This window comes from Filicampus tigris, chromosome 2, assembly GCF_054856515.1.
Source record: "Filicampus tigris isolate MCC_2025a chromosome 2, RoL_Ftig_1.0, whole genome shotgun sequence".
Lineage (NCBI taxonomy): Eukaryota > Metazoa > Chordata > Actinopteri > Syngnathiformes > Syngnathidae > Filicampus > Filicampus tigris.
In genome coordinates, this window is record NC_141218.1 from 17,651,975 (window position 1) to 17,796,153 (window position 144,179).

The 144,179-nt window shown below is 40.0% G+C and overlaps 2 protein-coding genes across 3 annotated transcripts; one reads left to right on the plus strand and one right to left on the minus strand.

The window, feature by feature from the left end:
* The first annotated feature begins 37,259 nt into the window (after positions 1-37,259).
* Positions 37,260-105,224, plus strand: ctnna1 (catenin (cadherin-associated protein), alpha 1). Of its 2 annotated transcripts, none has more exons than XM_086013278.1 (18): positions 37,260-37,439; positions 39,223-39,337; positions 42,091-42,286; positions 48,907-49,073; positions 51,715-51,834; positions 52,428-52,697; positions 54,580-54,783; positions 74,214-74,294; positions 74,434-74,586; positions 78,813-78,905; positions 79,366-79,522; positions 79,619-79,819; positions 81,155-81,306; positions 84,193-84,303; positions 85,685-85,866; positions 91,128-91,233; positions 101,211-101,345; positions 103,630-105,224. In XM_086013278.1, exons 2-18 carry the CDS (start codon positions 39,233-39,235, stop codon positions 103,918-103,920), a joined length of 2,724 nt encoding a protein of 907 aa, XP_085869404.1. In that variant the 5' UTR covers positions 37,260-37,439; positions 39,223-39,232; the 3' UTR covers positions 103,921-105,224. The 2 variants fall into 2 exon arrangements, with proteins under 2 accessions (XP_085869404.1, XP_085869413.1); XM_086013287.1 differs by lacking the exon at positions 37,260-37,439 and adding an exon at positions 37,694-37,851.
* lrrtm2 (leucine rich repeat transmembrane neuronal 2) lies at positions 64,620-69,260 on the minus strand. The gene is made up of 2 exons (XM_086013299.1): positions 69,242-69,260; positions 64,620-68,454 (listed from the first exon to the last, which is right to left on the minus strand). The coding sequence occupies exons 1-2, from the start codon at positions 69,243-69,245 to the stop codon at positions 66,821-66,823; spliced, it is 1,638 nt and encodes a 545-aa protein (XP_085869425.1). The 5' UTR covers positions 69,246-69,260; the 3' UTR covers positions 64,620-66,820.
* Positions 105,225-144,179: the final 38,955 nt, after the last annotated feature.

A 144,179-nucleotide genomic window follows, 5' to 3' on the forward strand; every position in this document is an offset into this window, starting at 1 on the left:
TGCAAATGTACTTTGTCTTGTGTACATCGGAGATTACTTTTGGTTTATTATGCCGCAAAATTGTGCTTGTCTTTCACATTACAAAAAAAACCCAAAAGGCAATTACCGGAGGGTTTGTTTCCTCTAAATTAGAATTAGCCGGGAATTGAATTCATCCTGACTGTTGCCAGCAATTAGGCAAAAGTTTTAACGATGAATTTACCCTTAAGGATGCGGTATAACCTCATCATGAAGATGTGCTTTCATTTTCCACTTGCTCCTGACAAAACTTTGACTCAGTCCTACTGGGCAGAGACTGACGTGCAATTGGATGCAACCATGCAGAACCAGGACTCCACTGTGCTCTGATCATAAGTGAGAGGTAATATCAGCGAGCATTCCTCAAGCTGCCCTGCGGTAACATTTGTACATTCCCTGTGATCATTTCTTTCAGTCCCAAACTCCCGAAACTTAAAAAAACAAGCGTGATCATACAAACAGCTAATCAAGCACCTTCAGTGTCAAAGCAAGATTGCATAACTTGCAAATAGGGTCCTTGTTGTTTAGCTGCTGGTGAAAGTTTAGTCAGAATTGATGGAAGCCCGTTTAAAATTAGAGGCGGACCGGCCTATAGACGGGTACTATTTTTCCCCACCGGAAAAAAAGGCAAATGACGGACAAACGAAGGGTACCACACTGCTGACGGATGCTTAATGACAAATTCAAAGACGATTTGTAGTGCAGATCTGCTTCGGGCACAAGACTTTTTGATGCCCAGCTCTGCTTATCAGTTTGCCAAATCATCCGATCAAACGCACAATGCATTGTAGGTTTACTGGCTGCGGAGCAACAATGAGACAGCACTTACTGTCAATTGGCCACAGGGCCTGCTTCTCCAAACTCAGAACCTGCTCCAGATAACTAAAGAAAACAAAGACGGGGGATAATATCATGAAAAGATAAATGTCAAGGTAAGGGCACGATATTTTGAGAAAATAAAAGAACTGAAAAAACTCGACCTCTACCGCTGGAATTCATCTGCCATCTGAAGATCAAAATTTCTTTTATTTTCTCACATCGATGGCTCTCTGAATTCAACGTAAGTCATCTGCTGCCTGCTAATAATATTGCTCGCTCCTAAGAAATGTCAAAAGTTTTCATCATTGAAAAATAGTTCTGTTTTAAAAAGCAAAATGTGATTTGGCTCTGTGCATTATTGACATGGTGCATAGAGCTAAAAACAAAAAATGAATTTGAAATGGAACAGAAGCTAGCAGCATGTTTTAAACTGGGATATACAGTATTTAGAACACCGACATAAAACCTTACATGGCAGAGAGTAGATAGACTGGCATGACGAGGTTGAATTTCTTTTTATTTTTTTCTACTTTGGGGGGGGTTATGCGGGGTCAGGGTGTTAATCATGTGTCTGGAAAAGAGTTTGTCAAGTTCTTACACCTTAAGTTGTGCAGGAATAGGGATCAGGCCGGCCCACAAAAAACGAAATACGAGAAAATTAACACTTGTTGAAATGCATTGCAGAAAAAAAAAAAAAACGAGCAAAAACATTTAAAATGTAAAATTCTTCATGAAACCCTGACTATTCAACAGACGTTTCCCATGAAAAATGGGGGGTGAATAATGGAGACCCCCTCCCACGAAAAAACAAAAAATATTTGAAAATATTTTTTAAAAATTGAAGAGAAATTAAAAAAGGAGAAGAAAAAAAAAATCTACGAGTATACGGCGGTCAACTCTGTACTCTTTTTAACGTGTTCACTAAGCATTCATCAAGTAATATGAATAGACACACATGCACAGAGCAATTTTAATCAACCATGAGTCAAGTCATTCGGTCCCTTTAAAAGCACTGTAATCTTATATAATACTTAATCAAAGGTATTATTCCTATTCTTGTTGTTGCTGTTATGGTTTTTTATTAAAGTAATCGTTATTTCCTCAGATTGTTCTCTGAACACCCGATGTTGAGGCTGCTCGTTCTTGGAAAGAAAAAGCACGCAGAGTCTTCTGAGGCTCGTCGACCTCATGAGGGAAGCTTTGATTGCGAGCAATACGCATTACGGCGGTTCAAACTCTGAAGTGGAATGGAAATGCGCAAGCTCAGTGGCTTTTGAGGTTGCATCCTACAGTACTGAAGATGGTCAAGCAGGTCAGGTGAATGAGCTGGATAGATGTTTGGTTCTGAGACCACACACAAACACACACTCATACTTCTCCAGCCACACTCAAACGGTGACAGCCCGTGCTTTGTCTCCACAGCTGAGCATGCAAAACCACCATTTGCCCCCTGATATGGGCTGACAACACACAAAAGCATTTGACCTTCAGCTCACCCTTTCTTGCAGGGGAGCCTTTGACTAAAAGGCAACATAAATATTTTCACATAGACCCGCTTCACATGATCAAACAGTGAACAAACAGCAGCTAGCCTTGTGGAAGATAAAAAGTTGCATGAAGACAACACACTATTTCACCCCCTGGATGTAACGAATCTGTATACAGCACCGGCCTCTTGCTAGGAAGTCTGGGGGTTTGTTCACATAGGAGCACTAAAACTGATTTCTACAACAATAGACGCGTCTCCATAATATGGTAAAATAATGCAAATGAAGGCTGGGTATTATCACTGATGACTCATATGATCATGGAAAGTAATACATAAGCAGAGTGAGACCAAGCGGAAGAAATGAACATAATGGTTGGATTGCTTCTTCAGGGGCTTTGCCAATTATAGAAAAACAAGCAGTTATTATTCTTCAGCATAACTCACTTCCGTTATACTGACCTTGTCTGCAGTTTTTTTTTTCTTTTTCATTTGTATGCATTCAATGCTATGTTTTTTTTTTTCAACATCTTGTTGAAAACATCTTGCAGTTAAGTCCTGAATTCTTTAGAGAGTTACCATCAATTACAGCCTTTCAGTCCTCAAACCTATATTTATCCATCTCATGCTACTGACATTTTAAAAAGTATTAAACAGGTGTGGTTATACAGCAGGGCGGCAAGGTGGTCGACTGGTTCGCATGTCCACTTCATAGTGCAGAGGTTTCAAATTCGTATCCGGCACTGGCTTTTCTGTGTGGAGTTTGCATGTTCTCCCCAACCCTGTGAGGGGTTTTCTCTTGGTAGTCCGGTTTCCTCCCACATTCCAAAAACTAGAGCTGGGCAGTCCGTCTTGGGCAGACGCCCATTTTGGGGCGGAGGACTATGGGATGACATGTTTTGAAAAAGGGGCGGATTAAGCAAGGGGTGAATTTTAGTCCAGCCCACTAATCGTCCCTCATGCATGCGACGTGGTCGCGAGGCAGCCAAAGTTCATATCAGCCTACTCGGCGAAATGGGCAAATGACAAAAATTGACTCCGAACACTTCAAACGCGCCATTAGTTACCCAACTGACTCCTGGGCTGACCAATGGAAGCGCTCCCTGAACCGGGCGTCTCCGCCCATCCATTCCGACACTGACTGACATTTAATTTTATGCCCTCCGAAAAGGCTCATCAGAAGCACACTATGTTACAACTCGTGTTTGTCTTTGTGTGTTTATTGACCACAGGCCATAAACCTCAAACAAACAGATAAAAATGATTTCATAGTGATTCAGTTGAATTACATATGTTATACTATTAAATCACATTATAAACAATTATATGAGATATATATTTATAACTGTTGTCAAGTCATTGCAACTATTGAAAATGTTTAGCACATAGTCTTTATTTAAAAAAACATTTAATTTTCTTTTAATAAAACTTATTCAAAATCATTTCCAACTATAATTAACTACCTCACCCATAATGCATAGTGCTATTGGCTCATGCGCACAATCTTCGCGGTTCTCTGCCGCCTGTCAGTAACCCAAGAAATGCGCTGCTTACAAGATCGCTTAGCCCCAGACTTCACGAAATAATTTACTGTTCATGCAGCATTTACAAAAGATCCAATACACCACTGTTGGTAATCTAGTCGAATGTAAAATATCAGTTACTTATTTTTGTTACGATCGATCGCGTGAGCACCTCGATGCGCCCCCGCGCTCTGTGCTCGAATCACAAATATATAAACTCCCCATTTAAAGGGACAGTGGGGCCGGGATGGCCATGTTTTCACTAACGAGTTTATTTTATATATTTTTTGATCGGAAAAATGAAAAGAGTTGTCATTTTCTTTTTTATAAATGAATTTGGGAAGAATGAGGAAATAAGTAACTCCATGAATAACTTTCATTGCTTATAACGCCAAAAACGGCGATCAATTAGCACCAAAATTTATGTGGACATCCCTACTAATGCCTACTTCAACATATCAAAAGGATTAACCTCTCCGTGGCTGATTTATGAGAATGAGGAAATGTGGAAGTGGGCAGAGCTACATAGATTTAGGCTAGGACGAGCGCACACTGCTTCTTTGCTTGATAAAAAACAAACCAAAAAAAACAATGCTTCTTTGCTGATCACGGTTAGGACAGACGAGATATTAAACACCAGTCAGGATATTTACAGAGATTGAAGTGGGAATGAGTAGACGTGCACATTTATTTGGATGAGAAATCGCCCCAGTTTTTCGACCAACAACACCCCATCCAATTTGGAACGTAAACAGCCGAAATGGTCCAATGCGGTCACACTCGGCTGTGCAGTCAGCCTCGCTGGAACTTTTTGTTCGCTGAACAATGACACTTGTTCAATGAAGGGCCTACCTCACTCTCTGGCGGCTGCAAGCGGTGTCGGCCAACTCACGCGACTGCTTGGGAGGCAACCCCGCGACATGAAGATCGACGCAGGCTGTACGCAATGTAAGGAGCTAATGTTGTTGTGTTAACACCTTTTGTTTTAACGACCTGAAGCTAGTTATTGCTATTAGCCATCCCATTATCCTACCTTTAGCCGGGGAGGGAAAAGGGGGGCGTAAAGCTCCAATCTGCCTGCTGCTGCTGCGTGCCGCCTTCTCCCTCTTGACAGGTGACACAGTTGACCGAAATGTAACCAGTCGGGGTTCGTGTGCGCATTCATGCTCTTGTCCGCTTCAGCTTATGTGGAGGAGCAATCGCCAAGTTTTTTTGTGGATTTTGTGGAGGTGATCATGATGAGATCACGTTTTATGTCAATAAATCCAAACTATTGTGCATAACACTTTTAGACTTTCACAGGTTGAAGTGGACAAGGGTAGTAATGTGCATTTGTATTTTGGTGGCGATCGGTCGCCGTTTTAGACAACAGAACTGACAAAGCGAGCAATATTACCACGCTTGCCTCCCTCCCGTGACGTAGACCGCTGAGACCGAAAACATAACATAAGCCACGCCCCAAAAGGGGGCGGGGTAATACGCTGTCAATCTAATCACAAAAAAAGACCTTAAATCACTACAGAGTCTTTTGGGGGGGGGGGGGGTCACTTTAGTACTGATGTCATTTTTACATGCAAACCTATTATATAAGTGCCAGTGTTAAGCTCATCCAAGTGTTCTTTAATATTCATTAGTTGCCATTACTGACAAAGACACAAAATAGTAGATGCTAATGAAGGCATACAAATAGCAAAATGGCATGACAATCTGGGTTAGTAGATGCGCTACATACCAACGGGCTGTGTGCTCCTGACTGACGGTTCAGGTAAAATGACAGATGACAATCAACTGGTTTTTGTAACCTTTGCACCGACACCACGGACATTCACGGAGCCATAAAAAAAGGAATAGCAAATAAATGGTGTAAATGTGTGAGACCTAAAGAAACCATTGATCACGTTTATGATGCATCAAATTATTGGCCAACAGCTACATAAATTTGATCATTAATTCATAAGTCTTAACACTGACTTATTTCACATCTGCTGCATTGACATAAATAATGACCGCTGTTAAATAAAGCAGTTACATTACAACTCTCGACTCGCTCACTTCGTCTCCTTACACACATACAACCATCTCTCCCGCGGCGTCATGCACAGACACATTTTTTGGGGGGGGAAGGGCGGAACCGCTTCAAAAGGATGGGGTCGGGCGAGGTCGATAATTTTTAGGAATAAGGATGAAGGGGCGAGGACGGAAACACAGGTACACAGGTCGCGGATGGAGGACGGACCAGCAAAAAAGGGTCAAGTGCCCAGCTCTGCCAAAAACATGCTTGGTAAGTTAATTGAACGCTCTGAATTATCCCAAGTTCGGAATGTTTTTTTGTCTTTGTGAAAACTCCACACAGGGAATTCGGGATCGAACCTTGGACCACTGTACTACTAGGCCGATGTGCTAACTAGCTGTCCACCGTGCCACTTTGAACAAGGTTGTGTTTGCTGTCATGATCACACAGATCAGATCAATGACTGATGACGCAAATCATGACATTACAGTCGATCAGCGATTTTGCATAAAATGCAAAATATCGACTGATTTCTATCCACTCGATCAGATCGGTGTAAAGTTTTTCAAGGTAACTGAGGCGATGTTCCGCTTATCTTTGCTGTTGTTCCAAACTGCTGAAGTCACCACCTGACTGAGAGACATGTCGCCAGCTGATCCGTTTGCCCCGAGTTGAGAACCCTAACTAAAGCGCTACTGGTAACATGTGATTGACGCTGACAAGTCCAGGGCAGACTCTCCATTTTGTCCACGATCAGATTGGGTGAACTCCACCTTCCCATGGCGCTTAAGAGGATACGCTGTATGGAATAGTATGGATGAATATTATGATGGCTAGATCTGATGGAAGACCATCACTCCACACATTTGTACTGTAACATTGCCGTCAACCTCTTCCTGTAATGTATCAGTTGGTGATAACTAACTGTGTGAGTTGAGCACAGTGATATTATTGTAAGACCAGAATAGATGTGTACTTTATTACAGAAGGAATGCATTTAACACAATATGTGAATTTGTCTTGCTGGTTAGCCGCAGGAACTGCAGAAGGAGGTCATATGATTTTAAAATGATATTGTGCACAAGATGTGGGCTATGAAGGCGCGGCATGACAAGGATGTGGAAACAAATCTCTCTATTCAGGCTCATTTCTCAATAGTACCTACCAGATATGTTGAGTTGTTAATCAGTCTATTATGTAACTGAACTATGGAGGAGCATGAGTAGTTTACACCATGATTGTAGTGTTAGTGTTACATTTTGTTCAGTTCTTGGTGAAACTCATTCTGTGCCAAGGACATATTTATGTCTTGACGTATAAATATGTCTTTGGGATTGAATCAATTAATCAATCAATATTGATTTAACTCATTCACTGCCAAGGAGATATCAATTTGTCTTTTCACAGTCCAGTCATTCAAACCCAAGAACCTATTTATATATTTTTAAATATTTTTCAAACGTTAGGGTAAAGGAGGGTCTGAAAATGTCCGGCACTGGATGAGTTAATTTATAATAAGCTCTTTGTCATGATGTTCTCATATCATTCACATTTCTTCATCCTGGGAAATATTGCAGCATCAGGTGTATTTAAAAAACAAAAACAACAACAACCTCAACTATTAACTCCTCTGTTTTTCCTTCGCTGGGTAAAATACCAGTACATCCAAGCAAGCGTGGTGTTGCTTTGTTCAGAGGTATTCATCATTAAATAGTTTATTTGATTGGTCTCTTCTCTAACCCAGTTTTAGGCTAAAATTAGGATTCGGGTCCAAAACGGGTCCCGGGTGAATTTTTATTCAGTTGACAAGTTGTAAGATTACATTTTGTGATTGACCTGAAAACGTTTCAGAACCTCTGCCCATTTCTGCAGCTCAAATCCAAGCAGTCACTTAATTTAGTAGGGGAAAATATATTGTTCTGTCAGTGTTTCGAAGCGACTACAGTGTTGTCAGCGATTTATGATTGAAAATGTTTCAGCATCAATACTAGAACGATAGAACGATCATCTGTGAAAAAGTAAGATGTGTGCAAAACAATAAGCCTAAAGAGGATGGGCCTCTCCAGATTCTTTTTTTGTTAGATAGAAACATTCCTTTCCTTATCTATCCGTGCAAGGCGAACGAGGAAATGTTGTTTGAATACTAAAAATCTTTCGAAAAGGTTATTTGATGCAACTTTAGCCCACTTTTAGCATAGATTGCGCCTGGCCAACCTTTACGAAAGGAGAGGAGCTATGTAAGACATGCGTGTGTTTACTACACCTGTACGGCAACCCATAGGGAGGCATTATAATGACCAGTAATAACTTAATTTTAGAACCAAAAGTTCCCTCTTAAGTTCAAGCACTATTATCAGTTGTACCATTAGCATGTTATCTAAGCTGACAGTCCAATTCAGTAGACCTGGGTTGTGGATTCTACTATTGTGGAATCTTTGAGATAGGATAAGAGAAGAAGAAGAAGAAAAAAAAAGAACCAAATCAATCAGAAGTTAAGTAAATACTAGAGAAGTGTCTGAAGTTTCTGTGTCATGATAGTTTGATATGATTGACATTAGCCTTCTTGATGAAATGTTGGTTTAGTTAAAGTGGAAGTCAAGTCAGTTGTGAGTCCCCACTGGAAAACGACATTCTGATTAATATTTCATGTGTGGAATATGAATTAAAGGGATCAGAGAGTCTAGGGTCTATTTTTCAATAACAAGCTCAATTTATGTTTTTTTTTTTTTTTACCAGGATTAGCTTCTATTTTAACCTTTATCAATTTGTTTTGGAGAGATCAGTACAACCCTAATGTGTTCAGGAACGCCTGCATTGTGTCTGTTATCTCATTAATGAGGGTCATTGCATTGTAGGTGGCCTCCAATTAAGCCAGTTAAGGACATCACTGTTACAACAAGTGTGGTGTTTTGAGTTTACTGCATGCATTTTCATAGCTATGACTTCATGAGGTTTATTTTTCACATACAGAACCGGTGTTGGGTATTTACCCAGGTGCGCTCCATCACATCCATGACTAGGGCACACAGTGTCCTCTCCTGTCCACTATGGAGCAGATGGGAGGTGCAGCATGACTCACCCTGTCTTGTGATACTTGTAGTGGCAGTTGCTGGAGAAAGGGTGTCTTCAGCTCCGAGCTCTTCTTTTCTCCTTTGTGTGATCCCTGGCCACAACCCAGTGTTGCCAGTTGTCTTTAAAATCATCACACGACCCCATAAAAAGCACACAAGGGCAAACAATATAGCTGCAGTACTTTGCAGCTGTTAAAGTTTAGCCTATGTGGTTTTGTGGCATTCATTTCAAAACATAAATGACACATGAAAAACACTATGTAAGGCCAATTAAAGTCTTGGCCTGTAGGTGTGTGTAATTGAAATTGATTGAGACTAGAGTTCACTTTATTGACAAAATTCTGGAGACGCAACACTAAATGAATTAACTAATAGGTTTCACCAATACACTTAGTGGATCGAATTAGCAGACGTCAAGTGGCCGATAAGTCTAAAAAGTCAAACAAAGCAAGGACCTGCAACCAACATCAGCGGTGAAATCACCAAAACGTCTGATACTTAAGCTCAGTGAGCATCATTTAACAGAGGCGGGCATTCCTTTAGACTGACGGTCCGGTCCAGTTCCTCTCTGACGGACGGCTGTTTTGCTGACGATTGACGAATGACGGGACAATTTTTAAAAATGACGGACTGGCAGAGGGCAAAAAAGGTAGCCATCTTGCGTCACCTCTGTTCCTGACAGCTTCTATTATTTTTTTCACTGAAAACACTGCTATCGGCGGAATCTCTGTATGGAGTAATGAGAGCCTCGCAGAGAGCGACCTTGACTGGCTGCATCGACCATTCAGAGTTATTTTGGTATCATGACTTGTGACTTACAGACGTTAGCTTTATATTTCACAGTGATATTTTTTTCTTGATGAACTTTCCTAGTTCATGGTTCTGACAACATGACGCAGACGGATATTTGAGAAGTACTCTGAGATATATCTTCTGAAGAAAATTTATAATTTCATTCTTACCAATGAATTTTTGCATTTAGAGCTTCTCCCAGACTTATTGGTACAACCATATGCCACACACTGTGGGATTTTTGCTGTAGAGACAGAAAATAATGTGAAAAACCCCGCGGTGAAATCAATGTATTCAAATTAGGCGCGCTCAGACAGTGGCAACGCAAAACGGACGCCAAGGGCTTCACTTCTCGCTTCGGTGAGTAAGGCACCGTTAGCAGTCCGGGTAAATATATACGTGACGTCTATAGGAGGAACGCCCGGTGAGGCGCAACGCAGTCCCAAATACTGTAAACTCGACTTGCCCCAGCATAAAAAAAGACAATGCGTGCGTTTTTACGCTGAGTGCACATACGCCTGTCTATGAAAACAGAGCAACGTGTTTTGTGTTTCCTTTGCCTTTTTACATTTTTCCGGGATGCCACCACAAATGGGTACCAAATGATGATGATGGTTACCACAACAAGAAATGTAACTTCTGTAGTAATTATAAATTGATTTTACAATGAAGATGTTAACATATGTATTCAAAATAAGATTATCTACAGTGTAACATTTTTTTGTAGAAATTACGGTAAAAAACTGTCGAAAACCATAAAATCAAAAATTGTATGCCACCAGAGTAAATACTTTTAATTACCATAAATCAAGAAACAATACAAAACTTTCAGTTTTACAGCGGTAATATGTAGAAAATACTTATTATTTTCGTGATGAATAAAACACATTTTGTACCGTCAATGTAGTACCGGTAAATGTTTTACTATAATTTAACGGTAGTTTAGGCAACCATAGCTGATGGTATTTTACCATTTGTCGGGGAAGCATGACTCATCGGGAAATGGAAATGTGTTACCGTATCCTGGAAGAGGGATTCCCCCACCTCAGGTCCCTTCTCAAGGTTTCTAATTTTTACCCAGATGGGTTTTTTTTTTGTTTTACCTTGCCCTCCTGGGGGTTAAGATCAGGGGATGTTTATATGCTGTCAACTATGGGCATGTGAAGCCCTTTGAGACTTTCCTGTGATTAAGGGCTGTAGAAATACATTTGACTTGACCGTAATTTAATGGTAGCTTTTGGGCAACGACAGCTGGGGAAGTTTTACCGTAAAAACAGCAAAATATTATTTAATGTGTATGTGACCTATATGTCAGCGTCCTAGCACGTCCGGTGCATTACAATAAAATAAATAAGCTAGCTATTTTTAAGAAAACAATGTATATTAAATCTAAATGTCTAGTAGTTTAGGGTATTTTTAGTGTTTAGACTATTTATATGGGAACATACATTGCTTCACTGTGCCTGTAAAAGACTATTAGATTAAAGGTTCCCTTTTGTGTATGTCTGTATGTGTGTCTGTCAGGTGCCTTCAATTAGCATTTTTACTTTATTTTAGCTTTATTGTACAGTGATTAACTTGCCTTCACACTTGTATGACATTAAGAAGTGATAAAATGCTCCTTAGCAGAGTCTATAAATTGAATATCCCCTTGAGGGATTAGTAAGAGTTTGAGTCTGGAACTAATGAATTCAGTTTACACTATTTCCCGTGGGAAAAGTTTTGAAATTAGAACAATTTGGGGATTCAATCAGTGTCGCAGAACCGATTGTGTCTGGCTTTATCGCAGAATTTGCTGAAGACATTTTAGACAATCCCATTCTTCCAACTCTGCAGAAACATCGGGAAGACTCTTTTCAGGCATGCCTGGATTAGTTTGGAATAATATTAGAACCCTGTACTCAACCCCATCAAACACATTTGGATGCTTTAGAACCGGAATTATGTCTTGAGTGGCCGCTATTGTAGTTGCAAAGAAGGACAGGGTAACCAACTCCATATTTGGTCTAATGGCCAGGTGTCCAAATACTTTTGCCTCTAAAGTAGTCTGTCTACTATTTTTAAAGGGTCTTATTTGCTCTTTTTCACAATACTTGGAAATGTTTTTAGAATCAGACGTGTATGTGACAGTTTTCAGACAGATAATAACGGTGTTAGCTTTTTTTTAATGTACATATCTGACACTTGGTGTAATGAGCTTCAAGAGACGTGATGCATGATGAATTTAGAATTTAATTCCAAGGAAGACTTTCAAACACTTATTTTTTCTTTGGTAAAATTAGCCTTAATATTCATCCGCAAACATTAGTCAGCATTTTTTTTTTTTGCCACACTCTTTCCTTCTGCATGTGACTGGGGCACGTGTCTGCAGGGATGGCTCCAGGATTTTTTTTTCTCTCCCGGGGATAAAAGGGGGCTGAGAAAATGACGATAAAATGAATTTCGAATATCAAATAAAATGCTGGAGGACTTAATTGGGGCTACACATATTTCTGATGGGGCGACACTTGTGTTTGCTGTGTCAGAGAAGTATTCACAATTGATTAACCCTTGTAAATTTGATGTCACAGCACATGTGTCTGCAGACAGACTTGGAAGACTTGGAAAAGTCAATGAGCATTGTCATGTTGGATCAGTGGATCATATCACAAGACATGTGATATGTATAGATGTGCTCATTACTACAGTGTATTTTATTAAGTCCAGCTTTAAATGCAGCACTTAGACCAACCATCCCACCTCTCAATCTTCAAAGTCTTTCAATATGAAATAGACAATACCTCCGAGCAGTTGAAAGTGCATTTCAGTAGAAAGTGTCTAGCTGCTTATTTTCACCCTCCTCAGAAAGAGAAGAAATCAGTATATATTGATCTCGCCACATCGGGGTGGGGAGGGTGTAGGGGGTGGCTGGAATGGTGGGTATGAATTCGAGCGCACAATCTCCACAGCTGGAGCGCTCACCTCTCTGTTGCATCTCGTAAAGTTTCTCTATCAGTATGCTGTACACACGCCTTCAGGTCTGCAAATATCTCTGTGGCATGCCCAACGTACACGTAGCTCACCCTTAATGCATACCTTATTGCCTTATTTATGATTCTTTCTAAGTCCTTCCGATCAACCAGAGCTCACTCCCTTTTTAATCACTAAAAGCAAATGAATAATTTCAAGAGGTGCCGATGCAGATGGTCGAAGGGGTTTATCTGATTAGTCTTTCAATGTACTGTGGTGAAACTACATGGTAGCCAACCATCCCACGGGTGTAGAGAAAGCCCTCCACCTCCAGGCTTTCAAACCAAACGTGTACATGTCGAACAAAACGGGCTTAAAGTTCCCTTCCACTTTTCTTCAAAGAACACATCAGTGCTAATGGTCTTGAGTGTATTGACCTGAAGCTATAACCTTAAACATAATCCTCTGTGGACTTTAGTACATTCACCTCAGAGATATAGTCAAGCCTGTAAAGCAAGAGGATCAATAAGAGATTTCCGACAGCACGGAAGAGCAAGGGGAATGGTTTATGCACAATAAGTGATCATTAAAACAACTCTCTCTAGACTTTAAGCCCAAAGTGGCCCCTTTGGAATACAGTGGTACCTCTATACTTAGGAACGTCTCTTCATACGAAATTTTCAAGTTACGAAACGCGTCAACAGGAAAATATTGCCTCTTGTTACGAAAGAAATTTCAGGATACGTAAGGTACAGAGCTGGGCACTTGACCATTTTGTGCCCGTCCGGCCGCAACCCTCCACCCTTGACCTGGGTACCCTTCCGGCCGTGACCCCCCGGCCATATTCATAAACATTGTCGGCCCCCGCCCCGTTCCGCCCACCCGACCCACAAAAAAAAAAAGCGTCCGTGATTGACGTCGCTGCGGGAGAGACGCTAACGGCAGAGGCTTTTTAAGGATCATTAGCTGGCTAATTTACTATTCAAACCCGCTGTGGAAACGCTTCAAACACGCTTCAAAATGCGCCACATAGTGCTGTAGCGTCTCCCAGTCATCAGTCGTAGTTCAATGAACGCGTTTTTATTACTTCAACCGGCTACTGTGGGCCGTAGCCGACGCCAACATAAGTACAACAACCATTCAATCCACCCAGTCACACAGTCTCTCTCCTTCGTCCTCCGCTCCTCCTCTCTCGCCCGCACCCCCTCCCATCCAGCGAGCCGCGTGACGCATTCAACAGGCTCGGAACAAACATAACTCTGCAAAACACGAATTCAACCACAACAAAGATAACTCAGTTCGTTACAGTACTTTACTACTTACCAAACTGCACGTGCTGACTTCCATTGCGCGCCCCGGGGTTGTTTTTTTTCATATTGTATAATTATTTGTGTTCAACAGACCGCCAGAAATGGCAGTCAACAAGTTACTTATTTATTTTCTACTTCCTCTCCTTCCCGGCCTTCAAAATAAAAGCATACCAGCAAATCTCTATACACAGCAAGTTTGCTTTGTCGTATTTCCGGAAATAGTGAACGGCAGAAGAAGTGCATGAACTCCACCTTGATGTGCCAACGTCAGTTGAATTGAGTCAGCAATATACTCGTGGACACAAGTTGTTTTGCAATTAATGAATTTAATTTAATTGCGAAAACGATCTGGAAGGTGGCGGCTAAGGGGGAACGCGGGTGAGTAGCTTGCTTACACTTACTTTGCAGCAACGAGCTGCGTGGTGCATCCGTCTCCGTGTGGGAAACTGTCATGTGAGACAGCAACGTGCGCTCTAGCGTGTTTGTATTTCCTCATTGTCACATCACGTAACCCGCGCCTCCCACCTGCGACTGGGGCATACCATTACAACAGGGCGCGGGGGTCCTGGCCGGGGGGCAATACCACAATCCATATAACAGCAGTTGTCGCTTGCGCCGACGCGGGAGTAGAGCCTAAGCCTAAGCCTAAACCTAAGCCTAAAAATAAACCTTTCACCCAGTAGGCTGAGATGAATTTTTGCCGCCTCGCGAGCACGTCACACGCACGAGGGCCGATTGTGGGCCGGACTAAAATACACCTCCGGCCATGCTTAGTTAAGCCATTTTTTAAAATTTGTCACCCCGGCGCCCCAAAAATGGGCATCCATTATGTCTGAATATTGGGGGGCTTGGAACGGATTGGGGTATTTACATGGAAAACACGTCCCTACTTACAAAATGTTCTACTTAAGAAATTCCTTCCAGAACCAATTAATTTCGTAAGTAGAGGTACCACTGTAGTTACTTATATAGAAGCATCATGTCATCACAGCAGTATAATGTTTATGTGGCCAAATTGAAATGTTACTTTTTTTTTTTTTTTTTTAGAAAAATATTTTTGAAGACACTTGGAACAAACTCAAGAGTCCCAAAAGATTTTGGGAGTGGGCAATATGGACCCCCCGTTTAAATTTTAGTAGACAATTTGCAGTGATATCTTTTTAACATATAGTGCTATTCGAATGATTTTTAGTGGGTCTGGTCAATCCCATATTCATTACATTAAAATGCTCAACACTACTTATAGATTCAAGAGCGACATTATTTTTTTAAACATTGGATATAAGGCTATTTTTAAGGGTCTGATCAGTACTATAGATTTGGTGCTTTATTTTCTTTATTTGTACACAAGTCAAGTAAGATTAAGAACAAATAGTTTGGAATGTCATGTTGGATTTACCTTTTCTTTTTTTTTTCTTTCATTTATTTGGCTAAAATATGATTCATGCCCTTTTAAGATCCAGTATATTGAATCTAAATTGATTCAGGTGCAAGAATGTGTTGATTTAATTAAGTTGTTCATGTGAAAGTCGTATTTGGAAATAGAGTGTAGAATGGCAGCCAACTTCTATATTATTCATATACTGTATCATCATTCATATGAAAGTGAATGAGCATGCAGTATTATTAAAAAAAAATAAAACATGCTGATGTGACTAATTGTAAGTCTGTTATGATGTAATTTTAAGTTAATGCCTGCTCAGATGGTGGAGATGTAACATCTATTTACTTTAAAGCTCAAAAGGCTTCTTCACTTGTCTCTGGCACTGCATTCAAACTTGTTTGGCACTGACTCATCCCCTGAATATGCATGTATTTCCACCTTCTGGTCAAATGTTGATACTGCACGTTACTCTCGCCCCTTAATTATCAGCTGGTGCTGTATGAATTACTGCAGCAAGACAGAGGACATGGGTGTCAAACACAACATACACTGAAAAATAATGGTGTGTTTAAGTTATTTCATCAAGTAGACTATACATCTACTTAAAAGCCAGATGATTTTATTTTGTGCAACCACTTGACAGCATAAAATTGCATAAATTCAACAAAAACGTTTTTCTGCGTATGTACCAAACTGACTGCGGTTTGTTGAGCGCATCACTTGCTGCCTCTGGTGTTAGCTGTTGCAAAAAAATAAAAACAAAAAACAAACAAACAAAAACAGGGTGGTTCAGGCCTCTACTGATTTGTGCCTCTGATCTCAGATGCTGTTGAGTGTAATTTGTCTTGTGCTTCCTTTGTGCTGCAAATTTCCCCTCATACTGCAGCACATCGTGTAAGCCATTCTACTTTAAGCCATCCACTTTAAGGCGTACATGTCACCGAAGCCTGCTTTGATGCTCGCTTGTTGAGATGAAACTAATTGATGCCTCCCTCCCTTGTGCATTGATGCAGTGTTACTTGAATAATGGGCTTATCAGATTTCAGTAACAATATGCTAAATGTGTGCTTGAGATGTGTACCAAAGATTGGCAGCAGTTGTTTCTTTTGTGCCAAACATATCCATATCTTGTCTGTGTACAGTAAATTTGGAATGTAGTGTTGTTTTAAGGGATGCAACTGTCTTTGCTCATGACGACAATGTCAGTAAGGAAAGCAAAAGAAATCAGTTTGCGGACTGAAGTGGTTGCCTTATTTCCTTTGGAGAGCAATGTATTGCTGATTGAATGTTCAGAGCCATTCAGGACCAAGATTGCCTCTCCCCTTTATGGGCAGCCTCGTCTTGGATTGACTCTCCATCTCCATGATACTGGTAAAAATAGCTGCATTCGCAACAGGCTGGATTTTATTTCAGGAGGCCCATGTTCCTTTGGTCAGGCAGACTGTTCATAGTCCAATACAAAATTTAAGTTCTGAGTAGTGCCCACAAAAGCAGAAAGCTACACGGTAGGTAATGTGATTTTCTATTGTTTGCATTCGCAAGCAGTTGTTTTCCTGCCCACTGTGTTCTCATTTGACATGAAAACACATGCATGGTGACTACATCTGCAAATGTTTCCCCATGCATTCACAATTCCCTTCTGTAATCTCCTGCAAAGAAGCTCCTAGGCTTGGCTGTAAAGCATGGCTGGCGGTGTGAGTTACGGCATGCCAGCTCTTCAGGAAGCTTTTGAAGAACAAGTGAAAGTAGGGATTTTCACACAGAGCTTTCCTAATACTGAATCTATAACATATCATTGTGGTGAGTTGGGAAAATCATCATCAGAATTGACCAGATGTGTTTGCTGCAATATAGGGCAGGCAGCATTAATTCCTGGGGGCTAGAACAATTTATTTCACATTTTCCCCCAAAGGCCTTGACTTTATTTTCTCCCTTCTTTCTTGCACTCTGCATGTTTACGTCCTGACTTATGCATTGTGATGAAAGCTTTTTGAGAGAGTTTCAACCATGGCTCTGGCCAGGATCCAATTGCAAACTCATTAGTTTTCTTCTGCTTATAAATGACAATTCTCCAAAGCTATTTTGCTTCATTGGTCTCAGTATAGCCATAACCTTCTCTGTTAGCATTGTCAGCTGAAGTGGCCGATGCTATTCATTTGGCGCAGTGTTAGGAATTAGTGATGGCCAAAACCAGAGCTGGGCAGTCCATCCCTTGGCCGGATCGGTCAGACCCTCCGGCCCGTTCGGATGCCCATTTTTGGGGTGGGGGGTGGGGGCTGACAATTTTTAAAAAATGGCTGGACTAAGCATGTCCGGAAGTGGATTTTATTCTGGCCCACTAATCGGCCCTCATGCATTTGACGTGGTTGCAAGGCGACCAAATTTAATCTCAGCCTACTCAGTGAAAGGCTTCTTTTTAGGCTTCTTTCTACTCCCGCGTCAGCGCGAGCAACAACTGCTGCATTGATTCACGTAAATTTGGACCGGGGGGCGGAACGGGGCGGGGTTTGATTATTTTTATCAATAGGGGCAGGGGGTCGCGGCCGCAAAAGTACCCAGGTCAAGGGTGGAGGGTCGGCAAAAAAGGGTCAAGTGCCCAGCTCTGGCCAAAACCCAGCAAGGAAACAGAGCAGACCTCTATATTTCTGCGCTGTCCCTGGAGGTAGAGTCCGTATGAAAATTGCACTTGTTCCATCAATCTCCAATGTGCTTCCCCATCCAAAATCAGCAAATGATTTCCCCTTTTGCTACCAAGTGGCAGAAAATGAAGGAAAAATAAATTCCATTCTTTAATTTGTAAGGCCACAGCACTTAAAGTAAATGTTCACATTATTTGTTTAAAGAAAAAATTCTGATTCTGGAGATATTCTGGTTGATGAGACATGAGTCGGACTCAGAGATGAACGGACTATATACATGGTAGCTCATGATGTATTTCCGGTGCAAATATTCGGAGGCAGGGGCATTACCAGAGGGGGGGCTGGGTGGTCAGTGCCCACCCACGGACACGCTCTCACCACCCAAAGAAAACTGGATGTAGTTCTGACGAATTCGGATGTAAAAAAATCAAAATGAAATCAACTTTTATTTGTTTAGCTCAAATTACAATAACAGTTATCTCAATTAAGGAGAAAACAAAACACGTTTAAGGTGCAACAGCCCTACGCTGGATTTCGACCTACTTGAGCATTGTAGCACTTTTTTGCTCCCCCAGGTAAGACTAATGCCCACCCACACCTGACATCCTGGTAACACCACTGTTTGGACATGTAAGAGCTTCCGATTTACGTTTATTCCAAGCCACCGGGACGCCAGGGCGAGGAAAAATAAAGTTCATTTTTTAAAATTGTGTTAACGTGGGTTTTTGTGGAAACGTCATCCGAAGAAGTGACTTTTTAAAGACGAAGGAATAGCTCCTCCAGCCAACTCTATGGCGTAACGGCCATTATATTCAGCTTCTTATTCGAACACATTCACCAGTGAGCCGGTACCACAAAGAAGATAGAAAACTTTATACATTCAGCGAGACAATTTAAGTATTGCAACATCGAATCGATGGAGGCAGTTTGTCCGTCTTTCTCTGTGTTTCTCCTTGCTCGGCTCCCCGGCGAGTCACAACTCACTAAGATGCACGCTTTCTCACTCCCTCTCTCCCAGGCGGCTATAGCGAGTCGATGAAGTCAGCCGCTCCGTCACGAATCTTCATGAGAACATTTACAGTTAGTACTATATTCTTGTTATTTTTATTATTTTATTATTGATTGTCTTTTATGATTTCATAAGCTCAATTTTGTTGCATCTGCACCATAATGTGACAATAAAGGCTTTCTAATCGATTCTGTGGTTGCTTTTGTGCTCTATAAACAAAGTTGAGTTGAGCGTGTCTAAATTAGCATTTGTTCACACGGACCTGCACATACTGTGACACAGCAAATGGATCATCAAATGAAATATGGTGCTTTGATCGCTTCACCGACACTTGGATAACTGGAGCAATTAATAATGTAACATTTCACTTACGGTAACTTGACACGATTTCGGCTGACTGCAAGTGTATTGTAAAGAGTTTGAAGCAATCGCTATCCGCTAGCGAGCGGAAGATAGCACACTTCCATACCCTAAATGCGGAAATGATAAATCCATAGAGTTCATTGAGTCAACAGAGTATTCTCTACTTCACAAACACAATAAAAAACTGTTAAAATGGCTTAATCATTCTACAGCAGTGTTTTTCAAACTTTTTTGAGTCAAGACACATATAATTCATTGAAAAAATCCCACAGCACACCACTAGCTGAAATTGTGAAAAAAAAGCTTATTTTAACAATATAGGCTAAGTGTTATATTGTTTAGATAAGCATTTTTTAACATTGAAGAATGACATATTATAACGTCTTGAATAGGAATTAAATAAACACAAAGTATTTTATAATGTTTCATATTTATACTTACTCTGTGTGAAACATGGGCCTGTTTGGATAAACATGCGTCGCTAGTTCGCTTGTCACTAAACAAAGACAATTAGCTACCTGCTGCTGCTGCTGCTACCTGCTGGTATGGAAGAGTACTACAATGTTGTAAAGACATGATTACGCCACCAGGCGCTAGACCGCACAGTCACACAAATTAGATAATTTTCCACGGCACGCCTGACAATATCTCGCGGCACACTGCCACAGTTTGAAAAACTCTGTTCTACAGTATATGTATACTGAAAAACCCTGTAATCGGAGTCACTCCTAACACCAACCCAGAATCAAAAGTCTCTACTCTCCATCTGGAATGGAAAGCTGAACCAGTAGGCTACCCCATATCTTACTGTACTGTCAGTAATCCCTTGTTTATCATACTGTATATGTGACTGTGATTAAATATGTATTAATTGGCCTGGTAGAGATGGCTGGCCGTTGGATAACTGTTCACCGCTGCGTGTTGAGTGAGTCAACATCAATTAAGGCAAACGGCAGGTTGAGTGTGAATATGTACTTGTGTTTATTTTGCTACTTCTGTTCAATAAAGCGATTGAAAGTACACTCAGGGCTGCCTCTATCTTTACAAAAAGATTACACTTTGGTCTAACACTCAATGGAAGGCTATATTAAATTAGTTAAATTAGCGAACAATGTTTACTGTTCTTCTAAGCTTCTTAAGTAATTACATTCTTATTAAGCGTGAAATGCTATATATATATATATATATATATATATATATATATATATATATATATATATATATATATATATATATATATATATATATAACCTTTCAAAGAGAAGCAGTGGTTAGTTAGCGTTAGTGGCTAGCAGCTGTTATCATTAGCTGATAGTACAACAGCTGCCTCTTGGCTTAATTTTTTTTGTTTAAACTTCTTTTTCTATATTGTGGACCTAGATTACTTTGTAAAGTGCTGTCCATGTTTTAAGAAAGGTGCCTTAAATTGCACTTCAAGTTTTATTTATTTTGAAAAAATAAATAAAATAAAACTAAAACTTTGTCTTCATTTAATTTATAACAACACGTTTGCCTAATAATTGTAAGAAAACATTCACTTCAAAATGTCTGGCAGGATACCTTGAAGTGTATACACTAACACCTTTTACAAAATTGTGTTAAATTGTGTTCTTACATCCTAAACGTCCATATTAGATATTAGGAGTTTTTTTGTTGTTGTTTTTTTATGGGCAAAATCATTTTATAAAATAAATGAAGTTGTTCTATTTAGCTTATTTTGCTCATATAAAAAAACAATCCGATACTTTATTCAAAATCCATGACCGATCAGAACCGTGACTTATGTGATCCGTTGGACCACTAGTGAGTACCAAAGACAATCTCCTGGTACTCATGCAAGTACCGCTTGAAAAAAAATTATGTGCAACCCTGTGTGTGTGTGTGTATTTATATATATATATATATATATATATATATATAATATTAGTGGTGTACTGATGATCTGAGAGATGAGTTGAGACATCCAAATGTAGTGCTATTTTGAATCCCTCTTGAGTCCTAGGCAGACATGCTACTGTATCCAGGCGGGACTGACTAGAACTCATGTGGGATGCATAATACCGCCTCAATGAACAGTACATATACCTCTCTTTCTGTCTTCTAGTGCCTCCATTGGCCAAAGCAGGCAGACGAGAGAGAGCAGTGCAATGGCCATTCCACTGATGCACTATCACAGAAATGGTTAATTCTACGGAACCACTGTAAATGCATGAATCCATTGACAGTAACACATTCTTGATTGCCTGAATGTATAGTGTTTGCATTTTACGTTTGGTTCACAGCTAATTATTTTCATAGTTGAATCTCATAACTGAGTGTTCAGTGGTGTACCTGAGTATATTTATCATTTCAACCTTTTTTTTCATAATACCTTGTTTCTAACTATCCTCGCCAAATTTAGCACTGCAACACAATTAATAATGACTTCAGTGACAACCCTGCACACAGCCATTCGCTTAACCTTCATTCTTACAAACAGCCCTTAATCAACGGAAGCACAAAGATTTGGAAAACAGAGATAGCGAAATCAATTTAAATCAACACGAACGTGTCCTAACACTCACCCTGAGACACTCAGGCACGAGAAAGACATTTGTGCAAACGATCCTGACTTACAAAAAATAAGCAAGCAACCTATATAGCATTGAAATCACCATTTGTAACCGGTTGGTGAGCCAACAGAAAAATACAGCCATTAAGGTATTCTTTATGTGGACATAAGATATTACTACAACACATAAATATCATGCATAATTAAACAACAGATTAAACACAGAGGATGATGGTAAACCAAATAATGCGTCAAAGGAAAATATCGAGACCTTCATGGGGGTCAGCAGCATGTTTACAGATGTCTTCCAAGTTTGTACATAACTCGTTAGCTCATCAAATCAAGCCTCTTGGAACACTGCCAGCGTTACATTTGTTCATAAAATTTTAGACCCACGCAAAGGACAGACAAATGCTGGAATGATTAAGAGAGGGACCTGTCAAGAGGAGACTGTCCTTCCATTTTTTGCATTAAGAGATTAGGACATGCCTCATCTTTCTACATGGAATGGCATCTGCCGACACCTGAAGGGCACTTATTGTGACAAATTAGTTGACTCAGTCTACAACAACATAAAGAAACCACCCAGACGCACGCGCATGCACACGCACACATGCACCCCCGCACACACATCCCACCCGCTTATACCCACCCACCCTCACAAACGCACGCAGACATTTATTAATGGCATTATCAGTGAAGCTGGTCCATCTAAAAATGCCCATCTTGTGTCAGGTATGTGGTATTATTATAAAGTCAACATTCATCCCACAAAATTATGATTATATATTCATATATAAGATGTAGAGCACTTTTCCTTTCATACGTGTTTCTCTGTGACTTGAAATGTTACCTATAGTGTTAAATAATGACACGTTCACCCCTATATAAAATGAGTAATTAGTGGCCATTGAAGAATAGCCCAAAAATGCTTAGTCCAGCCATTTTTAAAAATTTGTCAGCCCCCACCCTGGGGCACACAGAGACAAACAAACATCTGCACTCACAATCACACCTCGGGGCAATTTAGAGTGTCCAATTAACCTACGATGCATGTTTTTGGAATGTGGGGGGAAATCGGAGTACCCGGAGAAAACCCAGGCAGGCTCCGGGAGAACATGCAAACTCCACACAGGAAGGCCAGAGCCGGAATCGAGCCCATGACCTCTGAACTGTGAGGCGGACATGCTAACCAGTCGTCCACCGTCGAGGGGGGTGCATCTCTCCAATAACATGTACCGATGATGATACGTATCTTGACGGGATACGGTTTGGAGCTTGGTATTTATTTAAATAGCATTAAAACATTATTTTTTATAAAGTAGATTGTGTTTAATTTATAGAACACCACTCATGTTTTAAGTTCAATTTGCTCAATATGTAGAACATTAATGGGTTCACTTTGCCAGAAATTATTTCTCCAAAAGTCTGTGTTGAATTCTTCAAACACAAGCCAGTGTATGTCAGTATTGGATGATACTGTAGTATGTATCTTCAAAGTCAGTGTAGATAGCTTTCTAATCAATTCTCAGTCGGCCCAAATGAGCGTTAACGTGGCAGGGGAGGCCGACCCAGACATCTGTCGGGATGAATTTTTCATAAAGCAGCCATCTTTGTGGTAACACCCTCTTTCAAATAGTGTATGAAACATTTACCATTATCAGTGAAATGAAGTCTAGCAGCAAGAATGGGGTCGAAGGGGCACACTTGCGGTCCAGTTTATGAGAAAAGGGCAAACTAAAGCTCTTTGACATAAATGCAATAGGGAACCTGTTGTTGTGACAACCAGTCTGGATGTGTATTTTTTGTACGGCATATTCTTGAGCTTTCATTAATATGACTGCTTAGCTTGGTTATTACTTGCTTTGTATTTTCACTCAGACCATTCAAATTCATTTTTCTCACAGATGAAAATAAAAGACGTCTCATTCTCTGTGTTCCTTCCCTTTTCTCTTCTTGCCATGCTTTTAGATTATGTAAAACATTCTACACAGACAGGGAAAAACTTTTTTTTAACCTTTCTATGCTCAGTGGAGCAACGCCAGCTCTTCCCATTTAAACTGGAGTGTGATATTTCATTGTCACTAGAATCTTGTCATTGCTCTCAATGACAAGTTGTTGCTGCAGTCACCTGGAGTTTAACCTCTGGATTAGTTTTGGCTTTCATGTACGTGGACAGGCTGTTTGAGAGCATATACTACCTGCTCTGTCACAGCCAATGTAAAAGGAACATAATGCAATCACTGTATTCTCAAAGTGAGCACAGTGTGCCTCCAAGTGGTGCAAAAATACATTTTTTTTAGTCTTAGCAGGGCTGCAAAAGGGGTTTTATATCAGCTACATTTCAATCTCTAATTAAGTTAAGCAAGCTACCTGCTGATAAAAAAAAATCACAGTCTTTGTTTACTGGGCGTAGTCCAAAAATTTCATTGAGGCTGCTGCCCACTGTTCAACTGAGTGAAATGCTCATGGTAAGAAAAATGCGTATTGATTTTTTTATACTAAAACGGAATATATTTCCCTAATGGAATGTTAGAAAATTTTCATAATAGACGCAAGGGGATTCCCGCATTATTGGCAACACTGATATGTCAAAACAAAAATCCATAAAACTCTCTTGACAAAGTATTAGTGCACACATCCTCATGATTGATTAGACATCCACTTGACAGATACCCTGCGATTGTTTACTGTGGTGGACTCTGGCAATGACTGGGCGTATATTGCTGTCTGGTGTAGCAGTATTTCAAACTTAACTTCACTCCTTGGCTGGGTGAGAACACGAGTAAACATTACTTTTTTTTGTTTGTTTCACCTCTTCAAAATGATGTTTTCACGGGCAGGTATATTCAATTTACAGAGAGAGCGGAACGCAGTCTTGGTCATTGTTTTGGTAATCATGCCTTGCTGATTCCATTTCAACATTTTCATTGATTCACCTTTGGCTGTGCACTCGCTGAGGGATAAAATCAGCTCCTTAACCTGATGGTATTTGGGAGATGATATTCCCATTAAATGCTCATTGGATGATTGCAGTTGGATTTGGAATTTGGGTCATTTTTGCATATCAATGGTTATAGTTTTCCTTAAATAGCTCCTCATTATTATAAATGCATCTATTTTGTCAGCAAATGGCCCTTGAATGTTAAAGTCATTGTGAGTTTTTAAAGCTTCTTGGCGTCATCAGGTGCCGCATCAAATGTTTCACTCATTCCAACATGTTATTATGCAAATGATCACAGCACATCAGGTGAAAATGATTAACAACAGTTTGGGATGGAAACCGTAAACAAATGATGACACTGGTGACATGTTTGCCGCTTAATGGACAAGGCGTGGTCGACGATGAAGAGAGCATGTTACTTCTCATTCATTTACTAAATTTTCTTACTTTAATAAATGACAGTGGAACCTCTAAAGTCGAACATCCCTGAGGCTGTGTGGAATTTGACCAACATTTGGGGGAGAATATGCTTTCATCTTATGTGACTTTTGACTCACCCAATCATTTTTTTGCCAAGACACGATCATGCATCATGTTGGCTGTGATGTCATTAAGCTTCATAAGATTGACTGCATGTGAGTTTTGTATTTTCTTTGGCTTGTTGTCGTCTTTTTTTTTTTACCAGATAAAAGTTGAATGGGTGTGAGCCAATCATTCTTAAAGAGAAGTCAACCCAAACATCTTTCTTTCTGGAATGTGTTCCTTGCAATTCCACTAGTTGAAACAAGGCATTCTGATAAATATTGCATTTGTGGAATAAGAGTTAATCCACTCGTTTTTAGCCATCTCTTCGGGCGGCCATTTTGTTATTTCTGTCGACTGAAAATAACATCACAACTACTTGGGGCTCAGGTAACGACCAATCACGTCTGCCATGATTGGTCGTTACCTTTCAGTCGACAGAAATGACAAAATGACAGCCCCTTAAAGTGACTAAAAAGGGGTGGATTTTGCTGCTTAACTCATATTCCACAAGCGCAATATTAATCAGAATGCCGTGTTTCAACTAGTGGACCTGCTGCTAACACATTCTTGAAAAAAGATATGTTTGGGTTGATTTCCGCTTTAAGGAATCTGGAAGTTTGCAGGGGATGCCATAGACCAGGGGTGCCCAGACCTTTTCATTTGATGGCCACATATAGAAAAATGGAAGGATGTGAGGGCCGCTTTGAAATTCTTTGAGATTAATTTTTTTAAACACACTGAAATCAATCAACCGAGCAATTACCGGTATATATTGTTTCGATTTTGTAGTCATTTTGAAAAAACATTTCATAACAGCTTGTGATAATGGAAATTGTTTAGGATTTTCAAGACTTTGGGATGGTGTAGGCCCTTTATTCCATTAGACTAGATCCACCCCTGCAGTGAACCGAAACCCATTGCCACATTCAGAACCAAAACAAGAGCAAACAATAAGCTGAACAGTTTTAAAACAGTTTCTTGTGCATCAATAATGTTCACAAATCTGACCTTTACTTGACACTTTACTTGCTTCTAAAAATGAATTGTCTTTATTCACCATGGTGTTTTGAAGAGCAATTGTGTAACCCTATCTTTATCTCTGCACATCTAGAAATGCTCTACAGTATATTAACCACTTTATTAGTAGTAGTGGCACGTTTTTTTGACATTCTCCCTTCTCACTCTCCCGACCCCCACATTGTTTTTCAACTAGCCTTGTGGTCCGTGTCAAATATAGTTTTTATTATATGTCATGCGCCACTGAAAAGTAGCTGGTGGGCCGCAAATGCCCCTAGTGTCATAGTTTGGACACCATGGTCATATACCATTTTTAGCTCCACTTTCTGCCAGATTCCTAATGAGATATCTTTTCCAGTGTCCTTGTCACTAGTGCTAGCATGATTTGGTATCTACAGCCCAATGAAGCTGCACAGGTACTGTATACATGCATATGTGATCTGTTCAGAGGTTTATGCTGTATCTCCGACCACGGGGTTCAGGAACACAGAGGTGGAAGTACCTCATCTGGAAGGACTTGGGCTTTGGAACCAGAGCATTGTGCTGCAGAGGAAAAAAAGGCTATTGGTTGTTGGAGCGATGCCAGTCTGCTTTTTGACCACAGTCGAGGTGACCTTGAGCAAGGCAATGCCCCGCCCGCAATCCCCCCATCCCTGTAGCTCAAGATGGTGCAGCACTGTTTGCCTGCCCCTTCACTCTGACATCTCTCCTTGCATGCCTGCAAGTGTGTGATCCGGGTCTCTGTGTGGTGTGCAACACAGAATTTACAGTAATATAACTTGAAATTTCCCTTGAGGGATTATAATCAGTATAATGCATTTTTTTAAAAAAATCCAAATTAAATGGAACACCAGGAGACAGGCTAGTACACCAGAAGAGGTGGAGGAGTCATGGTGAAGGAAGAACAGGAAGGTTGTATGGCTTGTGTTGTATTAAAAATGGGAAACTATACAGGTCGGAAAAGATAATTGCCACAGTCAATTTCTACTATGGGAAAAATGGCTTCCAAATAGAAACAGCTACCTAGAATGACCTTAGAGGTTCAAATGTGTTACATTTTAAGAACATTTGCCGACAGCATGAGCTGCTGTCTTTTAAAACCCAGTATGCAAACCAATTATTGGTGTGATCACGTTTGCTTTCCTGTTTGTCATTAGCTGTGGTGTGAGTAAGAGGATGTTCACTTTGAATTACCACTGCATGATACTAGAGTCAGTAATGAGTGAGGGAGCTTCAGCAAATCTTATGGAAGTGAATATGTCGTGAATTAGGTGATAAGTGAGCTGACATGTTCATGCAGTTCCTGCCTATTCACCACGTTTGGATCACATAGGCGCAATCAAATCCCAGTTTTTCTTACAGATGGGAGTAATTTCCCCCACTTGGAAGTCACATCTCTTACTCATCCAAAATCCTAATCCAAGATCTAATTTTTACTGTTTGTTGTCCTGGGATGTAAACATTTTTCTCTGGATCTACTGATTACATATAGGAGTGGTACAATATATAGAAAATTGTAGCGAAGCACACTTCAAACTATGACAAAACAATAATAAACATGTTGTTAAATGAATGGCTCTCAGATATTATCAAGTGAATGTTTATTTTAAAACAACACCACCTTATCAATTGTTTAAATTATGAACTGTCAGGTAGAGGTAATAATTTGATGAAAGAATGCACATTAAATGCAGGTCTATATTTGAAGCACCCAGGCATGCACATATTTGGCATATTTGGTTTGTGCACATCAGAGTGACTAAAGCCGTGACTCATTTACAACCTCACGTTTAATTTGTGGCTTCCTCCACATAATTCACCTTCCTTTTAGCCTGAATCCCACTTGGACAGCAAGAAATTAGGGCATTAGCTCCCAGGAGAATTTTGGAATAAAACAAGGTCAGTTGAAGATTTGCTGGTGATTGCCATTTAGTGAGTAATCATTGAGATTTTGTACCCGTTTCAGTCAGCATGCCAGTGAAATGTTGAGAAACACAGTGAAATGCAGCGTTCTGAGGCTACCATTAGATTTTTTTTTTTAAAGCAGTGATATAATGGCGATGAGTTGAAAACTGCAACTCAGTAGGACACCTCCATCATACTGAACTTGACAACGTTTTTTTTTGTTTTTTTTAAATTAATATTGGCCTATCTGTGTGACCCGGTAGTTGGGGAACACTGCTGTATATCATTGAGTTTTTTTCCTGGCCATACTAAAAACAGTGGGCAAGCGCCACATGAATAAGAAGTAGATACAGCACTCTAAGACCATAATTGAAGCCAGCTGGTAGAGTTTAACAGACAGACCATAAAAACTGCAGGCCTCCTCCATTGTCCAAACAAATGGCATGGCTGTCTACAAAAACTATTGCATTACCATCCCAACACTGTTGTGTAAACATGTCTGATGCAAATTCTTGGGCATCTTTTTGACCATTCAATAAGATGATACTGTTTCACTTCATCCCTGTGGGAATGTCACTGCAAATAGAGAACAATCGTTATTGTTCCAAGTACATTGACTTCCCTCTCAATTGCTCGCTATTGCTTTGGACTATTGCAGCATGCAAGCGCGTTGCTTATCATGGAGGACCAAGATCTCATTCGAAAAGGGAGGGACAGCCGATGACATCATGCCGCTCCATGGACGTCTGTCAGTATGAGTCAGGTAAATGTGGGCAGACTGAAAGTCGCAAACAAAACCTTCCTACAGCGAGGCACTTCAAATTCAGTCATTGTCAAAGTGTATTTAACTTTGTTGGCAGATGTAATATACTAGATCATCTACATCTGCATAACACGAGCTGATACATTTACAGTGCAATTGTGGATTATGAATAGCTCACCTGTGTCTGATTCTGCATTTCACACTATCAGGAATGACACTTGATAAGACATTAACAATATGTTACAGCACTTTTCTTGATTTGTAATACATTGTTGGTTGGCATTCCAATTAAGGCCTAGATACACCGATCCGACGTCGGTAAGCGTTGGGGCGTCTGATTGCGCCGTCTGATTGGTGTAGCGAAAACCATTGTAACGTCGGACCTCGTCAGGAAGCGTCTGGTGGGCGTTTCAGCATGTTGAATCGGCATCGTGAGTCGTGACATTTGATCACTCTGATTGGCTGTTAGCTAGCGAATCAGCGCACGGAGTACGAACGGGAAGCATTGTTCACACCTTTACTAAGTTTTACATCAAATCTATGGTACACCATATTGTTTTTATTTCACCGATCACCACACTGTGTTTGTTTGTGTGTGTGGGGGGGGGGGCGTGTGTGTGTCTGTTGTTTTTATTTGATATGTTTTCTTCATTTGGCGGCATGTCTGCTTGTGCGGCACCTGCGTGTGACGTGAAAATTATGTTCTAGACACTGATTGGCTGTCGCTGACAAGGGGATGGACTGGGACCACGTGGGTCGGACGGAAATTTTGACGGGAACTCAATGACGGATAGATAATGTCCACCTCTGGAAATGACTAAAATAAACACACGCAGCTCATGTTAGTATTAGTATTATACTCCACAGTCTCTACATTGCCGAAGCAGTCCCTTTTATTTTCTTGAATAAAATCTCTCCTCACTCTGGACAAATGCCATATGTTGAGAAGTGAATTCAGTAGTACAACCGGTGTTGCAACCAAAACAACATTTTCAACCAAGGTCCCGAGATATCACACTGCTGAAGCACTAAATATTTAAAGAGCCTACGTTTACATAAACTCTACGGTTTGAGTACCAATAGCGCATACTTGTTTATTTGTATTTTTACCACACCCATTTTTCTTTCTTGGCACCTCCCAGATTTATTGTCAAGTTTATGTGTGGTCTTTTAATATTATCGAAGGTAAATCTGTGTTGTACAAAACTGACAGACCCCAAACCACTAGGCAGACAATATAACGTAAATATATAAAGCGAAAAATAAATATTTAAAATAAATACTCATATTATTAGCTCCATGATTGTGACAATCAGCCCCTAAATGCTGTCATTGTAAAAAAAAAAAAAAGGTATTCAACATTTTCTAATTGTTTTGAGCTCCCACACTCTACACACTCATTTGCATGTGGTGAATTATACATGCAGTGTGTGACAAACATGTGCGCTTCCTCATAATTAGAAGGAATTATTTATATCATGCTGTGCTCACCACCATTTGTTGAATCCAGCAGGTACAAAAAGATGAAGTTCAAGGACACCCCAACTTGTCTGGCAGCTAGCTGTTACTTGGGCAAACATTCATCATTTAAGCATACAATCACACCTCGTCTAATCACTTGCCATGACAGACCAATCATTGGATGACCAATCTTTGCATCACCATGTACGTGGCAAATCATTAGTTTTACACATCAGATAGTTCACTGCAATGTCTCAGTTTGCAGATAAGTAAATATTTTTAATGAATATATTATTGTTGCAAAATGGGGAAAATAATGAATACATTCATTAAAGTGGAAGACAACCCAAACATCTTTTTTTCAAGGATATGCTTTATGCAAGACCACTAGTTGAAACAAGGCATTCTGATAAATATTGCGTTTGTGAAATAAGAGTTAATCCACTCGGTTTTAGCCATCTCTGGGGGCGGCCATTTTGTCACGTCTGTCGAAAATGACATCACAGTGTCTCAGGGCTCAGATAACGACCAATCACGGCTCAGCTTCAGAAAACAGGTCAGCCGTGATTGGTCGTTAACTGAGCCCTGAGCAGTTGTGATTGTCATTTTTGTGTTGTCATTTTCAGCCGACAGAAGTGACAAAATGGCTGCCCCCAGAGATGACTAAAATTGGGTGGATTAACTTTTATTCCACAAATGCAATATTTATCAGAATGCCTTGTTTCAACTAGTGGTCTTGCATAGAACATATTCTTGAGAAAAAGATTTTTGGGTTGACTTCCTCTTTAACTATCCACAGAAAATATTTATACTGTATATAAATTTTTATGTACTGTAATTCTACATAATTCATTTAAATTAAATGAAATACTTCTTAATAGAGACCGCTGAACCACAGTTATCTTTTCGTTTAATCCAGTTATCATCTCTCAACATCATTGAAAATGAGGGCTTCCCCATAACCACACCATGAGGTTCAAATAAAACTTTCAAATGAAAAAAATAAATCATTGCTCAGATAATGTTTAGGAAGTACATTCTATTTGAGAATCATATATTGGGAATGTGGTTATGCACATTCTTTGCAGGACTAAAATTATTGCTGCACTCATGATGCTTCTGAATTAACAATTACTCAAGCCAACAAAATATGTTTGCGCTGTATCACTTGCACAACAAACACATCCACGTTGCAAAACAAACACATTGTATTTTGGCCTTTTGCTGTGATTGCCAATTGCTGTGCCCTTTCTTTGTTAAGCAATTTTCTTTCTCTCTGCATGTGATTGAATTGGCTGAACATACACGACAATGAAAAGGTGCCAAAACAAGAAAAGGAAATCATTCAATAAAAAGAGGGGTTTCAGCAGCTTGCAAGAAACATATAAAGGCAGCAGGAAATATGCGCGTGTGCGCGTGTATGCGTGTGTGTTCGTATATATGCGTGTGAGGCAAGTGTGAAGCTATGTGGTAGCCAGGGAAAAATTTTGATACCTGTGATTTTTCTGCCATTTTTACATGAATGCAATGTTCTCAGACCCCGTTATACTCTGCCATAAGTCATTTATTGCAGTGTTTTTCAAACTCTGAGATATTGTCAGGTGTGCCTGGCAGCGTAATCATGTCTTTATTACATTGTAGTACTCTTCCATACCAGCAGGTAGCAGCAGCACCACCAGGTAGCTAATTGTCTTTGTTTAGAGACAAGCGAATTTGTGACGTGTGTTTATCCAAACAGGTCCATGTTTCACGCTGAGTATCAATATGAAACATTATAAAATACTTTTTTCTTTGTGTTTATTTCATTCCTATTCAAGACGTTATAATATAATGTAATTTTTCAATGTTAAAAAATGCTTATATAAAAAAATATAACACTTTTATTGTTAAAATAAGCTTCTTTTTTTCACAATTTCAGCTGGTGGTGTGCCGTGGGATTTTTTCAATGAAATAAATGTGCCTGTCAAAAAAGTTTGAAAAACACTGATTTATAGTATCTGCATATTTAAAGTGGAAGTCAACCCCAAAATTTTCTTTGCAAGAATATGTTCTATGCAGGCCCACTAGTCGAAACATGGCATTCTGATTAATATTGCGTTTGTGGAATATGAGTTAAGCAGTAAAATCCAACCGATTTTGTCCATCTAAATCCAGTTTGTCACTTCTGTCAACTGAAAATGACATCACAATTGCTCAGGGCTCAGATAACAACCAATCATTGCTGAGCTTCAGAAAACAGGTGAGCCATTATTGGCCATTACCTGAGCCCTGAGCAACTGTTCTGTCGACAAGTGACAAAATGGTCGCCCCCTGAGATGGCTAAAAAAGGTAGATTTTGCTGCTTAACTCATATTCCTTCAATGCAAAATGTTTAGACTAGTGAAAGTGCATAGAACATCCATCCAGCCATTATCTGTACCGCTTATCCTCACAAGGGTCGTGGGGGTGCTGGAGCCTAGCCCAGCAGTCTTCGGGCAGTAGACGGGGGAAACCCCGAATTGGTTGCCAGCCAATCGCAGGGCACAAAGAGACAAACAAACATCCGCACACACAATCACACTTAGGGGCAATTTAGAGTGTCCAATCAACTTAACATGCATGTTTTTGGAATGTGGGAGGAAAACAGAGTACCCGGAGAAAACCCACGCAGGCACGGGGAAAACACGGAAACACCACACAGGGAGGCCTGAGCCGGGATCGAACCCACGACCTCTGAACTGTGAGGCGGATGTGCTAACCAGTCGAAAACCGTGCCGCCCTGCATAGAACATATTATTGCAAAGAATTGTTCGGGGTTGACTTCACCTTTAAAGAATATGCTTACAATTGATCCAAATACAAACTGTAAAAGAATGTGTCTTCACTAAAGAACACTTGACTCTTACAATGTCAGTCAAAATCATAACTTTCACATCATAGCAAGCAGACAACATGGCAGAGAAGTCATTGTTTATCATACCATCCGTTGTCACGGTTTAATGAAATAAAATGCACACATGTACCGATCCTAACAGCATATGGCAACCCCTCAGTCAGGCGTTGTCCCCCTGGCCACGCCACTGAAAATTTTCAGGCTATACGCCCCTGGGGAGAGTGATGCAGTGGCACCCAGGCTCTTGAGATAGTCTATTTAAAGCTTTCACACTTCAGCTATCCACTTCAATACATTTTGGAACAGTTTTATCTAATGTCCTAGCGCTAACGGTCACAATTGCAACCAACATAAGTGTCAGTCTATGACCTCTGAAATTTGTGGCATTTATGACACTGAAAAAGAAATGGGCTTTTTTTTTTTTTATCCCAGTTACCCGAGTAAAATCAAATGGAAATGGGTTCCCACTTTTATACTATATATAACAATAACCCCTTTGGCAAATGTTCAGTTCGGGATTACATCAACAGAAGGGTAAGTGCTTCAGTTAAATTGGAAAATAAAAAAGAAGCTGACAGGATCAAAAATCAAGATGGCTGCCTCTGGGAAAACGTTTGTTGCTTTTCAGCTTTTATTCTTGACGACAGAAAGAGATTTCTGACAACCCAACAAATATTTCATTATAAAACAAGTATCAGATTGTTAAAAAGAAAACATGTTATGAAAGTACAGACTTGTACTTTAATATACTTTTACTGCTTTTAGGAGGAAATGTGGTGTTCATGAAAGAGTTCAAACAGCAAAATCGGCAACTATAAAATTAGCCAAAGTAGGCAAATGTGAACCACCCAGTGAGTTAATGTTAGGACACCCACCTATACTGTATGAATCAAAATGCTGTTTTGGGCAGCCCCATGCTAAAAAAGTATTGCTTGATTTAACATAGCAGCATTTTTTTTTTTAATTGCAGTCCCTCCATTTCAAACACGTCTGCACCTTCTACTCCTTACTTTTACAAAGTAGGCTTTTTACTTTTTCAGCCTCCATGGATGATGACACAAAGATGAGATAAGTCAAGTGCAGTTGAGATCTTGATTGATTGATTCAGAATTTGGAGAGTTGGGTTGCAAAAAACAGACAGCATGGGAACTTGGGAGCATTAATGTTGACAGCAACAGATTCAGGGAAGCAAGATGACCCCCATGCAGAGTCTAATTTAAAGTGGAAGTCAACCGAAACATTTTTTTTTTCAAGAATATGTTCTGTGCAAGCCCACTAGTTGAAACAAGGCATTCTGATAAATATTGCATTTGTGGTATAAGAGTTAAGCCACCCATTTTTAGCTATCTCTGGGGGCAGCCATTTTGTCACTTCTGTCGACTGAAAATGACATCACAACTGCTCAGGCCTCAGTTAACCTGCCTGACCAATCACAGCTTACGTGTTTTCTGAAGCTGAGCCATGATTGGTCGTTACCTGAGCCCTGAGCAGTTGTGATGTCATTTTGAGTTGACAGAAGTGACAAAATGGCCGCCCCCTGAGATAGCTTAAAGGGGGTGGATTTTTGCTGCTAAACTCATATCCCACAAACATGGGCCTGTTGGGAACATATTCTCTATAAAAAAATATGTTTGGGTTGATTTCGTCTTTAAGACAAATTATTGTTGATGTTGCCGATGAAAATAATTATTGGTGAATGCATTGTCTTGAGATGGATTTTTTAATTTTTTAAAAACATTTTTAAATGTGCTTTTCGGTTCCCAGAATGCATTGCGTGGCACAATTAATTCAATTAATTAAGTTATAAGGACATTAATACTTGTCATATATGTGTTTGTGTTACCAGTAGTTTAATGTGTATCATATTGTTAACAGAAAAAGTGTGTTGATCATAGGGGTGCCTAAATGTAATTATTTACTGGTAGGCCTGTCACTATAACACATTTTTATGTCACATTTTTGCGGATAATATATTTACCTAGAAACTCTCACAATTAATGATAGTATCATTTGCTTGTTGTTGTTTTTTTATGACACTGATATACTGATAATGTTAGAGCAAAAATAATAAGTGTACATGCTTTTAAATGGGAAGTCAAACCAAACATTTTTTTCACGAATATCTTCTATGCAGGCCCACTAGTTGAAAGAAGGCATTCTGATAGTGTATTTGTGGAATATGAGCAAAGCAGCAAAATCCACCCGTTTTTAGCGATCATTTTGTCACTCTGTCGACTGAAAATGTCATCACAGCTGCTCAGGGCTCAGGTAACGACCAATCAAAGCTCACCTGTTTTCTGAAGCTGACCCATTATTGGCCGTTATCTGAGCCCTGAGCAACTGTAATATCATTTTCAGTTGACAGCAAGTGGCAAAATGGCCGCCCCGTGAGATCGCTAAAAACAGGTGGATTTCGTTGCTTAACACATACTCCACAAACGCAATATTAATCAGAATGCCATGTTTCAACTAGTGGGCCTGCGTAGAACATCCATCCCTCCATTATCCATACGGCTTATCCTCACAAGGGTCGCAGGCGTGCTGGAGCCTATCCCAGCTGTCTTCGGGCAGTACGCGACACCCTGAATTGGCTGCCAGCCAATCGCAGGGCACACAGAGACAAACAAACATCTGCACTCACAATCACACTTAGGGGCAATTTAGAGTGTCCAATCAACTTACGATGCATGTTTTTGGAATCTGGGAGGAAACCGGAGTACCCAGAGAAAACCCACGCAGGCACGGGGAAAACATGCAAACGCCACACAGGGAGGCCTGAGCCGGGATTGAACCCACAACCTCTGAACTGTGAGGCGGACATGCTAACCAGTCGACCACTGTGCCGCCGCCCATGCATAGAACATATTCTTGAAAAAAAAAGTTTGGGTTGACCTTTAAAGTGCAATTATAGTGCAATTATCGTTCAATTTTTAAAGATATGGAACATTTGAAATGTAGAGCAACAAAATATCTGGGATAAATAAACAAATACATCCATCCATCCATTATCTGTACCGCTTCTCCTCACAAGGGTCGCGGGGCGTGCTGGAGCCTATCCCAGCTGTCTTTGGGCAGTAGGCGGGGGACACCCTGAACTGGTTGCCAGCCAATCGCAGGGCACACAGAGACAAACATCCGCACTCACAATCACACCTAGGGACAATTTAGAGAGTCCAATCAACTTACCATGCATGTTTTTGGAATGTGGGAGGAAACCGGAGTGCCCGGAGAAAACCCACGCAGGCACGGGGAGAACATGCAAACTCCACACAGGGAGGCCGGAGCCGGGATCGAACCCACGACCTCTGAACTGTGAGGCGGACGTGCTAACCAGTCGACCACCGTGCCGAAACAAATACATATAGAATTAAATACAAAAAGACTCAGGCTCTGTTAATTTTTTTGAACAACAGCAATCAACAAATATTAACACAAATATTAATACACCACATACACTACTGTAGTACCAGAGTAACATTATAAAATACAATACAATAATATACAATACAATTTTATTTATATAGCGCATTTCATCACAGCTAGCAGCTGGGTAGCTATAACTGTTGGTGAAAACAGCAAATAAACAATTAAAAACGAACAATCTAGTATTTCAAGTGTATGTAAACAAAGAAAATGGAATAAATTGCTAAAAACTGACTTTCAAAGTTCTATTTTCCGTTGTAAATAACTTCCTTGTTGAGTGACACATTTTTTAAAGTTCTCTCAAAACGTGTATCGAATCTATCCTTTTTATTTTTGAACGTAAACGTGTCAGAATGTATGTCGCAGGTTGGTCGACCTTGTGCAAGCCTGGAAACATGGAAGCAGTAATTAATCCATATATGGACAGGCACAGCTCCTGCCACGCCCGAAACAAGTCGTCATTTGCGGGCTAGTTGAACGTTGCCTAGTCGTCTCACTGCCAGGAAGTTCAGGAACTCGGTCGCCGCCCAATCCCCCCTCGGTCTCGGCTATTGTTGGGAAACAAGTCTGCGACAGCGAAACCAGCTCTATCGAAACTTTCAAAGTAAGGTCTTTTCTGAGAGTCTCGTTGAAGTTCTACTATTTTTGTAATTGTTTTTAAGAGGGATTTGTTGTCAAGTGAATCGGAATGATAAAAGGTATCGTGTCCGCGAGGGCTGCGAAAGGGAGGAAAACTTTAGAGGCAAAGCGTTGTCATCTCCTCCATCTTGAAACTTTCCTAACGAATTGTTATCGAGCAGTTAAAAGTGATTCTTTGAAGTCACTTGACGTCACAAAGATAAAGTTAAAGTTGAAAGGATGGTATGCGAGCCGTTCGAGAGAGAGAGAACGTTCAGAGTCGTTTAGCTTGCAGTTCGGTAGAAGTCGGGAGTGTACGGAACCATTTGAGTAGCGTTTGTTTTGTCAACTAGCATTAGCTTTAGCAAGGTGTCGGCTTTGGCAAAGTGCGCTAGCAGGTAAGCTAAATGGGCAAGAATGACACACTAACCTGCATACTTAAAACTATTGTCTTAATGGCGTGATTTAGTTCCACATCATAATTAAAGCTGAGTGATTCAAAATGAATGCGTTTTACTTTTATTTTAAATGGCCACACAAGTGCAAGTTGAGGCAATTGTTAGCATATTACTGACTAGTTTGACTCACGCGTTGCTCACTAATTTTAGCAACTTTTTGACCGTTTGTGTCGATGTGGAAGTTTAGTGATGACGGACAGAAACATCACTGTTGTTGTTTATGCCTAGTGGTGAGGTTGTTTTTTTTCCCCCTCCCAAGTATTTGATTAATCTCACCTGCTCACAAACAACACTGCAGCAGTACTACTCATAGGTTAAGTATATTACAACCACCTTTATATCAAAATGGAGAATATCTTTGTTAAGCTATTTCAAACAAATAAAATTAGCCCGAGTTCGGTAGTTACCTCTGGTATTGTAGAACTAAATCTACTCATTAAACCTTCATTTTATACAATATTATGAAGTACGATTTATTGAAATTATTTCAATATTGCAGCATGAAAATGTCATGTTTAAACTGGCTATTTTCAGATTCTTCCAATGACGGCATCCGTTGGGAGTCATCTCTTTCTAACCACGCTGAGAGCAAACTAATCTTGGTTGACCTACCTTTCAATCATGTAGAAATCCTTTGAACTTTTGATTTTTGGGCGCTGAAATCGAGGATAATTTTTTTAATCTGTGTCAGAACCATAGAAAATGTCAACCGAATTGAAAAGGCGCTAAAGGGATTCCCCAACAATGTCATAGTCCCATAGACCCTTCCCCATTTGAAACACGATTTTGGTGGCCCTCTGCTAAATCCAAATTTGGGAAATCCAGCACAATGAAATAGAAGCAAAGTGCTAGCGGGTGATCTAAAGAAAATGGCGACAGGTGATCTGAATTTTGTAACATACTTATACAGGCACTATTGGTTGACTTAAACATTGATTGCAGCTGTGGGTTGCTTACTCCTTTTTGAGGTTGCAGCTTTTATTCAACGTTATCCACGTTATCCAAATGTAATCAACCTCCAATAAGTAACAATCAAGCATAACTGTAGACAATGATTGTACACATTCCTTCAAGGCTCAGAGCAGTGACATTGTTTTCAAGCTATTGGCGGAGGAGCTTTTATGTCCATACTACCCCCAAGACTTCCCTGACTGTTCTGCCTCTTTTATCTGACACAAAATGAGGATGACACATACACCCTTCGCAATCTTAACGTTTTTGTCAACGTTCTGAAAATCACTTTCCTGCACACACAGTCTAATTGGTGGTAGAGGAGTATGAATTCTATTTCATTGTTGTGTTCTTTGTTAGACTTTCAGACATGACAAGCATCAACACTGCGAACATCAATTTCAAATGGGACCCGAAGAGTCTGGAGATCAGGACTCTGGCAGTGGAGAGGCTGCTGGAGCCCCTGGTCACACAGGTAATAATAGCGTCAGTTGTGCATTGTTTTGTTTACCATTTGTAGGTAAAGGCCACATAGTTCAAAGTGATCTGAATATTAAATCCCGTATACCAGTAGTATATCTGTGTATTTAGTAGGGCTGCACGATATTGGAAAAGCATGCAATATCGATGTTGACTATATCGATATTATTGCAATATTTCGTGTACCTAAATAAATTGAATTTTTATTATCTAACGAAAGAAATATTTTTTTTCATCTGGCAAAATATGCGAGTTTAATGTGCCCTTTATTAATTAATTGTAATTCCCCTTGGTAATGTTCAACTATGCATCTGAGTTGCATACAATTACGAAGCATACAATTCCATAAGAAAATTGTCTTTGCGATATGCATATTGCATAGGGCCATGATCGCGATATCAATATTTTTGGGGTATATTGTGCAGCCCTAATATCCAGTATATAGCTCTGTAACATTCTTATAAAACATTCAACGAGTCATTACATGTCCAAATGCCATCTCTGACATGCTTTGTCAAAATACCCTTTACATGTGTGATAATTCATTTTATACACCGTATTTCATGCAGAAAAGCTGCTTTAACTAGCTTTCATTCTGAGCCATATACAGTGGATATTCTACACACCCCTGTTCACATTTTGTGATGTATAAGAAAAATCAGACCAAGATAAGTAATTTAAAAAATGTTACCCAATATTAATATGTACCCCTATAATCTGTAAGATTCAGTTGAAAGAGAAAGGGGAAGCAAAAAACAGATAATGTGGTTGTAGGGCTGCAATGATTATTCGAATAACCAAAAATTCAATTACAAAAAAGTCAAATCTCTGCCTCAAAGCTTCATAGTAAGCATTTTTCCATATAGTCGCTGTCATGTGAAAAACACTTATCTCCATTTTTTTTTTTTCATTTTCTTATTTTTACATGAATCATGTTTCCGCGTTACAGACATCGAGATAGGTGTTTTTCACAGGACTGTGACGAATCTGGACTAATATTACTGTGGACTTGTGTTGAAATAAATTCAGTGTAATGGCACAGAGCCAGGAGGAAAGAGTGCGGAAAAGAAGAAATGACCAAAGTTTGGGATCATTGCGCTCCCAAATATTGCTATAGGTAAAGTGCAATGTGTCTACTGCAAAGCAGAACTGTCTTATACAACACCATGTGTGTGGTTGCCCACACAAGGCAATTTAAACATTGTTAGCTAATTTAATTTATAGCCTGCCACTGAAGGGTATAACGTATTGTAATGCCCCGGAGGTGGTCAAGGACAGACACAGCCAATACACTTTCAATTGCTTCATTCAACTAACAGTAACGGCATCAACTCTCAACACTTTCAATTTTCTAATTGAACAAACAGTAGCAACATAAACCCTAATAAGCACATTCATTAACTTGTTGAATGGCCACAACTGACGGCCAGAGACTCAACGCACAGACTGGCTAATGGTAAGCTAGTTAAGAGCCAGCCGCTGAGCTCACAGCATCCACCTCTACACTGTAATTTGCTCACTCCCACATCACTCACCAGGCCAGACCCTGCCTAGTCACACACATTTAAAGTCACAGATCCCACAGTGTAGGCGGTCATTGTTGCAAACTCTGTTGGACAATACATTATACGTGCAACACGTATATATTATCATCAGATATCAAATCATATTTTGTTTTGGAATTGATGTTTAACAATAAATAATACATTTTTATCCGATTACTAAAAAAGAATAACTCTGGAAATATCGCTAGAATAATCGATTGCAACATTTTTTTTTTATAGCCCCAGCCTTATGTGATTGCACAAATTTTAAATGGAAGCCAGCAAACATTTGAGATTTTTGCCTCTGAATAACCCAAATAAAGTTCCAATATTCTAGTTGGCTATCCCTGACATTTTCTTCTAGTCACATTTTACAGTGCAAGCCACGTTGGCCACAGAGATTCCACAGGATCAGACACATCTCTTATGTCATATAGTCAGTATAAGGGTACAGATGAATTTCCAAAGCAGAGTGAAGAAAATATGGACCACAGTAATATTACCCACAACTGAACATCCCTTCAAATTTTATTTTAACAATTGTGTGTAGTTTTTTTTACAGTACATCCGCTGTGCTAGCCGGCTAGCTGAATACTCAGTAGATTAACAACCAGTGGGCTGAATCTTTTGGCCGTCTCCTACAATCTCCCTCAACAATGAGTGTTTGTGCCAGCTGCCTGCGTGCTTCTGCAATGGGGAGCCCAGCAAGTGTCGGAAACAAGCAAGTGCCCCTTATCTTAAAGACATTGAAAGCATTTGTAATTGCTGAGGGAGCATTTATGTCTGTGTGATACGTTGCCAAACAAACAAGAGGAAGTCAACACAAACATATTTTTTTCAAGAATATGTTCTATGCAAGCCCACTAGTTGAAACAACTCATTCTGATAAATATTGCGCTTGTGGAACAAGAGATAATCCACCCGTTTTTAGCCGTCTCTGGGGACGGCCATTTTGTCACTTCTCTCAACTGAAAATGACATCAGAACTGCACAGGTAATGGCCAATTACGGCTGACCTGTTTTCTGAAGCTGAGCCGTAATTGGTCGTTACCGAGCCCTGAGCAGTTGTCGTATGACTGCGGTACGGGACAAATACAAAAATCCTTACACCCCTAATTGTTACTGGTAATGCTAATAATCAAATCAATTTTCTTTGGAGAAACAGTAACATTTCTTTGCTTACCCTGCGGTATACCAACACCAGGTCACCACTCTGGTAAACTCAAGTAACAAAGGCCCCTCTAACAAGAAGAAGGGACGCTCCAAGAAGGCACATGTCCTGGCAGCTTCAGTGGAGACCGCCACACAGAACTTCTTGGAAAAAGGAGAGAAGATTGCAAAGGAGAGTCAATTCCTTAAGGATGAGCTGACTGCTGCAGTGGAAGATGTCCGCAAACAAGGTATATTGGAAATACTTGACGATACGGTCTGATCGCTTTTCTTGACATGCTTCTTCTATGTGTATATTCCTATTACCCTGAAGGTACACACACACTGTGTTGTTGTCATAGGCACTAGTGAAATGCAAGAGACGAACTGGCATAGTATTAATGTTCGTTTGACCTCAATCTTGTGAAAAGATGGGATGAACCTAATTTGCAGTATTCGGGTCACTATTTCAATAGCATCCCAGTTAAGCAGCCATGTTTGTGGCAACTGTTTAGTTGTGAAGCCAAATTGTTGGGAACACAAAGTCTCTGTGTCCCAATCTGTATCCCATTTGTTAACATAAATATCCAATGCCTTTTATACATAATTAGGAGCGGGCGTTTGTGTGCACTTTGGTTGGTAATCGGGAAAGTTGAGGCTTAATTATGATTAACAATTATTTTAATGGGATTGGGTGAACACGATTTTTCTGATCTCCTGTTACAATGTCATATTGAACATAATGCTGCCTTTTTGGCTGCCGCTCACTGGAGCCTAACCACTGATAACACACTGTGTGTGCATAATTTTCACTCATGAAGTAAAAATCTCAACATTTGAGCCAATCTCACTATTTGAGCTACGTGACTCAGGCAAAAATTCACGTAGCCAATCAAAAAGCATCTTGCATTCACATTATTGCAAGACAGCTGCCCCAACGACTTCAGTGGCTACATGTAGGGAAGGAGTCTTCAATCCTGTTCCTCGAGGGCCGGTGTCCTGCCTGTTTTCCATCTCTCCCTGCTACAGATATTCACCAAAGGTCTGCAGAAGCTGGATAATGATCCTGATCATTTGAATCAGGTGTGTGTTACAGCAGCGACAGATGGAAAACAGGCAGGACACCGGCCCTCGAGGAACAGGATTGAAGACCCCTGATGTAGCGGATAAAGTGGTCTATGTTGCTTTGTATCATTTCATTATTGAAACAAAAGACAGTGATGAAATGTTACTTTTCATTTTATTGAGGCGGTGTTGCGGGTGTTCTACTTGGCCCGCCATCTTGAAAACGTGATTAGGATGCGTTTTGATTTGCCATCTGAATTATTGCCCCAGGCACATGGCTCATGGAGCACGCAGTGAGTTTTTCACCTCATGAGGTGAAAAGTAACAGACGATATTCGTCTTTAGGCCTTGTGAGGAAGAAAACAAACTGTAAATTACACACACACACACACACAACGGTCTATCTGCTGAGCAATTGGTCTAGAATTACATTTTACTCTGCAGATAGCTCCAGTGTGCGGAAGACTTTAGAGAGGCTGTGCCATATAGCTCCAGTGTGCGGAAGACTTTAGAGAGGCTGTGCCATATTAGAAGTGTGTAGATGATTCATGTTCTTCCTCAGACGGCAAACTAGCTCAGATTGAATCAGTAACACCCTGATTAATCAACAGTTATTTCCACACAGTTTACAGTAGTCTTAGCAACTGAATAACTATGGCCACCCAAACAAACAGGTTTACCATTAACAGTATAGTGAGTGACTGGTGATACGCAATACATGAACTTTTACAACAAAAACTTCTACTTACCTTTGATATGTAGAAGAGCGATGCGAAAATAGCGATGAAGAGATTGAAGAGGAATTGTGAATTTGACGGGCTTTTCCAGTAGTCTCTTCCAGTTTGAGTTTGGACATTTCTGGGTACCTTAAGGCCTAAATACACCAATCCGACGTTGGCCAACTGTGACCGACGCTTATCCCCTGTGGCGTCGGCCACATCGCGCTGAAAAAAATACACTGCAACGACAGACAGCGACGCTGACCGTTAAAGTACCTTCTGCCCATGCGGGAGATGTAATAGTTGTCACTATTCCTCATGGTTTGACAGTCAACCGGAAATCTCTTGGCCGATGGTGGATTATAAAAACGTAAACAATTGCTATATTTTCACTCACGATTAACTCCCAAGCGAAGCAAATTCTCACGCTCTTGACACAGTATCGTGAAATACATAAATTGTCAACCCTCGCTCTTGTACTTGTAAGAAGATTAAGGCAGCAAAGACGCGCTCACAGTTTATTTGCATTTGTCACTTCCTTTTCTTGCTTTGTGTGCTGATTCGCTAGCTAACAGCCAATCAGAGTGATCAAATGTCACGACGTACGGTGCCGATTCAACATGCTCAAACGCCCACCAGATGCTACATCAGTCAGACGGCGCAATCTGGCCCCCCGACGCTTACCGACGTCTTGACGTCGGATTGGTGTGTCTAACTAGGCCTTTAGTCTCAACATATTTGAGACCTACACTGCTCTGAGTGAATTTGCCAAATAAATGTCCGTCTCCCTCTACACGCACGCGCGCACACACGCACACACACACTGTGAGGCCTTATAATAAATGATGAAACTTCAAAGTAAGAATGTGTTGCTAGGATAAATGCAGCATTTCTCAAAGTTCACTTATTTGTAATCCCACAAAATACAAACAACATTCACAAAGTGGTGGTTAGCCCATGTTAAAAAAAGGTCAACAGCTCCACACCGTAAGTAATGTCACAGCGTAAGTAGCACTTTGTCTGCTGCTATTAAATTGTGTGGGCTGACAGATATGGAGAGCAATGGATTAATCATTTGATCCTGTGTACACCATGGCTGGGATGGAACTCACGGAGCAACCATTAGAGAAAGTCAAGCAAAGTGTTCGTACTCTTAACTTCTCGGTGAAAGACACAATGACGAGTGCAATTCTGCAATAATAAACGCAAATTCAAAAGGGCTACTTTTTCACCAATACTGTATTGAATGACTTTGTAGTCCAAGCAATGCAATTAGCCACCAAGTATGATGCTCTCAAGGTACTTAGATTTGTTGGCGGATCACTTTTGAAGTCTGCATTGAGTCTGCGCATTTTGTGCACAGCGGGCTTCCTTCATGCATGGGAATCACTCGTCGCCTTAAATCCGTATGTCAAGTACCAGTAGGTCTTCTGGTATAGTTTGTCAAATGTACCCTTATTTTTCTTCTTGGGCATTGGCTCTTGTGTTGAATTCTCACTGCTCCTTTTTCCCATTGCAAAGAAACATTCCAAATGCATCTTGTTTATTTTACTCGTTTTGGTAGCTTGTGCATTCAGTATTAGCGTTATGCGACGGAGACAACTCGACATGCGTTAAGAGTCATAGATGGATGTAACGGAGCGAATCCGGTCACTTTTCAAAATAAAATATTTTTCAGCCTTTTTCAGTTGTACAAAGAGGAATATGCTTCGCTTTAACGTGGTTCCAGCGAGACCTCTGTGAAGTGTATTCAGTCACGCAAGCACTTCATTCAGTCTTTCGCAATCGATAACGTTGCAATCTTTGCAAGTAGCGTCACTTCTATGTCTTGCCCTTTGTTAATTACTCCTATTAATCCTTTTGTGGGAATAATACTTGGACTAAGCTAACCTTATTCGCTGTACTGGAGGCTGTGATTACTGATGTGGGAGTGAAATTGCAACATGTTGAAGCACGGTAGTAGCCAGCCAACGGTCATTGCTAATGAGCTGCTGCGGCCTAAGTAGCCAAGTAGCACCGATCACGCCTCGACTTGTAGAGCAGACGACCAGCACGCCCTCCACCGTTCAATCATCAGAAATAAAAATCTGTGATTCTCAGTTACGCTATTTTTTTTTTTGTTTTGAAGCACAAAATGCATTTTTACACTCCGTTAACCGCTATGCGCAACAGTTTATTTCAAGCCTTCTATAGTTTGTAGTACCCAGCGTTCCTTGCCATTTATTTAATTTTTTTTTTTTTTTTGCCTGTAGTTATTATAATTTCGGGGTTGTTGTTCATTCTTTCCCATGGTACAATTTATTTGAATTCACCCAATTTATTAATTTTCATGAACTGTTAGATTTACTATTGCGCTCTATGTCTGGGATGTATAATGGGCATCTAAAGATGATTCACATCTATCTGTTGTTGTTCAGTCTGCCACCTTGGTGGCAAGTACGTGCATAAGAATGATAAGTTAAATCATTTGCCCATCAATTCAAGCTTCTGCTGTGGTCCATACTACTTGTATTTATGATGAAGATGATGATAGGCACAATAGTACAAAAGTGACATGATAGACACTTTACTATCGTCTTAACGATATATATTATCTTATCGCCCAGCTCCACTTAACACAAGATGGAAGTCTACCATTCGGAAGTTGACACTCTTGTTACAGCAAGTTCCAATTAATAGTTGCATTCACTCTGGCTTTCTGTTATTGCATAATCCCAGATCTTTTACAATTGTGTTTAGAGTACAGCTGTGCTAGATGTCTTTGTTCCCTCAAGATGCCCTGCAAGTTGACGTGCCCCCGTTTTATCTATCCTCTCAAGTCCCAATACTTTTGAGGTGGCTGACATGTGGCCAGTTAACCTTTGTGACACACTTCCCAGTGTTGTTAGTGTAGTTGCAGTAAACTGTCACACGGCTGGAATGCAAGCACTCTGCTGGTGCCTCGTGCTGGCTGTCAGCTATGCTATGCTGCTCAGTGGAGCGTGACTGGACTGATAATGCGACCATTGAGAAAGCCGTCGTCGCCTCCATCCCCTGGATTCATGTAACCTTTTCCACCCAGCTGTGACCTGCCAGCTGTTAGAATGCAAGAAAACATTGATGACATTATCAAGGATTGATGTCCACATGTAATATGTTCTTGTTCCAGGGGCTTTATATTTGTTTCCCAGAAATGTGTAGTTTGAGTTGAGAACCCCCCCTACTTGATTTAATTTATATTTGACTAAAGGTTAAGTAGCACTGTCCCTCCATGTTGAAGGCACCCAATAACTGCTCGTCTGTTTGGTCCGTTTGTATCCTTGTTCTACTTTTTTTGTCTTTCACTCCGTGTTTGTTTCTTGCATTTCTTAGTGAGTGATATAGTCCTTCTAGTGGGCCGCAGGTGAGCATTATAGAAGAAGTTTATTAATGTGGAACTGATTGCTATCTACTCTCTGAAAATGGCCTGATTGATTTGGTTCACGGGGGTGGGGTGGGCGGGGTATTATAGCCTAAAGGTGCGGGGTTTAATCTGTGAGAGTACAATGTCCTCCTTAGTTCAAAACCATTCAAAAGCCCATTGCCATTTTTGTTGCATAAATCCTGTGAGCGAGCTAATTCACTTGGACTGTCAAAAATGGCATTTCTCTGTCTCTGAATGATCAATTTCAGTTAACTGTCACTTTGTCCTATCTGGAGTCATTTAATATTAATTCCTGCAGTAGTTTTAGTCTCATTAAAATAATGCAAAAACTGTATTGTAATAAATCTTTTCGCTATCTTTAAATTCTTTACGTGTGATTCAATAAACTGGAGTGAGCAGAAATTGTTTTGGATTAGTCAAAATATTTAATTTGTCATTAATGACCGGTACTCAACTTCTACTTGAATACATCTTAACAAAATATGAGTCCAGAATATTTTGTGTTTTGGTTATTGGAAAGAAAAATGTTCAACTCTGAATTTATCACATATCCAGTTTTTACAATCTTGTAACTTTAGTTCTTAACACATCTTAACAAAATATGAGTCCAGAATATTTTGTGTTTTGGTTATTGGAAAGAAAAATGTTCAACTCTGAATTTATCACATATCCAGTTTTTACAATCTTGTAACTTTAGTTCTTAAGCTTGGACATTTTTGCTTTGTGAATATTGTGGCACCCTTATCTACTTTGCTTTAGGCAATGGGAAGCTATATTATCTAGGGATGTTCCGATCAGGTTTTATGACACAGATACCGATCATACATGAGTGAGATCGGCCGATACTGATAACAATCACATGAAATATCTATATATTTTCCATTTATTTATGGTGACTGTTATTATGCAATATTATCTGGAAAAAAAACCCAGCCATTATATTGCCCTAATTTTGACAAAAATCTGTATATATTTTCAAGAGCATGAAGAAATACAAAACCGTTGCTGGCACAATACAACAATTACTCAGTCACAAAGATAACTGAACAACTTAAATTTACCAGCTTTTAGTAACACAGTTTTTAACAGGTCAAAATAATCAGCAGTCTCAAAAGACTTAATGATGCAAAATATTATCCTGTCACTATTTTTATTACTGGCGGTTACTGTAGTAAGAATGATTGTTGTGGATGTTGAGGTATTTTAGCTCCATACTGCTACATCCTTTGAATTTGCATGTCCTCCCCGTTAATGTAACCTATTGACTGATGTACTGATGTTCATAATGTGAGCCGACAAAGTCAATACGCGCTCAGTCACCCGTATGGGGCCAATGTAGGACAAATCACGGTGCCGGACAAACAAGATTGCAGGCCTTTTGTTGGGACTTTGACCTGCCTCGTGCACTTGGAAATCATATTAGAAATATTGAAAGAATCTTATCAAAGATGTAATGTTCGTGTACATTTTAATTGCCTGATATTACCTCACAAACACACAACTCAAATACAAAAAAACTAAAACATACAATATGGTGATGATTCAATATGAAAAGGTGTTGACTACCATCTCAAGATGGTATGTTGATTATATCAATGCCATACAAGTGCTTTTCAGTTGCCAAGGCAATTGTAATTAAAATGTTACCAGAGTAGATGTGCTCACAGATGTTTTCCATTCCCAGGTGATTCAATGAGGCAGGCTTCTGGAGAATTTGCTGAAGACCCATGCTCTTCAGTAAAGAGGGGCAATATGGTTCGTGCTGCCAGAGCCCTCTTGTCGGCGGTGACACATCTGTTGGTTCTGGCAGATATGTCCGACGTCTACAAACTTCTGCTGCAGCTTAAACTGGTGAGAGAGACTCCATGACATAAGTTTTCCTTTTGACCGATTATGGAGTGTGGAATACGTATGAAAGCAGATAAATGGAGGATATTAAAGGATTAAAGTTTGGAGTGCTGCCAGAGAAGCCAGTTTAATGAAATGCAGAGTCAGCAAAAAAACACCACAATTTGTCACATTTTATACTCTATTTTGGGTATATCTGTTATGTGGAGATAAGTGATTACTACAGTTGTACATTTTTGAGGACTGTAGCAAAATCTAAAACACTAGCTTGTCTAAAAGACAGTTTTATAAGTACACAGCTCACTGAAATGCTTTGTATAATTTCTCACTTGATCTGTGGGCAGGTGCTTCAAAGTAGTGCTGTCCTGAAACCAACATTTTGATTTCGATCTGTATCTGTACTGTACCTCAAACTACATCAATACCAGTACTGAAACGATAACCATGGCGAAAACTTGAAAAATCACTATATAACAGTGGTATAACAGCTCACTCCTAAACAACTTAAAATGCTTTTTATTTGTATTAATTCAAACAATTGCTGTCAGAGCACTAATTGGAATACTTTTGATACAAATAAATAATACAATTTGTGTTTTTTTTTTAGACACTTATGAACAATTGGAAGAAAACAACTTAACATTTTTAAACACTACTAATAAATTTGCATATATCCACCTCTTGTGGCATGCCGAACAGTGTCTACTCCTGTTATTCTCACCAATTGAACCACAACGGTTGAATGTATTACAAATAAGACAACTTTTCAATGTGTTTCAACGAGTGGTGAAAGTAGAGGTGTCAAAATTAATTGATTTAATCAACAACGAATCGATGATCAAATAAAGTGTTTCAATAATTGAGTGATCGCTTTGACCTATTGTATAACTTCAAATTGTGAAATACTCTGATTTGCGCATCTCAGCAGTGAATATTTCTGTCATCCTTCATGAAAACGGATCGATTATCCTTTGCGTTGAATCAAAATAATACATTTGTGAAAATATGCTTTTACTTTTCAATTTAATGATCAAACCAGTACCGGAATCAATATTAAAACCAGTCCCTTTCGTGTGATATTGCTTAGTTTAGTTGTTTTTTAGGGTGGAATGATTAATTGCATTTGCAATATAATCACGATTTGAGTGCGTGATTTTGTAAACGCGAAGGCTGTGGTTTAGATTCATTACTTTATTGACAGCGGGGGATTCACCAAACGCTAAGCGAAGGCTACTGCCCTCGCTTTTATCCGCGCTAGCTTTCGGCTTTCTAACATGCTTCATCCTTTTCACTTCGCATGGTTAAAACCTCCCGCATGTCGAAAACAAACCCTCACCATGTTCATGTCTGGTCTATTTTGTGACGTTTTGGCTGCAGTCATATTTTGGAGCGCATGTGTGAGTAAGTGCCAGATGGCACACACACAGACGATGGTGAGCAGCCATTTGAGCCACGACAAATAAAAACGCATCCGTGCAAAGTTGTCAAGCGGTGAAATATTACGAGGATGAATTCGGCCGTATGTTTCGAGCCAAGAGATAGAAGAAAAGATGTTTAATGATGGATGAGTTGCCGCCGAGTGGTAATGCTCGCAATGTCATAAGTAGGCATTATCTTAATTTTCCTACCGGGTGGTGTGTGTTATGTTACTAACTGGGGATCAGGTTAAACTTCAATTTTATACACGTATGTTTTATTTATTTATCCGTCTACATGATATGTTGAGTGAGTGATTTAAGAAGTGCAGTCCACATTTGCATACCACATTTCATGAAGTGAATGTAGGTAGTGGTAGCAGAGCCACTGAATTGTTGGTTATCGGTCTATGTAAGAAGTTGAGTGATTAAGAAGTGTAGGCCACAGTAAGGTATCAGTATAGTATACTTGTGCACACCACATCAGTGTGGCAGAATTATGTTGTCATGGTGAACGCTTACCAAACTGCACATCAAAATATTTAGTGTGTTTATAGCAGTAAGTGTAATTGTAGTAGATAAACTGTCATATGAATGAATGCTTCATTTTGCCTTTACCTAGGTATTCTAAAATGCATAAGCAACCTGATTTTGTTTGTTGTAATAAAGATTAATTGTTATAGATAATATAATATTAGAAAAGGAACTTTGAAAAAATGCAACTCATATCGCAATCTTTCAACCCTATTGTTTTTTTTTTTTTTAAATCACTAAACTACACCAAATAATCATTATTTTGTTAATAAACAGTAATTGAGGAAAAATTGTTTAATTCACTTAAATGCAAAATAAAATGTTGTCCGATTAATCGATTATAAAAATATTCGCTAGCGACAGCACAAGATGCAAGAGTGATATACCCATGTTCACTTCCACTTCACACACAATACTGTACATACGTTTTCGGTCTTTAAGCTTGCTGTCGCTTGGTAGTATCAAGACAAAAGGAGTCATACACAGCGCCTAACAATTTAGAATTCCACATGTCCCACTGGATGCAATAGATAAGTGTGCAGTCCCCGCTGCCAAAATGCACCCAGCTGGTCGTGGTGTACTTCAGTTCACAAGCCATATCCCATTTTATTGGTGCCTAAAAAATTAATAGACTTGGCTTTGAATTAACATTGTAAGTCATTTAGTTTTTGAAACATTGTTTCTCTCAACCTCAGGTGGAGGACAGCCTTGTGAAAGTGCGTAATGCAGGAACAGAACAGGATCTGGGGATCCAATATAAGGCCTTGAAGCCGGAGGTTGACAAGCTGAACATCATGGCTGCCAAGAGACAACAGGTACAGTACAGCCAGGATATATAGATAGACAGGGTGGACATTTTTTTGTTTTGTTTGTTTTTTATTAGGTTAGCCCATGTTGAACTTCACTGGCATTGGGCAGGAAGATATTTGAGATGCACTCCTATTTTTTGTGATTAGAATTTGTGATTTGTTTAAAATTTATTTTTATTTTTTTTTTAAATCGAGTGTTTTATGAAATATTAGAATTAAAGAATTGTATATTTGTAAGCTCAGTTGGAAGTAAAATGAATCCTCTGCATGTGCTTGTCTTTTTTTTTTTTTTTGTGTTCCATAAAACAATGCCAGTAATTCTCACCACGTTCTTTGGATGGTGTTTTTGCAATTCAACGTGCAGGCCTGAATAGAAACGCATTATATTACAAAGGCATCATTTAATGGCCTTATTATGACTGTGTTGTTACTGCTGGGGACAGAACTAAATGTAAGTCACCCAGAACAAACTATCACACTTAATGTAAAGGCATGACACTGTTTAGGGTGTAATATTAAGTGCCTTACCCGTATATCCCGTACAAGTACTTAAACCCTGCCCCTCCATACCTTCTCTGTCTTTTGATGATTTAATTTAGGAGTTAAAGGATGCTCAACACAAGGACCAAATGGCTGCTGCCCGTGGTGTTCTCCAGAAGAACATCCCCATGCTGTACACAGCATCCCGCGCCTGCCTGCAGCATCCTGACGTGGCTGCCTACAAGGCTAACCGTGATCTGATCTACAAGCAACTACAGCATGCAGTTTCTGGCATCTCCAATGCTGCTCAGGCCACTGCTACAGAAGACTCAGCTCTCAATCAACCGGCAGGTGGTGGAGAGCTAGCATATGCCCTCAACAATTTTGACGTAAGTACAAGTGGTTGCGGAAAAAACTTGCGTAATTAGCACATATGTTAGGGTATATCTTTTTTGTTTTGTCAAATTGTTTATTTGAGCTGAAAAGAGTTGGCATACTGTAAATGACAGTTTAATGTTCTAAGTTTAAATTTGGCACTATTTAAAACCTGCATCACATTCATGATAGTCAGTTTATTGACAATGGGAAAAAAACCCTTAACAGCGGGATAGAACACAACAGTCATAATGTTGTGTGGGGTGATAAATGCAGCAAATTAAGCCATTAGCACACATGACATTGATTTACAAATTACTTTTTCATATTTATCCTGTTTAGATAATGAGCTGGTCCCCACGGAATTCTAAAAAAACATTTTCACTGCAAGTTCTAACCTGTTATTGAATCAATTAGCTATTGAGCCATTCAGCATAGCTGTGCACTACTTGCTGTTGCTCTCAATGGGACATTGTTTACCTTCTGGACATTGTTTACCTTCTTGATTGATGCTTGGCTGTCACTTGCATACCCTTGGCTATATGACACACTGCTTGATTATTCAGAGAATTTTGCAGGCGTCACAGTGGCGTACATTGAAAAGTAGTAGTACCGGTACATAAAAAAAAAATGTAACTACTGTAAATCAAATTTACGGTAGTTACAGAGTAAGAGAGGAACCTTGGTTTTCTTACGCCCTAGTTTTCATACAATCCGCTATTGCATGATTTTTAGTGGGTTTTTTTTAAGGCCAACATTTTGTCCCAGTTTTTGTGCAGTTGAAAATGGTTTTCACCAAATTGATCTGCCTGCCTGCCTGCATAACTTCCCCACTCATTTCCGTGAATCTTGCATCACACAAAGCATTGCATGCACATGCACAACTTTGAGTGTTCTTGAGTCAGCGCCATGCTGCTTTTTCATCGGAAGACATTTAAATGTGACAGTTCAATACCATGGGCCCAAAGAAAGTTCCAAGGTCCCCTTTTCTGATGAAGATGATACGCCATAGAATTCAAGAAAGGACCTGTAAATGACAGAATACTCCTCCAAACAAAAACCCCTCCCTCTTCGCTGTCTTTCATATGCCATTAAGAATCTTCGATATACACTACCATCCATAATTATTGGCACTCCTGATTAAGGTGTTCTTTAGCGTATTAATACTGCCTCTAAAAGCATAACGACTCGAGTCAGTCGACGGCCGCAAAATATGAGGAAATGCTGAAACTCGGGGTGCATTGACGGCAGAGGAGTAGGAAAGGATAATCATTAGCCAAATCAGCGGGCAGGACCCGGTCACGTGATTCACAGACAATGTCAGTTATCTCTCGAGCTTTCTCACCCACTTGCGCACAGGGCAGATTAGGCTTTTGCTGACGTGTAGGTTCGGATGTGTGTGGATGAGCGTTCATACAGTAGATGCATCGCATACATATCCGATTTATAGCCACATACGAAAAAGACCAAGGTCAGATTTGAAACAATTGGAAATGTACTGCTTACACTGAAAAAAAATCTGATACGTGTCGGATATGAGGCCAAAAAATTGGAATTGTATTGCTTATGTGAACATAGCCTAAGTATGTTTACTGTCTATGGTAACTGTCCAGGATTAAAGTTGAGTTTCAAGTCATTTATCGCTCCCATGGCATATGATGGGTGAAATGATTTAATATGGATATGAAAAGTAAAATTAGATGAATCAACCCCACATTGCCAGCACTGCACCCCCATTTCTTTTTTGTCTCTCTGCTTGTTGCCATGGCAATATGACACTGAAACAGAAGAGGTAAGATTGGATGGAATGCACGGAGCTGGATATGGCTTTGATTGTGGGTGCCTAATGAACTGCGTTTCTGAATAATATACTGTTTATTTCTTTTTTGCTCTCAGAAACAAATCATTGTGGACCCCCTGGCGTTTAGTGAGGAGCGCTTTCGTCCATCCCTGGAGGAACGTCTTGAGAGCATCATCAGTGGTGCCGCGCTCATGGCTGACTCCTCATGCACTCGGGATGACCGAAGGGAGCGAATTGTGGCTGAATGCAATTCAGTGCGCCAAGCTCTTCAGGATCTGCTGTCTGAGTACATGGGCAATGTAAGTGTTTTTTTTGCTCATATTAGGCTCTAGATTTAACACTAGTAGCACTTGGCAACCAACTTTTTACATTTGGCTGCATCAATAACAGGGGAATTTCAAAGTTCCTGTTGTAATCAATTACATAAATTTTATTTCAATATTACTACACCCACCACCGCTTGTTTTTGGTTTCTGTTGTTCTTCAATGCAACAAGTGAAAATCCTGTGTAAATTAAGAGTAGGCATTCGAAAACCCTTTCTCACCCTTTAGAATTGGAAAATCAGGATCATAATCCAAGATCACGGAATTATCAGCCTGTGCCTTTCTCACAAAACACACATAAGAACTGCTGTCTCTGTCTTCACTCAACAGACGCAGCTTCCCACAATAACAATTATAGTTTAGTAGTGATTCTGAAGTTCTTAATTGACTTTTGGCTCCCTAATCTTTTTTCTTTTATTCTTTGAAAATTGTGTATACATGAAATTTTGAGTAACTTGCATTTAATGTTAGCCTTTCATCATAAAGAATTGGAGCCGTTTAAGACTTCACTAAGATTTTTTTTCTGTCTTGTAAAGACAAAAGGTTTTGGTATCTGAGCTTTTTCTTGAACAGGAAGTGCAAATTTCAGTGTATGAGGAGTGTCCAAAATCCCCTTACCGAGAAATAAAAAACAAACACTTGTGGGAAAAGTCTAGATGTTGGTGTGTTTTCATAGGATTTTTTTTAGGTGGTGGTAATTCATTGATTTGTCAGGTCTGTGCCCACCCCCACAGGCGAATATTGGGGTTAATTTAAGGGCTTTGTGTAGTCCCATCAAGTCCGTTCCTTCCCAAACTTTGAACCAATGAGCAAGTAAATGTAGAGTTCATGTTAAATGATAGTGGCGCAATAAATTGAGGAGCAAACTGAAATCACTTTAAAAAACAAGGGCCATCCATGGTTGAGTGAAGTGAACATAAGTGCCTCAATTTGAACGCCTGCCTCAAACTGCAATCACCATGCCACATATCAATTTTTCCCCGTGACTGAGGCTACTGTTTGAGAGGCAGAGCAAGATACGGTGGCGTCATTTTCTAGCTGAAGTATGAATGCGTTAAGGACAAATCAAGCAACCTTGTCTGGTGTGAAATGGTGCTTTTCAGTGATGTCACCACTATTTTTTACTTAACACCAGCACAGATGAAATGTTGGATTGGTTTGGAAATGTCCAGTTGTGACGTATTGGACAGTTTGTAAGCTGCTTGGAGCCATTTCAAACTACAGTAAACGGCCCCTTTTCGCCGGGGATAAGTTCCAGGCCCACTAGTAATACGTTAAAATCTGTGATATGGAGAGATCATTAAAAAGAAAAAATACACTTATACACTGTACACTAATAGTTTTACAGATATCACAATTAAACACTTTGTGTAAACGTATTAAAAACACTTTTTTAATCACATTGTGTAATGGAACATATTTGAATGCAAAAAATTGTAAGCATAACGTGTATAGAAAATACTGCATGTATTGGGCGCCTTGAAGAGTAGGGGCCTCATGGTGTGGCGTCTGCATCTCTGCTTGTACAGTCAGGTCCTCAAATGTGGGGACATCAACACAATTCTCAGCGTTTAGGCTTTTAAACGCCACCTCAATTGGATTTGGAATTAACAAAATTTGTTTTAACTGCAACTCAAAAAGACCCCCAAAAAACGCTAGCGTTACTCTCCTTAAATGTATGTCACAGCCAAAAACGGTCCACGATGGGTCCACAAAACATACTAAATTGAATGGCAAAAAACGGTGCAAAAAGTACAAATTAACGAGAACAATTAGCGGCGTAATACTAACATGCTGCCAGCTTTGAAGTCTGCTTCTGTTATACCTGTCATTAAAACAAATCAAAGTTTAAATTATTATCAATCGTTGAATTCTGTCTCTGTAGAGTAAAAGTGTGTTTTAATAGCAGTTGCTCCATAGATGTGTCTGAATGCATCGTGTTGTTTAATTGTTTCCCCATCTTCTTATTGCCACATGTACTGCCAATCTGCTGTTCAATAAACCATAGCGACGAAATGCTAAAATACCTTATTTCCCGAACAAAAACCAAATGCGCTGGATTTATAATACAAGAGCACAGTGAAGAATAAAATCTCCCAGCATGTTCAGGCTTTTTCAAGCTGTCAGTAACGTGAGAGCTTTGTGAAGTATATTTGTTGAAATATAATTGCCATCACTCTTCAGTGTGTGTGGTTTTAGTGATGTTTGTTCCTTGAAATTGTGTACATTATAAATTAATAGTGGTTATGTAATGTGGCCAATTCAGCCACTAATGGAGAGAGGCAGTGCTGTCCTAGCAGTGCCATATAGTATGACCTCAATTGTGACATATTGTCATGACAGTTTGGCATGGAATATGTTGCGCGTAACTGTGTTTTATCAAAAAATAAAAAAAAACATCTCTAAAGGCCTAGATAGACCAAAATGACGTTGGCCAACAGTGACAGACGCTTACCCCCTGTGGCGTCTGGCCGGCTGTCGGCACGTCACGCTGGAAAAATACACCCCAACAACAGATAGCGGCGCTGACCATTAAAGTACCTTCTGCGCATGCATAAGATGTAATCCGCTTCCATACCATCGGCGGCGGTAGTCACTATTTCTCATTGTTAGAAAAATCCAACCGGAAAGCTGTTGGTCGGGGGCGGATTATAAAAACGTAAACAATGCATTCAACTATATTCTTCACTCACAATGAACTCCAACACGAAGTAAACCATCACGTTCTTGACACGGTTTTGTGAAATACTTTGTCAACCCTCGCTCTTGTACTTGTAAGAAGATTAAGGTAGCGAACTATTTATCCGCATTTGTCACTTCTCGTTGGTGCTCCGAGCGCTGATTTGCTAGCTGACAGCCAATCAGATGACTGATTGTCACGACTGCCGACGCCGATTCAACATGCGTAGACGCCCCCCAGATGATTACTGACGAGTTACGACACTCTTGACGGCGGGCACTACACCAATAAGACGGCGCATTAAGACGCCACGATGCTTCATGACATCCGATGTCGGTTTGGTCTATCTAGGCCTTAACACTGTGCATGTTGGGGTTTTGTTAAATGGAGCGTTGCTTGCTTGATTGGACATGCATAAAGCGGCTAATTTTGTTTAACTTTTAATTCACAAGCTTGGTCTTCATGGTTTGACCCTGCTTGTTCGTCTCAGTGGCTTTCTCTCTCTCTCCTCTCTCTCCACTCTCCGCTCTCGCTCGCTCGCTCTCTCTCTCTCTCTCTGCGCTATACTCGGTCTCTGCATTCTTCAGCATTTGTTTCTTTTGGGCATTAGTCATAGTTGCAGTCATATTTTATTTCACTTTTGTTTCCAATTACTTTAGAAAAGTTATTTTTACAGCATCAGCTTACCAATGTACCAAAATGGTGCAAACATCTCTCTGTCCAAGCTATTCAGTTGTTGATGTATTTCTGGTCTTTGTCCTGATGCAACTCCTCTTCTGTTAAGTTTCTCAAAGGTTTTCATGAAACATATTTTGTTAAACTTGGGAATTCACCAGGGCTCTATAAAATCTTTTTTTTTTTAATCGAATTTGTATGCCATCGATTATAGGACCGAATAATTCTGTAATCAGACGTATTTCTAACTTGTGACAACAACTTTATGTATTAAGTCCTGACTAAAACTACAACTTGATTGCAGTGCTGTGGCATGACCCCCACAGAGCTTTCACATGAGACATTTCAGGAATCTTGCTGAACGACAAGCCGTTTTATAAAGACGAATGGTGTAAAATTCAGTCTGATCATTGTGCACATCTGATCTGCAGTAAACGTTTGGTTGAGTTTATTGCTGCTAAGGGTCAACAAATTATTCCATCTCGGGCTTTACTTACTTTTTCATCCTTGCCCTGTGAATGTTTAGCTTAGGCTCTGTAAAAGAAAATATGAAAACACATTTTTTTGTGTGCTAGAAGTTTAAGCAGACTCTCTTTATTCTTGAGTTAGAGCAGACTACATTTTATGACCAATTTACAGAAATTTGAGAAATACCTGATTGTTCACATAATTTTTCCTCCCACAATATTATGTATGTGTATAAAATGGCTTGAGCCTGCACAGTATGATTTATCAAGCCCGATTTTACATCTTTGATTGGTGTCTTTGAAAGGCAGGTGCAAACCAGCACACAAAACGGTGCTCATCGTAGTGCATTTAAAATGACAGGCTGTGTTCAGGAAAGCGTGTAGACAGACAATATAAGGCATGTGATCTTCATCCTCTGCGAAAAATGACTAATATAGTTAGTTTCATACATATTTGGACATGGACACAATTTTGTACAACACTGCAATGGATTTGAAAAGAAAAATCAAGACGCACTTTAAGTGCAGACTCTGAGCTTTAATTTGAGGGTATTTACAGCCAAACCAGGTGAATGGCGTAGGAATTGCAACACATTTTGTGTGCCTCCACCTTTTGTTAGGGACCTAAAGTAACTAGACAATTGGCTCCTCAGCTGTTCCAAGGCCAATTATGTATCATTCCTTCATTATTTCTCATACAATGAGGAGTTAAAATGTTTACATTTCATTTGAAGTGTGGTATATTCATTTGGAATCTGGTGAGCTCATCTCTCAATTTGAAGTCCAAAGAGCTGCCACTATAGGTGAAGAAAGCCATCATTTGGCTGAAAAATCTAAACAAAACCACCAGAAAGATAGCAAAAGAATTAGGTGTGGCCAAATCAATTGTTTGACACATTTGACAGTGATATAGTTGCTTGATACATTAAAAAGGAAGAAGGAACTATTGAGCTCAGAAACACCCCAAAAAATTGGAAGGCCACAAAAAAAAGTGTGGTAGATGACAGACTAATCACAACAGCTCGCCAGAGAAAGAACACCCTTAAGTCAACACAACAGAGGTGGTCGAGATGTTTTTTTTTTTTTCAGCCCTAATCTTACGGACAGATGATACAGAGGTCAAATTGTAACAGAATGTTGTAAAGAGAAAATTATGGCGAAGGGAAGGAACTACTCAAGATCCAAAGTTTACCATCTCATCAGTGAAGCATGTTGGTTGGTGGTAGTATCATGGCGTGGGCATTAGGGATGTAACGATTTCTCAAATTGATATAAAATAGATATAAATGCTTAAATTATGCATCGATGAAAATAAAATAAAAGAATCTAGTCTCAACGCCATATTAACTACAGCCGCTCTCTCATGTCATGCCTGTCTGCAACCCCGGGTCATCCGTGATGACATTGGTGAAAACAGAAGCATTGTGGGTAATGGTGTCATGGGTAACCGAGTGAAAGTTTACAGAATCCGAAAGTCCGGCCGCATTTCACAAAATTACTTAAAACGATGCATATCTCCTTTTCATAGCAGCACTGCGGTGATAAACGAGCGTCTAAAAACAAAGCACGTTGTGGCTGATGCCCGATTTCATTTATGACATAGGCACACACAAGCTACTGTGTGCCTCTGATGTAACCTCGCACGCATGTTCTGTTGTGGTACGCTAACATTTTGTAGCGTCTACTACGGACTATAGAGGGATTAGTCATCAAACTCATATTTATTAAGAACCAAAACACAGTTTTTGTATACCCGCGATCCCACGATTGACATCAAACGGCAAGAGAGGACACGAACTGCCTCACGGTCACTGTGACCTCGTACCGAGTGTTGAGTTTAAGAACTCTGAAATCCCACCACTCAAAGTTAACACATGACCTATTTTCCACAAACCCTGAATGGCAACACCAAACTATAAAATACTTAACACCTAGGTCGTTAAGAATATACTAATTTAGATTGGTTAAAAAAAACATGTTTTTAAAGCGGAAGTCAACATTTGTTTCAAGAATATGTTCCCAGCAAGCCCACTAGTTGAAACACGGCATTCTGATTAATTTTGCGTTTGTGGAATATAAATTAAGCGGCAAAATGAACTCTTTTTTATTTATTTTTTTTTTTTTTATTTTTTTTTTTTATTTTTTTTTTTTTTAGCCATCGCAAAATTAATCATAATGCCATGTTTCCACTAGTGGGCCTGCTGGGTACATATTCTTGAAAAAAATATGGTTGGGTTGACTTCCGCTTTAAGGCAAAGACGAGGAACGTTCTGTACTGGCCAAGTCAATCACCTGGCCTGAGAATCCGATTGAACATGCATATCAAGACAAAACTGAAGGAATATAGACCAAAGAATAAGCAGCAACTGATACAGCTGCAGCAGAGTCCTGGCAGCATCACCAGAGACAACACCAGCATCGGGTGATGTCCAAGGGTTCGACACTTCAATCTGTCCTTGATAGCAAAGGATTTGCAATGAAGTATTGAAAAGTTACAATGTGATTTATGATTGTTACATTTACTTTTGGTTCCTTTAAAATGGTGGAGGCACATATAAACTGTTGCAATTTCTTCCATGGGGATGTAAATACCGTCAAATTAAAGGTCAGAGTATGCACTTTAACCATCTTGATTATTTCATTTCAAATCAATTGTGTTGTACAGTGCTCAAAATTATGTCGATGCCCAAATATTTATAGACCTGATTGTAACTGCATATTCCTGAGGCTTAGTGTATATCCCTATGTCAGATCACCCGCGACCCTCATGAGGACAAGTGGTCCGGATAATGGATGGATGGACGTATAGATGGATGGATGTTTTATATTGCCTCCTGGTAGTTAAGGCTGGATGGATTTATGGTATTCCCATTCATTTCAATTGGGAAAGATGATTGAGATGAGTTTTTCGAGTAACGACCGTGGTCACAGAACAAATAAAACTCATAAATCAAGGCCACTGCTTGTTTATATATATTTCACTAACACTTCAAATTCTATCACCTCAAATTAAATTTTGTTCAGGCCAGTAGTGTTCCTTCCAAGCAACTCAACTTTGGTTTCATCTGTCCAAAAGTTGCCATTTGTGCTGTGCAAAGTCCCTGTTTTGCAAACTGCAAGCCTGTAAGCTTTTTTTTTTTTTTTTTTTAAGAAAAGTGGGGACTGGACAGGAGTGTCTGCATCCATGTTGTCCTCGTTTCTATTTTTTATGTTTTTGTAGTTTTCCTCAATAGTTGTTAGCATGAGCCACTCTATTCAGCCTTTTGTGCAGTGCTCTTGCAGTCATCTTTACAATTTGACAACTCATAGAGAGTATGAGTATCAACAAGTGTTGAACTTTCTCCATTCATAGCATTTATCGGTCTTGCAGTGGACTAAGAGTCCAGGCTTTTAGAGATACTTTTGTAATCCACTCCACCTTCATGCAAGTCAACAATTCTTAATTTGAGGTGTTCTGAGAGTTATTTTGTGTAAATTAAAAATAGCAAACTCAAAACTAATGTTTTGTAGGATAAGGCAACTTTAACCAAGACATCCGATCTCGTCACATTGATATAAATTCTTAGATTAAGGACTCTATAAGGTGTGTCAAAAGCCACAAGACTGGAATTAGAAAAGATTTAACATGACTGGCGTGTAAAGTAGCCGGCGCTATAACACGGCGACAAGGTATCAAAAGTATCGATACTTCATTAACATATGGATACTTAATATTGGCATAAAAAGTATCACAATACATCGAAAACCAATATTTTTTTTCCCCAGCCTTAATTATTATATAATATATGTGACATCTCATCTCAAAAAATGTCAGGTCACTTGTAAGTCAAGGCAGCTCTAATCTTTTTTTCTACTGGTATATGCGTTTATACGGCCAATTTACCAATTGATGCAGACATCCAGGTAAATCCAAAATGCAAGAGAAAAATGATACATTGCTCTTAATATCGATTGACATCCAAAGAACAATTTTTAAATGAGACTTGTTTTCATTTGACTTCCATTTGGCAACTCTTAAAGGAAATTTGAAATTCAGTTTGTTTGAAAGTTACTGTGTTGAATTACATGTAAATATTCAACATTAAAGACATTATTATTTAACAGAATATCAACCCCAAAATGAAAAGCACAATTCTCCTTTAGACATTACCTCAGTCTACTGTATATGTCCGTCTGGCCAGGAGTTGACCGATTAAGCGCTGCTTAGCTGGCGCTTCTCTGGCCTTCAGAGGAGAAAACCATTGTACAGTGAGAGCAGCAAGGCATTCCTGCTGGCAGTTGGATGAACCACTATCTCTGCCAGTAGCACCCTCCCAATCTAATGCTTTATGTAATCAGATGAAATTGTTACACATCATTCCCTAGGGACCCTAACTGCACTATATTACCCTTCAGTCCATCTGATATGTTTTGCGTGTTTTTAAATGACTTAATGGACAAATGAAATACACAGTAACCCATTCATGCTAAGCATAATTTCACCACACACTTCAGACAGCCACGGTGATTTAAAAAATGATTAGAATGTGCTCATTTGTTTTGAAAAGGGTGCATATCACTTCAATTTGCACAGATCAGTTTTTTTTTAACATTAAACTTGACAAATGGAAGAAATTTCATCACCTTTTCATTGTTGGATATACATTTGCAAATCAAGTGTACTCTTGTAATTTGAAATTGGTTCACTGCTGCTCAACACTGAAAATTGGCCAAAAACTATCAAACAAATGAGGTACTGCTTAGTAGCTTGCCCACAGTTGTAGTGATGGAATGGGCTGTGGAGCAGCTTTATATTGAAGACCGTGTCTTGACCTTATAGCGTTTTGTTGTTGGTTACGCAACCAGAATTACATGTTTGCTCCTCAAATGTATTTTACTCAACATTTTGGTATGGGCCAAGGAGGAGACCATTTCAACAAGGATCCAGGATGTTAAAATCTAAAGATCCTCAGATGTCAGTGGACATTGACTGCCACCAAAACGCAGGCCTTCACTCGTGGCAAAGGCCTCTTTTCTTACATGCCTTTCTATTCTGGTTACGCGCTATGTAATGATGACTGGTAAAATGTGGTTTCTACATATGATGATTTGTGATTGGATGGTTACATAAGGGGTATTCCAGATCATCGTCCCAGGAATTTGTTACGAGTTTCAGCTCTTTTTACAGAGTTGGTCGTACATGGCCGTTTATACAGTCACCTCCAAAAGTATTGGAACGCTAAGGGCAGTTTTTGTTGTATACTAAATAGGGCTGCACAATGTATAAAAAATATCAATATCACAATAATGGTCTATGCAATATGCATATCACAAAGACATGCAATCATTTTATAGGTTTGTATGCTTTTATCTGAATTTGACCAATCAAATGTAAACCTAAATGTGCATCGCCACCCAATAGATGAACATTATCTCTGGGGAACTACAATTAATTAGGTAAGGACACATTGAGTTTATTTTGTGGCATGCGAAAAATACTTATTGCATTAGATTTTCTGTTCATAGCTGCTGGCTCTCCGGGCGAAATGCGGTTCTAGTCAGACTTCTATGAAAAGTCTACTGTGCACCTAAGCGCTTATTTTATTTTAACACATATAGATGTAAATACCAAAAAATGAAATGTTTTCAATCAAACACAAATAAGGTATACAGAATTGAGTCTGTCTTCGGATGAGAGTCAGTGTGTACACCCTGGACTCATCCAGTCAGTCCCAGGGGTACATATCGTCAGCCTCTTAAAACAATGACCTAAGTCGTATTTTGACCAAATTGCATCCTATGTTAAACAGATCATTCTGAAATGAAATTATTAATACATATAAGATAATCAGAATGTGGTTTTCTGGGTGGAAAAAAAAAAAACGACATTATTTTAAGAGGGTGGCGATATGTTAGAAAATTTCAATCATTTTTGTTTGGTCTTCAGCATGCTGACTTGTCCACAATGTGATGAACTAAAGTATAATTTGAGCATCAATAAGGTACACTGTTATTTGGAACCATTTTATTTAAAAATATACTGTTATGCTTTAAGGATATTTTTTTTATCATGATGGCACATCTTATGCACTATACAGATATGAAATTGTACATTTACAATACAAAATATGCAAAGCATTCATTTTGCACGAAAATGCTGGGTAAGAGAGGGAGGGATCTGTTTCCTTGCTTTTTCTTTTTTTTTTCGGCAGGATAGGGAACTAGAGGATGACAAGAGGAAACAAAAACATTTTACAAAGAGCCAAAGTGCAGAGGGATGCATATTTCTACAAATGCTGTGGCTTTTCCATCACATGGTACAACCATAGATTTTTAACAGTGAAATGTCAAATAGTTAATTTAAACTTTATTGGAATGCCGTATAATCCTTGCTTTTGCCGTACCATCAATGAATGTCTGTCTCCTGGATGGCACTTTCAAACATGCAAGACAGATTAAAGTGTTGTTGTAATAGCAGTGCGAAGCTGAAGGAAATCAAATGTAGAAACACAGAAGACCTGCTTGATTTTGGAAATCCGTTTTTCCTTTTGCTTTTTTTTAAATTGAATAATTTTTTATGTATAAAAACATCTCATGAAAATGTGCTGCTACACACACACAAACATTTATTTGGATGTATCAAATCAACCTGATGAGACCAACCCACAAATGACACCTGCTGTCTCCCTATAGTGTAACTTGGGCTTGTTTGAGTGTTTTGTAATAGTGGTCCACGAATCAACTATTTCCTTGACATTTCCATAAACTGACCAAATGTTGCAGTAAATTGTAGAGTTTTCAATGCAAACCAAATATGTTGTCACTCAATGTTTATTGTTCCATATTTCAAAAGGTCCAAAAATATGCACATTAGTTTAAATAAGCAAATACTTTAGCCCGAATGACTACTTTCATGCTCAGCATCATATCCTCTGTGGTTCTCTCCTTCACCCTGCCCCCCATCACCAAACTGAGCACAAAGAAGTGCGGAGCTGCGGCAGCAGCTTTAGTCTGATGCTAATGCACATCCTTTCCCTCCTGCATACAAATGTCTCCTGACCCAGGCTTTCTGTTTGCTTATCACTTGATCTCCATTTGTTTTCATGGTATTGTCCACAGTTTAGGTTGACACACCCAGTAACTGTCATAGTATTGACGTTTGCAAATAGTTTGTCTCTGAATACAAACTATTTGATTTAAAATAAAATTAAATAAAAAAAAAAAAAATGAAATAATCACCGATGCTTTTATTTGACTCAGAGATTGAGTCTATAAGTACTATATTTGCGTATGAAAAGCAAAATGTTGCTGGATCACTGGTGTGGGTGACAGAATATTTGATTCTTTTTCCTTGCCATAATTGGTTTAATCTTGGGCCTGTCAGTCCTTATTAGTGTGTTAGCTCTAAGGAGCCTGGGGTACTGAAAGGTTTGATTTTTCACAATAAAATGGTCCACAGCATGGCATGTGCATTGTTCATTTGCGTTTCCTTACTAACCACCACCCTGTGCAAAAGCAAGGTAGGAAACTGTCATGGGATATTTTTGAGTGTGTATGCAATTTCTGTAAGTTTTATTCAAATATAATGAACTCATTGTATTGTAGAAGGCATCAAAACTTTTTTTTTTCACGCTCGTTGGTGTTCAAACAGCACTACAACAAACATGAAACATTTAGAAATGGGCTCATTCATGTGTGGAATAGATTCCCCTCAGGAACGGTGATTTGTAATTTGTGAATGCAAATGCATCACATCTCAGAACAATTACATTTAACCAATTGATAGTTCAGTCTGTGTTGATTGGCTTGTTTTCAGTGCCTGTGTTGAAAGTGATTTCAAATATCTATATAAAAGCAGGACGCAATGTTTCCCGCTTATTGTAGTTTGCAGAGGGTCATTTGACTATTTGTTCTGTGCTGAGGAATATTGACATTTGGTGGAGAAAAATCTCACAGTCGTGGACACTTCTTGTTCAAAGTGATTGCCCCTGCCTTGTACGAACAACTTCCATTCATAGAAAAATAAATGTATGCCTAGCTCTACATCACCCTAAGACTGTCCTTGGATCAATAATCATTTGTCATGTTTTCTCAAATCCCGGAAAGTAGAAATTCAGTTTTTACATGAACTGGAAAACGACTCCAAAAAGCAAACCCTGTATCATCAAATGGTCAAATGGCAAACCATATGTCCTAGAAATAAATAAGAGTTCATACTTCACACTCTTTGTAAGGCAGTTGCTGACACTTGCACTGCCCATAGCCATTAATGATCACAAGTGCTCCTTCTTCATGGCTGGGCTCATACTCATTATAGGGCACCTGTGTAGCTAGATCTGCCATAGGCTGCCGCTGCTGGGTCCTCATCTGTCGGCGGTTCTGAATAGCGGAACAGTGGCGTATCCGGCGCAGGGTGGGGGGGCAGCACTTCCGTGAGATATATACAACAAAAATGATGAAAAAGAATGAAAACAGAAGAGCCATAGTCCCCATGATAACCCTATGAGTCATAACGGTGTTGTCCATGATGGAGAAGTCATCTGTTACAGCTGCCTCTTCAAATGCAGTGGTGGTTGGTTGTGAAATGATGGGTGATTGTGTTGTGGTTGTGAATGTGGAGCAGCTCCAATTATCCCCTGCATAGTCCTGCGTAGGGGTTGGCTGCATAATTCCGAAAAAGAAGCTTGTCATCTCTGCAGCTGTGGTAGCGTCTGTGGTTGTACTAGTGGTCTGAACAACTGGCGCTGAAAAATTCTGGCAAAGTTGGAATCCATACACGGCATCAAGTATTTCCTCACCTTGGGCATATTCGGGGCTATGGCAGAGAATGGAATGTTCCCACCTCCCCTTGAAGGTGCTTAGCCAAGTGGCTAGTGAACAAATCCTTTTGGTACATTCCCAAAGGTTGCTAGACAATCCAATAGTACTTAGAGACTGCCACATATCCATGACTTGGGCATCCAAACTGCTTAATTTGTTGTTATCCAACAACAAAATCTTGAGATTTGGCAACGTTTGAAAGACATCAGGTGTCAAGACACGAATCTCATTTCCTGTAAGGTCCAGCTTTTCTAAAGTGGTCCAGGTCCACTCCATGCCACATGTTATGTTGTTGATCTTATTCCACTGCAGATACAGAAATTGGAGACCCACGAGGCGTGGGAAATGGGCCAAATTAATCTTTGTCAACTGATTGTGCTCCAAGTGGAGCTCTTTGAGTTTAATGAGCCCAGCAAAACCATTTCGTGCTAGACTCCGTAGACGGTTGCTGCTCAGACCAAGGTATTCCAGGCTACGGCAGTCCCAGAATGCCCGAACAGGTGTGGTACGAAGTAAATTGGAACGTAGGTGGAGAATTTGGAGCTTTCTTAATCCATGAAACAGTTCTGGTTCCAGTGCGGTCATCTGATTGAAGGACAGGTCCAAAATCTGCAGGTTAATGAGGTGGATGAAGGTTGTATTGGGCAACTTGGTGATACGATTTGAGCTCAGATTGAGGTCCTTCAGCTTGTAGAGCCCTTGGAAGGCATCTTCTTGAACCGTAGTTATCTGGTTGTGGTCCAGGTGCAACCAGGTGAGCTGACTGAAGCCATAGAATTGATCAGGGCTGAGTTCAGTGATGCTGTTGTGCCGTAGTGAAAGCCCCAGGGCCCCCTTTTCCACACCATCTGGGGGTGCCTGAAGTCCCTGGTTGTCGCAGTAGAACTGCAGGTCCTCACAGCGGCATTTTTGAGGGCAGGTTGTGCATGATGCAGAAGGCAGCAGGCACACAAGGAGCATGCTGATCATATACAGACAAAGAGCCGCTGGTGCAGGTCCCACCAATGGCCACCTTGAATGAAAACCTGAGCGGATTTGAAGATGAAGAAGAAAATGAGCATGTGGATGTGGGCGAAGGGGGAAGCTCATCCAGGCTAATTAGAATTGAGCAATTTTACTGAATTTGTTCTATTTTGGTTCCAAATAAACAGTTGAACTCCCCCCCCCCCCCCCTCCCAAAAATGCAGCATGGTAGATTATTTCTACACTCATTTGACTGGTATGATTTCATTGAATCTTATTGAAGATATATATATATATATATATATATATATATATATATATATATATATATATATATATATATATATATATCCACCTTAGATAAGAGTAATATGAAAACCACTCTGCATAAAGTTCTCTCTCATCCATTTCGTGTTTTGTGAGGTTGCACCTAAAGGCTGTTTTCCAGCTGTAATTAATGCTTTCTGAATCATCTATCAGAACCTAATAGTGTCAGTTCATACAACCTCTGTAAAATCTGTTGCGTTAACTTACTTGCTTTAAATAATTTAATGTGCAGTACGACAGCCTCCGTCAAGATTAGCTGTTAACCTTGCTGCATGGAGAGCACATCCTTTGGTGCAGGTGGATTATAGGGTGTTTTATACAATACATTGATAAATGACTGTGTGTGTGTGTGTGTGTGTGTATATATATCTGTCTGTCTGTCTGTCTGTCTGTCTATCGATCGGTGGAGAAAGAAAGAGTAAATAAATTCTGCCAAAGAGATTTCAGTTTTTTTTTCTTCTAGCTCCTACTTGCATCCCCTATTCATATTCAGTCCTTTCATATAAAAAGAGGCAAACTTACCCATTCTTTTGTGCACATCGGAAGCTGCATTCAACTGTCCTTCTCCGCAGACTTTTTGAGCAACCTCATGGAAAAAAAAATCCAAATGGAAAGACCTTTTTTGGACGAGCGCAAAATGAACCAATCGCTTTTGAAATGAAACAATACTGAGCCCACGCAAAGGAGAGAAAATAGAAATTTCCATGTCCCAGGATGTTTATTCCAGTTTTTCTTAGCTGTCCCATAAAATCCAATAGTACTTTAAATTGTCGTCTTTATCCAACAAATCCTAGAAGTATAGCTGATAAATTTTTTTCTTGAAGTTGAGCAGTTGCAGTCCCTGCGATTCTGGTGAAGGTTCTCCTCCTCCCTTTTTTCTTCTTTACCCTTTTCTTTCCTTTTCACTGCAATGATGTCAGATCAGACGGTTACTTCAAGATCAAGCCTTTCCTCTTTCATGGCTCTACTCCTGCACCCCTAACTTGTTGATGGCATCCAAAGAATCTGCTTCTGACGCCAGCTAAGTCCCAACATTGCCTCCGCAGAGCCGTGAGCAGAGCCTTCATCTGCTTGCTGAGACGCAAGAAGAGAGGAAAAAAAGCCGAGCAGGGAGCCAGGGATGTTATTCTGTGCTTTTTGTTGCAGCCACTCACTGCTACAGAGTGGTGGCAGCCTGGCGTCGACCATCACCACTCTTTCTCTCTCTCTTTTTCTCTCCCACTCACACAACAACCCTCTTGCTCGCTCTGTCTCTCTCCCTCCCTCCTCTCTCTCTCTCTCTCTCTCTCTCTCTCTCTCTCGCTCCCTCTCTCTCTCTCGCTCCCTCTCTCTCTCTCTCTCTCTCTCTCTCTCTCTCTCTCTCTCTCTCTCTCTCTCTCTCTCTCTCTCTCTCTCTCTCTCTCTCTCGACAAGTCACTTGCTCCCTGTCTCATACCACTGCTTGTGTACCTCCAGCCTTTTCTTCCGCCCCCACTTCCTCCCACTGACTTGTCACAATCAGAATATTGATATTTTAAACATGTTTGGGTGGTGTGCTATTGAAATTAACCGCACCTGTAGATCGAAGCCTTGCTTTGTTGGTCTTGATGCGAAGGGTGTAATCTGTTAAAAATAACTGGTAATGTTAAAAAAAAAAAAAAAAAAAAAGTACAATGGACTTCACTTCATACAGACATACATACATACAACAAAACAGTCAAATATACCCAGAATAACAATGCAGTAGTAGTATTATTAGTATTGTATGAGCAGTACATTGCATCAAATGCACAGACATAATACAATGCAGCTCGTAAACAGTCACACATGGTTTGTGATACGGATAAAAATAACATTATGACAGACTATTGGTCAGCATATATACAGCAGCGATAAGTAAAGTGCAAATATGTAGTACAAAAATGGACTGCATTTCCATGTCTCTAGACAAGTGCATTATAGCAGTATTAAGAGAATGTCAAGCTATGTTCAGATGATTTACATGTCCTGACAAAAGTGCAGTAATGTTTAAAGACCAGCATGAGGTTTTAAAGAAAATTTTGTACAAGCCTTGAACATGCCATTGTCAATTTTTTTTAAACATCCCATACTATTTGCCAAACAGTGAACCACAAAGTGATATTACCAAACTACTATTTTATATTAAAAAAGTACAAACTCAATTCCAATTTAGTTGGGACATTGCTTTAACATAAATAAAAACAGAATATAATGATTTGTTAAGTCATTTTTAACCTATATTTAATTGGGTACATTACAAAGTGGACATAATGTTCAAACTAATAAACCTTTAATGTTTTTGACAAATAATCATTAACTAAGAATTTTATGGCTGCGAGGTTTGAAACTTAGTACACTGAGGCAGACATGCTCACAACTAGTACACCATGTGTCCGAATGGGTAGAATACTCCAAATTTATTGAGCGTTTAGAATTCTCTTCGTTGTGTGGAATTACTTGGTGATATATCATCTTGAAGCAAGTAAGCAATTCTGGAGTGTACTGGTTCCATCCAACAGAGGTGCTTTTATTTTGGATTCAACTAAATGGCCTGTTCACGATGTCAAGCGATCTAGGCAGCATTTTTCTGACCAATGACGCATTGGCGTAGAAACAGGAAGAGAACATTCAGAAAGGTTACCTTTAGCCCCTCACTTTGTATATATTTGAAAAAATAATTATGAGCTTATTTATAGTTTTCCTTAGTTGATAAATGTCATGTAATCGTTTGTTTCAGACCCATCCATTATTTTTCTGTGCCTTTCCAAAATTTCTTTAGCTAATTGATCCTATCGAGACCCTCAATACATTGAATCCCCTGCAGGATGGCTTTAGTTCTCCCAGACAATCAAGATTACAAATGGCAAATTACTGTGATAGCCACCCACTGTGATGCCTCTGGAGAATTGAAGAGTAGGTTTGGCGGGTATGCATTAAAACAATTTTGGAGAAACAACTGATTTTACATTTATAGCATTGTCTCACCTTTGACGCATTCCACTTAGATGTTTTTGTGAAAAAAAAAAAAGGATGTTTTTAAGTCTGTCCTTAAAGTGATGGATAGACTTACTTAAGAACTACAAAAGCTGCCTCAGAGAAACTGCTTCCATAATAAGCACCCAAAGAAGTGCCTTCGAATCCTTTGGTGTGGAAATGAAATATAGGTTTGGCATGAATGAAATAGGATTGCAAGATTATGAGGCAGAAGAGCCGCCCAACCACAGAAATGCATCCTACCAAAAAACAACAAAATAAAAATGATTAATGCTACAGGAGATCCCTTGTCTGAATGTACACTCACTATCCTGTCTTGATAGTCAAGAGTGTTGGGGGATCAGGCAGGTCCATGGTGGTGTTGCATCTGATTTGCACATTGCCAAGGGGGTGAAAGCCCCGAACCTAACTAGTCCCTTGTTGCCCTCTATGTCCATCTAATTTCCCTGTAACCTTACTAATGTTTTCTGCCTTACAGTGGGAGCTAACCAGTTTGTATTTGTGAGAAAGTTTTAGTTCTGGTGAATTCCACGTGAGTAGTTTGCAGAATGCTGCTGAACATCTCTGTGCTCTGTAGGGAACAGTGGGTAGAGTTTCACTACTGCTTAGCACTTAGCATTCACTTCTGCCCAAAAGAGCTGAAATTTTTCTATACATAATTTAAGGACTTGTTAAATTCTAGTTTTAAAAATATAGACTCTACAATGTTCATTTGTGTCCGGTTTCATTGTGGTACAAATGGAACCCGTAAAGTCAAACCTGATCGCTAGTTGACTTTCAGATTTTCATGCAGAATCAGGAAAGCATTTAACTGCAATGTTTTGATATCAAAACACATTTTCCTATTTGTAATAATGCAAAGTTGTGGTTTCATATTTTCACATTTCAAAACTTAATTTTTATATAATTACACAGGCAATTAAAAAAATTGTTTTCAATTTTTATTTTTTATTTTTATTTAATTCCCCATTAAGGAGAATGACTCAACTCCCACGCTGATATATACTTACTGATACACACCATACACAGAACCAGGTCACACCTGCAAGTACAGGAAGAGATTCAGAGTGAAGTTGAGCTGAGGTGATGGGGATGATGCCTTGCTCAGGGGCACTATGATAGCCAACCAGCATCTCTCCATCAACTAATTGCCCACCCTCCCCTTTTTTTTATGTCTGTAGTGGGACTTGAATACATGTTCTCCGACTCCAAAGCCTTAAAAGTCCTCACAGACTGAGCTCTACTATATGATACATCTGAAAAAGTAAAATTACTCAATGATGATTTCAAAGTGGTTTTTTTTTTTGGTCATTTCTCCCAGAAATGTTTTGTCAAACGAGACTCTTCTTTGACTTGGGAATATCCTTGTATCGCATGTCAGGGGCATTCAGTTCACATACAGTGACAGACCAAAACCATAAAATTTGGGCTAGTTGCTGCAGAGCTGCCCCTTCACTTCCGAAGCTCTGCCAAGGTGTTCATGAGCAAATAACTTGCTGCTTGGAAGTCAGCACGCTATTGTGATGAAAGTAGAGTCGACGATGACTGGATGCCGAAGACATCATTTTTTCAGTACTGTAGTTTAATTGAAAATAAAAATATGAATTAAAAACAATAATAATAATAGGAAAATGCATTGTTTGCCGTATGTGTTCAATGATTATGGACAGCTTATACACCAAATGTACTCAGAACATGTACAATAGAGCATAAACATGGGCTGTGTGAAGGCTTTACCTGAAAGTCCCATGATGGAATTTCCAGAAAGAAAACAAAATCCTCTCATTTGGTGTGCCTTGCTGCTAGGATTACCAGGTAACATTTGCATAACATGGCCAAACTGGGAAACCTCTCCTCGTTCTGTTGCGCATTTCTTCAGCACACCCATGACCCTAACGAGGATGATGATCTGGATATAAAATAGATAGATGGATGCAAATAAACATGGATCTCTTCTCAGAGAATTTATTCCTCTGCTCTCCTTCCGCTTTAAAAGTGCGGGCTGAATTAAAAAAATTTTTTTCAATTCCCCAATTTCATTCAGTGCACTCATCTATTGTTAAGCGTGATGCGGTTCTACTGTCTTAATCTTAAAATCCACAAGTTGATGTGACATGTTAAATGTTTTTTTGGGGTCATGAAATCAACTAGTTTGTAGAAGCCGTAGTATGCGTGACGCGGTTCTACTGTCTTAATCTTAAAAACCACAAGTTGATGTGACATGTTAAATGTTTTTTTGGGGTCATGAAATCAACTAGTTTGTAGAAGCCGTAGTATGCGCAACCCTTTCTTAGTGCTTGTCTGTAGGGTTCTGGATGCGTAATTGCGCATGTGAATGGTTTGTGGATGATGTTCAGTCTGGATGGTGTTCAGTTGCGTGGTGTATAAAATATATTTGGCATAAGGGCACTTGTTATTAGAGGGTTGTTCTTGATTGGGGGTCACATCATGAAACAGCCATTACAATGCAGTCTGTGATCCTCCCATGTTTTCTTTACAGGCTGGCAGAAAGGACAGGAGTGATGCTCTGAACACAGCCATCGACAGGATGACAAAGAAAACCAGAGACCTTCGCAGACAGGTTAATTCACCTTTGTAGTTTTTGAACTGCTATTTTTCGACCCGCACCCCTTTTAGTATAGCCATTAATGTAAGTGAATAAGTGCCATAACGTAAACACTTACGACATTGACATTTTCTAATATTTCTCGCCCATATAGCTGCGTAAAGCTGTAATGGACCATGTGTCTGACTCATTTTTGGAAACCAACGTACCCCTCCTGGTTCTGATTGAAGCTGCAAAGAATGGCAACGAGAAAGAAGTGAAGGAATATGCACAGGTGTTCCGCGAGCATGCCAACAAGCTGATCGAGGTAATGCGCAATGTTCACTGTATCCTTATGTCAAAACCCAAATGCAATTTAAAGAATCTGTTTTTTTCCCCGCCAGATTGACTTATTTTCTTATTTTACTTGACCTACTAAAATCAATATACTTCTTCCAGGTATACTATCCAGGCTTTCTTTTTGACAGTGTTACTGTGCGTTTCAACTCTTGTTGTAAATTTGGTTTACCAAGTGTATTGATTTAACCAGCCTCTCCCAGTATTCCTGATGAATTTTAGCTTCTTCCTCGTGTATAATGCTCGCCAATTTGTTGGGGTTTGCCTGCTGCGGTCACATACTCAAAATCTTAGCATGGTAATTACTGAAATGTATACTTTTTCCGAAGACCATTGAGCAGATGAGAAACCACAAAGTGGAGCAGCCACAAGCCAGAGGCACCACTAGCTGACCTCATTAGTGTACTTTCACTAAATTCCTTGAATGGCCATGTCCAAGCATCAAATGCTGACATTTGAAACGGGACATCTCCCCATGGACGGTTGACCACAAGTCCACTGTATTGGCTGGTCCACTGAGAACAGAGCGGCATAAGCTTTTGCCAAACACGCTGCTGGTGAATTGGACAGAATGGGGCAACACATTGGGAGGAGACCTTTCAGTTGCCAAGGAACATGTCACTGTCACACATCAGGACATTGACACGGCACATATTATAGCTACTTGAAGAGTAAAATACGTTTTATAACTGAAAGCTTGTAGTAGTTGAGGGGCCGGGGGGCTGGTCTTATTTGAACCCATTAAGGCCTAAAGCGCCTTGCGAAGGGCGACTTTAGAATCACCCTCTAAAACCTGAAGTTTTCTTGGAAATCCAACACCTACAAAATAATTTATATAAGCCCCAGTAGCAGATAGAAACATAATTCCAAAATAATTTGAGATCTTAGACCCATGGCTTTCATGCAGGCCCGATTTTATAACTGTATTTTCTGGACAATAAGCCGCTACTTTTTATCCTAGGTTTTGAACCATGCGGCCTATATAAAGGTGCGGCTATTCTGTGTTTTTTTTCTTCCACCGCTAGGGGCGCTCTTACCGTAATTACAATACAATTGCCATCAACCCATTAAGGATGGGAGTACATAATCGTCTTTCTACCCTTAAAGCCTCAAGCGCTATTGCATCGTTCTACTCTTAAAGCTACTTCCGGAAATACGCCATAGCAAACCTGCAGTGTGTAGTGGTTTGCTGGTGTGCTTTTATTTTGAAGGCCGGGAAGGAGGGGCCGACAATGTTTATGAATATGGCCAAAGGGTCGCGGCCGGAAGGGTACTACCCAAGTCAAGGGTGGAGGGTCACGGCCGGACCGGCAAAAAACGGTCAAGTGCCCAGCTTTGATACAAAGTAAACCCTATAAATAGAAACAAAAAACAAAAGTATAAATCTAAACAGACATGCCCCTATTATACACGTGTATAGATAATCATATTCATAAACCAAAAACTAAAGACAGTTAAGAGATTCACTTTCATTTCCTGTGTCTATACTTGATTTATATACTGTTGTAATACTATATTTTTAAACCCCTTTTTAAATACTGAAAATGATTCACAACCTTTCAGTTGTATTTCATAATTATTCCATAAATTCACACCTTTTGAAGAAACACACATTTGCTTTGTTTGTTCTTGTCCTTGATTTTTTTTTTTTTTAAAGACGCTTGTACCCCTTAGCCTATAACAACCTTCTCTGATTTAAACAGCTTCTGGATACTGTGGCAAAGTTGATTATTGTAGGCTTTATACATTATTTGTGCTGTTTTAAATTCAACCAAGTCATGGAATTTGAGAGTGTTTAACTTAATAAATAATATATAAAGATGCCTTATTTAGGATATGCTTGGTTTTATAAAGATACCTATAGTTTTTGAAAATTTTCTTTGAACATTTTCTATGTGTGATTTCCAACATAATTTTTCATGTATAATAACTCCAATATATTTAGATTCATATACTCTTTCTATTTCAATAGAATTGACGATAATTTTGACTTGTTGTTTAATTTGTTTGGTACTAAAGATTATATACTTTGTTTTGTTTAAATTTTGAGATAATTTATTAGTGTCAAACCAGTTTTTCAATACATTTAATTGAGCAGCTTCTGGAGACTGTGGAAAACCACAGTCTCCAGAAGCTGCTCAAGGTTTCTCCAGAGCAGTACAAAGTTGTGTCATCAGCATATAGAACTTTTTTTAAAAACTTTAGAAACACAGCAGATATCATTAATATAGAGTATAAATAGTTTAGGGCCAAGCACTGACCCTTGAGGGACCCCGTGAGTTATCTTCAACTCGTTTGATTTTAAATTGTTAAACTTTACACACTGTCCTGTCATTTAGAACCCATATATTTGCCAAGCCTCTTATACCATACCGCTCTAATTTTTCCCATTAACATATTGTGATCTGTTTTTTAGGTCAATGAAAACACCAACAGTAAATTCTTTTTTATCTATACTGGTCGCAATTTCTTCCACAAGTTCCATTACTGCCATAGATGTGGTCCCTTTTTCTCTAAAACCATACTGGTTTTCGCTTAAAAGATTGTGATTTGTAATAAAATTGTCAAGTCTATGTGTAAATAGTTTTTCCAGAATTTTTGAAAATTGTGGTAGTAACCATATTGGTCTATAATTAGTGTATGTCTCCACTCTTACAAATCGGAACAACTTTTGCTATTTTCATTTTTGATGGGAAGACACCAGTTTTAAATGACAGGTTACAAATATGTCAAAGGTTGCGCAACATGTTTTATAATACTTTTAATTAATGCCATATCAATATTAAAACAGTCAGTGGACTTTTTCTTTTTTAGTGTTTTAACAATATTTAATATTTCTATATCATTTACAGCATGTAGGTACATCGTGGCAGAATGATTCTGTATATATTTATCTATTTCATATTTTTTATTTGACTCTGGAATTTCTTTTGCTAGTTCACCACCAACATGAATAAAATATTCATAAATTATGTATGTTACTTTATCAATGACAATATTATTCTTTTGAAAATATTCTGAATGGTTACATTTTTTAAAGACATTTCTTATTATATGATTTAATATTCTCCATGTTTCTTGTGTGTTACTCCTGTTCTGTTCTAATAGTGCTTGATAATATTGTCTCTTGCTAGTTCTCATGATATTTACTAGAGATAGCATCTTTTGTTCTTAAATTTAAAAAAACGTTTGTATAGCACGTTTTTCTTTTTACATGCATTCAGTATGCCCTGTGTTATCCATGGCTTACTCAAGATTTGACGCTTCCTGGTTACTGTTTTTAATGGACAATGTTTATCATATAGGGAAGTTAAAATTGACAGAAATGCTTGGTACGCAAGATTAGGGTCTTCCTTCTACTTCACTAACATGTCAATATTGTACAGGATGTTTAAGATAATTGCATTTTTTAAAAATTCATTTCAGTGACAATTTTAGGATTTTCTTTGAAGTGGCACCAACAATTTTGTACATCTCGAATAGATGTAGTGATGTTGCTTTGGATCAAAATCCTGAACCCTGTGCTCTTAAAATTGGCCTTTGACAAAATCAGTATCAGTGTTGCTCTATTTTCTTCACGTGATGTGAGCGCAAGAGTTGGTGGCCTACAGGGAAATGGTCCATTAGTTTATACACATTTGTTTGAAACTGTTATGACACTATGACTGACCCACATTTCATCTTTTGGATGCCATCCAAACAGATCCACTACCTTTGTCAGAACCATGTGGCTATTATTAGGTTAGTTGAATTAAACTAGTGAATAGGGGTGGGCGATATGGGCTTTTGCCTAAATATCTCGATATTTTTTCAAAAAAATTCGATAACGATAATTTGGCGATATTCTACAAAAAATATTTTAAATCTGCACTTGCTTCACAGACCAATTGTGGATGGACAGCATTTGTTAACATCTCTTTTAAATTGCTAAATTCTGCAAAACTTAATGATATTCTGTGACATTTTGAGTTGTAATAGACCTGCTCTAGATAAACCCACTTTGGCGCAGTGCCTCTCATCCTAGATGTTCTCTTTCTGCCTTTTTACCATCATTTATCTGGAGAAGTGCAATGTTTCTTGATGTGTAAAAAATATTTGTAATAGTTACCGTGGATGTTTCTTAGTTTTCAAGAAAAAATCTGAACGTTCCCCCTTATTTTCTTGTGTGTGCCATTTTTATCTCATTCTTTTGATAAGGTGGCCAACTTGGCGTGCTCCATCTCCAACAACGAGGAGGGAGTGAAGCTGGTCCGGATGGCAGCATCTCAGTTGGAAACTCTTTGCCCTCAGGTACCACTGCTGTTTACACCCAATTCCATCAAACCCAGTTCTGATTTCTTTAGTTGTTAAGTATGGGGAACTAGATATTAACTATATAAGTAAACAATTCTGATGATTGTAGACACAGATGTGTGCACATATAAGGCTTTTATTATACACTCCTGCCAAATAAGCTTGTGCGTCCTGATGCAAAATAGTGTGAGCATTTACTCTTCAACCTGCATAAATATTATAGAAAAACTTGTACATAGACTTATTAGTAAGACAGTCTTCACAATTACGTTCAAACCATTCAATTGTTTCCTGAAATATGCTATTCTCAGAGTAGAGTTTAAAAATTATAGTTTAGGGGGTTAAATATGCTATTCTCAGAGTAGAGTTTCAAAATGATAGTTCAGGGTGTTATTAATTGTCCAATTCGTACAGTCATCCTAATGACGCCAACATGTTTGTGATTGGATGATTGCAGGTGATAAATGCAGCTCTGGCCCTAGCTGCAAAGCCCAACAGTAAGGTGGCGCAAGATAACATGGATTTGTTCAAGGAACAATGGGAAAAGCAGGTCAGGGTCCTCACTGATGCTGTTGATGATATAACATCCATCGATGACTTCCTTTGTGTCTCTGGTAAGTGGTACTTACAAGACCCCCAATACCAAAATGTATGATGTAAATCCTAGTGTAAGGAATTCTGCTTGGTATAACTGTTGCATTGTCCCCCAGAGAACCACATCCTGGAGGACGTGAATAAATGTGTTATCGCTCTGCAAGAGAAAGATGTGGATGGTTTGGATCGCACTGCTGGGGCTATTCGGGGTCGTGCTGCCCGAGTGGTCCATGTGGTCACTTCTGAAATGGACAACTATGAACCCGGAATCTACACAGAGAAGGTGTTGGAGGCCACAAAGCTCCTGACTGACACAGGTGCAGCTTGGACACCATGATGAAATTGAGTGCAGCGCCAGAATGTTTTTACCAGTAGAAAGAGACTTGAGGGAGTTCTACCAAGACATGCTGATGATAGATTGGCCTTAAATTGGTTGGTTACAAAACCAGTAGTTGTTTCACACACAGAATACATGATTGCAACAAGTAAGCGAATGAGCACAAAAATGTACGTGGTAGCCCCTGGTCAGAGAAATTAGTAGACAATGGAAACAACAGACGAGCATAAACTACGGCTCGACTGGTCATTTATCTGATCATTAGTGGGGGGAAAAACATTGATAATAAATTTAAAAAAATGTTGGTCCCTTAACGTTAACAACAGACATATGAATTATAGGCACAACATTTGACCGCTTTACAATACTTTGCCCTTTAGGATTTAACTTTGCAATAAAAATGGACCAATTTATATAAAGTAAATAAAATTATTGGCGATACATTTTGGGTGGTTGGGGGTGAATTTCAATGTCTTAAGTTGTAATGCATTTATAATATAAACAAAAAATCTTTAAAAAATACCATAATTTTTACAAGAGCTAATATCGGCCAATTAATCGGTCGGGCCCTAGCATAAGCTAAGGTTTTTCAATGTTCATACTGTGCGAAGAGCGGTTGTGATGTCATTTTCAGTCAACAGAAGTGACAAAATGGCCACCCCCCATAGATGGCAAAAAACTGGTGAATTAACTCTTATTCCACAAACGCAATATTTATCAGAATGCCTTGTTTCAACTAGTGGGCTTGCATAGAATATATTCTTGAAAAATATATGTTTGAGTTGATGTCCCTCTAAGATTTATTTTACATGTGAATCACTACCTACGTTTACATGAACACATTTATTCTGATTAAAAGCCTGATCAGAATAAAAATGGACGAGCCATGTTTTGTTGACACGGAAGTTGCTACGGCTTCTTCTAGTATTTCCGGCATGATTGGACAATGTGCGCATGTCAAAATAATTTGTTCCGATCGAAAGTGTGATACATTGACACAAGTACAAATCGGATCACTATTTTTAGTGCCCATGAAAACAGTGCGTCTGAGAACAAAGGACTGGTTACTTAGATATGTGGTAGTTAAGAGGAAAATTAACCAGTACATAAACATGTCGTATAGGTGCAAAGTTGAAAAATAACTTCTGTTTATGTGCATTTGTGTCCAGTCTTGGCTGTTGTTGGTGTAACAAGTAATTTTGATTTGTATGTGGTTACATCGTGGTTGCATTGGCCTAAACTCACTGTGGTTCTTCAAAGAAATCTTCCTCAATATTGTTTTTTTCCCCCCACCTTTCATCTCACCCTGCCTCAGTTATGCCACGGTTCACAGAGCAAATTGAGTCTGCAGTAGAGGCCTTGAGCGCGAACCCCTCGCAGCCAGTTGATGAGAATGAGTTCATTGATGCTTCCCGTCTTGTATATGATGGCATTCGAGACATTCGCAAGGCTGTCCTCATGATTAGGGTAGGTTGCACACATTGCTTCCCATCCTCATACAATTTATATTATATCTTGTTTTATCTTGTGCAAATGTGTATGAAAATGTTCATTCGAACCCAAACAATTCATTCATTTATACCCTTTTGTTATTGCTGCCATGATGCTTAAAACAATGGACATCCGAACCCTTTGGAGTGAAAAATATATCATCCAAGCATAGTTTTAACCAGTCTTAGATGAAGTAGGCATCCAGATGCTTATCCTGCTAACATTGGAAATTATATATATTTGAATACCTAGTTCCTTACAGAAAAGACAGTTGACCAGTGGTTCCCAACCTTTTGTCCCCAATGAGCGGTGCATGGTAGGGCTGATCGGCAGAGCTGGGCACCACCCTATTTCCCGTCTGCATATTTAATCGACCCATGTGGTCCCAGTCGAGTCAGCCAAACAACATCTTGAACAGACTTAACCTGTACCATGTTACACGCAGGTGCCGCGCTCATGACACGCGGCAGAGTAAGGAAAAAAAAAAGAAAACATTGTGTACCTGGTCCCACACATGCAATGACATTTGCCCCATATTGTTTTTATTCCACCGATCACCATGCTGTGCTTGTTATTTTTGATATTTTTTCTTTGCTTGGTGGCATGGCTGCTCGTGTGGGGCCTGCTTTTGACGTGAAGATTACGTTCTCAATCACACAATGACACAATCTTTGTAAGTGCAGACTAGTTTTGTTTTTCTTTCTCATTTAGTGGCATGCACAATTAAAGGTTTTGTGGCTTATAAGACACAAAAGTAAACAGTAGGCAGCTATTCACAAATATATCAAACAAAGTCCCCTTGTGTAACATCCAAGCACGATAGAGACTGAGCCAAATGAAATGGCTTATACTTAAACAGATACTTGAGTCTGTCTTCCTCTGACATTACAAACAAATATACAGTCATGTCTGAGAGTTTACAGAATAATAAACTAGCATTGACACTGCTGTGTGTTGGGGGTGTGCTTTTTTTTGGCCCGCCAAATATGAGCTCAGTTTGTGAGCCTCCCACGTTCATCTGGCCACAGCAGGTTATATCTACGTCCCACAGAACACCATTGACTGGCTTGAAAGGGATACCTGTGAGTCAGTACAGATTTGTACCTGAGCACACCTAATTTCTTGCACAACAAGGACATCACTACATTCCATGAAACAATAGACCTTCACTTGTTTTTAGGAGTGTAACGGTACGCTAAATCAGGGTTCGGTTAGGTTTTTTTTGGAAATTTCAGTTCGGTATATCTTCGGTACAAAAACAGATTTTTTTTTTCTTTTAAATGTTTATTTTGAAAAGATGACAAGAAAACCCTACTTTTTTTCGAAAAAATAAATAAAAGCGAACAATTCGGGTGATATTCTAAGAAATTACACCAGAATAAAAAATACACTAACAATAAAGGTCTCTTAATTTTGTAAATTTATTAAGACACTGAAATCTTTAAACACTCAGCAGCAACAGCCTATGACACATCTAAGTATTCAAGTTATGCCAAGTTGTCATTACAGTACATATATACACTTTTTGTGATGAAAAAAATACATACAATAACAGTTGCAATTATTGCTAACTATATTAAAACTATTTTTCAAATGAAAAAATACAGTAACTTTAAAAAAAGTCTTTATGAAATTGTATACACTTTTTACTCATTGACATCTTTGAATGTTCAACAGCATATTGTAACGAATTGGGTTATCTGTGTTGTGGTCAGATTTGTGTGTTGCTGAGTTGTGATGTTTCCGAGGTTCATAAATGTATCGTAAGGCAAGCGAGTGGAGCAGCGGAGAAGGAAGAGCGCGAGCAGTTGTACTTGGATTCATAAAAACGTGATAATTAAATTACGTCTGACGGCGTGTTCCTGGAAGACGCTACAATATGATAAATCTCGCTATTTAAGTTTGACGTTTTTGCTCCCTTGTCTAAGAAACATTCACAGTCGGATGATGCCGTGGATGTTAGACGTGCTACCTGCCGCCCATCTCAAGTAGCAATGTCGGCACACAACTTTCGGACTTAACCACGTACCTTTTCCCATCGCCGATTTTAATAGGACAGCCAGAATGCTCCCAAACAGGAGACCGCAGTGTATGGGGAGACCTTCGAGCTCTGGCTCTTTTCTGGCTCTCACTGTTGTGCCGCCACTCTCCTCTCCCGCATGCAACAGTCAATAGCGCCCGTGCGTAAGCTCGCGCTAATAAGTGGACCGAACCGAACACAAGTGGACCGAACCGAACATGCCATACCGAAACGTATTAATACACCCACGTGCACCGTTACACCCCTACTTGTTTTTAGATGGACCTACTCCAAACTGGTGAAAAATGGGAGGTATCGAACCACTTAGTAAGCTCAGCATTTGACCACCTTTTCTTTGTTTTCATTCTTTCTGGTATTACAGCTTGCCAAAACCACATGAGTAATGAAGTTATACTGTTCGAATGTTTGCGTGAAAACAGAAGCATATGGTCACTTATGTTAAAAGATTGCGACGGATCAAATTTGAAGTAGCTACAATTGGGGTACACAAACTCTTACATCTTCCTCTTGAATTCTGAAATATTGTGGTTCCACTTTGTTTTTATGATACCTTATTCATTCATTTTCTTCGCAATTTTCCAAGAAGAATATGGATAGTTTTTTTTCTTGGTTTGTTTTTTTTATTTTGACAAATCTACATTTTCACATGCCAAGTTAGAGGAAACAGCCCTGTGTCGGTGTAATGTGTGCGTACCATAGTGTTTATCCCAGATAGGCTTCATTCATGTTTTGTTATATTATGCAAAAATAATCCTCGGTGTAAAGTGGTAACTTATTTTTCTGCTTCTTTTATCATAAATCTATACCTTGTTCTTTCACAGACTCCAGAAGAGTTAGACGACTCTGACTTTGAAACTGAAGACTTTGACGTCCGCAGCAGGACCAGCGTGCAGACAGAAGATGACCAGCTGATTGCTGGCCAGAGTGCAAGGGTGAGTGTAGTTTCTGTTTATATTATTAACAGACATAATGTACTTTAAATTATACTCTCACAACAGAATTTTAATAAACAAAAATCCTTCATTAGACACTCGAGCAGTGAGTAATAATAATTTTAGTCGATGATATCATTGCTAGAGAACACCAGTGGGCATTACGTCAATTTGACGGGTCTCGTACTTCTTGTATTGACAAAATCCTGATACTGCTAGTGTTAAATAAATATAAATATCCTCATGTCTCTTATAATGCACCCAGGTGAACAAGGCGTGCAGGTCAGAATGAGCACCACCATGTGCATTGAAGAAGAAAGTGATGAAAACGGTTTCATTCCTTTTAACTCTTTAACAAACAAAAAAACACATTACAAATTTTTTTTTTTTTTTGTGAGATGCTGGAACAGATTAATGGCATACACATTCATTCAATGGGAAAAGCTTATTTGAGATGCATGCGTTTTTGAGTTCTTAGCGTGGTCAAGGAATAAATTGAACCCTTATCTCAAGGCACCACTGTGATCCAAATCTTGGAATTTAGAAAATAAGCAGGCTTTAAATACAGCTTGTTTTCCTTTTGAATCTAATTCATCACACTTATATGAACAATTCCAATATAAGGAACAATTGGTTTCATTTAAAGTTAAGACATTTAGTTTGGACCCTATTTTAAAAAAAATTAACGGCCGTGCCATGATTTAAAGTTTCATCGTATTTCCTGTTCTGAAGATGTCCTTAAATTGTCCATACCATATAGGTGGATGGAAATTGTCCTAAACATCTTAGTGCAGGGTATTAAACTGTGGTAAATAAATCTGTATTGATCTTGAGCTGCCGTGTGCATCGTTTTGTTAACCTTGTAAATGTTGGGTAGTATTATTAATTTTGCTCAATGCTTCAGGGTTTTCCTTTTTTTTTTTTTTTTTTTTTACTTGAATATACTTATGTATAAGTATTATCAGTATATACATTATGTATACTCGGCGTGTCAAAATTATTTTGATTACCGTCCACATCGTAGTTATGGTTTCCCTTGAATGGAAAATTGTTCTACTACTTTTCAGTGTATTTTATAAAGATTATTTTGTATCAAAAATGCCCGCAGTATCTCTGTCATTAATAATTAAGGCAATTTGTCGTATTTGATATATAAACATGTAGTTAATGCAGCGCAAAATAATGTGGTGGGCTGGATCTAGCTCCCTGGCCACAAAGCTGACAATTGTGACGTATACTAAAGTTTAAGATGACCAGTAATATAGTTTGGCTCTAACCTGTAGTCTCTCAAAGCACCATGCTGGTGAAATCCATTAGCCTTAACCATACAGCAACATTTTGCTGTTTTAACCTGTTATTCTTCAACTATTCCCTGCTTTAGGCTATTATGGCTCAGTTGCCACAGGAACAGAAGGCAAAGATAGCAGAACAAGTTGCCAGCTTCCAGGAGGAAAAGAGCAAGCTGGATGCCGAGGTATCCAAGTGGGATGACAGCGGCAATGACATCATTGTTTTGGCCAAGCAGATGTGCATGATCATGATGGAAATGACAGACTTCACCAGGTGAGTTTGACTTTGCCTGTTCTATTCCTCCAAAACAAGGACAATGGTCTGCCTGATGGACACTTCAGCTGGCCGGTGGAAATAAATAACAAAATGCTTGAAGTTGCTCAAATAGTCAGCGAAACAGTAGTCTTTTTTTATATATGGCTGGCATGCGCATGTGCGTCTCTAGGCGTGGATATTCTACACAGTACACACACTTGCCAAATTGTGACACCTTGTCTCGGCTAGCTAGAGTGGTTACGGAAAGTCTTCAGACCACTTGAAATGTGTCACTTTCTGTGTTATCTCAGCCATTAGCCCAAATCAAAAAATATTTTATTTCTCATTAATGTACACTCAGCACCCCATGTTGACAGAGAAAAAACTGAAATGTAGACGTTTTTGCATATTTATTAAAAAAGAAAAACTGAAATATCATATGGTCATAAGCATCCAGACCCTGACGCATTTTATTGAGTAGAAGCACCATTTTGAGCTAGTACGGTACAGCCATGAATCTTATTGGGAATGACGCAACAAGTTTTTCACACTTGGATTTTTGGATCCTCTGCCATTCTTCCTTGCAGATCCTCTCCAGTTCTGTTATGTTGGATGGCGAACGGTGGTGGACAGCCATTTTCCGGTCTCTACAGAGACGCTCAATTGGGTTTAGGTCAGGGCTGGGCCAGTCAAGTACGGTCACAGAGTTGTTCTGAAGCCACTCTTGTTATTTTAGCTGTGTGATTCGGGTCATTGTACTGTTGAAAGGTGAACCTTCGGCCAAGTTTGAGGTCCTGGGCACTCTAAAAGATGTTGTCCTCCACATCTCTGTACTTGGCCGCTTTAACCCATTAAGCCCGGGAGCGCATAACTGCGTTTCTGCCACTAGAGCCGGGAGCACTGTTGCGTCTTTCTACCTTTCAAACCGGGAGAGCGGCTACGGCACTGTCCTTTTTTAATCCAATTCTCCGTCTCTTAGCCAACTTAATGCATCAGAATATACATGTGACGGTGTCGCGAGACCGCGGAGGATGTCGTGGAATTTATTTGAGCCGTAGGTAGGCTAATGACGGACGCCATTGATTGCCGGGAGCTCTGATTAAAGTAACGGCAGTGATATATAGACGACGTGAACGACCAGTGGAACCAGTCGAACGTGATATGATATGGTTTGTAGACAATGACGATATTGACGTCTTTGTAACAGAATAGATGATGGTAACTACCACTCGATTTTTTTTTGTTCAATTAAAATAGTGCTTCTCTTGCACTGACACGTTATTTTTACATCTTCGAAACAGTAAATAATAATAAATTCTGCCTGTGTGAAAGCCACATGTATAAGCTCTTTAATTCTTTTGGAATTATGTTTCTGTCTGCTACAGGGGCTGATATATTAATCATTGTGTAAGTGTTGAGTTTCTGGGAGAACTTCAGGTTTTCAAGGGTAATTCCAAAGGCGACCTTAGGTTTTGGGGAGCTGTTGAGAGAAGCGCTTTAGGCCTTAATGGGTTCATCTTTCCTTAAATTGCAACTAGTTGTCCTGTCCCTTCATCTGAAAAACAACCCCACAATATGATGCTCCCAACCACCATGTTTCACTATAGATTGTATTGGGCAGGTGATGAGAAGTGCCTAGTTTTCTCCAGACAAACCAGACAAAGTTCATTCTTGGTCTCATCAGACCATAGAATCTTATTTCTCATAGTCTGGGAGTCCTTCATGTGTTTTTTTTGGTAAACTCTATGTGGGATTTCCTTTCTTGCACTGAGGAGAGGCTTCCGTCGGGCCACTGCCATAAAGCCCCGACTGGTGGAGGGCTGCAGTGATAGTTGACTTTCTGGAACTTCCTCCCATCTCCATACTGCATCTCTGGAGTTCAGCCACAGCGATCTTTGGGTCCTTCTTTACCTCTCTCACCAAGGCTCTTCTCCCACGATTGTTGAGTTTGGCTGCACGGCCAGACCTAAGAAGAGTTGTGGTCGTTCCAAACTTTTCCATTTGAGGATTATGGAGGTCACTGTGCTCTTAGGAACCTTGAGTGCTGCAGAAATTCTTTTGTAACCTTGGCCAGATCTGTGCCTTGCCACAATTGTGTCCCTGATCACCATGGGCAGTTCCTTCAACCTCATGATTCTCATTTGCTCTGTCATACACTGTGAGCTGTAAGGTCTTATATAGACTTTTCCTAATCAAGTCCGGTCATCTAAATTAAACACAGCTGATCTCGAATGAAGGAGCAGAACCATCTCAAGGAGGATCAGAAGAAATGGCCTCCATGTGAGTTAAGTATGAAGGTCACTGCAAAGGGTCTGAATACTTCTGACCATATGATATTTTAGTTTTTCTTTTCTCATAAATTTGCAAATAAAATCATTTCTGTTTTTTTTCTGTGAAGATGGGGTGCTGAGTGTACATTGAGAAATAAAATGAACTTTTTTGATTTTTGGCAAATTTCAAGGGGTCTCAATACTTTCTGTACCCACTGTATATGCGGCGTTGACAGAACCAGAAGGGAAGCCAATACAGATATTGTACTACACTGTCCAAATCTGTGGAGATACAGTGAAAATTCATGCATAAAAATAGAAATGAAAACAAACTCAGTTGTGCTTGGCACAACAAAGTCTGATGAGAGCAAAGATGAAATGAAATCACATGGCAGATGAAGGATTGTGTGGGTGAATATATAGGTGTGTATTATTCCCTCACGCCGGCATGGTATAGTAGCATACAGAAGGTCAGTAGCTAGCTAATTCCAACTTCGCCCATATTATTGCCCCTTCAACCTTGAGCAGGCACAATGCCTTGCCAAGGTTAATGCTCTGTGAGGTAATTGATCTCGACCTCTCATGACAAATCTGCAGAGTGAGAGTGATTCTTGTTGACTTCCTGCATTGCTTTTAGCTATCTGTTGGCCCTTATGAATAAAGCATTTGTGGCTTGGAGACATTCAATATATATTTGGGGGCCACCTGATGTAGAGTTTTGGGTAGCTGGGTATGGCCTTAGTTCTATGTGGCTGACATACATCTTGGCCCCTGCAGCTTTGTCTGGACCTTTGGTCTTCTGCTCCTTCTACTCACCATGAAAATCTCCCCAAACTCTCCTCTTGTCAGAGGGGCGTGTTATTGAGTAATCTGACCACTTGTGCTGGAAAACTCAAGTTTAGTTAAGTACTCTTTGATGGATGTAGAGAAAAAAAAATCAGTAAGAGCTTAGGTAAAACCAGGCCTTAGCGAGTACTTTTTCTAATTACCTGGGCAGTGCAAGGTTTCTAGGGTGCAGAGCTGATTTGTAAACCACTGCTAGTTGCTCATTGGTCGAGCAGATTTTTCGCCATGTGATTTAGTGCTGTTCACTGTGGACACTATTTTATATCCTGAAATAGGTAAGTTTTATATTCCAATAAGAACATATCCTGATTAGGGATGTAATGATTTATCGATTTTATATCAATATAAATGCTTAAAATATGCATTGATGTACTGAAATTAAGGAATCGATTTGCTACGCCATGTTAACCATAGCCGCTCTCTCATGTCTCTGTCGTAAACAAACTGCATACCCACATTGGGTAAATGATTTGACACTAGAACTGCCAAGATTAAATTACTAACGCGACAACTTCAACGATCAAAATCGTCGACAGTTAATTGTAATCGTGGACGCCTCGTTTATTTATACATCTAATTATTTGCCGTAGTGTTTTTCTCTCAAAAAAGCCTCGTATCCCACGGCCAGCATGCTTCTCTGCGTCGCCCATGCGCAGTAGCGGTAATCCAGGTCATCCATGATGTAAACAGAAGCATTGTGGGTAATAGCGTCATGGCTCCTGAGTTAGTGTTAGCAATCGATGCCTGATTTTATTCTTCACATTGGGACAGTCGTTTCTGAAAGCTAGCTTTAGTTAGCACACACAGGCTACCATGGATGTTATTTCTCTTGATCAATATTAGATCAAGAGAAATGAACCGCTTAATCGAAGCAAATCAGCACTTAGTGAAGGAAAAGTAACAAGGATTCCCCCAGTTGCGGAAAGCAAAGAAGAAAACCTAAAATAACGACGTACATGATAGAGGTATGAATTATAGTGTCAACACTTGTATATCTTCCTACAATATATCAAATGTCACAGAACTAGTGTGATTTTAACTTTTCTGGCTGCATATCTAGATAAATTTAACAGACACAATCTACCCTTTTGCTGTGTGTTATTGGTGGAGACTGCAGTGGTATATTCCATTGTCTCCACAACACTCCAGCAATCAGTTTTCTTACTTTTTTTATATCTATTCTAGGAACACAAACCTTTGCCCTTCAAGGTCTTAGTTTTCCCTTGATAGATTCCACTTTGTGCTTTCGCATGTAGCCTCTTACATTAGGACACTGTTTTACTTTACAGCAGGGCACCATAGGGTAAGTGAAAATGAACATATTGCAAACTTCCATCTGTCTGATTTTATTTTATTTTTTTAAATAGTAAGCAATGTGTTGACTTCAGTTTGTCTCTTGCCAAATGTGTCCCTTAGTCCCTTGAGGTGAAGGGGGGTAGCAAAGTGTTAGGGTGGATTTGATCACAGGGCTCAGTTGACCTGTGTATGGTAAAAAATTGTGGCAATATGAAAACATTCCAGCTAGCATATTGCTGTTGTACATTCGGGTGAGGTGTGTTCATTGTTTTTTGCTGGACCAATGATTGCAAACTAGTATGCTTTTCAGATCCGAATACTTGGGTGTCAACAATAATTACGCCTTCTATAAAAGCGTTGTGATTGAAATTTGCTAACGCTTGTTGTCCTTTTTAAGTGACATGGTCTTGTTAGTCGGCTGATTTCATGGTCTGCTGCATAGAGATTCAATTTAATAAGTAATGCATGAGGTGTAACTCAAATCTTGCATGAAGAGACTCACAGCAGTACCATATGCACATTTTGTACATTCTAGTTGGAGGACATTTCTGGTGAGTCTGATGACATAAGCATTTACAGAGGTTGCTGTTGTGCTCCTCTATTATGCAGAGATCCATTGCTGAACCTTTCAAATGTTGATATACTGGTTTACTGCAGGTATCTGTCTGGAATGATACAAACCACAGACACCTGTTCAAAATTTCACATTGACTCTGACCTGCGGTACTCATGTATTGTGCATTACTGGTTTCCAATTAGGGTTTTATCTAACCAGAAAACCACCCTCTAAAACAATTCAAATTCACACATGACCACCAGTATAAAAGAACAGAAACTGCAACTGATCTTTAAAACGTTTTTCTCCAGGGGTAAAGGACCATTGAAGAATACATCTGACGTCATCAGTGCTGCCAAGAAAATTGCAGAGGCAGGATCAAGAATGGACAAGTTGGGTCGCACCATTGCCGACAACGTAAGTTGCTGTTACGCTACAACCCACAGGTTTTCATGTTGCTCTTCACCATCCCACTCAGTGACATTTTTAATTTGGATTGCTGAAAGACAGGACTCGTGTGGACGCACACAGGCCAAGCATTCACTGATCAATTTCGTTAGTTTTTGCCCCGTTTTACACCGTGCTCCTTAATCTAAAAAAAAAGGCACACACTGTAGAGTCCTGCTGATGTTAACCGTTGCCGTGATTTGTGTTTTTTATGAAGATACTCTTAATAATATTAACCAGGTTCTCTCAGGAGCACTCATTCCCTTTTCTTGGGCCTTTCACCTTCCTACTCCGCCCTACTCCAGATTCCATCATCCCATACCATACATTCCTTACCCACGAGATGCTGGCCCTCGATATAGGGAAACACGCATTCAATTATCTATGGCTTCATATTTCACTTAAATACTTGCACAGCACTACTCATCAGGGAGTAACTGTACATGATTTATGCCCCAACTTATTCATGTGACCCGTCTTCAGCACTCTTTTTCTGCAATATACATACATTTATGTATTGTAAAATCACAGTTTTGATGTTTGCAACAAGTTCTGCTTGTCGGATTGAGATCTTCTGAGACTGTTTGAGTGGTTGAAATGAACCCACTGGTCTTCCAGTCTTTTCAAGAACATGTCGCCACTTAGGAAGTGAGTGGTGCGAAAAGGCCGCCACAGCATTTCAATTTTGACAATATTGAAAGTGTTGACCTCTTTGCTCCACTGAACTCAAAATGGTGCTGTTTAATACTACACCGGCCATGAAAGAAATGCTTCACTCCTACTTAGATTAATTCCCAGCTAAAATCACAAACATGAACAGCAATGAAGTCATGGTTATACAATCTATTGATTTGTTAATGAATCAGATGTAATATAGAATGGTCTGTTTGATTATACTACACATGCATACTACACAAGCCAGATTTTTGTTTGGTTGCCTTTGACCTTTGCACATCTCTTAAACAGATTTGGTTGTAAACATCCTTATTTTCCCAAGTGTATTACTATATCAAGAAATACTTTGGTATAACACTAGGAGGGACATTCAGTTGATGTGCGTCCTACGTTTGGGTGGAAATAATTTAACAGCTTTTCAAAGATACAAAAAGTCTAGATTTACTGGATCATTCTCATCTAAGCATGTCTCAAATGCTCATAGATTCATATTACTGTCCCACACTCATTGCATAGTCAGTTTTTTACTTCATTTCATTGGAATAGTTGCGCTGCCTTTGCTGCATGTTTTTTTATGCCTAACTGACAGTTTGAAAATGCTTATTCATGTTAATGAAATCTGTGATATCCCCTAAAGAAAGCAGTTGGACGACTGAGTGTGTGCATACCTGTACATCTCATGTAAATGGGCATTCACTTGTATCGTGCTTTTCCACCGAGAAAACACTCAAAGCGCTTAAACACTGTCTCCTCATTCACCTACTGATGACACAGCATCAGAAGCAACTGGCTGTTCAGTATCTTGCTCAAGGACACTTCAACATGGTCACAAGGGTCGGGGATAGAAATCAAAACCTCTGGGTTGGGAGACGAGCGCTCTACCACTGAGGAGATGGCATGGTTCAGAGCCTTGGTGGCAAGTTAATTCTCCCATCAATCCACTTTTTTTTCACACTGTAATTCACGTGAACACAATCTGTGCTTTTCAGAATAGTGTTTGAAAAAATGTAACACTTGGTACAGAACCCTCAGGCTCAAAGCCCATCTAGCTTACAAAGCTCAAACAATTATGTGACACTCGCTCATAATGCAACCCGTCATATTTCGGCATAATATGCAAGAAAAGGAGATTGGAAGAGGAAGGTAGAGAGAATGGACGGTGCATTTCTGTGGAGAGAGCAACTTTCCTCCTGAGAGATGAATCCATTAAGTGTGCTTTGCCCTTTTAATTAGCAGTATAATTGCCAGGTGGCGCTTTCTAAACTGCATGCATTTACTCACCCACAGTATATGTATATTTAGGACATTTCTCTAACAAAGCATGGTGATGCATCAGGCTTGCCAATAGCAAAAGGTATGCCGTGTATGATGTCTGCATACTCCAGCAGCAGTAGTTAAGTGAATCACCACTAAGATGCATACATACTGACAGCAGAGCAAAGGCAATGCTGGGCCTGCTCATTAACCTAGGCATATTAATCACATGCACTCCATGCTTTGCCGTAGAGAGCCTATGAGATTTTACTCCTCATATAAAACATTAGCAGAAGGTCCTACATTGATGGCAAAGCATTTCACCCCTCACTCTCCTTCCTAAGACTTTGTTGGGCTTTATGTCAGTGATCAGAGAAATGCAGATGATTTTGCTCTTTTTTTTTTTTGAGAAACATTTAAACATGTAATGAACCCTAATGAAGTGCAAAGAAGTGAGACCTGTAGAGCTAAGTGGTTGGATTTAGGTCAGTGTCGTCTGTAGGATCTGCACTGCAGTTTATTAAGAATTTATGACCCTCCTATGCAGTGCAACTCGGATTTCTATCAAAGCCCGCCGATCAACAAATAATGCTGTGTAACTGAGATTTATAACCATCAAACATGTTTGTCACTGTGTAGCCCAGGGGTTGGCAACCCGCGGTTCCGGAGCCGCATGCGGCTCTTTGATCCTTATGTTGAGGCTCTGCGTGGCTTTGGAAAATATATGTGTCCGATTGAAGTGTATTGTAATGTCTTCCAAAGACACGACGTCAGAGGTAGCTTGTTATCTCCCTTTTTATTATTCCAACATGGCTGCCTTTTTATTATTCCAACTACGATGCAAAAACAGTTCTGTCGTAAGTACACACAGATCTCTTTGTCCTCGCCGTCCGCTCATTCCTTACTCGCACAGCCCTCCCATCCAGCGAGTCGCGTAATGCATTCAGGAACCTCGGAAACAACATAGTTTAGCAAAACACAAACATAACCACAATACGGATAACCCAATTCGTTACAGTATGCTATTTGTCTTAAAAACGTGCATCACGTCTTCTTAGTAAGTCAAAGTTTTTAACTTATTTCTTCAGACCTTGTGCAATTTCCTTCTTCAGGCATTTGACTTTTACAGCCCTTGACGAAGTGTCAGCAGGAAGCCGGCGTGCTCAAAAAGCACAGCGACACTAAAACTGCACAATATCTGAACAAAGTGTTTTATTTGTTTTTTTTTTGTTTAATTGTAGTTGTAAATTGTGACATTATTCGGACCCCGAAATATTAAAATAAAATTAGATAGTCACTGTTGGCCGAAAATCTCGGAAGTCCAAATATGGTCAAATTCATTTTTTTTCATCATAAATCGATTCTCATGGTCTGTCCATACTTCGTCTGTAATTTTTATGCAAGTGTAGCCAATTTAAAGCAGTGAAAATGGCAAATTGTCAAATAAAGCACGATTTCACCGCCGGAGGTGTGTGTGCAACATGACGTGTTCTCAGTCTGCTGAATGCAGCCATAAATTTTCAGCTCAGCAGTTCAAGGGTCATCTTTCAGCCAATTGGAGTTTAGTCCAACTTAGAGCACTCCATATTTGATGGTTGTGACATTTATCAATGTACAATTGATTGTTTTGAAAGGTGTTCATGGATGTTTTTTTTCTCTGTTTAATCCTATAACGGGCAACAAAATATCCATCAAAGATCCAAACATGCCGGGGAATCAATTGCTCTGCCCATAAATCCACTTCATGTGTCAATATAGTACTGTGCAATAGGAGTGAAATGAGTCCTTATAATTCAACAAAAAAAAAAAAACATGCTTGGTAATTTTTTACTGCCTCGGGTACCCGTTTATTTGGTGTGCACCATCGATGAGACAGGTCAAGCAAGCCGCAGCAACAGTAACACACCGCCAATGCGGTAAGAAGGCCAACTTAAAAATAAATCTTTAATAATTAGATTACTGCAATTTAAAAAAAGGAACACTGTAACACTAATTCGACACCCTTCATTGGTTAAAGCATATTAATCCTTGTGATCGGATAGGCTGCACAGCTAGAAAAGACAAAAGTAAAGCATTTGCTGTGCTGTAGCGCTGGACACTGCCGTATTATACAAATTCTATGTTTGATGCAGCTGGGCGATTATGATTATGTACATAATTTTTTTTTATTTTATTTTTTTATTTTCATGCCAGATACCTCAAACGAAATTATTCTCGGTTTTAATTAAAAGCCTATTTAGAAAAAGCAGAAAGGATTGTGGAAAGTGCCGTTTTCTTTTAATTAGAACTTGCTGACAGTGATCGTCTGATGTGAACTGTATGAGCCTGTATCGTGTTTTGAGGCTCCACATAAGATATGTTTTATTAGACCACTTTTTTTAAAACCCACAAAAAGAGTGTCAGTCAAGGGACACACAGGTTGCTACAGCCTGGGAACATTAGCGACAAAAAATAGGGATATGTTGAAAGATGGGACTCAATTCAGTTGAATGCACCAGTGAGGTGTGCACGGTTCGCTTGCGTTTTTTTCCCGCTACAGGTACATATGAAACCATGAATATGTTTAAGTGTTGTTGTAAAACAAAATGTATGTGTACTTATCATACTGTATTTCTATGGCTTGTCGGCATGTGGCTGGCTGCTATATCTCATTTGCTTAAAATTAGGAAATGGATATCTCGCTTGTGTGCAGCATGTGTGCATGCCTCTCTTTCCCTCCTTTCCTGTCAGTTTGGCTTTATCTGTCGATCAGTGCCAAACTTGAAAAGAGGTCAGTGGTTGGCTGGCCTGAGCTGTACGTGGAGCGGAAACATGATAAGGCCACATAATTGACTATTGTTAATTACCTTGAATGTTCATATCTAGGTATTGATAGGGTAACAATGCATCGCGCAGCCTGGCAAATAACATTAACAGACCCGTGTTTTTCGCTATTGTTGTATTGGTGTGCCCCGTTCCCACTAAACTGTTCAAATTGGCAAATTGTTGAAAAACACCTGCCTTCTTCTACTTCTCCTTGTGTAAGTTGTGGCCTCATAGACAGTAACAATGTTGCATCAATGACATTGCTTTACATAGCTTTACCTTGATATGCACAAATGGTTTTTGAACAAACCTCACTGAAAATAGAAAACCCCTCGGTTAACTTCTCTGTAGCACCCAACAACAGGTTGTTGGCATTGGCTCATTTGAATGCTGCTGTGTCAGTAAATATTGGAACTTGGCATTTCCTCTGGGTGAAGCATCTTAAAGGTCAGCAGCTCTGCCTCTCTCTGCTGTGTAATAGAATTCAGCAAAACTGCGTGGTATTACCAATGATTGGACCTGACCTTCCTGATCATTATTTATATCAGGGGTCCCCAACCACCGGGCCGCAAACCACTTTGGACCGGGCTGCGGGGGGCCGCACAGACGAAAGGAAGGAGAGAAGAAATAAAAAGTACAGTACTTCCAGTTTATTTATCCAAGGCTGAAAAATATTTTAAAAAGTGACTGGATTATCACAGTTACATCCATCTATGACTGACTCTTAACACATGGCAAGTTGTCGTCGTCGCGTAACAGTAATATTAAATGCATAAGCTAGCAAATTAGTAAAATAAACAGACGTATTTGGAAAGTCGATGACAATGTGATGAGTTTTATGTATTAGCTCTCAAATTGCCACGGTTATCAAATCCATAATCAGAGCAATCAAAGGAATCATTGATTTAATAAGCCATTCATTCACAGTTTCACTGTACAGGCCCGTGTGGTGGTTTTAGGCTTGCATGGTTTAATCTTGGAGGTTATATTAATATGCTACTGGCAGGATCAGCCAGGTAATATCCTGAGCACTCAGGGTGTAGAGGGCTGCGCCGGACAGGCCAGCGCAGCAGTGCTGCAAGGTTCAAAATGTCGCCCACCCAGCAGCTTTGGCGGCTTCGTGACAGGAGTGCAGCCGGAGCTGAGCGATGTGGAGTTGAGTGTGCAACGTGGCTCAAGGGAATCTGTGCAAAATTGTGGGGCGGCCGCCTCTGTCATCGACCGATCTGAGTTGATCATCCATTGGCAGAGCACAATTTGCAGTCAGCTAAAAATGTTGTCATCCATGTTTACCACATGATTCCGATCAGGAAGGTAAATGTCAGGCTGGGGAAGTGGTATGTACAGTATTGGGTATCAGATCCTGGTGTAAGTGCATCCCTATTTCATAATATATTAAAAGCTTTTTTTTTTGTAGCCCCCTTCTATCTGATGCCTTTGAACAAAACAAAAAAATCGCTCACTTATGGACGCACTCTGAAATGCTGTAAGCGGGAGAAAGCCTACTAAAACAGGGAGAAAGCCTACTAAAACATCGTAACTTGAACTGAACTAATATCAATTAAGAATTTCTATCCCCAAAACTGACTGAGCAAATATATTTTTGCACATACTTATTTTTTCTTCACCAGTGGTCATACAGGTTCATTAGGATGATTTGAATCGATTGTACGCAAGTCCATTGACGCATGTCGTACAGCAAACGTAGTCAGAATGCAAATTGCAGCCTGCGAATCCCGCACAGGTAACTACAGGGGCCTTGAATTTGCATAATCCAAACAATCTTAGTGGATCTTGTCACTTCTGCGCAACTTCTGTATGCACTTGTCACAGTGCGGGAAGCCTTGCAGAGTGAAGCCAGCAGCTGAGCCGAGTACGAGCACAAGTGATGCTTTCACAGCGCTCTGCTCTCAGCCGTCTGAATTCTTCCCCAAGCCCTTATTAGCATGGCTGCTGCATTCAGCCTCATCGCAGGTCTTGGCGAGTGTGCGCGTGTATGTGTGTGCACGCACACACATGTAAGTAAATACACACACACACACACTCAGTATTCGTGCAAGCTGCAGTTGAATCCTCGTGTTTCCCTTCTCCCTAGTTGGATATCGCTCTTATTTACTTCTCCATACGGTTTCCCCCCTGGCACACTCTTCATCCCCATGCTTTCTCCAAGTGCTTGTTTTCACTTTTATGTTTTTGGTTCTGCCCAGCTTTTTAACCTTTTCTCTTGTTCCCGTTTTCTTCCTCCTACCATCTATGTATTAGTCCTCATCTGTAAAATGATCATTCCCTCCAGCTCACTTTCCCCTCATCTTCTTTTATACTTTTCCTTTAATGGAACGCCAACTATTACATATCCCTCCTCTGCACTTGGCCCATATTTCTATTAATCAGGACTATATAGTGATGATGAAAGCGATTCAACCATTTCATTTAAACCGTCACAGGGCATCTATAGGGTGCTCGATAAAGGCTAAAAAGGAAAATACAGGTCTGGTGGACGCTTTAATGTGCACATGCAACAGGACAATCAATATAATGGCAATATTGGACTTTCAGTGATTTCCTGTACCTTTTCTGGCATTACGATTTCCATATTTAGACTAAAACCTATAGAATAGTCTGTTTTAACTTAGGATCTCATGGAACAAATGGACTTTTGGTGAGATCAATCAAGGATTGTGGAGCCACACAAATCTTTTTTATAATGTACTTCTGTCAGATTAATTATTATTATTAGAAGTATTTTTTTTAACTGCAAACTCTCACACTTTAATATATGACATTTAACCCTCCCCCGAAAAAACAAAAACAAAACTGTTTCTAATGGCCAGTTCAGCACTGATAGCACTTTTTTCAGTACAATCAGTATCATTTGAGTATTCACAGATAGGGCTGCACAATCTATGGAAAAATATCGATATCATGATAATGGCCTATATGGCAATATGCATATCGCCAAGACATGCAAGAATTTTGGGGGATTGTATGCTTTTAACTTAAGTTGACCAGTCAGATGCAAACTTAAACGCGCATTACCAGCCAATAGTTGGACAATGTCTAGGGGAATTACCACAAAGCAAAGAACACGTTGTGCTTGCTTATTCTGCCCCATGAAAAAAAACACATCTTTCATTCGATAAAATATTAAATATCACAATATTGATTTTGCTTTATTCAACATCCATATTTCATGTTTTTCCTATATCGTTCAGCCCTACTTGCTGATACCAATAACCAATGGGTGATACAGAAATTATATCTTAAAATTGTTAGAAGCCACCCACTTTTCAAGTGAAAAAAAGTATTGGAACGAGAAATTACATCATCCGAAAATTTGTAGGACAACTATCTGACTCCATTGCTTACTTCCCTTTACCTTGTACGCTGTTTTAAAAGTGAGACAGCATCTTTTTTTATGAAGAGTCTTATGCATTAGCTCTAGAATTGCCAGTTAACCAAGTACCAGCGGAGCGATCAAAAGAGCCATTGATTTAATGAGCCATTTGCGGTTTCACTGTGTGTATTTAGATTTGCATGGCTTAATCTTTGAGACTATGTAGATATGCTGACAGGATTGAAGGGTGGCGGAGCGCTGCACATTGTTGCCAGTCCGCTAGCTGGCTCAACTTATGCTGAGTAGCGTGGGTGCTGGGGTTAGAAACTTGCAGCTGTAGCCCACTATCACAACTCAATCACTTGGCCGAGCAAAGGTCATCATCCTTTTTGCAGGGCATGATTTGTGTTTGGCTAAAAGTTTTCTCATCCATATATGCCTTAAAGCGGAAGCCAACCCAAACATATTTTTTTCACGAATATGTTCCCAGCAGGCCCACTTGTTGAAACATGGCATTCTGATTAATTTTGCGTTTGTGGTGTTAATCCACTTGTTTTAAGACATCTCTGGGGGCGGCCATTTTGTCTTCTGTCGACTGAAAATGACATCACCACTGCTCACAACGACCAATCACGGCTCAGATTCAGAAAACAGGTCAGCCGTGATTAGTCGTTGTGAGCAGTGGTGATGTCATTTTCAGTCGACAGAAGACAAAATGGTTGCCCCCAGAGATGTCTTAAAACAAGTGGATTAACACCACAAACACAATATTTATCAGAATGCCCTGTTTCAACTAGTGGGCTTGCATAGAACATATTCTTGAAAAAAATACACGGCATTCTGATTAATAGTGCGTTTGTGGAATATGAGTTAAGCAGTAAAAACCACCCGTTCTTGTCCATATCAGGGAGCGGCCATTTTGCCACTTGCTGTCAACTGAAAATGACATCGCAGTTGCTCAGCGCTCAGGTAAAGACCAATCATGGCTCCGCTTCAGAAAAAGGCGAGCCGTGATTGATGTAATTTTCACTCGATAGAGAGTGGCAAAATGGCTGCCCCCTGAGATGGCTAAAAACGTGTGGATTTTGCTCCTTAACTCATATTCCACAAACACAATATTAATCAAAATGCTATGTTTTGACTATTGGAGGCTCATAGAACATATTTTTGTAAAGATATTTTGGGGGCTGGCTTCCCCTTTAGAGTATATCTGAATGTCTGACATTTCTCCTAAAACAAATTATCTCATCTCAAATGCTTTGATATCACTTCAAACATGGGAGGTGGGGGGACTCTTGCCATCTGGCCTTTCGTCTGAAAATACTCGAGGTCCATTGTTGATGTTTAGTTTTTTTCAATAGTATACAAATTGACATTGATTTATGTTTTCATCCTGCAATGTTCCCACATTGAAATGGCTTGAAACGTATTTAATCACAAATAATAGTTCCTATTATTGTCAATTAACAGTGCCACATTTTAAACTGTAGTCATATTTTTGTATTGAAATTCACTTGACAAGATTGTTGACACCACCTACATGTAAATCATTTGTATTAAAATGTGCATTCTGTTATTTGTGCCACCTATGACAAAATGAATTATTTCTGTGGGTGTTTTGAGTTTATCATTTTGGCTCTGAGCGTGTTGCCAACATGGTTGCCTAACTTACCTGTCATGCTGCCGCCAAGTCAACTTCAAAGTGTGGGATCTGCGTGTCTGTAGAATAACATTAATAACAAGTACTAGCAAATGGTTGAAGTGACAAATTTGATTAATTGCAACCACCCACAGGCTGGTTAAAAACAAGAAAAAAAAGAAGCATCAACAGTCCATTCTTAGACTGCACACGTTAACACATTGTCTTTGTGTCTTGCAGTGCCCGGACTCAACCTGCAAGCAGGACCTGCTCGCCTACCTGCAGCGTATCGCCTTGTACTGCCACCAGCTCAACATCTGCAGCAAAGTTAAGGCTGAGGTTCAGAATCTGGGAGGAGAGCTTGTTGTCTCGGGGGTAAGTTCACCATCATTTTAATCGTGGACGCCAGGGTGCCATCTATAATTTACTCTCTTCGATGTGCTCAGCCACCAAAGTAACTGAAGAGTTGCGCAGCAGTTAAAACGGATGTTAAATGACATGAAATAAGCCTAACTGTTGGCGAAATATTTTGACAACTCCTACAAGGAGCGCAAAGTTGAGTGTGGACATCTCTAAGGTAACCGGCTGAATCCTGGGAAGGAGGAAGACGGCAAATGATTCAAATCATTCAGTAGAAGAGCTTTTCAAGCGCTACCCATCTCACGTACTTGCGTTGTGTCGCGCGGTGCACATGAAAATAAAACGGCAGTTGATAGAGCGTCACTCGGTTGCTTCGGCTCCTGTCACATGAAATCAGTACGTTTGCAATGAATACAATACGTCAGGTCGCTTCTGAAAGTAGTGGCTCGAAACAACACTTCCCACATCTCCGTATAGCTGTTCAAGACTCACACACACCTTTTTAACTCTGCAGGGAATGTTTTCATAAACATTTTAATGTTTTTAATTGGCATAAGTGGAGAAACGTTTATAAATTTTCACCTCCTATTGCTATTTTGTGTAGTGTATAATAGCACTTATAGTATAGTTATAATAGTACCACTTGCATTATTGAATCTTTTAGAATCAATGATCCTGTCAACTATTCTATCAATTAATGGAGTAATCGGATGGCTGTAAACTTTCCACCAATAGCGAGGGTGCTGTAGACTGTGAATGGTCAAGACTAGTTTATGTAGCCTGGAAATGTCTGGGGGGATATTTACTGTTACCGGCAAAGCCTTGGGGTAAAATTTTTGTTTGACATGCTTTTGTTGACATGACATTTTTTGGGGGGCTCTAATAATAGGCATGCAGTATTTTCTTGTCTGGAAATTAGATTTACCGAATTTGGGGGAATGTAAGTCACACTCTTTTAAATATAGTTTGGTTGGTACTGTGACTCGCACTCAGGCGCGACGTATATCTATTAAAATTCAAGCTTGAACTGGCACCCAAATTCCCTGTTCCCTAATTATGTTGACGGCAGCAAATGAATTCAGGTTGGATTCGAAACTTCTGCTTCTAACTATACTGGCTACAATTCTAAAATGGCTTATCGTAACTAGAATCCTGCATCACATTGTGCCCAAAGTTAAAATCCTCTTTGCTTATGGCGACTTTTGCTGCTGTAAATGGTAAATCCTTGTGGTGGATGCTGCATGCTAAACAAGCGAGCTAGCTGGAAAGACGGTGCCTTCGGTTTTGTTGCCCTGAAAGGTGACAGCAATGTAAAATTATACGTCCCACGTTGGCTACGACGACTACTACTGCTACTACTATTACTACTACTTCTTCCATTGTTCTCTACTTTCATTTCTTCTTTCTTTCTTTCATTTCTTCGCTTTTATGTGGGAGTTGACAAATATTTTGTGTATTACCGCCACCTTCAGCATGTGGTGGGGCGACTTGTATTCTGAAAATACGGTCATTGTATTGTTGCCATTTCCTGTTATATGGTTACCATATCTCTTCTCTTTACCACCACTGATGCTCTTCTTTAGTCGTGTAATAAAAAAAATACTAGAAGGAATTAAAACTCAACAACTGTATGTCTTACATGCTGTCTCATATAATGACTGTTTGAATACAAAATTTTGGTTTGACTTCTGTTGCAGATTTTTCTAGACATTTTTGGCCAACTTCAAATGTTTCCACTTTTTAGAGACCTAGGAGGTTCCACTGTATTTACATCTAATTACACGAGTACTTTGTAATTGTTTTTGTTTTTTTTCTCACCATTTGCGACCTCAACCATTGTAGTATTTGAGTTTGGTTTTGTTGAATTAGTTCTAGTGTATATAACAAAAGTAATGGCCTTGTTTATTAGAAAGCAAAGATTTTGCCTTCATGCATGTACAGTTTTCAAGATGAGCAATGTTTACAGGGTTAAAGCATTAATTAGCCACTTGTCATTCAACCTGATTTTAATAGCAAGCCTCTGTGCATGAAATAATGAATAATCCTTTCAGCAAGGATGACAGGCGACCGCGCTTTCAGCACTTAGCGCAAGTGTCACCAACATCTCGGAGGCTTTTAAATTGTTGAGATTAAATTAGTCTGACCTTCTTCTCTATTCTCCAATTCCTCACATATTTATATTTATATGTCAAAACGTGAAAAGGTTGTTGATTCTAGGATCCAAACAATGAAGCCTTTGTTTTCCAACATCTCAGAGGCTAACTGTTTTTGCACCTCTCTCTCATTCAAACATGAACAGTTGGACAGCGCCATGTCCCTCATTCAGGCCGCAAAGAATCTGATGAACACCGTGGTGTCCACTGTAAAGGCGTCGTACGTCGCCTCCACCAAGTACCAGAAAAACAAAGGTATGGAGGCCCTGAATATGCCCGCCATTTCCTGGAGGATGAAGGCACCTGAGAAGAAACCTCTGGTGAAGCGAGAGAAGCAAGATGATGGCCAAACTAATCGGGTCAAGAGATCCTCTCACAAGAAGCACGTCAACCCAGTGCAGGCTCTGAGCGAGTTCAAAGCTATGGATAGTATCTAGACCCCCCACCCACACACACCCCCACCTCTTGTTTATGTATAGAGATCAAGCTTTGTGTTTTATTAAAAAGAGCTTTTAACTTTTTTTTTTTTTGAAAATTATCTTTCCATTGGTGTGTGTGTGTGTCTGCCTCATCTCAATTCCAGAAGACTGCTGTATACTGTCTTATGTGGAAAATAGTAAGGGATCAGTTGGACACAGGCGTTGTGTTTTGTACTTTCACATTTCTTTTCTATTGTGTATGTATGACCTAATTCCTCAAGACGATTCTCATTTCAGTTGTATTATTACCATGCTGGGGTTCTCTGGTGTTTTTCCTATGTTTGATGATAGTCTGTACCACAAATATCAACTATGCAAACTCCCAATGGCCTTATTTTAATTTGAGCAATAATTGTTTGGAGCATGCACGGTGAATGTGAGATTTGAATGTGTCATGGTCCAACTGTAACAAGCCAAAGTTATTAGTATATATTTGTACCTGTTGACACTTGATGACAGATTCGTCATCTCCATGACACATTTTTGTTACTTTTTGTATTCGCCCATTTCCCTTGGGGGAGGGGGGGTGCATATAACTGAGACATATTCTTGGGACTCTTAAGACAAACGGATCTCCCCTTCAGCCCAGCTCTGAGCATTTTGAGGCTTATCGATGAAGCCTTATAAAACCCAGTGGGCCAAACAATCAGTAATGTACGCTTGTTCGCCGCAGAGCTGCTGAGTTTCTGTTTTTCTGTCAATGATACCAACCTCAAGAAAATAAGAATGGGTCCAAATTGAGGTATCAATACTTTGCTGAACTCAGCCTGGGAGAAAGGCATGGCAGGCAAGTTTCTCCCTAATGACTTGTTTTCTGTTGTCTTAAAGCTTGAAAGATGGTCCAGATTCTACATGGTCAACTATCTTTTAGCTTTAAATGTGTCATTTGATCTAAAATAGCTTTTTGATGACATTGATTATTGATTGCAAGGCTTTTTTTTATGATTTCAAAGACTGGTTTGGTTTCCCATCCAGATTGTATTTTGCCCATTTGGCAACAGTGAACTAATCCCTGATGGGCTTGTATCTGCTCACTCTAAGCTTCCCCCTCCCCAACATGCACAACCAATCATCTCAAAGGTTTTTTTTTTTCCCCTTTGGTTTGCGTTTTGCAGTATTTGATTTTGGAATAGATACAAGTAAAAAAAACTTTGCTGTGCATTCCTTTTTTGTTCTTTATAGCTGACCTGTTAGTAGACGCTACATTGAATCCATGTGCCTGCTCTGTATTTCGATAACTGAATAAACCATCAACTCCAAAATGTTTTGTACTCAATTGATTCCAAGCTACATTGTGGATAGATAAATTGTTGTAAAACATTAAGAAGATAAACCTTGAAGTAAAATATTTGTTTACTAGAAATGACTCCTAGTAGTTGTTGAGGGAAGATACAAGCATGTATACAACACAAAACCATTTTATAATTGCAAACAGATGACTCCTCAATATAAAAGTTGGGTTTGTCTAAGTGGATAAAACTACTGAAGGGAACACACCCTTCATTCCAGCTGTGTAAGATTGTCACCTTCCACGATTTGGGGATGCATCATCATTATGGTCCGATGGGGAAATGTTAGATCGCTGGTCATAATCGGTCACAGCCATCCCTTGTGGCCCGCTGTTTAGCAACAATTAGGGAATGGATTGATGTAGAGGACATTTTTGCAAAGGACATGGAAGTCAAATTCAGATCAGACTGCATTTATAAAAATATGAACATCATTCTTATTAAATTTGCATAGGTTTAACCCGAGGTACCCGGAGATCTTCCCATTTTCCTAAAAGATACATGTTGGGTTAATGTAATTGACTGGTGAACAGTCCAAGGTGTACCCTGCCTCTCGTTCAAAGTCAACTGGGATAGGGTAACATGAAACTGAAATGATGCAATATAGAAGTAGGTTATGTTGAACTATCAATCACAATATATGAATAGAGAGTCCTGCATGCAACAGATGGTGGAATAATTGGATAAAATTGCCAAAACTTGAATCCAATAACCAGTCCTAGGTGGGCCCTGCCATATCAACATATCAACACTCCAAGGCAAGGCATTTATATACCATATTTGCATACACAAGGTAACTCATTGTGCTTCACAAAATTAAAAATACAACATTATAGGGCTGGTTGGGCCGGGATGGCCATGTTTTCACTAAGAAGTTCATTTTATATATATTTTGATCGGGAAAATGAAAAGAGTTGTCATTTTCTATTTTATCAATAAATTTGGGAGAAATTAGGAAATAAGTGACTCCATGAATAACGCCCCTTGTTAATGAGGAGAATGGCTGCACCCCCTACCGTTCTATCCTTGTTCGGTCGGAGTCACTGGAGGAACCGATTACCAACTCTCCATTGGAAATCATTGTACTTTCATTGCTTATAACGTCCAAAAACGGTGATCAATTGACACCAAAATTTATGTGGACATCCTTACAAATGACCACTTCAACCTATCAAAAGGATGAACCTCTCCGTGGCTGATTTATATGAGAATGAGGACATTTGGAAGTGAGCAGAGCTACCTAGATTTATGCTGGGACGAGCGCACACTCATACCACACTGCTTCTTTGCTAAAAAAAAACCCAACAATAACACTGCCTCTTTACTGATCCAAGTTAGGACGAGCGAGGCATTTAACACCAGTCAGGATATTTACAGAGACTTAAGTGGGAATGAGTGGATGTGCACATTTATTTGGATGAGGAATGGCCACCGTTTTTTCGACCGACAACACGCCGTCCACTGGAACGTAACAGCCGAAACAGTGCGTTCCAATCCGGCCACACTCGGCTGTGGAGTCGGATGCGCACGTTCAAGACACCCCCAGTGTTCAATGAGGTCTTACCTCACTCTGACTCCACTCTCGCGGCTGCAAGCAGTGTCGGACAATGCACACGACTGCTTGGGAGGCAACCCCGCGACATGAAGACGCAGGCTCATGATCACCTCCACACGCTGCGCGGACAGTAAGGAGCTAATGTTGTTGTGCTAACACCTTTTGTTTTAAAGGCCTGAAGCTAGTTGTTGCTATTAGCTGAACCGTTATTCTACTGTTAGCCGGGGAGGGAAGGTTGAATGGGGAAATAAAGATCCATGCTTGCCTGATTGCTTGCCCGCTGCCAGTCGCCGTCTGCCTCCTGAGAGTTGACACGAGTTTAGCGTAGCTAAATGTCCGAAATATAAGCAGTCGGGGTTGGTGTGCACATTCATGCTCTTGTCCGCTTCAGACTGTGTAAGTGGAGAAGCGATCGCCACGGTATTTTTGATTTGGTGGAGGTGATCATGATGATATCACGTTTTATGTCAATAAATCCAAACTATTGTGCTGAACACTTTTATACTTTCACAGGTTGAAGTGGACAAGAGTAGCAATGTGCATTTGCATTTTGGTGAGGATCGGTCGCTGTTTTAGACAATAGAACTGACAAAGCGAGCAATATTTCCAAGCCCAGCCCCAAAAAGGGGCGGGGAAATTTGTCGTAAATCTAATCACAAAATTTTTTTACATGCAAACCTTTTATATAAGAGCCAATGTTAAGCTCATCCAAGTGTTCTTTAATATAGGTATGGGAAAAGGGCTTAGTTATTAACCTGAATTTAAAAGCATTTACACTTGGGGCTGATCTCAATTCTGTTGACAACGTATTCAATTTGTGTGGAGCATAATAGCTAAATGCTGCTTCACCATGTTTGCTTGGAGTTATGGGCTCCACCAATTGAACACAGCATTGCTGGGTTTGTATGCCATTAGCATTTTTTTTTTTCATGTAATTAGGACGATAGTGTAGTGGTACACACGCCTGCGTTGTGTGTGGGCAGCGTGGGATCGATTCCCGCTCAGTGACGGTGTCTGTGTGTGCCCTGCGACTGGCTGGCGACCAGTTCGGGGTGTAGTCTGCCTTCGCCCATTGACGGCTGGGATAGGCTCCAGCATCTCCCCGCGACCCTGTATAGGCTAAGCGGTTTGGAAGATGACACATGTAATTAGGACTTTAGGACTCAGGATTCTAAGGACTGGAAAAGTCCAGTTTATTCCAAAGCACACTGGAGTAGTGCTGGCAATTTTTTCTAAGACAACACAGTATTTCTAGCATGGAGCGCTTTGTTGACTGTTTTGAGTGTGCATGTCACTCAGAGACAGGCGGAATAGTGAAGTGTGGGTATTTTTTATTTTGTAAGACTTACTTGACAACCTGCTTGTGGGTTGTGGTTTCAGACAAGCGTGACCTCTGCCATTGTTGGCTGTGAATGCACGCGCACCATCATGATGAGGGGGAAAGACCAAGGAAAATGAAGTCTGAAGTATAGCCAACTTGTAGACGGGCTTTGGGCTGGCGTAGCCGCATTAAGCGCCTCATTATCGGCCGTGAGCGCACGCACATCAAGCAGAGAAAGATCGCGGGAAAAAAAACAACAGCCAACCTTTGGAACAGGGCTTTGGGTTGGTGTGGCCATTTTAGAGCACCTCATTGTCAGTGATGACTGCAGACGTGATGGAGAGACGGTGGATGTGTGGGAAGTGGTGTCCCGACATGACAGGCAGCATGTGGATGGAGGCCTGCCGTGATGGCTTTGTTGTCATGCCGTGACAAAGCCTTGTGACCACCCAGTGGGATATATTCATAGTCATTCTTGTTTGCATGAAGCACACCTGCAGCACTGAGTTCAATAACTATTTCCCTCCGTTTTGTTTTTGTCATTTGTGTTATTCACTCCCCAGTGCACTGTGACAGTCTTCTTTTTATTTATTTTTTCAGATTTGTCACGTACTGCTTCTTTCATCTCGGCATTGTCTCGCTCAAGTGTTTGCTTTTACATGTTACCTGCACTAAGTTTCCACTGAATATCAACAGTCAGACAGTTCTTCAGTAATAATCCAGAAACAGCTGCCCGATTGCATATTTGAGTTTTAATCATTTAAAGAAGCCCCTCTAATCCAACAATTTTGTTGGAGCATGCTATTCATGTAACATGATTTTAAGACTAATCCAGACCCTGACATCTTTAAGGGTCTTTCTTGTACTTGTAGAGAATCAGTATGTGTTGGCGTAAGGCTGATTTAATAAACCGGGGCAGACCTAATTAGCATGCTTTGCGCATGTAGCTATTTTAGTTTGTACCCTGCATTCATGTGGAGTCTCAAATTCCAAATTGGTCCATTCAGTCCGTCTTGTATTCATTTGCTTGAATGTCATTTTAAAATGTAATTCTGTGCTTCATCTACATTGTTCCTAATGAGTGTCCAAGAGTGTGAGGAGATAAACCACTCGGTAGAGTAATAAATTGTGGTTTGAAATAGTATAGGAATCACACAGATTATTTTTTTCATTGCATGCTTCGTCATAATCCAAACACCAGGGTTATAATAATTTGGGATTTTTCTTTAGTCTTTATTTTGTTTTTACTTGTGTTGTTTAATTTCAGTTAGTTTTGTGTTGGCGGCACGGTGAGCGACTGGTTAGCACGTCCGCCTCACAGTATAGAGGTCGTGTGTGGAGTTTGCATGTTCTCCCCGTGCCTGTGTGGGTTTTGTCCGGGTACTCCAGCTTCCTCCCACATTGCAAAAACATGCAGGGATTGGACTCTAAAATGTTTTTTTGTCGCTGTGTGCCCTGCGATTGTCTGGCAATCAGTTCAGGGTGTACTCCGCCTCCTGCCCGAAGACGGCTGGGATAGGCTACAGCACGCCCGCGACCCGTGTGAGGACAAGCGGTTTGGATAATGGCTGGATAGTTTTAAGTTTTCAGAGCAGCTTTGTTAGTTTTTGTCAGTTTTTTCTTTGGGGAAAATGTTTCATTGTGTCAAAGTATTGTGCCATAAAGCAAAAGCCCCAAAAGCTCATATTAATTTATAAAGACAAAAACAAAGGACATTTTCACTATAATTATAGTTAGTTTTAGTTAGCTTTATAGCTATAAGATGTAGCATCAGTTAGTTGAAAAAATGTTTTGCTTTTATTAATGAAAATGATTTTTTTCAGTTTTAGTTTTACACATTTATTTGTTAGTGTTTGTTAACCATAATAATCCTGCAGAGGACCCCTACTAGTTTTCCCACGTGGTCCTGTTTTATTTTATTTCGCCTGTGACAGACTGCTTCTGCATATGAATCAAAACAGCACACTTTTAGCGATCTATCAACCATTAACATATAAAAAGAGTCACTTGATCTGCAAAACTTAATTCATAAGCCTCAATTCTGTGTTCTCTTACCTCAACTTTGGCACGGCCTATAGATTGTGCCATTTGGAAAACAACCAGAATATTTCAGAAAAAAAGTAGGCCTCAAAAGTTTGCGGTAGAAACCGGAGTTGTGTACCTCAGTTCAGATAGTGTCAACAGATTAACTGTGTGTTTTGCACTTCTCTTTAGCTTTTTGTGCCATTTTTTCAACGCTGTTAGCATAAGGACAAGCTTCAACAAGAAATGACATTTTCCAGCAAGCATGTGAAAGAGCGGCTTGCAAGCTGAAGTCATGGTTGAGTGCAGGAAGTAAAGTCTGGCTAGCAGTTACATGTCACTGTTGATCAAAGTTCAGGAATTATTACGTGTCCTGTACATTTTGTGAAAGTTTTACATTACATCAGTGGTTATATTTGCACTTGTGTGACAGTCACTTAAGAATGTTAAACTCTTACTTAAAATATTGCATGTACAGTTTTTGTCATGATGACAGTTTGAACCTGCGAGTGCAAACTTCAGTTTCAATCCTTTTACACAGCATTTGTAAACATCGCCTTGATTTTATCAGAGTTACGACAGCCATTATTTGTTCACTACCCATCCTTTTTTGTTGTATCTTTTTATTGACAATATCACAATATACAGCATACTTGCGGAACAAATAGAGATGAGCCGGTCGAGGGAGATCTTGTCACACCTGTGATTGTTCTCTGTGAATTTATGATGCCTTTGTGGCCAGTGTAGCAAAACAATGAGCAGAGCTCCGACTTGGAGGGACTTTTTTGTCAGCTGTTCACGTCTGTTCAGTTTTTTTTTGTGTGTCATAGGTTCACTTCTGTTCAGTTCACAGTATTAGCCACACACTATTAACACAACAGCTTTTCGGTGACAAGTTTATGAATAGCTTTTTCCATAAAATGCACTCTGTTGTCATTTGTATTGCTATTGTTATATCAAATTGCATACTGTATGCTGCGCAAGAGGTTTTAATTCATGTAGTCCTCTGAATGCCTTTTCTGTAGTAGAGGAAAGTATGCCATGTATTCACAATCCTACAAGCAGCATATTCCTGTTACCTATAGGCCGATTATTTGTTGAATGCTATTTGTTTATTTTTAAAATACATTTTTGTGTTGAATCACTGTAATGCGCTCAGTGTCACCATGCTATTAGCATAAATGCCAGGTGGCTATATTGCATGTATTTGTTAAGTCTATGCTAATAAGTCGAGCAGAGTTTCAGTACGATAAAACATTGACAAAATGAAAAAATAAAGTTGCCTGAGATGGGCCAATACACATTTCAAGTACCGTATTTTCCCGGACTATAAACCGCAGTTTTATATAAACTGCATCCACTCTATCAACCAAAAAAAAAAAAATATATATATATATATATATATTTTACAGAACGATTATGCACTGTAAATATGAATGTATGAATTTATATATTCTTTCCTAACAGTACCTTTTAACATGACAGAAACTTTGCTGATTAGAAAGAAAAATCCACAGAATAGCCTCATCTTTAAAAAAGCCATTTGGCAAAAAAAATCAGAATTTATAGTCCGGAAAATACGGTAGTTTAAAATGTTTATCAGATTTCACTTTAGAAAAAAGACAAATCTGAATTGCACTGTATGATTTTAGCGTGATGTATGGCTGCGGCAACATGTTTGTTACTTGGTACACGTTCATCCTCCTCGCATTGAACAAAGCAGCTCTGTAAATATGGCTGCTCCCCAGAGACCACTTGAGACTTGACAGATAATAAGTAGATGGGCTCCTGTGATGTGAAACAGGAGAACTAAATCTGCCAAGGCCTTGAAGAGCTAACAGGCGGGATGAGGCATTTGAATGACGATGGGATGCAAAAGCACAGGCGCTACTTATACTCTCGTGTCTGCCCTGCTGTGTCACCCAAATGAAGATTTATCAATCACAGTTCTCAAGTGTGACAGTTTAATCCATAGGTTAGGTTTCCTCAGCCCTTCCTGTTATATTACGATTAATGGACCTAAGGTAGTGTTTAGAAGAGGAAAGCAGGGTGGGTTCCGACTCAAAGCTGTTTAGCTATTCCTAAACTCAGGAACACAGAGGTTTTAAACATTAACCTTGAATCTAGTGGGAGAGATATGTGGCTTCAAGACTGAAGTCGTATCTGAGTAGACAGGTGCCCGTGCGCTCGACGTAAAAATGGGCACATCCTCAGTTTGGTGCTGGGGCAAGTGTAGTCTAGCTTGTTAGGGACAGTGATGTGCCTCACTGGGCGTTCCGGCGCACGGAGCTGCCACTCCCCCAACGCACCTTACAATTTGTAGGGAAGTGACAACATAATGAAAAATTGTCGGTTTTCTCTTCAGCAAGACCAATGTTATCGGAAACAGTTTGGAAAAAGGAACAGAACAGTGGTTAAATTTTGTCAATATGTAACCTTATTATGATGGCTTGTGACTGAGTGTCTGTGCAAAGCTGTGTGCGGCCTTTTAGGGACAAGTAAGAGCAAAGAGAAGCATTTTGCGATGAGGGAAGCGTAGGGAGCGACCATGTGAGCCATGAAAGCCATTTCGTCAGTGCGACCTTGTCTGCCTATTGTTTGTTTGGCTACCGGAGATTCCTATACCATCGCTGGCAACTGGCGGCCAGCCTATCCCGGTGGACAGCTCTCCACAGGGGTGTGCAGACTTTTTATATCCAACAAAGAATTTGACATTCTAACATAACAGTCTATCGCTTTATACATGCACTTTCTAAAAAAAACACACACAAACAGATGGACCTAAAATGCATGAAATGCAATTTTTTCTAACTTTAATGTGCTAGAGCGTTGTTTATTTTCAATCTGATGGTGTTAAGACATGGTGGAGCAGTTGTGCAGACGCCAGGGTGCAAATGAACTCATAGTCAGTGGACAAATCATTAGCGCTATAAAAGATGCATGAGTCCAAGAGGACATTTTGGGAGCTCTCCATTTATTAGAGTTTGGAGCGTGTCCACAAACATGCCCAACTGATGTTTTATCTGCACTTCAGAACCAAGAGCATGTTTCAGAAACTGTATATGCAAATTAAAAAAAATGCACATCTGCTTGTTTACGGTAGTCAATACATAAACAGTGAAACTACGCTTATAGTATGCGATTTTTCAGTTTAAATGTTATTCAACAAATTTTAGCGATAATGTTTGTTGTAATTTGCTCTCCCAGTATGCATACACTTGATACATAAAGTAAATAATAGATTATAAATACTGTATATATCAGTGGGGGGGCGGTGAGTGGGTATTTAAGTGACCTGATATACCTCTTAATAACACCATCACGTCACACAATAGTGTATAAAAAGATACTACGTAACTATATGTGGCATTAAAGGAGAGACCGAGGTATTTCATGTATTTGAGGATGAATACCATTACTACTAAAGCAAAAAGCACAGTTACCTTAATCTTCTAATACAGTACCTGCAAACAACTCACAATTACCTCTACACTAATCGGAGCGTTTATCGCGGGGCTGGGGGTTATGTTCCAAAAATAAACCGCGATAGGTGAAATCCGTGTAGGAATGTTTTTTTGCAATTATACTGTGTTTTAAGGCTGTCTCTCTCGTTTAAACATGCTCAAAGTTCAAACCTTACTTAGTAAGACAAAGAAATATACTTTACTATTGTACTAATTATTAATATTGTTTGAATTATTTTATAACAAAAAAAATGTCAAAACCTTTTTTAACCCGCCTGTTATTTTGTGGGTCAAATTGACCCGTTTATTTTCATTTCTTATTAAAAACATTGTGATGTGATATTTTTTGATGATTAAACATTAGAGCAGGTCACACAGACCCATGAACATTGTTACGGTAATAAATGATCACAGCAGGATGTTTAAGCCCCAAATCTGTTTAAAAAAAATGTTAACATTTTTATACAAATGATGACATCGAGCTAACAAATTACATTTTTATGAATAACAACAAATAAAGTTGCAAACACAAGAAATTACCACCTTTGACCTGCGCGGAGCTCACGCTTCCTCTGAATGTTCCCCATCTGTCCTGACACTGCTCCGCTGTTGCGTTTTTTTTTTCTACTCTCCTTTCCGGAGAGAAAAATATAGGTACAGGTATGTTTTCTCTTTTTTCTCTCATGGGCGAGAAGATGAAAAGAAACTGACATGCCACCTTCGCTTAGAACGAAACGAAAAATGAAAGGGTACTGTCGGGTTACATAGAACCCGGAAAAGGAGTGGATCCCACAAAAGATTTTAACAAGATTTATTTACAATACAAAAACAATTTACTACCGTCAAAAATACAAAATAAAGCGCAGGCTTATTGCATGGAAAGAACACGGGAAAAACCAAACGCGCTTGCAAAAGGCAAGGAGAAACAACGCAAAATCACCTGCCACAGAAGGATCTGGGAAAATCCAAATAGAAATAAACCAAACTCCGAACAAGATAACAAAACACAAATACCAAAATACTTGGGGAAAAAAAAACAAGATAAACTGGGCAGATTGGAAAACAGACACGAGGAGGTGGCTGAAGACACAAGGGTGTTTTGGGCATACTCCACCCATGGCAGGTGGATGGCCCAAGATGCAGGCCAATGCTGGCACACGCAACGGAGGGCTGCTTCCAGGTCTTGGTTTAACCTCTCAGCTTGGCCATTGGTTTGGGGATGGTACCCCGATGACAGGCTCGCAGTGGCCCCCAACTCCCGGCAAAACCTTTTCTAAACTTGAGACACGAACTGGGGGCCTCTGTCAGAGACCAGATCCTTGGGGATTCCGTGGAGTCGAAAAACATGTTTGACCATCAGCTGGGCCATTTCCAAAGCCCAAGGAAGCTTAGTTAAAGCCACAAAGTGCGCCATCTTGGAGAACCTGCTTACCACAGTAAGTATGACCGTCTTCCCTAGACCAGTGACAAAGTCCAAAGCCGCGTGCGACCAAGGACGGGCTGGCATTGGCAATGGCTGCAGCAGGCCCGCTGGAGGTTGGTGGGAAGACTTGCCACAGGCGCATGCCGAACAGGCCCCTACAAACTCTGTGACATCCTTCCTGATCTCAAGCCACCAGAAACGTTGACCAATCAACGAGTGGGTCCTGTTGATGCCGGGGTGGCAGGCTTGTTTTTGAGAAGTGGGCGACAGCCAATCTAACACGGCTTGCGTCTTGGATGGGTCTGCCTTGAGCTGCCCCTTTTCCACTATGAACCCCAAGAACTGAATGGATTCGGCATGGAATTCACAGCTTTTCAGCTTTGACATATAATCTATTCGCCAGAAGCCACTGGAGAACCAAACGTACATGTTTCCGTTTTTCTTTCAAATTTCGGCAAAAGAAAAAATCTGAATATCAAGATACACAAAACAGCACACATTGAGCAAATCCCTAAGGACATCATTAATGAAGCATTGGAAAACCGCTGGGGCGTTGGTGGGTCCAAAGGGCATGACTAAATATTCAAAATGCCCCAACGGTGTTTTGAAGGCTGTTTTCCATTCGCCCCCCTCGCATATTCACACTAAGTGATAAGCGCTTTGCAAGTCGAGTTATGTGAAAACGGTAGCCGATTGTAGAGGAGCAAATGCAGAGTCCAAAAGAGGAAATGGGTATTTGTTCTTTACTGTGATCTCATTTAATCCTCGATAATCGATAAAAGGTCGTAAGGTCTTGTCTTTCTTATCAATAAAGAAAAGAAAATCCCGCCCCTACCGGGGAAGTTGATGGACGAATCAACCCGGCCTCTAAGGAATTCGAAATGTATTCGCGTAATGCTTCTTGTTCCGGTTGTGATACTTGGTACAGCCGAGAGCTGGGAAGAGGAGCATTAGGGATCAAGTCAAGAGCACAATCATACGGTCGGTGCGGCGGCAAGGATTGAGCACGATCTTTACTTAAAACTTAAATCTTGATATTCCTCTGGAACTTGGTCGAGATTAATGATTTCAGTTGGACGCGGTTCCGACTGAACTTGCCCCCCTGTCGCAGACTGCAAACAGTGGGCATGACTAAATTATCAATGGCGGGCTTGTCCCACTCGATATCAGGGTTATGCGTTTTAAACCAGGGTAATCCTAACACTACCGTGGCCGCCTAGATGGCATGATAAGGAAACGTCGATGTTCCACATGGTTACCGGACAATCTCAACGTTAACGGACCCGTAACTTCTTTTACCTCTGCCAGGAGACGCCCATCGAGGTCTAGAACCTGTCTTGCCATATCAAGTGTCTCTACAGGACACCCTAAAGCCTCCACTACGCACGGGTCCACAAAACAATCGTCTGCACCAGAGTCAGTAAGCGTGGCGATTCTGAGTTCCTTCCCGTAACCCAACACCTCCCCAGCCACCTCTAGTCCTCCTTGAAGACCACAGTAGAGACACTGGAATCGCCGGCGCCTCTCCTCAGGGTGTAGCCGTCCTCCACCAAGCTGCATGGGTTCCTCAGTCCAGGTCGCTGAACCCAGGGGTGGCTGGTGGTCTGGTCTGGTTGGCACTGGAGCGGGATGGGTCAACTGCCCCTGGCTGGTCTGGCCGGTCCACGCCGTCGGGCGGTAGTGCTCCATCTGGCGTTCTCGTCGACGTTCCCTCATGCGATTATCCAGCCGGATAGTCAAAGAGATTAGGTCCTCCGGGATAGTGGTCTCATCGTGGACCGCTAGTTCATCCTTAATGGCAGAGTTCAGTCCACGACGGAATATACCGCGTAACGCGCAGTCATGATAGCCGCTTTCGGCTGCCAAAATGCGAAAAGTTATTGAATAAATCGGCCACTGACTGGCCTCCTTGTGGATGGTGGAAAACCCGGCGGAATTCCGCAATGAATTGAACATACAATGACCGAAGCTCTGGTCTAGCATTGCTTACTGCCATCGCCCAGTCTGCAGCTCGGCCAGTCAAGAGACTCATAACAAATGCTACTTTGGTACTGTCATGACCATAGACAGTGGGTTGCTGGTCAAAAATCAAGCAACATTGTTGAATAAATTGACCGCAACTACCTGGTTCACCCCCGTAGCGTGACGGATGCGGAAGATTAGGTTCACGGGTTGCGGTTAGAGCCGGGTGCCCGCTTTCCGCTGTGGTCCGCGGTGGCCCTGGCTGTGCTCCACGAGAGGCTAGCTGCGCCATCCGCGAACCCATGTCCGCCAATTGTTGCATCAACATGGATACCGCGCCGCGGAGTTCCGTAAGGGAAGACTCCTGCTGTCCCACTATTCTCCCTTGGCTGGCCAGAGCTTTCATAATTTTCTCGCCGTCTGCGAGATCCATGGTGAGAGTATTCTGTCGGGTTATGTAGACCCGGAAAAGGAGCGGATCCCACAAACGCAGACCAGATTTATTTACAATACAAAAACAATTTACTCTCGTCAAAAGTACAAAATAAAGCGCAGGCGGATTGCCTGGAAAGAACACGGGAAAAAACAAAAACACTTGCAAACGGCAAGGAGAAGCAACAAACGCATAATCACCTGCCACAAAGGGATCATGGAAAATCCAAATAGAAATAAACCAAACTCCGAACGAGATAACAAAACACAAATACCAAAATACTCGGGGGAAAAACATGCGATCAAAACTACAAGATAAACTAGGCAGATTGGAAAAATAGACAGGCGTTTTGATGGAGGCAAGCAAGGTGAATACTCTCACACCGTGCCCTCAACGCCGCAGTCCTTTTAAAGGCCCTGCAAATGCCACACAGGTGCGGCGCCGAAGGACACGCCCACACAGCTAATCATCTGAAACACAGAGCAGATTATGTGTGCGATATGGCACAGAGAAGATGTATTGAAATTGGTCGACGATACTTTAGCCAATCGGGACGCAGAATACAATGAGGATTTGCATGCTGTAAACTCACCATGCTGAGTTGCTCTGTAAAAAATACAGCCATTCAATTAGCACACAGTATGGGTTTGTACGCTGTAAAAGACAGCATAGAAAATAGCACTGTAAAAACTCTGCAATGTAGCGAGTCCGCGAAAGGTGAACCGCAATATAGCGAGGAACCACTGTACACACATACATATATTTTTGCTCAAACTGTCAAGAGGAAATAAAGGAGTTCAGATGTCCCCTGTAGCTAAAGCCACAGGCTGAGAGCTGAGAATTTGGGAGAACATTAATTATCTCTTGGATCAGAAGAAGAAAGCGCTAGAATTAAAAGGTGCAGATTTATACAGTGTAGCCTCCTATTTACAAATGCGCAGTTGCACACTGGCCCACTTTTCATGTTAAACAGAGCTATCCTCTTCAGGGGATTACATTTTTGCAGTGTTGGCAAAAAGTGTAATTCGCAGCATGGTATGGGACATTCACATATCTCCACATTCACCTGCTAAAGCCGGTGGGGATGATGACATGTTCAACTCTTCGCGTTTTCAGGGCTAGTTTGGGTAATAATCCTTCCCCAAGCGCAAATACAGAATGGATGAATCATGGCTCAGATTTAGAAAACAGGTCAGCCGCGATTGGCCGTTGTGAGCAGTTGTGATGTAATTTTCAGTCGACAGAAGACAAACTGGCCGCCCCCAGAGATGGCTAAAAAAGAGTGCATTTAGCTGCTTAATTTATATTCCACAAACGCAAAATTCATCAGAATGCCGTGTTTCAACAAGTGGACCTGCTGGGAACATATTCTTGAAAAAAAAATGTTTGGGTTGACTTCCACTTTAAAGCGGAAGTCAACGCAGGCTATGCAGGCCAACTAGTTGAAACACTGCATTCTGATTAATATTGCATTTATATGACTTAAGCAACAAAATCCACCCGTTTTTGTCCAACTCAAGCTGCGGCCATTTTGTCACTTCCGTCGACTGAAAATGACATCACAGCTGCTCAGAGCTCAGGTAACGACCAATCACAGCTCAACTGTTTTTTGAAGCTGAGCCATGATTGGTTGTTATCTGAGCCCTGAGCAACTGCGATGTCATTTTCAGTTGACAGAAGTGACAAAATGGCAGAGATGCCTAAAAAAATGGCAAAATGAGAGAGATGCCTAAAAATGGGGGGATTAACTCTTATTACACAAATGTATTATTTATCAGGATGCCTTATTTCAACTAGGGGGCCTGCATCATAGAACATATTCCTGAGGGAAAAGTATGTTTGGGTTGACTCCCTCTTTAAGTGCCCTCTTTTCTAATCTTTTTGTAGGATGAAGGTAGCTGTTCCAGAGAGAGTCTGAAAACATCTTGGATGCAGGGGCGTGCAGAAGATGGGGCCAATGGGGTGGTGGGCATCATGGCATCATGAGGGTGGGCAATCCACTGCACAGCACCCCGATTGTGTATTTCGGGGATTGTAGAAAACTCTCATTTGTCGCACTTGCACATGCTTTGAAATAAGGGTTTTAAACTAGGGTTAGGGTTTCAAAGGGTTTTAAATTAGCGTTAGAGTTTTACAGTAGGGTTACAAACTAGGGATAGGGTTTGAAACCAGGATGAGTGTGGTACCACAGCATCCGTGACCAACAATTTTTGGAGCATGCCCGTCGCTGATCGTAGACGAAGGGTCATGTTGAAAGGCCATCTCTGCTATGATCGATCGGCATAAGGTTAGGAAAAGTTGCGTCCCCATCAACCGTATCAACTGTTTTTTTTCCGGGGCCATCAATATCGGCCGGTCAGCCCGGGCATCCGCTTGCTTCGCATGCCACTGCGTGCCGTAATCCAGAAAGAAATAGCACCAGCACTGAAAATAATTACTGCGAGTGTGACTGTCCTTCCCCACGGAATCACACAAAATGCTTTAAGAACAAAAAGGTCAGTTGTATGCATCGGTAATTCTGTTAAATGCCCCTCTCGCTGTAGAGCTGAGGGAAAAACGCTTGCCACCGTCAGCCTTGCACTGGGGGCACAGTCAAACAAAAGCCGTGTTTGTCCAGGATGATTTATGTGATGTAATTACATACAAAATGCTCTTTAATTGACTTTGGGTTTGATTGATTTGTGCATATCATGTTTTTATCCCCGTTGTTGTCCTGAGTCATGGCCTGCGGATTAGTTGAAAAACATTTAAATGCAGTTGGGGGTCCGACTACTTCGATCAGCTCCTCTGTGAGGAAGTGGCCTTTGAAAAATTGCCTTTTATACATATTTATTACCATTGATGGATGGATGCCTGGCTTCACAGCCTCACTTTCATACTAACTCCAGTCCCAGTGAAGTTGGGATGTTGTGTTCAACACAAATGTAATGGGGATACAATGATTTGCAAATCCTTTTCAACCTATATTCAATGGAACACACTACAAAGACAAAATATTTAAAGTTGAAGTCAACCCAAACATATTTTTTTCCAGAATATGTTCTATTGGGTGTTGCACTAGGAATGAAAGCATTCTGATTAATATTGTGTTTCTGAAATATGAATAAAGCAGCAAGTTACACCTGTTTTTAGCCATCTCAAGGGGTGGCCGTTTTGTCACTTTTGTCGACTGTGAAAATGACATCAAAGTTGCTCAGCTCACGGATGACCAATCACACATCACCGGTTTTCCCAAGCTGAGCCATGATCAGTTGTTACCTGAGCCCTAAGCAAGTGTGATGTCATTTTGAGTCGACAGAAGTGACAAAAATGGCCGCCCCCTGAGATAGATAAACACGGGTGGATTTCTCATACTCCGCAAACACATTATTCATCCGAATGCCTTGTTTCAACTAGTGGGCCTGCATAGAACATATTCTGGGGAAAAATATGTTTGGGTTAACTTCCCGTTTAATGTTCAAATTGATACTTTGTTTCTTTTTGCAAATATTTACTGATTCTGAATTTGATGCCTGCAACCAATTCCAAAAAAGCTTGGACAGGGGCATGTTTACCACTGTTTTACATCACCTTTCCTTTTAACAACACTGAGTAAGTGTTTGGTAACGGAGGGCTCTAATTGTTGAAGCCTTGTTTTTTTTCCCATATTCTTGCTTGATATACATTTTAAGTTTCTCAACGGTCTATTGCCTCTGTGTTCGTATTTTGCATGTCATGCCACACATTTTCAATGGAAGACAGGTGTGGACTGCTGGCAGGCTGGCCAGTCTAGTACTCACGATCGTTTACTGCTAAGCCAGAGGTGGGCAACGCCGGATGTTTTATATGTCTCCCTGCTCCAACACCCCTGATTCAAATGATCAGGATGGTTATACAGCCTCTGCTTGAACTGTATTATGGAAGGTGGAGAGGGGAAACATAAAACATCCAGGATACCGTCCCTCAGGGACCGGAATTACCTACCCCTGTACTAAGCCATGCTGTTGAAACACATGCAGAATGTGGCTTGGCGTTGGCTTGCTGAAATAAACAGAGATGGCCCTGAACAAGATGTTGCTAGGATGGCAGCCTATGTTGCTCCAAAACTCGTATGTATCATTCAGCATTAATGGTGCTTTCACACATGTGCAAGTTACCCATGCCATCGCACTAACACACCGTCATCACAGATGCTGGATTTTGACTTTTGCACTGATAATGAAGGATTTGTCCCATATCAATCTAGATCGTCCTTTTCCTCTTCGGCCCGGAGGACACGACGTCCCTGATTTTCCAAAATAATTTGAAACGTGGACTCGTCAGACCACAACTCACACAACCTTGTGGCTGGCGGCATTTCTGGGTGTTGTTGATATATGGCTTTCGCTTTGCATGGAAAAGTTATACCTCGCGTTTGTAGATGTAGACAATGTTTTTCTGAAGTGTTCTAGAGCCCACGTGGTAATATCCTTTACAAAATGATGCCGCTTTATAATGCAACCGCCTGAGGGATTGAAGGTCATGGGCATGCAATGTTGGTTTTCGGCCTTGCTGCTTACATGCAGAGATTTTGCCAGATTCTCAGAATCTTTTGATGATTTTATGGTCAGTATATAATGAGATTCCTTTCAATTGTACATTGAGAAATGATGCTCTTAAACTGTTGCCACATACAGTTATTAGCAAAGCGGTGAACCTCATCTTATCCTTGGACATTCACCTGTCACTTATAGTCTGAACCCCGTAGTGTATTCAATTCAATATAGTATGAGAAGGATTTGCAAATCATTGTATTGGATTGAGATTTATACATGCGCCATGGCAGCTTCTTAAACAGGCCAAGATGCACTCTTTTAATTGAAGTTATTCAATCATCTCCTATGTATTTTAACTGCTTTCTTTAGTGACATCTTGTGTTTTAATGGTAGAGATCACATTGCCTCAATATAAGTGATTTATACCTTGAAGTCATCAGCTCCAATCACATGGAAGGATAGGAGAGGAAAAGAGCTGTGTCGCATGTACAGAATGAAGTGAAAATGTGAATCCTAAGTGCCTGCCGCAGCAGAGTTTAAGAAGGATGACAGGCCCCTAGATTGACACATGAGTCTGTGTCTCATCCTTAAACCAATTTCCTTCAACAATACTCTGGGGAGCGCTCTGATTTGCACCGTTTCCTTTCTCGGAGAAAGTGTTTATCCTGTTTTCACAATTAGATCTCGCTCCCAGTCGCGGCATTAATCAAATAGTCTGACGTACGCCCTGCATTGGAGAGATTGGGGGTATGTGTCCTACACGTCTTTCTTGGTGGTACGGACTGTTATGACAGCATTTCAGGATGTTCCGAAAAGGAGACCAAGTGAAGGTTATTTTGATACATGGACGTAGATGACGTGCGCTTGACCTACGTCGTCCAAGGATAAAATATTGCTCATATCTATCTTGATATGACATCTTGCTTTGTGTTGTGTTGTGTGATTAAATGTCATGAAAATGTGTCTTGACATCTTTCTACAAATGCATTATGGGAGAACCCCTTTCACATAAGGGACATTTAATAATATTTCACCTCAGGGCACTATTGTATTAAAACAGATAGCAACTGCCACTACTGAGCTCCTACTCTCACATGCTGTATGGCCAATTACTCAATTTGTGTGAACAAGAATGAGGGCTCACTACCATAAAAGCAGTAATATTGTTCCTAGATTGAGTTTTCATGAACTGTATATTTGAGTAATGTATTAAAACACACACACACACACACACACACCCACACACACACACACACACACACACACACAGGCCTCATACTTTGTTGCTGTAGTATAATGTTTGGATGTGTGCATTCTCTATTGATAATCAATAGAAATCCACTACAATAACATAATGTACTCTAATACCCTACTATACATATTGGCTTTCAAATGTTTTAGACAAATATGCGCCTATTTCTTATTGGGGTTCTTTATAGGTAAGGTCAGTGATGATTTTCAAATGCACTCATTATTGATGGCTGATTAGGCATTTTTTTGCTAAGTGGGAGCTGTGTTGTACTGAAAAGAAGGCTGTGATACACATGGGGGCCACAAAGCCTTTGTGTAACACACAGTGTAGATAGAGGAATGATACTATTTTGTTAATAGTAAACCAGACACAGCAGAGGAATTTTGTAGCATCTCTCAAAAGAGAACAAGTTCCCATTCTGAAGGTTGCCTCATATCCCTTGTGGAGATTTTGGTCGGACTTAGATCCATTCCTAAGGCAGCAGCACAAAGCAAATTTGTATGCAAGAGGAAACACATTGTTTAAATACACTAACACAGAAGTAAAGACATAATTACAGCAATAACCTGGCTCCAAAATTATGGCTATTGGGCCCTCAACGATGTACTAGTTCATTGCATGCCATGCGTAATCTCGAAACAGCATTGGTTATGGTTGTGGCAGTCGGAAACTGAGGAACTCCTGTAGTTAGAAAATGAAGAGGTAGCGTACATACTATAAATCACAGGTGTCAAACTCAAGGCCCCGGGTCCCCAGATCTTGCCCCCACATCATTTTATGTGGCCTGCGAAAGCGAATCATATTATCTCACTTTCTGTAAATTATTGCTCAATTCTGTATCAGCATTTCAAATTGTCATATGTAATACTAATAACGTTGGGATATTGCAAGCATTTATTTGTACCCAAACCCCTTTTTACAGTCACTTGAACAATAGTAGAAAAAACTATTATCCTTCACTTCTGATTTATAAACTAGTTATCCATCAGTTGGTTGTGTATATGTAATACTATTATGTGATTAAACATATCGCTGGTGTCAGGCCAAAACCTTGTACCTCCAAATTAGTCACTTTTCAGGAGCCCAACAATGGCAAGTTTGTTCAGCCATTTGCATTACATCGTGAAAGCGATCTGGGCTTCTTCCGCGGACGTCAGTCGACCTTTAACGTAACAAACGTGGCACATCGTAATGGTTTGTGTGTGTGTGATGATGTAATACAATTCTTACTTCTGTTATGTAAAATAATACTGTGTGTAGACAAAAAAAATGAAACTGCATTTAAGGGTGGGAGAAGACTGGCTCTCCATATATGGCGCAGAGTTCTACATTGATATCTGGGCCAGATACTTCACTCAACAACTGGCCCACAACTTGTTTGCTAGAGTCAAGACAGTCCTGTGTCGGTCCTGGGCCATGTTCAGTTCACATGCCGTATGCCAGTGCTGACTGAATGCCACCTGTGCCAGCTTTAACCAGATCTGGTCCAAATACCTTTGCTATGTGGGTTGTTATCCTTCTTAATGTGATGTACTTTGAGGCTATGTTTACACTTCCAACAAGCTGTGGCGCAACACATTGTTTTGTCAAGCCGGAACGCTATAATCCAAACCCTGGTGTGCACCAAACAAGAGGATCAAAACATCTTAAGCCTGCTCTACAATCTACAACATTTTATGCAGTATTATATAATGGAGAAAAAAAACAACAACATGAAAAGGAAAGATCATGTTTACACTGTTTATAATGATAATAATGATAGCATGTCAGGGTGTGTTTAACCCTTGTTAAAAACCTGTGTTGAAAAGCATGGCATTTTACAACTAAATTGAACCAACTTGCTGGCTAATTAGCCTTGCTGCACTGCCGACTGGCCTTCTGTTATACATAAAATCTGTTTATGGTCATTTAAAACAATTAATCCTGGTGTGAACAATTTGCTATTTATACTATCTAAAAGTGGTTGCATAGTGACTTACTGGTTAATGAGAATTTTTTAATTTACTATTTCCCCAATGACACATGTTTTCATTTCATGGTGTTGTAATATCAATGTTGCTCCAACCTCAAGGTTAACACTCAACTGTCCAGTGTTCCAACCACCAGACCCAGGCGGTTGGCTGTTATTCCAACAAAGCGCTTAAAATAGGATTGCTTTGACTCACATAGACAGTATACAATACACATAGCTTAGCCTTTAACCATAGTTCAAAAGCAATGTTTGATTTTCATTACTATTACTTTTCCCCCTTTCTTTTATGATTCTTATTTTTCTTTCATTAACAGAGGGGTACCAACAATTTTGTCCAAATTTAGTTCTGAGCTAAGCTCCCCTCTGAGATGTTAACGCATCTCCTGAGAAATCATATTTCACTTCTCTTCTGTCATAAATGACAAGACAGTACAAAAAGTATACTTGGATCCGATTATTCAGGATCTGATGCAAGGCATCTAATATTTATAACTGACACATTATGTTAAGTGGCAAATAAAAATGTCATTAAATTAGACTTTCTTTACTGTTGAAATGGTTTCCATTGGGATTTCTACTGACGCCTATTAAAAGGAAAAACTATAATCGTCCGCTGGTTTGTTTCACTCCATGTTTTTTTTATTATTAAGGGATGGAACAGCTTATGCAGCAAAGCAAACTGCTTGTTTATAATTCACTTACTTATCCTTTCTCAGTTTTACTACCAAATGTATCCACTGTGAAAATTTCTTCTCGTCTCACTGTTAGAAAGGTTCATTGTGTACTTTGCAAATTTTGAGTGATTTCTCTCTGTAAGCTTCGATTATGCTGTGTCAGTTTAAATGATCTGCATCACAATGCAAATGTTTAACACATGTGTTTGTGCAAGAGTTAACACATTGAGTATTTCAATGTTGTAATGTATAATCATATATCTTCTTTTCTTACACACAGTCAATCATTTGTGCCAAAGAATCTTGGTCCTGTCCATTTATGCATTAATCATCTTCACTGTAGTTCTTCCTTGTGGGTCAACATCTGATTTAACATTCATGATGGCGCCTCTTGTATTGTGGACTTTGACAATGATACCCTGAACCTCTTGAGGGACTTCTTTGGTCTGGTTAGATGTTGTAAAATACTTTCTTTTTCCTTCACTCAAGGAATTCTGCCAGGTTTCACATTACTTGTCCTAACCAAATATCCCAGGTCATATGTCATGGCTCCACTGCCAAAACATGCAATTCGATTATGAATTCAACATGGGAAATCCCAATGAGCTGCTTTATGGGTTTTCTTAGTTTATGGTTTGATTTGCTTTAATGTGTTTTTTTGGGTGTTGAGTTTGATGTCAAACCATTTATTTATTGATTATTGTCACATCATTTTTTTGTGGTGTTCGTAACACCTGCATTAATTGTTCCAAACAGTGCATTTTATTTCTTGTCATTTCTCAGACGAGTACTTCAATGTAAGTCTCAGAGATTCTCTCCATCCTCTTTGTAATGCGTTTGGATTTATTAAAGGAATTGATGCTACTAAGTATGGTTGATGGGAAGCCGTTCTGAATGCAAACAAGGCTGAACGTGCGCGTGTGTTTCAGTTTAGAACAGTCAGGGTTCATCAACACTGATTACTTACTGGTGTGTGTACGGCAGGGGTCTCACAAGTTTGATAAATACAGATTTTTTTTTTCGCTCTTACACACATTCTAAATTTCAGTCGGTCATACGAGCAAATTTAGAACCTGTTCTACACACTCTTTGATAAATGAGGCCCCTATATTCTTAATGTAAGATGGGTACACACGTCAATAATAGACCTGAATGTGAGCATTTTTGAATCAACCAAAATCGTCAGCAAAGGCCCAATTAAGGGATGCCGTTAAAAGATTATCCTGACCGATGTGTTTTTGTGGTTTTCTCTCCCTGATCTGCTCAGTAAACGGTTAGGATGAGAATGTAATTGTTAAATCACTTCAAAGTGTGTACCGATTAGCAAGTGACTGGAATATTGATAATCAGTTGTGGGCATTCCGTCTGACTGACGGACCGGTCCATCCGTCCGTCACTGATGGATCCGCCTGTGTAATCTTCATTAACCTGGTCAAGTCCAAATGTAGTTCACAGTCCATCATTGACAGACGCCCGTTTTGCTGACAAGAGATGGAAACGCGACCCAGACTTCATTGATTCTATATGCACAGCAGGTGGTGATTTGCACCAAAAAGAGAATCATGAGTTTGTCAGGTTTAGAGGACAATAACTATTTAATGAGCAAATAGATAATAAAGTAGCTTTGAATGCAGAGACAGTTTTACAGAGAAGTTCTTGTGAGTCAAATTTTACATTTCTCTTTTTATTTTTGGAAAGAATAGGGTGAGGAGGTTGTGAAACGGTATTTTGAAGCCCCACACTCCATGTCAGAAGGTGACAGTAATGCAGATGATTACAGTTTGGTTCGGTTTGAAAAAAATGCCAGATTGACGGATATGAATGGGTACCCAGGCTGCTGACAGATGACGAAAGACGGACCGGCAAACTTTAGTAAAATGCCCACCTATGCAACCATATTATAGCGTATAGCAATGACGGCACTACCTTGGTTACTAAGGGTGTCACCAAGTCACAATAATTTAAGAGATGACTACAAACAATACCACAGTGACTATATTACACACTGTCTGTACAAAATAACACTTTAAAGAGGCAACATACAGTCACAAGTGTCACTTCTAAGGCAACAAAGCATGCTGAGAAAGCCTCCTCCAATTCTCTAATAACTGTTGTTGTGTGGCAATCGTTAAGTTAGCGTCACTCTGCTAAGAGTGCCGGAAGTGCTGACAGGAAGTGATGTGTCAGCTACTTGAATATTGCTGGCTTGTTTGATATATCTGCCTTCTTAAGTGTCAAGTGTCTTATCCCATGTTATGTACACTTGCCATTTTATTTATGTGCTCATACTTGTTCAGTTAAACACTGATCGTGATCTTGTCAGCACATTCAATTGTAATTTAGATTTTTGATCAAATACAATATAAATATCTTTGGATGGAATGGTGATCTAGTTCTTAAAGTGGAAATCAACCCAAACATATTTTTATTTCAAGAATATGTTCCCAGCAGGCCCATTAGTTGAAACATGGCATTCTGATTAATATTGCGTTTGTGGAACACGAATTAAGCAGCAAAATCCAACCGTTTTTAGCCATCTCACGGGGCGGCCATTTTGTCATTTGTGTCAGCTGAAAATGACATCACAACTGTTCAGGGCTCAGGTAACGACCAATCGCGGCTCAGCTTCAGAAAACAGGTCAGCCGTGATTGGTCATTACCTGAGCCCTGAGTAGTTGTGATGTCATTTTCAGTAGACAGAAGTGACAAAATGGTCGCCCCCAGAGATGGCTAAAACAAGAGGATTAACTCTTATTCCAAAAACGCAATATTAATCAGAATGCCTTGTTTCAAGTGGTGGGCTTGCATAGATAATATTCTTGAAAAAAATATGTTTGGGTTGACTTCCTCTTTAACAAGGGTAAAAATGTTGTGAACTAAATTGAGCCGCACTGAGCCATGAAACTCCAACGCTGATAGTTAGGCCCACTCCGGCTCTGGTTGTGTGTCTCCCAAGGCATTCATCACACTAAAAAAATGACAAGGAGAAGAATTTTGAAAACAGCAATGTAGTTACAGTGGGTAACATGTGTGTGGTTGTTTTGATCATCTCAAACACACCACACTCTATAAGAACTCATTTTGCTCATGTGTGGAGTCTCCCATGCTTGAAAAATCACTTAGGATGTTGAAAATCAGTATGTGTATACCTGACATTCAATTGCAAACTCAAAACTTCAATCAACACGAGAGTCTCAACTCAGCTCTTGCGCTGTCCGTCTTAGGCTGAGGCTGGGTCACATGTCCATCTCACACAGAGTCTCCTTCAAAAAGACTAGTGGACTGTGTGAATGGGGTCAAGTAAGAGATAAGGGCTTTGTCTTGCACTCAGCTCAAAGAGGGGAACAAGGACAGTCTCAAGGTTTATTGCTTGTTTCTTTCTAAATGGCCAATACACTTGCACCCATCTGCGTGCTGGTGGGCGGGTTGCTCTTCAAATGAGGTGTGCTGCATTCGTGGGTTCCATGCACTGCAGACCATATGTTGCAGATTGCTGAATGAGAGCCTAACATTTGGTAATAACATGGCTCCTGGGAATGCGATTAAAATATAATTACACAGATATGGATGCATATAAAAGCATATGTTAAATAAACCAGGCTCCATATTTGTGGGGAAATGCAGTGCAGTGTATGTGCAGCTTAGCAGAGGTTTTCATGACTTCTACTTAACAATGGACAAGGGCAGTAGAAAGGACATTTTTGTTCCTGCGCTATTGCTTTATTAGAATGCCAGGCTGTTGTAAGTACATTTTTAGACAATGTTAAACTATTGGTTATCCATTCACCACACGAGCTTCCTCTGAAAAAAATTGCTTTCTTTATAAAGGCAGAGGCAACTGAAACCCAAAATATATTTTCCAGTGTAAATTTCTGAAATCCATCAATGCTGCCAGATGTTTGTCACTTGAATAAAGTGTTCCCCTCGTGTCTGCTGAAGGACTTTGGGGAAATTTGTATTAGAGTGACTCAGCTTTGTAAAGGGCACACTTGAATCTCAGCGCAGTGCCTTCGTCACGTCTATGCTGCCTATGATGTCATTCTGACATTGTTGCATTGCATAGATCTATGCCATTCTTTAAAAAAAAAAAATCACTTCTGTCACTTTTGAAATTGCTTCTGTCGTGTATGTTGTGACATACGGTTGATAGGCTAGCGCTATGACACCAGTGACCATGTGCTGCGTGGGCACAGGTAAGAGCTGCCGAAGTCAACTGAGCTTGAAATGCTTTGAGTAAATCAGTATGCCATTGTAATCACCTGCTGCATAGGCTGCCTTCATTAACAATTATGTTGAATTATTTCTGTTATGATATTTTATGACTGTCTATTATGAACACGGGGTCAGCCCAACAGACTCTTCTCCATGGCTGATTTTAGTCATCATACACAATGAGACGTTATTTGGCCGAGGGCATGTAGTGATAACGCCCTGTTGAATTTGCATTGTTTCTTTTATGTTTTAAGCTAAGGTAAATTAAATTGGATTCTTAAAAGGTAATGGTAAATAAAGAATGTAGCACTTTTTTGCTTCAATTGAATGGACATTGTGATGCTCCTTCTGATGTGTGCACCCCGGCCACCTGAGGGCAGTATAAAAGTGGCATAGTTTATATAATATATATGGAGACAGTTTCATCTTATCAGTAAGCCACTGTCATATTTGCCATTCTTTGCAGAGGATAACAAATATATGCCTTTGAGCATTATTATACTGTATTAGATGTCTAATGTTTTGCTCCACTGTTGGAGTTGAAATATCAATTGCTTCAAGGGTTATAAAACCTCAACACCGTTGCTATTCATTAGTCTGTCCATTGTTTGTTACTTTTGATTCTTGGTCTTGATTTTTTTTTAATGGCTTTCGCAGACTCAAAAAGTCACCACAAACAGCCGTATTTTTGTAAACTGTACCGTACGTTTGTTAAACACCACACCCCATCCTTATTATCCTGATTTTTTTCCCTTAAGACGGACTTTAAAGCCAGTAGTCCTTCAGAACATGAAATGTCTTCGGCATGTCTCGTGTCTAGAAGAAATACCAAAAAGCCTAAAAAAGACAGGAAGCCTGCCATGTTTGGTTTGAAGTAGCCACTTGAGGGTCAATTTGGCCTTGAAAAACAAATATGTCAGAGAGAATTTTCCCAATTGCAGCCAGATGGGCATTGCAATATTGAAAACAATAAAACAAGTGACTTTTCAACATTACATTTGGGTGGAGCATGACAGTCAAGTTTGAATTCCAACTCTTTATACGCAGCTTAAAATCTTCCTTGCAGCGCACTTCTCAACTTTCATGTGATCCTGGCAGGTGTGGGGGCGCAAGGACACATTAATATTGAAATTGAATCTACTGTATATTCATCATCTTGTTCAAACGTAACCTACCTTTTAGAGGATCGAATGAACCGGGCGAACCATGCGTGTGTGTATGCGTGTGCGCGCCTGTAAGCCCGATGAAATAAGGGTGCAAGACAGCCCAAAAATGAGCTTTGAGTCCCAAGGGTGTCTGCTTTTTTTTTTTTTTTTTTTGTCTTGATTGCTCAATGTTCCTCGAAGGGCTCTGCAATACAGATGCCACTTCGATGTGAACACAGGCAAGGATTTGCTATTACATTCATCTTAAGGCTGAACGAATATGTCATATGAATATGACACACACACGTCTTTCTATCCTGCTTTTTTTTCTTCAGGAAATGGATCCTGTCCCACAGAAAATGGGCTTAGGATGAAATTGTACATTACAACATGATTCAGCCTCGTTAAATCCACGTCACACTGGTTCAAGCGTTGCCAAGACGGCTCACACACATGCAATGGGATACATTTTAGATATGAGATGCACTAATGTCGAACACATGAGCACAGAAAAATCTAAATAAATTAATGAAATGGAGTTTTCCAAAGAGCCTTGTTTGAGATGAACAATCCTTTATTGCTATGCCTGATGGTGAATATAAGTTTGTTTGAAGGGTGTAATTGAATATTGTTTATCGTGTCATATTCCAAGCGTTCCAGTGTGCTGAAAATGCAGTTCCGTGACACGGCTCTTAGAATAGTATGCGTCAAGCCTCAAACCCTCAAACATCTGTAAGTGTTGGGGACGGGACACTGTTGTTGCGCACGATTCTACAGAGATAGAAAAGAGTGTAGAGTCTGTGTTGAGGAAAGAAGAACATGCCGTTTACAGCGGCAGCAGTGATCCTTCTCAGTTAGTGAGAGAATGTTCCTATATATCAGCAAAAAAAAAAAAAAAAAAAATCTCAACCAATTGTCACACAATGTGAAAAATGTTGGTTTAACGCGACATGCTGTGTCAAATGACTTAGGCGCACACGCATGAATAGTTTTGAAAACCCATATGGAATATATCTGAGCGTTTAAATGAGATACATTTGCACAACAACAACAAATGCCCTGGTTGCACATTCTGAAGTCTCCGTGCTACAATAAAGGAACAGGGGGAAAAAAATCCATTCAGACATAGATATTTAAATGCATATTGATACATTATGTGAATATAGTCTGCTTCTAACTTTTAACATAGCTATTCCTTCCTGCTTATTCACATAAACGTTATTGAGTATGACAGTGGTGTGTGTCCATTTAAAGTGTTCACTCACAGGACGCTTTGCGGTAGACAAAGTCATAACTCTGGGAATTTTGTTTGAAAGGGGATTTTTAGATCTTATGGTGGTCGGCAACATCAACATGAATAGACCAAATTATTTTAAAGCAAAAATTGAGAGCACCGTATGTTTCAAAAACAACCCACTGGTCAATTAAAATACTCCTCTTGTGTGCAGTCCGACCTTAGCGCCATTCTGCCGATGGCGATCTCGTTGCAAACAGTTATGTGGAGCCCAGAGCCTCAGCCTCCATGACCTAGAATTGTCCGAGTCCTCCTCATTTGCTGCCTGGCTGTTGCAGAATGACAGCAACTCATCTTTCTGCATTCAGCTGCCGATAGCTCCGAATGAAAGTTGCTGAATCCCTCATGAAACGCTACGTGTGATTGGACAGCATTTTGAGTCACGCCTGCTGTTGTATGGGGCGCTGTTAGTAAAGTGGCTCATGCTGAAAATAACAGCGGCTTTAGCGATTGCAAAATGCCACTATGAAATTTTGAGTCAACTATTAGGGTTACTGGCAAGAGGGAAGAAGCTGTTGGGATATCTGCTGGTTTTAGTGCGCCTAGTTCGACAGTGCCTACCAGGATGTGGAGGGTCCGAAAAAAAAAAAGTGCCCTTTATAGCAACATGCAAGTTGTCAAGAGTGGATAGGGATCAACCTTCTCAGCAGTCCTATTGTCCGCTGCAGTCAGATTTTCTCCGTTTTTTTGTGGCATCACCAAACCAGACTGTGATGGCTGAACTCGGGAATGATTCTATGAATGCTGTGCAGAATTGCCTCAACAGCTCCTGTGACAGGCCATGCTTCCTCGCTTCCTCAGCAGCCGCACAAAGTACAGGTCCTGCTGGGCCTTTTTGCGATGGACTTGATGTTGCCCTCCCACTTCAGGTCATGAGAAACTGTAATTTCCTTGGAACTTAAAGGTCTCGATGGTTGACACATCGCATTTGGACAGCGTGATGATGGGCAGCACCAGAGCACCAGCCTCTCCACTTACTGTTGATATACAGACCCAAATATGTGACATACTATTTGTGGTGCAAATATTTTGTTTTGGCATGAGCAGTATTTTTGTTTCTATGTTACTTTGTGCTGTTTCCACTTATTTCTGACATGAAGGTTGACAGTTTATGTGTTGTCTCATATTGCAGTGTGACGAAACATGCGGTCTTTTGTTCAGCAGAATGCAGTTACGTACATAAATGCATCACAGTTCTCCCAGTGACAGGAAACATGTTCTTGGAAATTCAAAGAGCTTTCAACATAAGATTAGTGCTAGAATCATTACTTAAGCATAAATCTTCACATTTCCCCCCACAAATCTCTACTATTGATCAATCCCTACATGGGTGTGTTATTTTATTTATTACAAATTATTGACTTATTGATCTAAAGTCTAAACTGTTTTTGATGTTGCAATGTTAATGGCTAAACAAAATGGCGTTTTTTGGGGGGATTTCCTGACAAGTGATATTTTTGGAGTCACCGGCAGTATATTTCCTCTGCTTTGTGGAAACAACTAGAACTGCTGGAGCTTCACTTTATTTTTGTAACTTTTTTGACTGCATATTTATTTTTGAGGTCAATCAATTCCACCTGTGACAGACTATGCATACTAGTGAGGATAAGATGGCCTATACAATATGGATGGATGGATACTATATACAGTATGTAGAGGTGAATGTGAAGAAAAGCATCAATGGTAGGCTGCAGCATTCACTTAAAAAAGAGCAAAGAGTGGTACGTAACTGAATGAATGATGGTTCTTTGATATCGGTTACATGCACACAGCTCAAAGCACAAACGTCTGCATCTTAACCTTGGCCATCTTTGGCTAATCTTTCCAGACATTTGTAAAGAACAGAAACAGAATTGAGGAGTAACCATTAGACCTCTTTCTCAATGACGGGAACAGCTGCATATAGAATGCTTCATATCACATCCTTTTATCCTTATTCACTTGCCACATATGCACTCTAATAGTGCTGTGCCACACCCTTGAGCTCTCTGTGATAATTCTGTACCATAGCAACTGCTTATTAATTGCTTAGTCCTTTTTATAAGACTTCTTGTCCTCTGACCGTCCGTCCACAAAATGGGCGTCCGTCTGGGACGTAAGGATGGATCATTCCATCCCTGTGATGGAATGCTCATCTCTATTTATAGATATATATTATATATACACACACCCACACACGTCACAGTAAAGCCCTTTCTTTGCGTGTGTATATTTTGTTCATAGCTTGGCCTATTTGTATGTTTAACAATTGTCTTGACACCTCACTCGGAGAAAATTAAAACATTAAAGTAATACGTTTCATCTAAATGTTACCCTCAAAATGCCCCACTGCTACCGGCACTGGCACTGTCTATAAAAAGACACAACCTGTACTTCAGATCAAACCTCCTCCATCACTTGCATTGTGAAGACTCTCAAGACACTGAAGATACAGTGATGGCTGTGATTTTTTTTTTTACCTTTATGGTACTGAATCTAGTAACAGTGATTTGTGATGTGGCTTTATGAAATACTTTTCTATAAAATAGCGTTTGTCTTGCTCTTAAAAAAAAAAAAACAGACGTAGCAACTTTGATAGCACTGCGTGAATGTGTGAGTCTGTTTGTGTGTAGATAGATCAAATGCATCCCTAACCAAATGTTTCACTCAAACTGATTAATTCCACAGCCATCGCTTTCTTGCTGGCAGTTCGTAGTTCATGTAGATTGCAGGCAGTGGTTGCCAAGGTAACTGTCATGTATACTTCACATTTTTAATCTCTCAATGCTATCAGTGGCATTCTTCCTCGCCTTCTTGGTTGCCAGTCCTTGTGTTGCTCCATAAATCCACTGTGTCGCATATAGGATTGAAGTTCCAAAAAGATATGAGTTTGTGTTTCGCTGGGCAAGTTTTTGCACATATTGTTGCTCCTGTCTGTTCAGATCACTGTTATGAATCACAGAAAGTTTGAATAATTAGGTTTTTCAGATGAGATGAATTCTTGGAAAATTACTTAGAATGGTTTCTGCTGATAGGGTGGAATAGTCCTGTGAAAGGAATACAAACAATGGGCATTTCAAGAAAATAATTGCACTGTTCAATGTGTTTGTGAAAGTGAGTGCAAGATAAAGGCTTATTAGGGAAAGTTTCTGTCAGGGGAAGAGAGCAGCTGTTAAAAAACCTACTGATGAGGAGCAAGCAGGTATTTCACGCTGCTGGTGTCTTGAACTTGATGCAGGATCCTTCAAAGGCTTACAGTACAATCATGCATACAGGTGTATTTCAGACAATTCAGCTTACTGGTTATTTACACAAAATTGATTATTATCAAAAATCGATAAAGTTGGTCAGTGCCCTAGTGGGTCTCTTATTTTTACAAATAAATGACCAATCTTAAGTGTTGAAAAAGGCTTGCTCTGTTTGCCAATGCAATGTTCGTGACTCAACAAACAAATAGTTTTTTGTTTTTTTTTCCTGTAAAGTGACCGTTTTGGAGATGTGAGCATTCTGCAGGATGCCAGCAATATGCTTGATAAAGAAACATTTTATCGTAATATTACGAGATGAACCTCACGTTACGATCATTATCACGATAAGAAACGAGCAATAGCAATGTGAACACAGTAAACACAGATGGTTGACATAAAAGTACATGACTGATGTTTGAAAGATACATTGCCAAATTGACTCATGCTGCAGCATTTCTGATCCATGGCTTGCAAGAAATCAAATCCTATTATCCGGCAAGCCCGTTTCAACGCAGTCTCCTTCAACACTCTCAGAATCCAGCTATCTTCTGTTTTCGGAAGAAGGGGGAACTTGATCAAATTTACCGCAGAGGTTTCTCCAGCACAGCCATGTTCTCCTCGGCCTGGAACTGCCTGATGCTCGCGGCGCTGCTTGACACAGCCACGAGTCGTCACGCCACGTCTCCTGCCTCTTCTCGCATACTGACTGAAACAAACGCTGTAGTATCTCTTTGTTGACGTGCTAGTGGATCGTCTAGGCCTGTTTGCGAGAACTCACAGTGGACCATCTGGCTTTCTGGTTCAAACAACAGAAAACTATTGTTTGATCTGCCTAAAAGCCTGTTAATATTCAATGGTGATGCTGGCTCTGTTACAGGGTTCATTTTCCCCCCTCTGTGGCCGGAATGATAAAGTTGTTTGATTGAAATAACTGCTTGTTTAAGAGTCGGGTGGGCAGGAACCAATTTCGATGCATCCAACTGTTCACGTCTCTGCCTGTTGTGCAATACTTGTATTCATTTGGTAACAGGTCTCATCTGTGCATTGATTGCTGAGCTTTGGCTCCTCTTTTATCTATAAATACTGCAGTCATTTGCACAGCACACCCCTCTGAAATCCCTCGCTTTCTAGCATCAGAGAGGCAGTCATCCCTGCCCGCATTGCGTGTCACGCCTGTCTGCAATAATTGTTCTATCTATGTGGCAGATGATTGCATGTTTAACTCTGACCTCCAGTTGAGGCTCTTTGGCTTTGTGCTCTCAAATCTGAAATGTTTTCACACCTGTCTCCTCTTTCATGAGCTCATTTACTTTGCATTAAAAGGGCCAGAACTCAAGATTTACCACTACTAATAGGAAGACAAGAGTTTACCCTTCTGCCTTATCACTTCTTCCTCCTTTCTGACTCGCGCCCTCATTATCAATGCATGGTTGCACGTGTTACCCAGTGTAGTGTAAACGCTTTCAATAGCAATCTGGGAGGGCTGTGAGAGTTGAGGTTTCCATTCTATTGCACTTTTTTCTCTGCTGGTCTCCAGAGAGAGTTGGGGGATTGCTGGGGCTCCCCCGAGGATGAACACCAAACCCCCGGCAGCGTGAACAGATCAAGTTCAAGATGGAAATTCACATTTTCTCCTCATTCGTTTAATACACACATTGCATAGGTCGACTGTTGGCCGTGTGCCATGTGCTAGAGTGGATGTTTGGTTCGTCCTATTATGACACTTTAGAAAATCTTCCCTAGTGTAAGATGGCTTTGCATGTATTTAAATAAACATTTATGTAATAGCCGGAACCTGTTCCTATGGTGTACGTTTACAGAGTCATAAAAAACAACTTTTGACTATTTGAACATGGGGCGAGAGAATAGGGAACAATTTTGGTCATGCTGGTATGCGCAAGTATCCAAGTATCCACTCTATTACACAGCTTGTAGGAAATGGCATTTATCCGCCTTTTCCCATGTCACATGCAATGGGGGGACAAAGTCAATCCTGCTATTTTCTGCTGTCAAAAGGTAGTGTCACAGCTAAAGAGAGGTGGGATGATTCTAGTGCGCAAGGGTAGTCTGATGCAGGACTATTTTTACCACCTGACATTTACTTCTCATACCCTGTTGTGTTGAAAGCAATTGTCATAGAATATGTCATTTATTGTCGCGTCAATGTATTGTGTGTTTTCTTTTACGATGCTATTTTTAAGGGCCTCTGTGTAAAAAAGGCAACTGTGTTGTTGTTGTTTTTTTTCCAAAGTGCAGTCACATTTCGTTGTTCACTTTTTAGTACGACATCTAACATTTACGTACGTGTCAAGCCAAGCCTTGCCGGATACTGACGGCAAAGCTCGGTTTGATTTGGCTTGCACATTGTAACATTTTGAAGTGATTTAGTTATACCTGTGACACGGGAGTCTCTTGGGGGTTAAGTCTGCCAGCGTGCACGTTAAAAAAGAACTACGAATAATTTGGGCTCCTGGTGAATTGGGAAAATCTAGATACGTAGCTCTGATCAGTCAATATTTGTCAAGGCGGTGTTTGTTTCTTTATTCTTGAGCATGCTGCTGCGGAAACGTTGTCATACTGCACCCTGACAGCTGATGATGGCTCTGGGGAGATACACGTGTTAATCCAATTAATAAGGTTCTATGGAACCAAATTACTGACTGATAATTTTTCGCAGTTTCTAAAAACAGAAATTCTTCCTTAATCGCCAGGTCCACTATGAAAAACAACATCTGTATATGTAATTTCTTGTTTTGACTTTTTATTTGTTTCACTTGTTTCCAGAGCTGGGCATCGTCCGTCCATCCCCAAGTTCCGCCCTGCATATTTAATCGACCCACGTGGTCCCAGTCGGTCAGCCAACCGGCGTCGAGAACGGACTTAACCGGTACCACATCAAATGCAGGTGCTGCATTCCTGCATGCGGTCGAGTAAGGGAAAAAAAAAAAAGAGTGTTGTGTACCTTGCGCAGTGAACAATATTCTTTTTATTTTACCAATCACCACACCGTGCGTGTGTCAGTTGTTTTTGTTCGATATTTTTTCTTCGTTTGGCGGTGTGTCTGCTTGTGCGCCGCCTGCCTGTTTACGTTCTCAACGCCGATTGGCTGTCGCCGACAAGGGAGGTGTCGGGACCACGTGGGTATATCAAATATGCAAGACGGAAACTCGTGGGCCGGAGGGACGATGCCCAGCTGTTTGTTTCTTGATATCGTTTGAGTTGGTCTCCAAGCTTGTGTGTGGTAAAACAAATTTCATAAACTGTAGACTTGACGGCATACACTCTTAAAGCTGCTGGGGTCAAAATGAACCCAAAGTGGGTGAAATCTAAACCAGTGCTGGACCCAAACGGGACTGAGCCAATGTTATCCTCAACCCAGTGCATTGGGTTGAAAATTTAATCTAGCACATTGGGTCAAGATTTTGTTGGATACAAGGGGTAAAAATTACCCACACTGATGTATTAAAGCTACCAAGGATTGGGTAACCAGGTAATCAGTATAGTTGTGGTTCCAAATAATAGAAGTTTTATGACAAACATTTTCTAAGCAGAAGAAAAACGTTACATTAAGTATACTTCAACTACAGTAAACAAAACTGTCCAAAACGATCTTGAGCTCTTCAGCCCACCAAATACAATCTTCAACTCAATCTGCTAGGCCAGAATAATTAACGCAACCTTGGGTAAAAATAACCCAATCATCTAAAAAAATCCACAGCTACTCAGTGAATATGTTAAAAAAAATGATGGATTTCATATTTACCTATGAACACAGAGTATGAAACCACAATGAACTAGGTTTGTTGTCCTCAAAGGATACTGTGGCTGCTTGTTTTTGAAAGAAACTGACTGGCTGCCCTCTATTGATTCGGATGAAAAAGGGAACAAGGGAATTGCTCTGCCTAGCCACCTTAAAAATGTGGTTGTTGTTGCTGTTGTTGTGTAATATATACATATTTAGTTTATGGACAATGTATGAATATGACCATAAAACGCCTGATAAAATATGCACATTTTGTTCCAAATATGAAATATAAAATGAAAAAAGAAATATGGTTTAATAGGCCTGTTGTAAATTAAATGTCTGGTAAACACTGACACTCAACTAGCACATGAATCTACAAGATTAAATAACAGACAAATAATGTTTGTGCAGCAAGACTATCAAAGACACGAAATTGAGAAGGATGTAATAACGGTGTAAAAAAAACCTCCAAAATAATTGAGCGCTGAAACATACTTAATCCTCCTCGTGCATGCTTGCATCCATGGATGTTCTCACCGCTCATGGAAATTGCTTTGAAAGTTTGACCGAGTATGGCTGAACGTGTGGTTATCAAATATTGATTTTTTGGGGGGGAGGGGGGGTGTTTTTTAATATACGCCTCGAGCAAAAGCTGTCATTTGTCTGTGTGATGTGTGTGGGTATGGGACAATAGGCGTCATGCTGCCTCATTTTGCACTGATCATGTTTTACATCGGCACTGTAATAGCATTTCAATCAGCTATTAACTGGATGTGGGTTTGCATAAAGAACTGACAATTTACATGATTAGACCATAGTCCAGTTAATCACTACTAGCACAAGCTCTTGGCCCTTTTACACTGCAAGCTTTCTAATCAATTCTAAGACATGCCTGACATAAATGAGCAGTAGCGTTTATTTTCACTCAAACCTTTTTTTCCATCATAATTTGCAACAGGTTTCTGGAACCTTTTTTGCATCAAGAAAATCTTAAATCCCTTGTCACTTTGTCTCCAGTGTGTGCGGGCATATACAAAACTTCTGTGTGACCCGGCATTGTTAGCTGACCAAGAATTCAGATGAGGCTTCGTAGAATCTTTCTGTCATCTAATACACTGCAGCACTCAAAGAATTGGGCAGGCACTACAGCGGGGTTGATAGATTTCGTATTTGGTGGCAAAAGACGTGTCCTCGCTCTGTTGTCGAAGATGTATAGGCTAATCCGTGACAGCGACTGATATTCTAAATGCTAACTTTAAAAAATATATATATTTACATGTAGGCCTACTGTATTGTAAGGACCTTTAGGCGCATGGTATTAATAGGTGCAATATCAATGAACGGGTCTATTTAAAGGAGAAGACAACCCCCATAAAAAGAAAAATATTCAATGCAGCCCCACTTGTCTAAACACGGCATTCTGATTGATATTGTGGAATATGTGTTAAGTAGTAAAATCCATCCGTTTTTGTCCATCTCAGGGGGTGGCCATTTTGTTGCTGTTGACTAAAAATTACCAGAAGTGCATTTTACTAGTTTGCCCGTCCGTCATTTGTCATCCGTCATCAGCCTCGGTAACCGTCCGTCATCTGTCAGTCCATCTATTTTTCAAGGCGAACCAAACTGTAATCATCTGTCCGCCAGTCCATCTATCGTCAATCAGGGGGAAAAAAGAAGTACAACAGATGAAATATCCATTCATCCATCCATCTATTATCTGAACCGATTTGATTAAAATGGTAAATGGAGTACACTTTGTACATCATAATGTGTCAGCTTGCTGCTCAAACAACTTTGCACTTAGACACAAGAAAGTCAACGCAAACATTTTTTTTTTGCTGAAACAGGACATTCTTAAAAATATTGTGTTTGTGGAATAAGAGTTAATCTACTCGGTTTTAGTCATCTCTAGGGGCGGCCATTTTGTCTTCTGTCGACTGAAAATGACATCACAACTGCTCACGACGACCAATCACGGCTCAGATTCAGAAAACAGGTCAGCCGCTATTGGTCGTCGTGAGCAGTTGTGATGTCATTTTCAGTCGAAGACAAAATGGCCGCCCCCAGAGATGGCTAAAAACGAGTGCATTTTGCTGCTTAATTTATATTCCACATTTGGGTTGACTTCCGCTTTAAAGTTTTCCTTGCCTTAAGCAGAATCCTGTGTCACATTGTTACCAAAGGTGGTCTCCATCTTCTAATTCTTCTGCATCTTCTGTATTAGCGTCAAGAACGGTCTTAACCACTACCACATCACACGCAGGTGTAGCACTCCTGACACGCGGTCGAGTACGGTAAAAATAAAAAATAAGAGTGCTCTGTACCTTGCGGTCCCACAGACGCAATGACATGTGCCCCATATTCTTTTTATTTCACCAATCACCACGCAGTTGTTTTTGTTTGATATTTTTTTTCTTCGTTTGGTGTCGTGAAGATGACGTTCTCGACGCGGACTGGCTATCGCCGACAAGGGATGAGCCAGGACGACGTGGGTCGATTGAATATGCAGGACGGAGGGCCGATGCCCAGCTCTGGATATTTGTAAATACATTATTTTGCCATCAAAAGCACATTTTCATTGTTGCTGATGGTATTTCATAGAAGAAAAGGAATGTTCAGATGTTTGAGGCGTCATTAAAGAAAAAATTATTAGCATAAAAGTCACTGTCGTGCATAAAATATATCTTTTCACAAAAAGCTTGTTGCGATTTTGCTGATATATAGGTTCTATGGGTAAAACCAGCCCATGTTCTACAGTTGATTAGTAAAAAATGGAATAAGGTACTGGTAACAAACTTGTTTGTGATGAAAGAAGAGATAATAATCTTTCATTTGGTAGTTTCTGTGTTAACATAAAATACAATATTCTGTGAGCCTTGAAAGACAAGTCAGAATGCTCTAAATTGGCTGCCACTCAAGAGGTTCTCGTTTTTGAAAACGGCTGGCACTCAAAGAGTTCACGACCTCAGGTGCTAGGAAAGGCCATTAAGAGGACAGTGTTATTTTATTTGATGTAAAATATATTCAGGATAATTACCCTGTGGAAAAACCTTGAACATCATTGACATTGATAAATATCATTGACAAAAGGTTTACAGAAAAAAAAGGTTGCTAGTTATATCACTGTCTTAAGTACATTTTGTGGGGTCTTTTGCTGCTGTTTACTGAACTGCGTATGTTTGTTCATATTTATTTTAGCAATATCCTGATAGTACTCACAATTGTAATGCATTTGGTCACTATAATGATAATATAATAATCATGTGACATTTTTATACCATTTAATATGTGAGCTCCGTATTCCGATGAGGCTCGCTTTGAGCCTCGGTTATGACCGATCTCTCCATGTATGCTGAAATCACATTTGCAGATATCTGATTCAAAAAGAGGCCTGATCTGAAAGTATCCAATTTCATTTGGTTTCGTTGTCATGCAGCTCCGACCCATGTCCGGATTGTGCAACTTGGAGGAAAATAATGTGAATTGTGCCACTTGAACCATGTCGCGTAACTCCAGTCAATGATGATGTTGTTACCAAAGAATGAGGCACAAATTAGTTATACAGTGTGACCACAGAAAGAATCAAGGTTCTGTCTTTGGTTCACCCTCCTTGTCTGTATGAGTGGATAATGTGGAGGCAGCTCAAGATAAATTATATTGGCTGAAATTGAGCAATGATCTAATATTTGAAAGGCTGAGGGACAAGTGAGGATGGAAAAACACGGATCCTACAAAATGCAATTTTATGACCCCTCCTGTCACATCGACTTGCTTTGTCAATTTAGCACTAACTGTGTTGCCTCGGGGCCCCGGCATTGGGGGGAAAAGTGTCTTACAGACGCACCAGCCTTGGCTCAACCACCCGAGCATGCACGAATCCTTTTCATATCACTTACATCACACAAGTTAATTTTCTGAGAATTACATGAAATCAAAGGCCTCTAGTCCCTCTCGATGGTGCTTTTAAGAGAAATGTTTTTGAGCTCCATCTTTACAAAGATAATATGTCTGAGCTTTTAATGATACTATCAGAAAGATCTAAATTTGTTATAAAGTGGTCTAGAATTGTCACACAGAGAGCTGTTCCTAATAGTTCCAACACTTTTATACCTCTATGAGGTACATATACTATAGAAACACATTTTTCATTGGTATCGTTTATATAGCATGTAAATGTAGTTCCCATTGTCTACTCTACTGTTACAGCTTCACAAATGGCTTCAGACGGGGAAAAAAAATGAACGCATCGCTGTTTCACAAAACTATTTTATTCATCCATTTCTGGTACAGCTTGTCTTCAGTAGGCTCGCCAATTATCAGCCATTCGAAGGGTAGCTTGCATACAAACCAATAACCATTCACACCTATGGAAAATTTTAAGTCTTCATACTTCAGACTGCTTAGCAGTTGAATTCAAAGGTCATTAGCGCGCCAAAATATTCCAATACACCGGCAACCACTTCTGGGCATCTGTCCCAATGTAGCGTGTACTTAGCTTTCACGCATGTGCACTCCCCACGTTGCTACGTCACAAGTATGGAGACATGAGTGCTAGCCAAACAGTCCTCTCGATATATGCTCCTCGACGATAACATGCTATAACCCACTCAAATCGTATTTTGCTTTTGTTTTCAATGGCAAATTTGCAACTCAATTCCAGCGTTCACCGATTCATGCACAGCCATCTTAAAAATATATATTTCACAAAAAGCA

What these genes read in the sequence shown, in the direction of transcription:
- ctnna1 (XM_086013278.1), top strand. Translation starts at nt 39,233, where the DNA reads ATGACAAGCATCAACACTGCGAACATCAATTTCAAATGGGACCCGAAG. An exon ending in AAAGCTCCTGACTGACACAG is followed by an intron (nt 79,820 to 81,154) that starts GTGCAGCTTGGA and finishes ACCCTGCCTCAG; the next exon opens with TTATGCCACGGTTCACAGAG. An exon ending in GAAATGACAGACTTCACCAG is followed by an intron (nt 85,867 to 91,127) that starts GTGAGTTTGACT and finishes GTTTTTCTCCAG; the next exon opens with GGGTAAAGGACCATTGAAGA.